Source organism: Gymnodraco acuticeps, unplaced genomic scaffold (assembly GCF_902827175.1).
Source record: "Gymnodraco acuticeps unplaced genomic scaffold, fGymAcu1.1, whole genome shotgun sequence".
Taxonomy (NCBI): domain Eukaryota; kingdom Metazoa; phylum Chordata; class Actinopteri; order Perciformes; family Bathydraconidae; genus Gymnodraco; species Gymnodraco acuticeps.
Genome location: NW_022990385.1, coordinates 430318 through 574496, shown reverse-complemented (window position 1 = coordinate 574496; position 144179 = coordinate 430318). Strand labels below are relative to the sequence as shown.

General features: G+C 41.9%; 4 protein-coding genes across 11 annotated transcripts in view; 2 read left to right on the top strand and 2 right to left on the bottom strand.

Annotated features, from left to right (window-relative positions):
- LOC117551494 (regulator of G-protein signaling 9-like) overlaps positions 1–1152 on the bottom strand; it is an 8766-nt gene extending 7614 nt beyond the window's left edge. The window contains exon 1 of the mRNA XM_034224411.1: positions 1084–1152. Within this exon, the coding sequence (XP_034080302.1) occupies positions 1084–1152 (69 nt within the window). The remainder of the gene's footprint in view (positions 1–1083) is intronic.
- A 31105-nt stretch (positions 1153–32257) lies between these two features.
- LOC117551504 (guanine nucleotide-binding protein subunit alpha-13-like) lies at positions 32258–78987 on the top strand. The gene is made up of 3 exons (XM_034224424.1): positions 32258–32593; positions 56651–56880; positions 77080–78987. The coding sequence occupies exons 1-3, from the start codon at positions 32311–32313 to the stop codon at positions 77449–77451; spliced, it is 885 nt and encodes a 294-aa protein (XP_034080315.1). The 5' UTR covers positions 32258–32310; the 3' UTR covers positions 77452–78987.
- A 4365-nt stretch (positions 78988–83352) lies between these two features.
- slc16a6b (solute carrier family 16 member 6b) lies at positions 83353–104623 on the bottom strand. Its single transcript, XM_034224423.1, is given in 7 exon segments — positions 83353–84002; positions 84608–85412; positions 85414–85523; positions 99976–100104; positions 100817–100960; positions 102639–102886; positions 104005–104623. Coding segments are annotated over 6 exon segments (1689 nt in total). The 5' UTR covers positions 102871–102886; positions 104005–104623; the 3' UTR covers positions 83353–83733.
- A 2727-nt stretch (positions 104624–107350) lies between these two features.
- LOC117551489 (G2/M phase-specific E3 ubiquitin-protein ligase-like) lies at positions 107351–112702 on the top strand. Of its 8 annotated transcripts, XR_004569795.1 has the most exons (12): positions 107351–107665; positions 107901–108019; positions 108100–108406; positions 108500–108579; positions 108792–108863; positions 109097–109136; positions 109217–109284; positions 109374–109463; positions 109598–109911; positions 110688–110860; positions 111123–111337; positions 111414–112672. XR_004569795.1 is itself a non-coding variant. In XM_034224402.1 (10 exons), exons 3-9 carry the CDS (start codon positions 108248–108250, stop codon positions 111155–111157), a joined length of 786 nt encoding a protein of 261 aa, XP_034080293.1. In that variant the 5' UTR covers positions 107351–107665; positions 107901–108019; positions 108100–108247; the 3' UTR covers positions 111158–111337; positions 111414–112676. The 8 variants fall into 8 exon arrangements, 7 of the variants coding, with proteins under 7 accessions (XP_034080293.1, XP_034080291.1, XP_034080290.1 ...); XM_034224402.1 differs by lacking the exons at positions 108792–108863; positions 110688–110860 and having other exon boundaries at positions 111414–112676; XM_034224400.1 differs by lacking the exon at positions 108792–108863 and having other exon boundaries at positions 109097–109284.
- The last annotated feature ends 31477 nt before the right edge of the window (positions 112703–144179 follow it).

Below are 144179 nucleotides of genomic sequence, written 5' to 3'. Positions count from 1 at the left end.
GCTACACATATAGACAACTACATAACACATACGCAGCGTCCACACGGCGGCGTGCGTTGAAGCTTGCAGGTGGGCGTGTTTGAAACTCGACCAACAACCAATCACATGAATCTCCCGCCCCGGACACAAGGGCACGCGGTTTGATTCGCTAGAGCTTGTACTGGCATATGATTTGATTGGCTGACGCTTCCGTCGAAGCTTCAAAAGTTGAACATTGCTCAACTTTTGAAGCGAGCAACGCGAGCAATGCGTAGAGACGCTCCCACAATGCAGTTTGGCGAAGCGTCACGTCACCCCATTCAAAGTGAATGGGATGAAGCGCTGAAGCTTCAACGCACGCCGCCGTGTGGACGGGCCGATATTGGGAATGGAAAAGATACTAGTAAATCATACAGTGTCATGCAATGATGTGTGTTCCAACATAGACAAAGTTCAGCACACATTGATTTATAACTCTTTTGTGATTTCTTTGATGTAATTAATTACATTCCACATGTAATTTACAATGTTCTCTATTTGTCTGCCTCAATCAAATAGAGAAATGGTTATGGTTTTTCTGTTAAGGTTTTGGCCCTGATCTGTCCTTTGCCTCCAACTCTTAGTGGGTTTGAAGCTGATAACTGGAGTGTTCCAGGGAAGGTGTAGCCTGTGTTTCCCCTGCAGAGACACCTGGCACAAAGCAGCAAAGTCAATTGGCTTTAAAGTGCAATGAGAGATGATCTTTAACAAGCCCTTGCTCTTTTGGTGGCAAACAAATCATATGTTAAAACAAATTCATAAAAATGTTACTAATTGAGATCTGTCTTTTGACTGGACAAAGGAAAAACAATGTTTACTGACAACAAATTGAGTAGGGTAAAGTTACTAAAAAGCTCATTGTTCCTATACTGTTTTTCTTTCTTTCTCATCATCTGTGCTTCATATTATTTTACCTCAATAAAAGCTCAATTCAGCATAATCCAGAATTTAAACTTTAAAATCATTTAAAAATAGATGATGAATGAAATTTCCAATAAACTATCATGAATAAAATGCCAGCAGCAAGCGCACAATAAACCAGTAATGCTGAGGATGTCCACCCACCTTTTTAAGGCAGTGCATGCGGGGACGGAAATGTTGCACCCGGTCTGGACGGGCTCTTCTTATTGTCATATTTACAGAAGGCTGATGACCAAATTAGATGTAAAAAAAAAGGTTTAATCCTGGTGTAAAGAATGTGGTAATATCTGCAGTTGCTGAAGAGAAGGTGCATGAAGAACACTTGAACACACTGTGAGGGGATTAAAGGAACAGGATGGGGAGAAAGGACTTATCCACCAATGAGCTGTGGGAAGCCTCTGCCCCAGCAGGAAATAGAGAAAGCTGCCCTAGTGGTTCTTAAATGAATGTTTTGTTAAATAATCAGAGCTGATCATTTAGTTTAGCTGGCTGTGCAAGTAAGCTGTCGAACAATCATTTGAATAAACATTTCATAAAACATTTTCTTTTTGCATTTGCCTATAAAGTGTATTATAGTAAAGCCTGGATGCCTTACTAAGACAATAGTCTGCTGGCTGTAGAGCGTTCTATTCCCTTCAGGCTACAGACAGCTGAGTGGTATCAGCAACAAAGAGAATTTGGCTTATTTGCCAAAATATTAAACAATCCTTTAATAGGCTTATTTTCTTATATCTTTAAAGCAGTGGCAAATCTAGAACACTTCACAAGGGGTGGCAAGAGGTTTTTTTGCAGGGGGGCAAGGGAGGATGGAGAATCCACTACGCAAAACTCTCAAACACAAAAATACATTTCAACGATTTATTAATATTATCACAAAAGGAAAATGCCCAGTAATCCACGAGACTGTGCAGCTTTACAAAAGTAAAAATTAAAATATATTAAAAAGAATTACAATTTGTTGTTTTGTTTTTGTAGTTGATATATATAAAAACAGCAGGCAAAATAAAAGTACGCTAACTTTTGCCTAGTACAGTAAAATTCCTTTAAGTCCACAGACATAAAGACATCACCTGTCTATTTTAAGATAGCTTAAGGCGATGGTTGTTGTGCTGTGCAGGAAAACGTTTGACAAAAATATCCATGTCAAGTGCTTTCTATCTCTAGATTCCTCAGTCGGTCATCTGCCATGGTTAAGTGCAGGGGGAAAGCTTCGCTCACACCAAGCAGTACTCAGTGGCAAAACAACAGCAATCTTGCATAAGTGAAACCGTTCGAAGAAAAGCTCTCGGAAAAGCTCTCGGAAAGGTTCCAAGAACTTCACAAACTCAGTCAGGACGGGTTGACTTTGCCATTTGTTCTGTTCCTTTCTAGAAGTATCTCAGTTTAAAGTCTGGCCAGTCAGAGCCATATGCCTCAGCCACCAATAAAACCAATGATTGCTTTAAGAAGCCATTGTTTGACGGGTTTAAAGGTTGTATACCCTGCTTTACAGGTCTTACAGGTCTTACAGGTCTCAGCACTCAAGCCTGCATTAATATAGGCACGGCCAGTCTATTGATGGCGTGAAGTACAACCGCGTGACTCAGTCATTTTGTACCTTAAAAAGCATTTAAATACCGCATTTAAAATCTGATGAACTCAGTGTGCATCTGGACCCGGTGACGACATTACCTATTGACGCAGCAACGACTGTAAGTTATATTCTTGTTTAATTAGACTTCTCTGTTTCATTTATTCGACTCTGTATAAATTGTTATTGTAGCGTAAACGGCTAAATCGCGTTTGAGAGATTTTAAATCTCAGATCTGCTCAGGCGAAACCTGCTTTACAGGTCTCAGCACTCAAGCCTGCATTAATATAGGCATGGCCAGTCTATTGTCGCCCATCAGCTGTAGATAGTTAACTAATTAGATGGGCGTGGCCCTACAGCTGTGAGAACTGAGCAATCAGGCGTCCATTTCGGGTAGCTTTTTCCTGGAGCGTCAGCTTCAGCGTCAGACAGCCGAAGACTGACAAAGACATTGGAGTCCTGCGGGAGTAAGACTGACAAAGACATTGGAGTCCTGCGGGAGTCACGAGGGAGGCAAAGAGGAGGCAAATCCTACTCTGATCGAGCTGGTGTCTTATTTCTCTTTTCTTTAGTTTTCTAGCCCCGCATGCTATAATCATGTGTATTTTCTCTATTCCTGTTCATGTGTCTTCTCGCAATTATCACTGGCCCCGTGTATCTCCTAATCGATATAACCGGCCTGCTCTCGTCTATCCCACGTGCTCCACTGAGATCCAACATCTAGTTTCTGGTGGCCTGTGGAACTGCCAGTCAGCTGTTCCTAAGGCTGACTTCATCTCTGGCTACGCCTCCCTGCAGTCTCTGGATTTCCTTGCTCTCACTGAGACCTGGATTACTCCATCCAACACATCCACCCCAGCAGCTCTCTCCACTGCATATTCCTTCTCCCATACACCCAGACCCACTGGCAGAGGAGGTGGCACTGGTCTCCTGCTCTCTCCCAAATGGAGCTTTTCCCTCTTCAAGCTACCTAACTTCACTCCTTCCACCTTTGAATTCCATGCCGTCACAGTAACCCATCCTATACAGTTAACCATTGTTGTTCTCTATCGTCCACCAGGCGCCTTGGGGGACTTCTTGGAGGAATTAGATAATCTCCTCTCACTCATCCCTGAAACTGGCCCTCCCGCTGTACTTCTCGGAGACTTCAACCTCCAGACGGGGAAGATAGACGAACTAACATCTCTGTTAACCGCCTTTGCTTTCTCACTGTCTCCGTCCCCACCGACTCATAAAGCTGGCAATGTCCTTGATCTCATATTCTCAAGGAACTGCGCTACTTCTAACCTCTCTGTAAACCCGCTCCACACATCCGATCACTTCTTCATTTAATTCTCTCTATCCCTTTCCAAACATAACAAACTAATCTCTTCTCATCCTGCACTTGTCCGCTGTAACCTTCGCTCCCTCTCCCCCTCTAGCTTTGCCTCGTCGGTGCTCTCAGCCCTCCCTTCCTTTGATTCGTTCCATCTCCTGCCTCAAACTCTGCTGCAGAAACTCTCCTCTCTACTCTCTCATCCACTCTGGACTCGCTCTGTCCTCTCACATCTCGGCAGGCTCGTCAGTCCCCTCCTGCTCCCTGGCTAAATGATGCACTGCGTGCTAATAGAACCGTCCTTAGGGCAGCAGAGCGGAAATGGTGGAAATCCAAACACCGTGACGACCTCCTAACCTATCAGGCTCTCCTCTCCTCTTTCTCTGCTTCGATCTCTCAGGCAAAAAGCACTTCCTTTCAAGATAAGATCCAATCTTCCTATTCCAATCCTAAAAAACTATTTTCCATCTTCTCCACCCTCTTGGACCCTCCAAAAGCTCCTCCCCCCTCCTCACTTCTGTCAAGCGACTTTGTTACCCACTTTGAAAAAAAGGTTGATGATATTCGCTCTTCTTTTTCTGACTTACCTTTACTCACCGCTGGGTCACCAGACCCTCCTTCCACCAACACACTTACCTCCTTTTCCCCTCTCTCTCCAAGTGAGGTTCTTACCCTCATTACCTCTGCCCGCCCTACCACCTGTCCTCTGGACCCTATCCCTTCAAACCTCCTTCAGACTATCGCTCCTGATATTCTACCGTTTCTCACCCATTTCATCAACACTTCTCTAACTTCTGGTCACTTTCCAAACAGTCTCAAGGAGGCAAGAGTAAACCCTCTCCTAAAGAAACCCACTCTCAACCCGTCTGATGTTATAAACTACAGGCCTGTCTCTCTCCTCCCGTTCCTGTCTAAATCACTTGAACGCGCTGTCTTTAAACAACTCTCCTGTTATCTCAATCAGAACAACCTTCTGGATCCGCACCAGTCTGGTTTCAAGGCAGGTCACTCCACAGAAACTGCTCTCATTGCTGTCACGGAGGAACTGCACACTGCCAAAACTGCATCCCTCTCCTCTGTCATCATCCTATTGGACCTGTCTGCTGCATTCGACACTGGTGAATCATCAGATCCTCCTTCGCACTCTCCAAAAACTTGGAGTTTCAGGCTCTGCACTTTCCCTCCTCACCTCATACCTGAAAGACCGTACCTACAGGGTGACTTGGAGAGGGTCTGAGTCCGACCCTTGTCAATTAACTACGGGGGTCCCTCAGGGCTCTGTTCTTGGTCCCCTCCTCTTCTCCCTGTACACAAACTCGCTCGGATCAGTCATTAGCCCGCATGGTTTTTCTTACCACTGCTACGCTGATGACACCCAATTAATTCTGTCCTTTCCCCGCTCAGAGACCCAGGTCGTTGCACGCATCTCTGCTTGTCTAGCTGACATCTCTCAGTGGATGTCTGCTCACCACCTCAAGCTCAACCTTGACAAGACTGGGCTGCTCTTCCTCCCGGGAAAAGATTGTCCCACTCTTGACCTAACAATCAACATCGGCACCTCAGTTGTTTTCCCCGACTCAGGACTGCAAGGAATCTGGGTGTGACCCTAGATAACAACCTGTCCTTCACTGCAAACATCGCTGCTACAACCCGTTGCTGCAGATACACGCTTTACAACATCAGGAAGATACGTCCCCAGCTGACTCAGAAAGCGACTCAGGTTCTGGTCCAGGCTCTCGTCATCTCACGCCTAGACTACTGCAACTCCCTCCTGGCTGGTCTACCTGCATGTGCCATCCGACCTCTGCAGCTCATCCAGAATGCAGCGGCTCGTCTGGTCTTCAACCTTCCTAAATTCTCCCACACCACTCCGCTCCTCCGCTCCCTTCACTGGCTTCCGGTAACTGCTAGAATCCACTTCAAGACACTGGTACTTGCTTACCATGCTGCGAATGGATCTGGCCCTTCCTACATCCAGGACATGGTTAAACCATACACCCCAGCGCGTGCACTACGCTCTGCATCAGCCAAACGACTCGTTGCGCCCCTCGCTGCGAGGGGGACCCAAGTTCCCATCGGCGCAAACACGTGGGTTTGCTGTCCTGGCTCCAAGATGGTGGAATGAGCTCCCCATTGACATCAGGACGGCAGATAGCTTGCACATCTTCCGGCGCAAACTGAAAACTCATCTCTTTCGACTCCACTTCGAGCGTTTAACGAAGCACTTTTATACTAATAAAGGACTGGCTTACCTAGAGCCAGTTGAGTAGCACTTGAAATGTTTGGCTCTATGAAACCTGATGTACTTATATGATTCTGTTTTCTTCAAGGTTGTGTCTTCCTGGTCGAATGTACTTATTGTAAGTCGCTTTGGATAAAAGCGTCAGCTAAATGCAATGTAATGTAATGTAATACCCCTCATTATATTGGTGCCAGACAGAAAAGCGCCTGTCCATCCAATCCAGTCTCACATCTAAACGTGTAATAACAGCCTGTCCTCCTACAAAAAACGACCAAATAGGTCGATTGTTTAAGCAGCTTAGATTACGACCCATAGCCACTTTTTAAAGTGTAGCACCTCTAGTGGTCGTGTAAGAAACAACATGCTCCCGTTTATTCACAAATAACCCTCTCTGTAAAATCCTAAATTGTGCAATAGTTTGGCCATTAAAATGCTTTTTGATTAGATTTCTAGCGAGAAGTGTATATTGTACTTTTAGAATCCACGTCCAGTGGAAGTGTAGGATCTACAGTTTGATAGATATTACGAAGATGATTTGAGGTCTCGCCAGGATAACGTGTATATGCGGCAGCTTCCATGTAAAGTTAGCGTGGGTGAAAACAGTTTTTCCGGTCTCGAAGTTTTCATAATAAAACCGGATATATTCCCCTCACTGTCAAATGATTACACAGCGATATCTGCATTACTCATCCACTAAAAAACATCAGTTTATACTTGTTAATTACACAATATTGATTGGTTTAAATTGTGTACAATGCTTTTGTGTTTTTAACCTTCGATTCAGAGAAACAAATAGTTTTTTAGGAGTTTAGACACTACAGTTTCCGAAGACACTACACTTCCCAGAATCCCCAGCTATCGTTTGGGACTACAACATCCGCCTTGCTTTACAAACCCTGTGATCAGTCATCAAGCCCTGTGAATGGATGTTGGAGTGGCAGTGCGACAAGGTTACGCTGAGCGTCAACAGCTCTTGAAATGGAATGGAACCACGGCAGACTTTCCAAAACTGGAATTGGACGGGTCCAGCCCCCCAGAACTACACATGCTGGCTATTGTGTGTTTCGCAACATTATATGGCACGTCTCTTTATAAGACGTTTTCGTATTTCCCACAATTAGAAGTTGCCAGTATTAAACTGTGTACACCCTGCAAAAACTAAGCCTCAAAAAACAAGAAAAATAAATAGTAAAATGAGTAATATATTACTTAAAATAAGAAAAACTATCTGCCAACAGAACAAGAAAAATTCACTTGCCAAGACCTTCTTAAAACAAGTAAATATATCTAGCCTAAAAAGATCTACAGATATCTTAAAACAAGTGTTTTTAAACCAAAATTAAGTAAATTTGAATTGAAGCGAGGAATATCTTTAAGAATTATAATCTTATTATAAGGAAAATGTGCTTGAATTCAGCATATTCTACTGCTTTGGTCCCAAAATTCTATTTTATGTTAGGCAACATATCTTAAATCCAGTGCAGCTTCACTTTAAACAGGTACATTTGTCTAGATACAAAGATAAGATTTAAGAATTATTTTCTTAATATGTAGAAAAATCGACTTAAATTCAGCATTTGGTGCTATTAAAGTATTCTTAAAATAAGGCTAAATACCAAGAAACGTAGAGACAAAACCTTCAAAAATCTTTAATCCTATCAAGATATAAACTTTGACTGCTTGCATAAAGAAAAATATGAGTCTCAAATGATTTATTTTAATGTTTTTATTGTTTTCAAACAGCGTAGTAAAGGTCAGTCATCAGATATGTCTTTAGAGAAAAACAGAACATTATTTCACTGTAAAATGCAACGCAAGTGAAATTCTCATGACACTTTTGACTCAGCGAACAATTTTCAATAGGACTATAAGTATGAGGGGCCGCTAGGGACATTATTCAGAAATACCGTTCACATAAACATGTGAAACACTCTCACACAGACATCTGAAACCAACATAATTTACAAACATATGTAAAAATCTCTCATATACATATATGAAACGCTCGCACACACATGAAATCCAAAGTTATTCACATATACATGTCAAACACACTCATATACACATGTGATACGCACTCACACACACCTGAAACGCTCTCCCACAGATATGGGATAGTGTGTTTTATATGTGTGTGTGAGAGCGTTTCAGGTGTGTGTGAGTGCGTATCACATGTATGAGTGCGTTTGACATGTATATGTGAATAACTTTGGATTTCATGTGTGTGCGAGCGTTTCATGTGTATATGAGAGATTTTTACATATGTTTGTAAATTATTTTGGTTTCAGTTGTGTGTGTGAGATTGTTTCACATGTTTATGTGAACAGTATTTCTGAATAATGTCCATAGCAGCCCCTCATATATAAGTGCCATAATTAGTGGTGCACGATAATTATCGGCCCGATAATTATCGGTCCGATATTAGGAATTATGATGTCATCCCGATAAACCCGATAAAAGTATTAATAGCCCCGATAATATACAATATATCTTTTGGGTAAAAAAAAAGAAAAAAATACTGCGGTGTGGGTGGATTGGGATGAGGGGCGCTTGTTTTTCACTCGGCTCCTCCCGTTTTGCCAGTACTGTGGTATTAGTGGTTTAGGAAGAGGGGAGTTTTTCACAAATCCAGCGCTCCCTAACTCATGCCTGGCTGTGACGTAAATGGTGTGCGGCCGTGAAGCCAGGACAGTAAACAAACATGTCGCCGGTAGTATGGGACTATTTCAAAGTTTCAGAGTTAGATAGTTCGCTTGCTATTTGTATTAACAAATGCAATGCAGAAGTTCCACGAGGAGGGAAAAAGGCAACGAGCTATAATACTTCCAACCTGATTTGTCACCTGAAACATCGTCATCGCTACGATGGTGTGTTAAAAGCGTACGAAGACGCCTGCGCTGCTAAACTAGCGGCGAATCCAAAGCCAGCTGCAAAGGCACCGGGGCTTTTACCTATCGACGAGGCTTTTAAAAAAGGCAAGAAGTTTGCCAGAGACGACCCCAGGGCTAAAACGATCTCTAACTTCATCATAGAAATGATGGCGCTTGACGAGAGTCAAAACTGTTCTTGGCTTTGTTTTGTTCATAGTAGTAATGCTCATGTCATTTGCTCACTACTAGTCTTTTTTTTACCACCAGGTGTGCAAAAACTACAGGTACATTTAATATATATATATATTATATTATTTTTAGGGCCGGGACTCGATTAAAAAAATTAATCTAATTAATTAGAGGCTTTGTAATTAATTAATCGAAATTAATCGCATTTTTAATCACATATAAATATTTGACCTGAGAACAGTGAGAAGCAATTTTTTTCACATGGATTTTAGTATACCATTAGGCGCATTCACACCGCAGTACTTTTCCCACAAAGGTTCATGAGAACTTAGTTCATGAGAACTCTTTGAACCTGGGGGTGGATTAGGCAAATGAAGCCGCTGACGTCACTTCTTCTTCTTCTGCTTGGGTTTACTGGCAGGCCGCAAACCACTTCACGGCGTATACTGCCGCCCAAAGTCCCCGGCCGGAAGTCCCCGGAGTTGGGGACTGGCTTCAGTAGAAGCTGCTGGGAGTCCCAGTAGCCTTCCGAGTAAATCGCCAGAACGCCGACACCTCCTCATCTCCACCGCTCCCATGTTTTATTTTGTGTTGCCATAAGTTAGTCTCTCTGCGTTTCTGCGCTGGGCTAATGCTAATAATGCTAATGCCAATAATGTTAATACGAGGATAATAAAATGGCGGCTTCACAAAACTTTTTGGGAGTTTTACGGGGCGTGGTTTGCAATCCGCCCAGCCAATCAGAAATATAGCTATTTTCTCACAAGAGAGCCGTACGAAAGTCCCTGCTCTCTAGCAGCTCTCTGCTCTCTAGCAGGGACTTTCGTGGGGGTAAAAAGGTTCTCATTAACTAATTTTAGTACCGGCTCTTTTTGGTGTGAACGCGATAAAATAGGCTAACGTCCACGCTAGCTTCCACGCTAGCTGCTATATGTTTTGCATTGAGGTGATACTTGAGGCTTGATATGCGAATTCCTTTTTGCATAATTTGCACACAACCGTGCTCTTATCGACGCTTCCATCCGTCCGTTTTTTAAAACAACATTTCCCACTGTTGTTCACTGTGGTTTGTTGTTGTCTGAAGTCATGAACGTTAGTTGGTGCTCCAGTATAATCGGTACGCCTGAAACTCATCCAGTGAGAAACGTTCCGCGGTGCAAAAATAAGTGCGATTAAAATGCGTTAATTTTTTTAACGCGTTAATTTTTGTGTAATTAATTAATCTTAATTAACGCGTTAAAGTCCCGGCCCTAATTATTATCGGTTATCGGTATCGGTCTTGAGAAGCAGGAAGTTATCGGTATCGGTTTCAAAAAACCAATATCGTGCATCCCTACTGAAAATTAAGGGATGCTAAATAAAGGTCAGGCCGATATAGTAGTGGCTAATATTGGCCTAGCACAGGGGTGCCCAACCAGTCGATCGCGGGGAGATTCCCAGTCGATCGCGAGATGTGTCTAAAAATAGAACAACAACATTCTGTTTTATCGTTAATGTCCTGTAACATAATCTTCCTGTGCCAGAATAATGCACTTGAACGCATTCAAAGCTTTGTGATTGGCCGGCGTGACCCCAGTGTCGGGGCGTGGCTGGTGGGCAGTGGGCACTAGGTTCGCTGTAGTGTTGACACGGTGTACCGATACTTGAAAGGTACCGCGATACCCTGCCGTTAAAAACGGTACGATTCCCTCCGTTTCATTAGTATCGGTACTTTAAGAATGACGGGGAAAAGTACTCGGTGAGGAAGAGAAAGCGACGTTTTTTAATAAGAGCCGTGTGTGTTCAGCGCTCTGCTTCCACTCCCTGCACTGCAGCCGTGCCCTGCAGTCCCTGCCCCTCTCAAGCACGTTCTAAGTCCCTCCCCTCTCTCGTGCACTCGGCCACGCGCTAGCTGCCAGAGCATGTGAGAAAACGAGAAGCATGGCTGCAAGTGGGAGCTGAAACTGCCGCTGCGCCTCGGCTTGTTGACAAAAAAGACACTAGAAGCGAAATTTGGAAGTATTTGAGCTATATCTCTGACAGTGAGGGCAAGCCTACGGACACCACGAGGTCTGTCTGTGAGAAATGTTTTAGATCCCTGCAAACCAAGGGAGCCAACACATCAAACTTGGCTAAGCACCCGCCGACCGGCATCCAGAGGTGTTTAAATAATTTAAAGACAGACAGGTTAGCGAATGTGATAGATAACATAATTACATCATGCTCAGCCCATGTCCTCAAATCTAAGTCAAACAAGTGTAATTTATTTTGTGACAAACGAACGTTTTCGTAGTTTGACGAGGCAATTAATGGCAATGATAACTGTCAAATATGGCTATCTTTTTAGCTAACTTACCAATGTGGCTAACATCTGCAATATACATTTTGTCAATAATTATTTATATTACTGTACTATTACATGTTAATAAAATTATATTTTATAAAACAAAAAAGTTGTTTGAGATGATGCTTAATTTGATTTAATATGAATTATTGTCATTTATTTAGTTTATTGTTCTCATTGTTTAAAAGTTTGTGTTATGGTTCTGGTGTGAAATAAATCACAATAATTACATTTAAGACTGTTTCCCTTTTTTAAAGAAAAGTATCGAAAAAGAATCGGAATCGCAATTCTTGACTTGGTATCGGTATCGAAACCAAAATGTTGGTATCGTGACAACACTAGTTCGCTGACGTTGTCCGTGTCAACAGGAGTGACAGTCCGCACACACACAAGACCGCAATTACGGCAGAAGCAAAAAAGCCCAAAATATATAATTTTCACTCCGAGTGGGGAGGATGATTATTTTTGTATCTATTCCACTTCAAAGTCCATCTGTCTCATCTGCAATGCGAGCGTGGCTTTATCGAAGAAGGGTAATTTAGGAGCGGCATTTCAAAACAGTGCACAAACGCTACGAGACGGAATTCCCTCCTAATTCTGCCCTACGCTCCAAAAGGGGAGGGGCCTGAAAGGACAGCTAAATGCACAGCAGTCCATTTTCATCCGGCCCAACAACAAGAGCAAGGCTGCTACCATAGCATCTTATCGTGTCAGTTAGTGCTGGGGGGAAACGATTATTTTGAAAACGATTAATCGGGCGATTATTTGATCGATTAGTCGACTAATCGAACGATTATTTTTCTGTTGTTCAATTCATAAAAAACGTAATGTAAAAAAAATTGTTTTCACGATACTGTGTCTCAGGGGATCTTAATATTTAAGAACCTATTAATATGTTATACCAGATTAACGGAAATAATCTCAGCTAACTGACGATACAAACCATGTTTACCAAAACAAAACACAAGTCTCATAAGAAGCATCTAAATGACCCCTGAGCGAAAAATGCTAACGGACATTGGCACAGATCTCAAGATAAAAGTACCCTTATTACTTATCGTATCTGCACATACAAGATATCCGATTAAAGCTGAGACTCCACAGATTATGTAGGTACATAGTATCATCACTGAGTGATCCGGACTCACGACAGGGGAAGCAAATACAGTCATCACAACACGTACCTTCACAGAGCTTCTAGGGAGATCGTCTCACCGCCGTAGCTGTCAATCTGATCAAAATACGTGTTCAATGGCATTCAAATGAGAAAAAACGCGGCTGAATCGGTTAATCCATAGGTTTTTAATGTCTATGTATAAAAAAAGTATTGAATTTATAATCCATAATTCCATTTTAATGTAAAAATCGGAGAGCAAATGCTAGCTGCTAATGGTTGCCACCACAGCTAGCTGCTGCTTCCGGTCAAGCAGCAGTCTCAGTGAGATATAAATATCTTTGCGTTTTGGACTAACTTTAAAATATTCCCATGCTTTTGAAGACCTAGGGCGAGATGTTTTCGTTTGAGGGCTTCGTGCGCAATCCTGTGAGGAGGAGTTGGTAGCCGTTTCAGTCTCCATTGTGTTAGAAGTGCGATTGCGAACTGCTTGTTGCTTTGGGTGACCCACGTGTGTGTGGCGACCATATATACAGTCTATGGTGGCGATGTGTCGACGCGGAAATATGTCGTCGACGATATTTTGAAGTCGACGCGTCGACGTCACAGCACTAGTGTCAGTCACGTTCTTGAGAAACACATGAAGTCTTTCAAAGACGGCGAAGTTGTGAAAGAAGCATTCCTGGAGGCTGCCAATGCGCTTTTGGGGGACAGTAAAAATAACAGTAGCATTTCAACAGGTTTTCAAGTTAGATACCGTTATTAATAGGGATGCACGATATTGGTTTTTTGAAACCGATACCGATAACTTCCTGCTTCTCAAGACCGATACCGATACCGATAACCGATAATAAAAAAATGTTTACGCCACTAATTATTTTAACGCGATTAACGCATGTGTATTTATTTTCCTCGGCCGCCCCGTAGTTTCAGAGCGCATCGAGTTTAAAATACCATCTACAAGCTGATGCTGACAGCCCCGCTCCTGTCGCCCGCTTGTGGCAGACCACACTTCCACGCTCACCAGCAGGCACCGACTGGCCATCTGGAGGACCGGGAGGGTGTGTGTATGTGTGGCCCGAGCGAGCGAGAGAGAGACCTTACGTCCATTGTTGTTGTTAGCATCTGGTGCTAGCTAGCTGCGCTAACGGATATACGGAGCTGTTTAAATGAAAACAGAGGAGCGACATTTCGCCACAACTGCGCCGAGCACTTGACTTTATGCAGGAAGCCAGACAGTGGGACATTGTACGAAAAGTCAGCACACTCAGCACGGGTAGTGCGCAACATGATTGCAGCGTCCAGGCAGCTCCGGTTCGAGCATATGCAGGGTTCCCACGGTACATGGAAAACATGGAATTATTTTTTTCATTTTCCAGGTATGGAGAAGTCATGGAAACTGAGCAAAAGTGAACACTTACATGGAAATAGAAACAGTTGTCCTGGACATTTTTATTGGATGAGGTGTAAAATAGTAATAAAATGAAACTATTGAGCACAGAATTAAGATGAGTTTATAAAAACCCTTTACATGTGAACAGCTTTTACTGTAGATAGAAAAGGATGATCCCATGTTGAGTAGAGCATGCTCTTGGCATCCTATATGGTATATTGGATGTTGGAATTTGATGCAGGCAACTTGGTGATATGGACTTTAAAAGTATAGTTTCGGATTGGTGGACTTCAGGAATAATAACGTTACTCGCGATCTCAATAGAAGGGTCAAATACATGCATTTCCCAGCCAACACGGGAGCCTTGACATCTACAGTGACACTTCTTATGCAAGTTTATCCTCAAATGTAAGTAGCTGTGTTTTAACTGTGGTAAACTTGGGTTTATCAACGTTAGTTAGTAAGCAGTGCAATCTTGCTAACTAGCTAGCAACTTGAGTTTGAGTTTGTTTTGAATTTGGATTTGTTAATGATGGTTAGCAAGCACATGGAGTGCAATCTTGCTAGCCAACATTCAGTTTGCTAACTAACTAGCTAGTGTTGGCTAGCTTGCATTGCTAGCTAACTACCAATACATTTTCACATTAGGCTGTGACATTACTTCTATACTAGTTGACATGAATAGTCTAGTCTTGATAAATGTTGTAACATTCATTCTTATATCTACTTTTAGCTACACTGAACAAAAATATAAACGCAACACTTTTGTTTTTACTCCCATTTTTTATGAGATGAACTCAAAGATCTAAAACATTTTCTATATACACAAAATAACCATTTCTCTCAAATATTGTTCACAAATCTGAAAAAAGCTGTGATAGTGAGCACTTCTCCTTTGCCGAGATAATCCATCCCACCTCACAGGTGTGGCATATCAATAGTATCTGTGGCATATCAATAGTATCAGTATCTGGTGTGAGGGGTAGGGTTAGGGTAATGTTGTGAATCGAGTGGCCTGTGTTCGTCGTCCATTACATACCCCTGCCCATATCATAACCCCACCACCACCATGGGCCACTCAATTCACAACATTACCCTAACCCTAATCCTACCCCTCACACCAGATACTGCTGGTTTTCGGACCCCCCCCAGACCCCCCAATAAAGCAAAAATGCACGTTTCAGAGTGGCCTTTTATTGTGGCCAGCCTAAGGCACACCTGTGCAATAATCATGCTGTCTAATCAGCATCTTGATATGCCACACCTGTGAGGTAGGATGGATTATCTCGGCAAAGGAGAAGTGCTCACTATCACAGATTTTTTCAGATTTGTGAACAATATTTGAGAGAAATGGTTATTTTGTGTATATAAAAAGTGTTTTAGGTCTTTGAGTTCATCTCGTGAAAAATGGGAGCAAAAACAAAAGTGTTGCGTTTATATTTTTGTTCAGTGTATTTTGTGATTTTTCGTTTTTTTCTTAAAAAAAATTATACTACTAAATAGGAACATTTGGGGTGAGACAGCAGTGAACAGCCTACGGAAAAAGGCTCTGGAGCTCAGGGGAAAGCATTTATTTCAAGCCAAGCTGTATTTGAAGCAGAGATTCACTGGGTCATGAAGATGGTCAGGTCACACTTCTCGTTCAACTCCAACTCTGACATTTCAAACACTTTTGCTCAGATGTTCCCAGACAGCGAAATTGCCAAACAATTTACATGTGGCGCAACAAAATCGGCTTACCTTATATGTTTTGGCTTGTATCCTCATTTTAAAGAGCAGCTGATCGAAGACGTAAGAAAAGCAAAGTGTCATGTAGTGTCTTTTGACGAATGCCTTAACAAAGTGACAGAAACAGAACAGATGGATATCATTCTGCGCTACTGGAGTGAACGCGAAGGGAAAGTAGCTGTGCGTTACTTCACTTCAGAGTTCCTAGGACACACTCAGGCAGAGAAGCTCTTGGAGAGTATCAACAGATCCCTGTCACCTCTGGACCCCAAGAAGCTCCTGCAAATATCGATGGACGGCCCTACAGTGAATTGGAAGTTATTAAGAATATTCCAAGAGGACAAGAGCAAAGAGGACCCAGATGCACCAAAGCTCATCAACCTGGGAAGTTGTGGTCTGCATGTTGTGCATGGAAGTTTCCAGACCGGAGAGAGGGAAACAGGTTGGAAAATCGGAGATGCGCTGAGAGCGCTTTGGCAGGTGTTCCATGACTCGCCAGCAAGGCGAGAGGATTTCAGTGAGCTGACTAAAACTGCAAGATTTCCTCTGAAGTTCTGTGCCACTCGATGGGTTGAAGACTTGCAAGTTGCTGAGCGGGCAATCGAAGTGTGGCCAGCTGTGATGGCGTACATCCACAGCCACAAGAAACTTCCGAAGAGTAAAGTGCCAACATCTGTGTCCTACTTGACAGTCAAGAAGGCAACCGAAGACCCTCTTTTCCTGGCTAAACTTGAGTTTTTCGCTTTTGACAGCTGAAGCCTTTTTTGAAGGTATTTCAGACAGATACCCCAATGGTGCCTTTCTTGGCAAAGGAGCTCCAAAGCACCCTGACAGGCCTGCTGTCATGCTTTATCAAGAGAGAAGAGCTGGCAAAGATCAAGACACCTCTCCAGCTCACTAAACTGGACCCCCAAGAGAAGCAAATCCATGTCCCACTCAAACACCTGGACATAGGATTTTCAACCAAGCAGGCTTTGCAGAAGGCATCTGAGAAGCTCCAGGAAAATCCAGTGAAAATCGTGGAGTTCAAAAAAGAACGTGTCTCCTTACTCGCAATGACCTGCAAGAAAATTATGGAGAGAAGTCCTCTCATGTATCCAGCTGTGCGGCATATGAGGTCCCTTGACCCTGTGATGATTGTGACAGAAACCGAAAGTACAACAGCAATGTTTGAGAAACTCCTTCAGGTTCTCCTCAATGCTGGATGGTGCCCTGCCACAGAGTGTGACAAAGTCCTTTCTTAGTATAAAGCATTCTCACTCGATGTCAACACAAACCACAAAGCAGAGTTCCAAGAATTTGTTTACAGCTGCAGACTTGATGAATTCTTCGGAAGATATCTCAGTGGCAAAGAAGAGTATGCAGAACTGTGGAACATCATGCAATGTCTCTTCACGCTGTCTCATGGACAAGCTGCAGTAGAAAGGGGGTACTCTGTTAACAAGGATATGCTTGTTGAAAACCTACAGGAGAAGACGCTAATAGCAATGCGCTTGGTCCACGATGCAATGGCTGGGCACACAGATGGAGCTCTTCCAAAAGACCTCAAGCAACACTGCAGAGGAGCAAGGACAAGATATGAGATGTATCTGGAAGACCAGAAGAAGTTGAGAGAGCAAACCACTAAAGAGAAGAAAAGAAAGGAGCTCTCCCAGGAAATCCAGAAAGTGAAAACAAAGCGGCAAAAAGTAATGACTAGCGCTGAAACAATGGAGAAAGAAGCACATGAAATGGCAGTCATGGCAGAGAAGAAGCACAATTTTACACTGCTGTCAAAATCAAATGCCTATCGGAAAGGGGTTGCTGATAAAAAGGAAGAGGTGGCAGCTCTAGACAAAGCCCTGAAAGAGCTGCAAGAGTCTGTCAATAAGTTAAAGCAATGAGGTATGCGCAATAGCCTTTATGGATGTATGAAATATTGTAATATTTATTGGTCACCCTCCTAAAGACAAATATAACACCATTTAAGCTTATGAAGATGACCAATTTTAACTCAAAATAACATTCTGTTTCAGATCTTCAGACTGTAGAGAGGAGGAGGAAGAGGAGTGGAGAGGGGGAGGAGCCAGGAGGGCACAGAAGGAAAGAGGGAGGAGGAAGAGAAGAGGGGCGAAGATGAAAGAGGAGAAGAAAAGGAGTATAAGAGAGTAGAGGATGACAGAGGAAAAGGGAGAAGAGTGGAGAGGAGTTGAGAAGAGTAGGAAGAGAAGACAGGAGCGGACACAAGAGGGGAGGTGTGGAGAGAAGAGGACAAGATGAGATAGGAGAGGAGTGGAAGAGAGAACATTTATCAATCCCAGTGCTCATGTGTTTCAAAGTTCCAGTTCAATAAATTGTTGTTCATCTACAGCTTGTTGCATTATTTCATGCATTGATATTATCAATAAGACATCATATCTAAGCATTTACAATGTAGACTTGACTGGCACATCTTTTAAATCAAGTAAGTAGTCAGGTGTCCTAGGGGGTTGTGTGTGTGAGGGGAGGGGGGCGCGGATGGGGGTGGAAAGCTTCAGGGGCCTATAGATCATCACTTCATATGGTACCTGGAAAATCAGGAGGTAGCATGGAAAAAAATGTCAAGGCAAGCGTGGGAACCCTGATATGCCTTGAGTTGCACATAGCTCCAACGCCCATACCACCGACGACATGTTTGTTTACTGTCCTGGCTTCACGAGTTAGGGAGCGCTGGATTTGTGAAAAACTCCCCTCTTCCTAAACCACTAATACCACAGTACTGGCAAAACGGGAGGAGCCGAGTGAAAAACAAGCGCCCCTCATCCCAATCCATCCACACCGCAGTATTTTTTTCTTTTTTTTTACTCAAAAAATATATTGTATATTATCGGGGCTATTAATACTGGTATCGGGTTTATCGGGATGACGTCATAATTCCTAATATCGGACCGATAATTATCGGCCCGATAATTATCGTGCATCCCTAGTTATTAATCATCTGTACGTTTTAGTTTGTTTGAACTTATTCATTATAATTATTGTACAAAATGGTATAAGAATGCAAACATTAAGATCTGTTCTGTTTAAATTGATTATAGTCTATCATCAATTCAGGTTCAGAAACTAGTGTTGCTTGCATCCTATTTTAAAGGCATTTATTTTTATACTCTACTAAAATGCAACAAAAAAAGGGTTTGATTCTATTAATGTTGTCTTTTTTATTGCACTTTGGCAGCAGATTCCTGTGTAGCTTCAGATCTGAGTTGTCTTATTAGTAAGCCTAATTTATACTTTTGTAGCAACACTATTTTTATATAATGGCAAAGAAAGGGTTCAGAGTATTTTCTTTTCTTCCTGTGTCATATGTGGCAGCACTGTTCAATGTTTCTTGAAAACATGACCCACTGTAGTGACGTGTGAATAAACTCCAACTCTGTATCAACAACACTGTTGTGTAACTTCAGTTAAATACTTGTATGTGTGTAGATTAGAAAGAGGTAAGATAAAGGATCTGCAGTATTTTATGAAGTATTAATCGTACAAAGGTCAGTTTTATACAAGTGGAAGTGTGTATTCACCTGGCTGTCAGTAATACGCCTCTCTATTTGGACTGGTAGATCTCGGCAGACTGGCAACTTTAAAAGTAGCTTTCGGTTAAAAAAAGGTTGGGCACCCCTGGCCTAGCATATCATTTATATATCAATATTATGTCAAAATATTTCATTGAAATTCACCAAATGATTCATAAAACCTAGAGGTATATGTGAAGATGTATTTCTATGTGCTGTACTAGCAAAACTAAATGAACACATAAAGAGGTCTTGTTGGAATACTAATGTTTGATGTGTTTTGGTCAGAGTTACAACATATTAAATTATCTATCTTTGCTCACCACATCTCACCAGTTTTTTATCATCAGATGTGCATACATTTAATGGTTATATATTTCTGTCACAGTGAGTAATGTTATACCTGCAAATGTCAAGTTACTACATTTTGTATATTGTAGGATCTGACAACACATGCCACTGCCTTTGTTATCAATGCCCGATCCAAGCATCGTCTGTCACAGGTAAGATGTTTCCTTACACATGAGAACAGAGCACAGTATTTAGCTACTTATTGTACACAGTTAGCAGTTAATAGTGGTTCACTGATGGCCAAGTTCAGTCTTAGTGGTTATCCACTTTACTGTTGTGTCTATGTCATAAGCAAAACTGTATATCACATAAAGCTACAGTGATCATGATAATGTGTTCCAACATCAAAGATTGATCACATCACTTTCAATCTCTCATTTTCAGAAAGGCATGAATGACATTGTTACTGGAGTACAGCAGTATCAATCATCACTATTGGACAACCTCAGGACGCAGATGAAGGAAGTTCTAAAGAAGAATTCAGGAAGTACAACCAATCAACTTGAAGAAGATGCAATGGATATATTTGACAGTTTAATTGACCCCTTTGCTAATGTTTCAACAACATTTCGCCAGAACAGTGTTATTAGGAAGCAGTTTTGTTGTGTGGATGCAGAGGAAATTCCAATTGCTCGAACCATATGCAGGAAGAAACGTGGAGGATCAACAGATTTTGTCATCAAAGACAGATTATTTTATTATGTACCATTAGTCAAAAGTGTAGAGCAGTTCCTATTACATCCGAGGATTTTGACTATGATTGAAGAGGTACCCCAGAGGTGCAGTGAAGGTTTTTTTCATGACCTTGTTGATGGTTCTCTTTTAAAATCTCATCCCTTATTTTCAGAGGAACCAAATGCACTGCAGATCATTCTGTATACAGACGAAATAGAGATCTGTAATCCACTAGGATCCTTTTCATCAAAGAACAAGTTGTTAATGGTGTACTACACCCTAGGTAATATAAATCCAAAATACAGGTCTAAGCTGGCTGCTATTAGGCTACTTGCGATGGCTAAATCAGCAGACCTCCGTCAATCTGGCGTAGATGTAATATTGAATAGAATAAAGGAAGATATGGATGCATTGTACAGTGGTGTTAAAATGCAAACTATTAACGGGGAGAAAACAATACATGGTGCTATGGTTTCTCTCTGTGGCGACACCCTGGCACAGCATGAACTCGCAGGGTTCAAAGAGGGAGTGGGCTTTGCTTACAGTAAGTGCAGACACTGTGAGTGTTCTTTTGAGGACATGCAGTCACAATTCAACGAGGATGCATATATTAAAAGAACATTGGAGAATCATGTCAGACAGTGTGATGAAATAGAAAAGGCTAGCACAGACTTGCTTCGCAACAGCCTTAGAACAACATATGGGATCAATCGAAGGAGCAAGTTAGTTGACTTCCCATCCTTTGATATTATTCGGCAAACCCCGCAAGACATTATGCATGTCATTCTAGAGGGTATAGCTCCTTTGGAAATTAAATGTGTTTTGAATCATCTTGTTCAGTCAAGAGAGTTACATCTGGACTCTGTGAATTCAGCTATTCTTGGTTTCCCTTATTCGCCGCTAGATGTTAGAGATTGACCGTCCCCAATTTCTCTGAGTACACTTGTGTCAACTGATGGTAAACTAAGGCAGTCATCAGGGCAAATGCTTGTCCTGTTGAGGATATTGCCATTTGTTTTGGAACATTTGAAAGTCAATGCATATGTGCAGTTGGTAATGGACTTAATAGAGATTGTTCAAATAGTGTTTGCACCTGTTCTTACCATTGCAACTGTGTCAAGGTTAATGTTACTGATTGAAAGTCATTTGAAGCATTGAAAGGAGCTTTTTCCAGACCACAATGTTACACCTAAGCAGCATTACATGATACATTTGCCATCACAGATAGAATCATTGGGTCCCATGGTCAGACATATGTGTATGCGGTTCGAGTCTAAGCATTGTTTATTTAAGCAATGGGCCTCCAAGCTCAATTTAAAAAATGTATGCAAGTCTTTGATTAATCAGAACCAAATATATGAAAGCTGCCAAAATGTTGACCCTTTCAAGCACCCAATTTTTTCAAATGAAAAGGAGATAGGTCCTGTATCTGAGGTTAGAGATCTACAATATTTACATGGAAAATTGAGGGACTTCCTAGGTTTCAGTGAAATTAACCACGCTGTATCAGTGAAATGGCTTGTGATAAATGGTAATAAATACATTACTGAGAAGTCCTTAATCCTTGCCAATGTACTAAATGGTAATACACCAGAATTTGGACTTGTCAAAAGCATATTTCTTGTTGATTCTAAGCTTTATTGTTTGGAATATCAGCCTTTTCAGTCTATATGCTTTGATAGAAATGTTATGGCTTATCAAGTTGAGGTCCCACACCTTGCACAGGCCACTGAGTTAGTGGATGCTGAAAAGCTGGTTGATTTAACCTCTTATTACACAATCAGCAGAAAGGGCCAAACCTATGTACAAGTGAAATACTATCTTGGGGATGTAATGGAATTGCACAACAGTTCAAATGACTCATAGTGTGTTTCTTTGATATGATGATGTTGAAGCATTTAAAGCAAACTTAAATTAAATTTAGGACTAAGGTCCTGACTTAGGATATGTTATTAGCAGATACAAATGTTAGCTGTTTGGATCCCAGATGCGTTTTGCATTATAGTTTGCAGTGTACCTAAATCATCATAAATCAATAAATCATCTGTTTCTTTGTATAATACTGGGTCTTTCTTTCAGGTTGTTTTAAATGTTAATTACATAACATGTTATCAGCCATTTAGGTGTTTATCAACGCTGTTTATGTTTGCTAAATGCCCTTGGCCTGAATAATGTTACCTACTTTAACTTTTCAAATGAGATGTTTGCACATAGTTCTCAATCACTTTAGCTTGCTGAAGAATAATACATGCTGAAAAGAATGTTCTTAATGCAGTAGTTTGACTTGGCTGGTACTGTTATTTCTGTATACTGCATTTCATGGACATACTTAATTGATGTACTGGCTGACAATAAAACAATGAATTTAATTTGGTCATTATCTGTTTTTAATATGTTAAGAGATGAAAAAGGATAAGATGCTTACAATAAGATATTCTGACTTTGAAAAAGCAGTTTTCTACTTATCAGTGTTGATCTAATACCTTTAGAATTATGGTATTTCTTAATTTAAACATGAATTTACTCAGAATCAGTATTAAAATCTCAAGAACAAGTAATAAAACCTCATTAAGATAATTAAGTACAAAACACTTAATGGAAGTGAAATTCACTACTGCAAAAACTTCTTTGTAAGAGGAAATATCTTAGCAGACAAAATATAAGCATATTTTGTCTTGATTTAAGATATTTCATCTTAGTAAGATTTCAGTTTTTGCAGTGAGACTGTTTTTGTTTGTTTTTTTGTTTTTTTTCTGCGGGGAGAAATGTAAAGATCACGTGACATAGACGCCAGCCATTGGACATGAATGGTGCAAAAAAACAAAGGGACCCTACAATTTCAGAGGCGTTTTTGTAGAAATACTACGTTCCAAGTTGTGGACCAACATAGTTCTTACACGTTTAGATGTGAGACTGAGGGTGTTTCTCAATCGCGAGTACGCTTGCTTAGTAGCACATGTCTTCCGAGTCACTTCCTTCAGAAGCTAGGCAAGAATCCTTCCTCGCATTCGGAAAACGAAGAGTGGAACAGGCTAGCAAGTGTGCAGGTGTGTGTCATATGAGAGGCCCCGCCTTACATTTTGCGCCACAGATTTGGGGAAATTGGTCCGTGTGCAAAGCATTGTGGGGATTTTAAGGACGCGAAGTCTACCCATGTGCAGCCTCGAAATTTCCCCCAAACCAAGGACGCGGCCTCTGTGGAATTCCAAGTATGCTGGACATTGGAACGGTCCTGCTGCGCCACTTGATGACGTAGCATCCTTGAAATATTGGCTTGGAAGACAGTTTCCTCGAGATTGAGAAACGGCCTGAGTTGGTCCAGAGCCATATAATAGAAGAGTTACGACATCTCCGTTCACTCCAATGGACCAGTTTTTTTACAGCAATGGCGGATCGTGGAGCCCTCAATAGTTCCCCGGAAGTTAGCTTTACCTATTGAGGCCATAGATATATATATTCTTGTTTTGCTCTATTCTTGTTTTGCTCGATCTCAGTGCTGCATTTGACACTATCGACCATGATATCTTATTGCAAAGACTAGAGCACTTAGTTGGCATACAGGGAACTGCTTTAGGCTGGTTTAGGTCCTATCTATCTGAACGCTCTCAGTTTGTGTGTGTCAACGATGAATCTTCCACGCAAACCAAAGTTAGCCATGGAGTGCCACAGGGCTCAGTGCTCGGACCTATTTTGTTCACATTATATATGCTTCCGTTCGGCAATATTATAAGGAATCATTCTGTACATTTTCATTGGTATGCGGATGATACTCAACTATATTTATCAATCAAGCCTGATGAAATTAATCATCTAAATAAAATTCAAGACTGCCTCAAGGACTTAAAAACCTGGATAACCTTAAACTTTTTGATGTTAAACACGACCAAAACTGAAGTTATTGTATTCGGCCCGAAGAATCTACGAAACAAACTATCTAAAGATATACTAACTATGGATGGCATTAATTTGGCCTCCAGTGAGACTATAAGGAATCTTGGTGTTATATTTGATCAGGATTTATCCTTTAACCCCCACATAAAATCAATTTCAAGGACCGCCTACTTCCATCTACGTAGCATTGCAAAAATCAGGCATATCTTGCCTCAAAACGATGCAGAGAAACTAGTCCATGCATTTGTTACTTCAAGGCTGGATTATTGTAACTCCTTATTATCAGGGTGTACCAAGAAGTCAGTCAAGTCGCTTCAGCTGATTCAAAATGCTGCAGCTCGTGTACTAACCAGAGTTAGGAAAAGGGACCACATTACTCCTGTTCTGGCTGCCTTACACTGGCTCCCTATAGAACACAGGATAGAATTTAAAATTCTTCTTCTCGCCTACAAAGCCCTTAATGGGCAGGCGCCATCTTACCTTAAAGAACTCATTATACCCTACTGTCCTACTAGGGCATTGCGTTCCAAGAATGCAGGGTTGTTGGTTGTTCCTAGAGTCTCTAAAAGTACAATGGGAGCCAGAGCCTTTTCTTATCAAGCTCCACATTTGTGGAATCAGCTTCCAGTTTGTGTTCGGGCGGCAGACACCCTATCCGTTTTTAAGAGTGCGCTTAAGAACTTCCTTTTTGATAAAGCTTATAGTTAGGGCTGATTAGATTCAGCCCCTAGTTTTGCTGATATAGGCTTAGTTTGTCGGGGGACATTTTCCTTCTTCCTTCTCTCTGTCTATACCTGTGTACTCTCATGTTCCGATTAACCCAGCTTCCCCAAATGTCTTTCTTTTTGGTGTCTATATACGCCGGGATCCGGAGTCATGGATGATCCTGCGGTCCTGTGTCCTGGATCGCAAGCCCTGGATCTTGAGTCGTGGCTGTGGTCCTGGATCATAAGTCCTGGATGGATATCCTCGTGGATTCATCTTCCTATTATACACACAAGCATTTCCAAACATTTGGACTACCTATGTTGCAAATGTATTATCTTTTCAATTTACACACGGCATCTATTGCACGTCTGTCCGTCCTGGGAGAGGGATCCCTCCTCTGTTGCTCTCCCTGAGGTTTCTCCCATTTTCCCCTTTAAACTGTGGGTTTTCTCCGGAAGTTTTTCCTTGTACGATGTGAGGGTCTAAGGACAGAGGGTGTCGTATTGTCATACTGATATTCTGTACAAACTGTGAAGTCCACTGAGACAAATGTAACATTTGTGATATTGGGCTGTATAAATAAACATTGATTGATTTATTGATCACACAACTGCCCGATTACTTCCCCTTTTATTAGTTTTATGAAGGAGATGTCCGGCCACCAGGAGGCATGATGTGAGTCTGTTTGTGCTCTGCTCCGCTCCGCTCTGTGTGTGTGTGTGTGTGTGTTCTGAGTGTTTGTTTCTCTATAGAACAACTGCGGGCAGCAGTTACTCTGAGAGTCACGGACATTAACTCATAGATCAAAGCAGACTGGTTCACAGACTCTCCTGTTTTGCCAATCCGGTGCTTAAACAAATAGCTCACCCCTGGCCGAAATGTCCATCAAATTAAGTCTGAGTTCAAAATATATCTCAAATAATGTATGCACTGTCATTTCCCCACGTAAATATAACAGTCTGCAATTAAATGGTTGTCTCCTGTGTGCTACACTTCCTACTTGGCGCACAGGTAACTTTCTCAACAAAAAAAAAAAAGTCGGGATAACGGGTTCGTTTCTTGTGCGCACAAGACTTTTTTTTGTCTCTCTCTTTTTTCATTTTTTTTTCATGTCCCTTTAGGGGCTCCGTAGTTTTCTGTCCAACTGTAGATGTTACAAGACTATCATAATAATATCGTACGACCAGAGATAGCTGCTTAATTTTTTTTAATATATCTTTAGTCTCATCTGCTAAAATAGAAAAGTGCTCACTTTCTTAAAGGGCCCATATCATGGTTTTCCGGTTATTACCCGTCCCCTTGTGTGTTATCTTTCTGCATGTAAATGGTCTGCAGAGTCAAAAACCCTCAAAGTACACCCTGTAGCGAGTAAACTCTAACACAGAAAATACCTGTCTATGCTGCCCCAGAACACCTCGTTGGAGATTTCTCATTTTCCATTGTTTTCTTCCTGGGTTCTCTGACGTGTGAACACCCAAATCAACAACAAATGACCGGATTGGCCCAAATGGACCAATCCGCGGAGCACCTCACACACCAGAGGCCTGTACTACGAAGCAGGATTTTCGCTTAGCCGGCTAACTTCAGGGAAAACTCGGGGTTTCCGGTCCTACGACGCTGGTTCTCGTTTTAGCGGGCTAGATCTCCATGGTAACCTATGTTGTGCGGCTAACCTGCCCCGGAGGCGTCTAACGTTTTTCCAACCCAGTTTATATTTAACCACGCCCACTTCCGCATTACGCAAGAATGTAGCTCTACGCGATAGCGTCATAGACTTCATCTTCGGCAGTTATAGCGGTCGCGGATATTGAATAGTTACATGACAAACAAAAAAACGAAACATTATATATGTTGTGGAAATATTTTCCAAGGCCCATAACTTTGACCCAGTTTATCACTTAAGTCAATTATATTGAGTAATTGATTTTATATTGGGAACATTTATTACTCAAACCTGTTTTATGGAAGAGGAAAAATATATATTTCTGATAAACTAATATTTTATCAAATGGTGAATTAATATAACATTTAGAATCATTGAGAAGGGGTTATATCCAGGGACTAGCTCACCTTTAAATTACAATAACATTTCTCTACTTTGGACTGATCAGTATATGATTCTTGCATGTTAAAATGACTAAGACAAAACTTACATTTATGCATGTGCATGTGTCAGGAAGGCTCCCAAATAATTCTGAGGGGCCTATCCTATTTTTGTAATTAAATGATAATGTTCTAATCCATTACTTTGAGTTGTCTGCACTCAGGAAAACATCCCTATCAAGTGTTACCCAATAACTAGGACAGTTCTGAAGGCCAAGGGTCAGAGAGAGAGGGTCACACTCTCCGGCTGCAGAGGGCACCCCCAGCCACGGGCAAGGAGGCACGAGGTCGTTCGAGATGAGAGGATTCTAATCTTCAACTTTCTGAGGAGATGGGATGCTTCTTCACCTTTCTGCTCGGTGGGCTCAGGCAGACAACTCTGCGGGACGAGCGAGGACTTCAGAGGCTTCATACAAGGTTCCTTGTTTCTTGGGGGGGGCAGATATCTTCCTAACCTCTCCCATCACGGGGGGAGACCTGGATGCGCCACTTGGAATACGCAGTTTTGTCTGGCACTGCTCTCAAGCAGATAGCAGAAGGAATGCAGGCAGATGAGCCTCCATTTCACTGGGGGGATCAACTACAGTGCTCACTGAATGAGCCACACAAAAGCAGAGCAATTGGGGGGTTTAAATATGGCGCTCTGATGAAGAAGAGTTTTGAGCCAATCAGCACCTCAGTGCTAATCTACAGTATCAGGATGCCTTTACACACCAGACACTCGTTGTCATAAAGAGAGGAGGAGAAAGAGTCAGAAAGACTGAAGGACATGTTCTTCCAGCTCTCGTACAAAGATGAACTTTGAATTGATTTTATATCTTGGATGTTTACAGATGTACAATTAATGACTGTCTTTATATTTCCAATGACCAGACATGTGTTGAATAGTGGTGATTAATATATTTTTGCCGGATCAGATTACACTTTCGCACTAAACAAAATTAATTAATTAATATCTTCAGATTATAAAGTATTGAATCATAAGATATTTCTACTATTATCACAGATAATGTTAATATCCTTAATCGTCCAGCAATCAGGCTTAACAACACTACTCTTTAATGTATTATCCATGCACAGAAAGACCTACAATGATGTTTCAAGTACTGGATTAATTTCAGTTTTGGCCCAAAACAAATATGTTTGCTATTGTGCACCTGTGTTTTATGTGTGATCATTATTATGCTTTTGACAAAGGATGATCCAAACACTGATGAGAGATGATTTTTCTATTATGATTGGCTGTATCAATCATTGTGATTGAATGTTTCAATCTTAACACACACAATCTTGTGTAAGTCCACACTCAAATCTGAAGATTCCCATTGATTTAAGTATTGAACAAAATATTATTAGACTAAGGTTTTTAGATTATCAAAATTGATAAAAAGAGAGAAACTGTTGTGGAAATATTTTCCAAGGCCCATAACTTTGACCCAGTTTATCAGTTCAAACTGTCCTGACTGAGCACACGCACCTCGTAACCTTGGCTGCTGTGCTCTCAGTGTTCTGTCTCCCTGTTCCTGCCTGTTGGCGTCAGCTGATAGAGGTGTTATGATTCTATGTTCCTGCCTGTTGACGTCAGCTGATAGAGGTGTTGTGATTTTATCTTGTTATGCAGCGTGTTGATGATGCTCTCAGAACTAGTTAAATACATGGGTCTGAGGTAGAGTTCTTTAGAATTGACATGGCAACCCACCCGTGCAGTCTCACCGAGGCTGCTGTGATTTGTGATGTGAACTCTCCGGCCGTAACTCCAAATAAACCTCCAGTGTTTTGACATCAAAGCTCCTGCTCCTACCGTGTCTCCTTCCTGAGTCGGTGACTCCCACTGCATTGCTACACAGAAGTTTCCCTTACAATTTAGGCTATATATACAGATGTTTGCTAATGTATCCCTCTTATATCCATCAGGAATTAATATTAAATGATGAATTAACAATTAACGTTCCTACCCTCACCTATGGTCATGAAGGATGGGTCATGACCGAAAGAACGAGATCGCGGATACAAGCGGCCGAGATGGGTTTTCTCCGCAGGGTGGCTGGTGTCTCCCTTAGGGATAAGGTGAGAAGTTCGGTCATCAGGGAGGGACTCGGAGTTGAGCCGCTCCTCCTTCGCGTCGAAAGGAGCCAGTTGAGGTGGTTCGGGCACCTAGTTAGGATGCCACCTGGGCGCCTCCCTAGGGAGGTATTCCAGGCACGTCCAGCTGGGAAGAGACCAAGGGGTAGACCTAGGACCAGGTGGAGGGATTATATCTCTTCGCTGGCCTGGGAGCGCCTTGGGATCCCCCAGTCAGAGCTGGTTGATGTCGCCAGGGAAAAGAAAGTTTGGGGCTCTCTGCTGGAACTGCTACCCCCGCGACCCGACCACGGATAAGCGGGAGAAGATGGATGGATGGATGGATGGAATTAACATTACCTCAGCACTGTGTGTGGTCGTCAGTCATATTCTTTCACACACACATACGGGTATTGGGCCGAGGGCGACACCGTACTTCCGGTATCCGCCGTTTTACGCGAGGTGCAAGCAGGCCAAGGGTTTAGCCCGTTTAGCCGTACACCGTCTAGGTGTTGCTAAGCTTCCTGTACTGAATATCATAGTCTATTGCCTTAATCAATATCTAGTCAAGTCAACTCTAAAATACCACATATATGCAATGGCATGATAATATTATTGTGACAAGTGGGGTATTCACCTGGTGTTTCCAGAAATTAGACGTAGATGCAGCCAAAATCGACGCAGTCTGTAAGGCAATCCGACAACCCACACAGCTCTAGTTTACGCTGGTAACGACCTAGAGCACACCCCTCAAGTCCAGAGATGTAATCCGAAGACATGCAGCGATTTCTTCGGTCGTTAATTCAGAAAAAAAACCTAGTGTGCTCTGCCTTGCTACGTTAGCTAGCTGTTTATATTTGCACTTCCAGGATATTTGCACCTCCATGAAAATGGCGTATTTATATATATATATGGCGCGTGTTGCATTGTGGGTAGCTCGTGACGTCACTGTGTGTGAAATAATTGACAAAGAAGCACTATTATATTGTATATTATGCGGCGTTTAAAAGGACGGTATTTCGCTTGTCAGATTCAGATTTTGCGGGTGTGCCGCGTGAGGCAGTGATGTAACCATAGGGATGTAACGCCAGGTTGATGCTGTGACGTAACGCCGCGTCGATGCTTGCGTAATGCGGAAGTGGGATCTAAACTGGGTTGGAAAAACGATAGACGTGCCCCGGAGCCATGGATGTATAATAAGCCCGGAGCAGGTTAGGTTGCAGGCTAAGAGATCAACTCAGTGAAAGCACCGCCTGCTGACCAATCAGAGCTCAGTGTGTAGAGTTTAAAGCAATCAAGTCATATTACAGGAGAAAGGAAATACAGAAAAACTGCCGTTGCAGGAAAGACGGCCGGCAAAAATCACCGGCTGTGTGAACGTGAACATTAATAGAATATCACCTCCCATCTTCAGAGCAATCTGACTATTATAACATTAGCGTTAAGAAAGCTTACTTAAATATCTGTCACAACATAAGTAACCGGATCAGAGTAACATTAAGTACAGTCATATCACTTCATAATGTATCATATATTTCCTTATCTGAGTCAGCTGAGCCGTATCTGGCCGTGCAACACTCACAGTGTCACATACTGTATGCAGAAGTATTATTTTAAGCAACACATTAAGTTGACGAAACACTTGAGTCAAATGTAATTAAAGTCAGATCGTGTTTTAGACGGGGCAGTGATATCATAAACCTGTTAATGTACACATTCAAACACTTTTTCTTTTACCAGCTGTATTCACCTTGCAGGTGCAGCTATGTGGCTTTGATCCTGGATCAAGTGTTTAAGTCATGGATGTTTAAAGTTTAACTTCTTCATATGTCTAATATTATAGTTGACTTTTAATTCAGGAAGTATGATGATGATGGGAGATGCTGTATGAGAAACCAATGTGATTTTGGAAAATTGCACAATATAAATCTATTTTAATATACCTCAACAATGGAATTGTGATCAGTAGAAATGGCCATGACATGCACCTTTAACCTCTTTTATAATATCCTCTCCTATCATTTCTACTAAGCATTCTAAAATGTCATTTTGAGTGCCTTTGCTGGTGTACTTTGCATTCTTTTAACTAAGGGATCGTGTTTACTTCATTCAACATCTAAAATCTCCAGGAAATGTCCCTTAATTTTGGAAGTGTTTGACTCGCATGGCCACGTTGGGAAATGTTTTAGGTAGCTGTCAAAAGTAAAATCTCAGACAAAGTGTTAAATGTACCTTTTATTTTCAGTTACTTATTTTTTATCTTCATCTCCTATACTCCAAGAATGGTTGCATTTCTCCCGGCCATGCTTTTGTATTTTGTCCATGCAATTATGGCATTTCCATGAGTGTCTGATCTGACATGTAAACATGTGTCATACTTTGAAGTTTAAAGTAAGACACATGTTGACTAGTTTTCTTTTTATTTATTCAAATTTGCCATGGATTATAACCGAACAACTGCCAAGAAGCTGTAAAGTAACAGTGCCTCTAGTGGTCTGCTGTTATTTGAATGGATTTTACTATTCAAATACCAACACCACATAGTAAACCTATGGCCAGATAATATATTATTCTAGTATTAGAGGTTAGTCTGTCATGAAATCATAAGATGCTATATCCGAATTATTATCTTATCACTGATCACTTACATATATTTAATTTCCCTCTATACGGTAAAAACTGGTGCAGAATGTGCTTTGGGATATCTGTGTAACTGAGTCAGAATAATGCTGATAGCTCCCCTACAATCTGTGCGACCCGCCCAAACATTGAAGCATGGGCGCGTTCACGTACTGTCACTGTAACTATCACTTTTGCTGCGTTCAAAAATATTGAGAACAATTTCATTTCATTTTTTTGGCAGATGAACAACGCTTGTATAATTACAGGCTAAGCTTGTAAACATGCATGAGACATACAAGTAGATGCTGATTTGTACCTACATCGTTTTTGTAAATTTGTGATTTGCTATGTAGGCCTATACGTATTACTTGTAGACCCTCATGCAGAAACCCTATCAAAATGTCAAGAAGAGGTAGGATACAAGTATGTGTTCGTGCCTTTTGTTTTAAAATATTGCCCATTTTCCACCCAACGTTTTCCCCAAGATTAACATTACTTATGAAACTTGAAATGAGTTTAGCTGCAGTACAGTATTAACGCATTGGATTTCGATGGGTTCACTGGTGAAAGTTTGGTGTGAGAGTTACGTTAAAGTGGATTCCCACGTCCCTTGAACGCAGCAGTCGACTGGCTCGCGCAGCCCTCCCTGAGCCCTCCTCGCTGTCGGTATCGATGAAGTTGTCTCAAAGATGGCGGACTTCCTGCCGTCCCGCTCCCTTTTATCTGTATGTTTTCCCAACTGTGTCCTCACAAGCGGGGAGGCAGAACAATTGCGGAAGTCTAAAGAGATAGATAAGTGTATTCATCGAGATAAGACTTATGTAAAAAGGTTAGTCAAGATTTTATTACTTGGGGCAGGCGAGAGCGGCAAGTCTACTTTCCTGAAGCAGATGCGCATTATCCACGGGCAGGACTTCGATCAGAAGGCCAAAGAAGAGTTCAGAGCCACGGTGTTTAGTAATGTTATAAAAGGTAAGGCTGCAATGGGCACCCATTATATTTGATATGTTGACGCTAGCTCGTTTTGACCTCTGCATGGCCTAATGTAGGGTGTAAAGAGTGGGAAGCTGGTAGCCATGTAGCCTCAGTGAGCGATGGAGGGCTCTCTGTTCCACAGTGCTAGCGTGGTTAGCTGCTCCAGAGACCAAGAAACGCCCATGTTATTCTGTTGCTGTGACTGGGGAAGGGATGCGTTCAGGTGGTCATTGTTAGTGTTTATTTAGAGCTCCCATAAATTAATATTGTCTGTTTCATAGTGTTAAGTCTCACACAATGGTTTGACATTATCCTTGTGTTTTCCACATGGCTGCTGTTTCAACCGAAACACATATTTGTCGTGTTTGAAGAACCTGACACTAAATCACGAGGAGAATGTTTCTGTTTACTGTAAACCTGCCTTTCGTTATCTGTGGGTAGCCCTGTCATTCCTGAACCAAGAAACATTATCTGCAAGTTTACTCATTAATGCATGCAACATCACCTTTTATCATTCTGAAATGTACGTTATGAACCATGCATTATCTTAAGTTACAATATTTCTCAATATGTGTTGTGTAAGCACTTTTTTATGAAGTCTGGTTTCAGTTTATATCGACCTCTTCTGGTTGAGTTTATGAAAAGTGGAAACTTTGTGACTATGGTGTTACAGGTGCAGATTGACAGGTGGGTCCAAAAGTTCCAGAAACACTAGACATGTAGCCTTACTCTCCATCAACACTTTGCAGTGTGCTGTGTTGTCTGCTTACAGACTTCATGATGAGCCAATGAAGGTGTCCTTTAATTCCTGTGAGTATTTACCCACAACAATTCACACATGTTGCATCATGGGACTGTTGACTTTTGGTATTAGCCCGAATAACAGTGGAGGGAAATCACAGACAGTCACTAGAGCTGCTGCTAAATTAAGTCGGAGCAACAAAACATTTCCAATTACACCCACCTGCCTAAAGTTGTGTGTCTCAGTTTAGATCAGTTGTGATGTTTGACATGTGAATTATTCTGCTATGGAATCTGTTGATTGTGTACCTCAGCCTATACATTACTGCTCTGTGAACTGCAACATTTTTTAAAGTTTCTTTACATATTTACCAGTTTCTTATCATAATCCACATGAACCATTCATCACATTGGCATAACACTTGTGTGCCACTCAATTCATAACCTGTTTGTAACCAGAACGGACACCGCTTCATCTTCACCTGCTGTACTCTGTGTCTGCAGGTTTGCCCGGCACTAAAACACGAGAGCAGAGAATATTAATGATGATGTAACATTTGAGTGGCAATGCTCATGATTCTCTGCAGTTCTGTGCGCTGCAGAACAAAGGGCTAACCTTTACAAAACATACTAGACTAGTTTTTCCTATAACATCAACGTCAGGGCCAACTTTCCAATCTGACATTAATGGCGCATTTCCACTACAGCGCGGAGCTCGCTTTAAGCATGCCGAGCCGTGCCCGGCCCGTTTTTGGTTGCGTTTCCACTTGGCGTAGTTCCGACTAGCAGGTACTATTTCACAGTTTTTCTGGCCCCATAAAATCGAGGTTCTTTCCGGGCCAACAACCAGGCTGAGTCGGGCTGAGTATGCTAAACTAGAGAGAGAATCGCTGACAAGGGGGCTACAACCAGTGACGGTTCTATACCAATTTAACTGAGGGGGCCACTGGGGGGCCAGTTATTTTCTGAGGGGGGCACAATAAATGCAGGACGAAAAAGAGAACTAGACAGTATGAAGTAATTGCGCATAAGAAAACAATGCAATACAGTTATTGGTATTTGTTTCAGTACACATATTTATTTCAGATAGATCTTATAGTTATTACTGTTAGCTTCAGCTTAAGTTATAGTGCAATGTTTGCACTAACACATTTAACATTTAACATTTAAAAAAACAACTTTTCATTGTTAGGGGGGCCACAGGGGGGTCAGAGGTCAGTGTTAGGGGGGCACTGCCCCCCCCCCTAGAACCGCCCCTGGCTACAACTACAACACGATGAACATATTTGACCGTGATTTAATTGTAATACACGTTTCAAAATGATGCTGAAGTAACAATACACTGATACCGGTTAGTAAAAACCATGAATTAATGCTTTGACAAGTCTGCAGACAGACGGCAGGCGAAACACCTTTTTAAAATGCTTGTTTTCTGAATGGAGATCGGCTAAGCTAACGCAGTATATGCTCCAACCGTCCACACTCACAACAACGGCCTATATCGGGGGTATTCAACTAAAATTCAACGAGGTCCAGTTAGAGAAAATGTCCCCATGCAAAGGTCCGGAACATCAAAATGTCTAACTTGCTTTATGAATTAGTGTGATATATATTGAAGTAGCCTGTAGCTTTATCAACGTCTGCATGTAATCAACAACTGACTGCCAATCAAATAAAGAAAGTACAATTCATAAATAACAATATTTATTGTCAATTAACATTGAACTACAGATATACAGTAAATACTGTGGATATGTGTAATGTTCCTCTCTGGCTGCATTTCAAAATAAAATAGGTTTTGAAAATGTGTGCATCTTAAAAGTGCTTAATTTTAGATAAATAAAATAAAGTGTAGCAGCAGCTTGAGCAGGGCTCAACGCTAACTTCTAAAAGTGGTTGCCAGGCTGGCAACCAGGCATCAGCTTTTGGTTGCCAAAACTGAAAATATGGTTGCCACTTTTAGTCACCTTATATTTTAAATAATTAAGATACTATACAGTTATACATCAACTTAATAATGAACATGTGACACAAAAGAATGTTCAAATGCTTTACAATAAGTAATTAACACAATTATTTGAAACTTAAGTGCATGGTAGTAAACTTGTCCACCCTCAATTGCTGGTAAACAAAACACCAGTAGTGCAGCTGTTGTCATGTTCTTCACAGATCACTAATTTATTGGCCATCCGTTGTCTCCCTTTCAAATGTGGGTTTTCTTGATCTTTGTGCTGACCCCCACCATAGATCCATTGGCTCTTCAGCATTGAAGTCTTGGATTGGCCAGACTAATACATTTCTAATGTTAAATAAATGAAAACCATTCACAGTTAAGAATTAGATATTAATTATTAATTCTGTAAATTACCTTTTAATATATCTAACTATATTTAACATGTGTTACCTTTTTATTAGGGCTGTCAGTCGATAGTGTCCATAGTTAATCGCGATTAATCGCATGATTGTCCATAGTTAATCGCGATTAATCGCAAATTAATCGCACATTTTTTATCTGTTCTAAATGTACCTTAGAGGAATATTTTTCAAGTTTTTAATACTCATATCAACATATGAGTGGACAAATGTGCTTTATGCTAATGTTTATTATCATTTGAACAATGACAAATATTCTCATGAATATTAAACACAACAACCTGGAACCTCTCTCATACAATACAAATTGTGTGTGTGTGTGTGTGTGTGTGTGTGTGTGTGTGTGTTGTGGTGTGTGTGTGTGTGTGTGTGTGTGTGTGTGTGTGTGTGTGTGTGTGTGTGTGTGTGTGTGTGTGTGTGTGTGTGTGTGTGTGTGTGTGTGTGTGTGTGTGTGGTGTGTGTGTGTGTGTGTGTGTGTGTGTGTGTGTGTGTGTGTGTGTGTGTGGTGTGTGTGTGTGTGTGTGTGTGGTGTGTGTGTGTGTGTGTGTGTGTGTGTGTGTGTGTGTGTGTGTGTGTGTGTGTGTGTGTGTGTGTGTGTGTGTGTGTGTGTGTGTGTGTGTGTGTGTGTGTGTGTGTGTGTGTGTGTGTGTGATGGATCGTTGGAGCTATGTGCAACTCAAGGCATATGCTCGAACGGGAGCTGCCTGGACGCTGCAATCATGTTGCACTATCCGTGCTGAGTGTGCTGACTTTTCGTACAATGTCCCACTGTCTGGCTTCCTGCATAAAGTCAAGTGCTCGGCGCAGTTGTGGCGAAATGTCGCTCCTCTGTTTTCATTTAAAAAGCTCCATATCCGTTAGCGCAGCTAGCTAGCACCAGATGCTAACAGCAACAATGCACGTAAGGTCTCTCTCTCGCTCGCTCGGGCCACACATACACACCCTCCAGGTCCTCCCAACAGCCAGTCGGTGCCTGCCGGTGAGCGTGGAAGTGTGGTCTGCCACAAGCGGGCGGCAGGAGCGGGCTGTCAGCATCAGCTTGTAGATGGTATTTTAAACTCGATGCGCTCTGAAACTACGGGGCGGCCGAGGACAAAAATACACATGCGTTAAAATAATTAGTGGCGTTAATTTTTTAATGCGTTAAAGTGAATGCACAACAGAGCAGAATGTACATATATATTTCGCCTCCCAAGACTTTACACATTTCCTCTTTGCTTTTCGTTCGTTTCGCCATTTTTTGTAAAACAAACACACGGCGCACCGCGCACGCGAGTAAACGTGCATCGCTTTCTGGCTCCGTAATCCCACCAATGCACGTTCAACTTAAGTATCAGGTTCCGACTGGTCACAACAATAATTAACATTTATCTATTTTGGGGTGCACATTTTGCTGTTTGCTGTCCTTATTTCTTTATGTTAAAAACGGGTTGCCACTGAAGGCAACCAAAGGCCAAGAAGTGGTTGACATTTGTTCTGAACGGTTGCCAATGGCAACCTGGCAACCGTTACTGTCGAGCCCTGAGCTTGAGTTTCTCTTTTTCTTTGTTAACCGTTTCACATCATGACTTAACCATTGCAGACGATTATAGAACAATATCAGTCTTTACACAGCATAACTAGGGATGCTCCGATCGCCAATTTTGGGGCCGGAATCAGTATCGGCCGATACCGATCGCCGATCCGATCGAGTGGGCGGGGCCTAAATTGAAGATTTAAACATCACTTTAAATCTTCCATTTAAAGTGATGTTTAAAAGTTAATGGGGCTCATTCACTGGAGCTTCCACAAACAACAATCAACTTAAATATTACATTCAAATGATGTACATTATTCAAGTTTACATTCACTTTGGATAATAACACGGGAGAAATGAGCGGAAGCCTCTCTTTTCCTCTCTCTCTCTCCCCCCCTCTCTCCCCCTCTCTCCCTCTCCTGGCAGCCTGTCAGTATCTCATGCAGCTCACTGATCCATTAATGAGTGACCCGACACAGTGAATAATAAATATATGTATAACTAGTTTAGCTTGTTCCAGAGGTAGATCAAATAGCTAAGTGTGTTAGGTCTAACTCTTGTGTGTTGCTCCGCTCACCGGTCCGTCTCAGTGGGCGGAGCTGCAGGATTTCTGCTTCACACACACGTTGCATACCACTATTTTACTGTCTTTTTCGGACACCTTAAAATAATGCCAGACCGGTGAAGCCATTTTGGCGAGCTTGTTTTGCCGCACACAGAGAAAAGTGTCATGTATTTTACGTCATGCGGTCGGCTCTCGCGATCGGCATGTTTAGAGAGCACCGATCGATCGGTAGAGAGTGAGTATCGGCTGATCTCGATCGGTGACCGATCGATCGGAGCATCCCCTAACAGAGTCCTGCAGGGGTCTGATTTTCAAGACCCGCTCCCGCCCCGCACCCGCGACGTGCAATACCGAACCCGCCCCGCTACCCGCACATATTGCCAATTAGTTCCGCAACCCGACCCGACCCGTCGGCACAAGATCCGCAACCCGACCCGAACCCGCATATATATGAGCACTGAAAACGTGCAATTATTAACACACGCAGTTGCATATTTGTCTCAAAAAGCGTGGGATGTTGGTTATTTTCTCCATCTAGGATGACACCAAAATCCTCCCAGACGTTGGATTTCGCTCTTGAGGAAGTGTTATTGAAAATGCTGTATTCTCCGCTAGAGAGCTTCACCTCAGCCATTTCAAATGTGGCGCGCACAGCACAGGGCTCTCGACTAACTTTTTTCCCCATCCTCCCAGAACCGTCCCGAAATACAATCTAAGCCGTCCCGAAATTAATGTGGACCGTCCCGAATTTAAAACATTAGTTTTTCTACATTATCATTAGTTAAAATCATTCAAAGTGACCTTTAACATAAATAAAACATCATACAAATCATTAGATGATAATTCATCAACTTTTTTATTTGAGTAAATCATTCAATCACATAAACAAAAACCAAATATATTTAAACAAACACACAAACGAGAAAATTACTCTAATATTGACTCCAATCAAGTCTCATCCAATTAACAAAACAATCCAACACTGTCCTGAAGACAGAACCCAGAGTAACCACTAACCAGGATGACAGTCTGTCAGTCAGGAGACCTTTACAAACGGCCCCGCCCCCTCGCACACAGACGGGAGAGAGAGATCTCGTCTGGATTGGAAAGCTCGAAAATACATCATAGACGCATGTTGTAGTCTTATTGCATATTAGAAACGGAGTTGGTGAAACTAAAACTGCGATATAATGTGTATGTAGCAATAATACATATGACATATATTTTTTAAATGTCTCCAGTACCGATAAAAAGTCCGATAACGTTGGAGCTTAACGTTACCACTGTCTTTAATTCCGGCCCGGGGCCCGTTTAATACCGGGGCTCGGTACCCATCCCTACATGGGGAGAGGCGCAGCATATTGCTAAGGACTAAATACGATGGAGGGTTCTCATCTCAGCCTTATTACCCATAGGGGATGAAGAGGAGTAAGTAAATAAAGAGGCCGGCGCTCCAGGGTCTGGTTCTGCTGTGCGTTTTTGTGATTAACGGTAAAACATTTCAGAATTCCTCCACGGGATGCCATTGTACATCACTCAACCCGCGAAATACACACACTCAGTACATAGCTAGACCCGCAAATTCCTGGCCCGCAAATTTGCGGGTCTAGCTATGTACTGAGTGTGTGTATTTCGCGGGTTGAGTGATGTACAATGTACACACAGCCAGCTGGGCGGCTGGCTGACAGCCAGCGGCACAGCTGTAGCTACGTGTGTGTATTTCGCGGGTTTCTAAATGTGTGTTTTATGTTGACAAGGAGGTTTAATGTGCTACACAAAACGTGCAGTCGGTTTCATTTTCATCGCCTTTTGTAGTAGAGTTAGCAGGGTATTTTTATTTGAACTCTCGTCCCAAATTCGTCCCAAAATTATTTGTTATCCTCCCCGATACTATTTTTTTCGACGACGGGACGTCCTTAAGCTCGAGCCCTGGCACAGCAGCAGATTGATGCGCTGCAGAGGTTATGATTATGCGCGGTCCCACGGGGGAGAGGTCTGAGGATTTTAAACATTAAACTAATTTATTATTATTTTAATATATTTATTATGCAATACCCGCGACCCGACCCGCATCATCTTTGTTTTACCCAGAACCGAACCCGGAAAAAGGGTTGCAGGACTCTGTCCCCTAATCATAACAATTGAACAGTTTTAAAGTTTCTCTTTCCTTCTCTCTTATATTGCAGTCCCTCACTCACTTTGTTTTGTTCAGTGCGAGAATTGAGCCGGAGCTTGTCCTGCCAGGAGTTTAAATCTGGGCTGAAATGGTGTCAGGGCCATTCTCATACACACATGCAGGTGCTCGTTGGTTAGCCTCGGTTAGCTCATTGGTTAGCCTCAGTTAGCTCATTGGTTAGCCTCGGTTAGCCTGCCCTGGAACGATATTTAGTTTTTGTGACCTCAGGTCTGACTTGAGGGAATGTTTGGTCAAACACTTTGTGTTTTGTCTCATAGTGGCGTGTTGTCTCTTTTAATGAGTGCCACGGTCTCTGAACAAATGAGACACACTGGCTCTGTGCTCCCAGTGGGCAGGATGAACATGAAGAGTCCACTCAGGGTTAAAAGCTCTGTTCTCACTGTCCACGTTCCTCTTCTTGGAGAGCGCCATGTGTAATTATTTGTCTCTCCCTGTCTGCCGCTAACACGCCTGTTCACTCTCCTCTCCGCTTCTCTCCCTGTATCGCTAATTATTCTCTTCACTCACTTTCCTCTCCGCTTCTCTCTGCCGCTCTCTCATCTCTTCTTCTGTGTTTCTCTCCCTGTATCGCTCTCTCGTCTCTTCTTCTGTGTTTCTCTCCCTGTATCGCTCTCTCGTCTCTTCTTCTGTGTTTCTCTCCCTGTATCGCTCTCTCATCTCTTCTTCTGTGTTTCTCTCCCTGTATCGCTAATTATTCTCTTCATTCACATTCCTCTCCGCTTCTCTCTGCCGCGCTCTCATCTCTTCTTCTGTGTTTCTCTCCCTGTATCGCTAATTATTCTCTTCATTCACATTCCTCTCCGCTTCTCTCTGCCGTGCTCTCATCTCTTCTTCTGTGTTTCTCTCCCTGTATCGCTAATTATTCTCTTCACTCACTTTCCTCTCCGCTTCTCTCTGCCGCGCTCTCGTCTCTTCTTCTGTGTTTCTCTCCCTGTATCGCTCACTTATTCTCTTCCACTCACTTTCCTCTCCGCTTTCTCTCTGCCGCTCTTCTCGTCTCTTCTTCTGTGTTTCTCTCCCTGTATCGCTCCACTCGTCTCTTCTTCTGTGTTTCTCTCCCTGTATCGCTCACTCGTCTCTTCTTCTGTGTTCTCTCCCGTATCGCTCTCTCGTCTCTTCTTCTGTGTTTCTCTCCCTGTATCGCTCTCTCGTCTCTTCTTCTGTGTTTCTCTCCCTGTATCGCTCACTCGTCTCTTCTTCTGTGTTTTCTCTCCCTGTATCGCTCACTCGTTCTCTTCTTCTGTGTTCTCTCCCTGTATCGCTCTCTCGTCTCTTCTTCTGTGTTTCTCTCCCTGTATCAGCGTCTCCTCGTCTCTTCTTCTGTGTTTCTCTCTTCTCTGTTTCTCTCCCTGTATCGCTCTCTCGTCTCTTCTTCTGTGTTTCTCTCCCTGTATCGCTCTCTCGTCTCTTCTTCTGTGTTTCTCTTCCTGTATCGCTCACTCATCTCTTCTTCTGTGTTTCTCTCCCTGTATCGCTCACTCGTCTCTTCTTCTGTGTTTCTCTCTCTGCCACTCTCTCGTCTCTTCTTCTGTGTTTCTCTCCCTGTATCGTTCTCTCGTCTCTTCTTCTGTGTTTCTCTCCCTGTATCGCTCACTCTTCTCTTCTTCTGTGTTTCTCTCCTATTCTCTTCACTCACTTTCCTCTCCGCTTCTCTCTGCCGCTCTCTCGTCTCTTCTTCTGTGTTTCTCTCCCTGTATCGCTCACTCGTCTCTTCTTCTGTGTTTCTCTCCCTGTATCGCTCACTCGTCTCTTCTTCTGTGTTTCTCTCCCTGTATCGCTCTCTCGTCTCTTCTTCTGTGTTTCTCTCCCTGTATCGCTCTCTCGTCTCTTCTTCTGTGTTTCTCTCCCTGTATCGCTCACTCGTCTCTTCTTCTCTGTTTCTCTCCCTGTATCGCTCACTCGTCTCTTCTTCTGTGTTTCTCTCCCTGTATCGCTCACTCGTCTCTTCTTCTGTGTTCTCTCCCTGTATCGCTCTCTCGTCTCTTCTTCTGTGTTTCTCTCCCTGTATCGCTCTCTCGTCTCTTCTTCTGTGTTTCTCTCCCTGTATCGCTCACTCATCTCTTCTTCTGTGTTTCTCTCCCTGTATCGCTCACTCGTCTCTTCTTCTGTGTTTCTCTCTCTGCCGCTCTCTCGTCTCTTCTTCTGTGTTTCTCTCCCTGTATCGTTCTCTCGTCTCTTCTTCTGTGTTTCTCTCCCTGTATCGCTCACTCGTCTCTTCTTCTGTGTTTCTCTCCCTGTATCGCTCTCTCGTCTCTTCTTCTGTGTTTCTCTCCCTGTATCGCTCTCTCGTCTCTTCTTCTGTGTTTCTCTCCCTGTATCGCTCACTCGTCTCTTTCGCCCCCTGTCGGCAGTGGTTAAAATAGAATCGCCCCGTCAAAATTGAAATTCCCTATTAATGTATTTATTGATTATAGGTCCGGGTCCGTATAGGTCGGCGTCTGGATCCGGAACGCGGTCCACCTGTTGCCGACCCCTGGCCTATACAGACATAATTAAACCAGCGACTGTATTCGCCATGACACAGACAGTCTGTGGTTTGTACTTGTTTAACTTTTTGTCTAGTTTCTGAACAGATATGAGGAGCTGTGAGCTTGAGTGCTAACAGCTAACGGCTGATGTTGTTTTTCTGGGGTTCTCATTGAAGATGACGTCACGGCTCCACCTACACTGCGTTAGATACTACCCCAGTTCCTAAACTGTAATGGAAATGCACCATAAAGTGAGCCAGTCCTAACGAGGCCTAGCCATACCGAGCGAGGCCGTGTTGTGGAAATGCGCCAAAAGAGGCTCATTTAACAGTTGCATATTGACCACTTGCCCTGGAGCATGTATCATCCTGGTGCAGTTTCAATTTCCTTAGTATCCACATTTCTGATATCAGCGTGCAAAAAAGTACACGTCCCACCGTCCGGGACGTGTTATTTACGATATCGGACAAGTAGATCTTTCAATTGACTTGTCCGGCGGACAAGTGACGTTTTTCCGCCCGCGGACCGCAGCTCTCTCTATGCTCCGTATCAGCTAATCGCTGCATGGTGCAGCTCAGCGTCTCTCTCTCTCTCTTTCTTTCTACACACAGCGGATCCGCTGCCCGTTTAACAGCCTCATCTTTGTCGAACTTTCTAATGTTCTTTCTCTAACACGTAATGAAGGTTATTAAGCGTTTTAGCTCCTATGTTGTTAATATTGACCGCCATTTCCTTTTATGAAGTAATGAAGTGTCCTCGCGCGGTCCTCACATCCCCGGACCCCCAGACTCAGGAGCACAGGGATGTCAGTATTGTTTATGAAGCAGGGTATAGAAAGTACATTATTGAAATGAAAATACTATTTATTTACTTTTACAAACAGTGAGCAGCTGCAGCATGTGTATTGCAGGACATGTGTAAGCGTGCAAGCGTCTTTGAGTTCTAGAAAAGCGCTAGGCCTATAGGCTATACATCTAATGCAGGGGTTCTCAAAGTTTTGATGAGTGAGGGCCAATTTAGGTACCCAATATTGGATTGAGGGCCGCCCAAGAAAAAACGGAACACAAAATAATTCCAAAACAAATCCTTTCTTTATTGTACTAACCAATTACCGCAACTCGCGAGATGCCTAGTTGCCATGCAACCAGTAGTCTAGCAAACTTTCCACAAGCTGTCATTCATAATTTAGGAATGACAACCCAGGGGGCGCAGTTTTACCATTCTTAACCCTCTGGAGTCTAAGGGTATTTTCTCGATTTTTAGATGTTTTCTTAAATCACCTTTTAAATGTATTTCTTCTAACATGGCACCCCATGTGTTACATATCAAAATGTGCAGGACAATCTCTGGTCTTGCTATATATGCATATTGCTCACTTTGGAGCACTGTTTGATGAGATAAGTAGCTCAAAAGCTAAAAATGTGAAATCCGATTATTGGAAAATCTTCAAAACTCTTGTGAAAACACAAATTTACTCATGTGATCGAATTGTTTTGGTGTTTTAGATTTGGTTACCAAAGTCCTAGGATCACAAAATCAGTGCAATATTTGAATTACACTGTATATAAATGTGTTATTCATGTCTAAAATGAAAAACATTAAATTCAAATTTTGAGTAAAATAGGTGTTTATCACTCTACTTTCACCACAGCAGGGACTGAGATACATCAGGACTGAATAATGACTTCATATTACATACCAAGGTTCATGTGATGTGTACAAATACAAATTGAGCATTCAACCTTTTTTTTTTCAACCAACAATTTATTATAAATATGTTTTTTTCAACCAACTATTTATATAAATATAAGAAACTGGAAAATCTAACTATTTACAATATTGAACACCAGAACTTTCAACCAACTATTCATTATAAATGTCAAGACAGTGTCAAGGTCTTTGTCTGTCTTCCAAGACAGTGGGTCTGGCTGCTGTGTAGGTGGGGGTGATGGTGCATGGGCTGCTGTGTAGGTGGGGTGTACAAGTGCTATACGAGACCTCCACGAGACCTCCTTGCTGGCTGGGTTGAAGGTGATGGCTGTGGTGGAGCCTTTGTGCTGAGGTGTATCTTGACCTGGTGGCAGCCGCAGATGGAGGTGGAGGCAGCTGTAGTGATGATGGTCTGCTGGTCCTTGGTGGTGATGGCTCTGGTGAAGGCCCTTGAGCCACAGTAGATCTTGACCTGGGGGCCGGCACAGATGGATGTTGTGGCTGCTGGATAAACGCCGCCTGTGTAGGACAATAATTACAACTAATTTCATTGAAATAAAGTTCAAGTAAAATGTTGCTCAAGCACAAATAACAATGCACACATACAAATAAAGTTTGGGAGGTTGCAGAAGGAGTCTCTCTCGATCTCTCTCTCTCACACACACACACACACACACACACACACACACACACACACACACACACACACACACACACACACACACACACACACACACTCACAGGTATTTCCAGTTAGTTTACATTCAGTATAAAATCACAGACACACATATACATAGGCTACATCTGATTACAAAGTCTCATCTGTACAGGACGGTACAATAATAACAGGCACACATATAAATAAATCTATGACAAAGTCTCATCTGTACAGAACAGTATGATAAAATAATCGATGGCAAAAACATGTCACTGTAAATGTCTCCGTTGTGGGACGAATAAATGATTAATTTAATCATCTACACATGTAATCTCAGTTTTACACACCAAAATAACGTTAACACATGTAAACGTTTGCTAATGGAGAGTCTATTTTGTCCCAATAAAAAGTTAATGACTATCGATAAAAAATATATATCAATAAACCTATTGTTCATTTTCGCGGTATTCCCCACCCATTGCCAGTACACTATTACTGTAATATTTACACTTACCCATGTCCAAATGGATCCTTGTTGTTGTCTTTGTATTCTTCTTCTTCAGAAGAGTCGAAGACTTCAGGTTCTGAGGCTCTATCTTCACTGCTGCTAGCGAAAAAAATCTCTAGCGAAGTCGGCAACTGTAACGTTTTTTTTAGCCATTTTATCTGTCTCTCTCTCTCTCCTCACTAAAGGAAACAGATGGGAGACACGTGGTTTATGTTTTTTTTACTTGGTGGGTAGGCCTTTAGTGATTTCTCGATGTCCATTGGTCATTTCAGACCATGATGTCTGCCGGCCGAGATTTCCTTGACGGACACACAAATCCACCAATCCCACACAGTGTAAAGTCAAGCTGCTTTGAGCGGCCATATTGGCTGCTGTGCCCTGGTTACAGTCTCACAGGAGATACCGCTAGAAAGCTACTCATTCTAATTCTTACTAGATACAACCATGGAGGATTCAAATATAACGCATGCATTTCAGCGTGTCACATTAACTATCGCGGGCCGCCAGAAACATTTCCGAGGGCCGCCATTGGCCCGTGGGCCGCACTTTGAGAACCCCTGATCTAATGTATTATTATTATTATTAGGCCTATGTGTTGGACATGTGTGGTTGGACTCTGTCTCACAGGCAGGTTGCAGTGTAACATCAGAGGAGACTGGGCCAATTGTACATTCTCAAACTGCACCACTTAGAACTAACTAAACAATGCAGAGATTATTTTTATATAATTGTATTCAAAAACCGTAACGAAATTCAACAGTATAAAGTGATTTATAAATAGGAATACAGATTTGACTTAATGTTTTTATAAATATATTTTGTCATGGGACTTATTTTTACCCTCTCAAAGAACCGGAATCGAGAACCGAAAATAACCGGAATCGAAAAGCAGAACCGGAATCGTTAAAATCCAAACGATACCCAACCCTATGTGTGATGCAGTAAAATCTTACCGCTCACTTACGTTAGCGGTGTCGTAAAAACCGTGGGAAAATACGAAGAAGAAGATTCCAGTGGCCCCAATTTTTGTCCATTCTGGACAAGTGAAAATTGCCCATGGACAAGTACTCTCTAAAAAGTGTGTGTGTGTGTGTGTGTGTGTGTGTGTGTGTGTGTGTGTGTGTGTGTGTGTGTGTGTGTGTGTGTGTGTGTGTGTGTGTGTGTGTGTGTGTGTGTGTGTGTGTGTGTGTGTGTGTGTGTGTGTGTGTGTGTGTGTGTGTGTGTGTGTGTGTGTGTGTGTGTGTGTGTGTGTGTGTGTGTGTGTGTGTGTGTGTGTGTGTGTGTGTGTGTGTGTGTGTGTGTGTGTGTGTGTGTGTGTGTGTGTGTGTGTGTGTGTGTGTGTGTGTGTGTGTGTGTGTGTGTGTGTGTGTGTGTGTGTGTGTGTGTGTGTGTGTGTGTGTGTGTGTGTGTGTGTGTGTGTGTGTGTGTGTGTGTAGCTGAGTTAGCTGTTGTAACAGAAGCTACAACTTTTTTTGTGTTTGACTTTCTCTGTGATCACTCTTTTTAAATGTCAACATGGCCAATCTTACAGCAGAAAATATGCAGTTTTTCACCCTCAGACATGTAATATCTCAATGATAACTAAATGCTGGATACATTAAAACTCAAGAATAGGTGATGACAGGGAGCCCACTGACCGTACTTCCTCCACTTTAATCCTGTCTCTCTGACTATAAACTTGAAAAACCCTTGCAGTGTAACATGGTTGTTGGTCCACTTGTGTTCCTAACTACAGATATCAGAGTTGACATACATTGGTCGCCCTGGCATGTGTTGGTTGGTATCATTCATTACATATCATAATGTCGCTCGTCTTGGTGATGTTAGTAGATACATGTCTATATTTATCAGGCACATTCATATTTACTTTGATTTATTTCTATAAATGTACTTTGAGTCAGCTGCAAGCAGGAAATCTGTTGGTGGAAACATATTGAGTCATCATAAAGATTTGTATGTTGGTGTGGAAACGGTGTCATAAAACACGCAGTTATCTCCATCAGGGTTGATAGACAAAATGCTAGGGCTGCTTGTGTGGCAAACATAATCATGCCTTTTATTATGCTCAATGTTAAGATCACAACTATTTAACACAACTTTGTAACCATCATTCATTTATTGACCTTTTTAAATAAAGGTTTTCTTTCACTTCAAATATAATTCCTACTTGAAATAAAGACTTTACTTGTGTCATATTGTCTTGAGCTAAACTAAGCATGATGCCTCAGCGTGGCTGACAGATTGGGCTTCTCCTCTTTGCCTGCACCCCGTCCCTCCCCACAGAGAGCAATGGCTTTTGGAAGTAGCAAAAACTGCAACCCAAACACGCAAGCAGAAATGAAATATATGAACGTGTTGTTACCAGAGATAAAGGGATCAGCTCTCATCCCAATCTGCATGTACGCATAAATCATCCACCACCAAATGCCAGAAGGAATGAAACAAATGAAATGCACTTTTAGAAATCAATTACCTACATTAGCTTTTACTGTCGGACTACGCGCTGTGCTTTTAAATAATATAATCCCCATATTTGAGTGAACTGTGAAACTATTTTTGTTATGGGACTAATCTATTTGGGATTTTACAACATTAAGTAATTGTGTTACCAGAGACGGACAATTGTGTTTATACTTCCATGATGTTGCAGGGCTTGTGTTGGGGCTGTTAGCCTTACCCTCCCTTTGAATAAGTGCAAACGGGGAAGTGGAACGCTGGAAAGGCTTGCTCAGCTTCAGCCAGGGGGAAGTGACGGATGCTAAACGTGGTTAACTGAAAAGGAAACCGTTGGTGTCGGTGTCATTTCAGGATAAAAGCTCAATAAGTCAGGGTCCGGGGGAGATTTGTTAACATGCAGGGGAAGTACTGGTGTCTCTTCTGTGACGCACTTTTGACTTTCGTGTGTAACGTTATGTTGCAGTCAAGTTAAATAAAGATACATGCTTTCATTAAATGGAAGCCCTTTATTTGTTATGCTGTGGTGACATCACTGATAATGTTTTGATGGTGACATGATCCTGAAAAACAATACTGGTGACATGAATCTGATCTGATACAAACACTTCTTTCTACCTACTTACAAATGTGTTGCTCTGTGTGTTGTAGGGCTGTGCGATTATGGCAAAAATCATAATCACGATTATTTGGTCAATAATTGATATCACGATTATTTTGACGATTATTCATTGACCATTTATTGAACTTTAAAACAAATAATATTTTACCAATAAACAAGATCAATAAATGTGTTGGAGCGCACTTCCAAAACCATATAAACATATATTAATATGATAAATAAAAATAAATTAGACCAAAATAAATTAAATCAAATATGTTGCAGTGCACTGTCACAACCTGAAAACTCCTTAACATATAGCCAACATTTTGGTTCAACATATTCAACATATTCCACTCAGTTAAACGTTGAAGGCTGGCCAACCGTCATGGTCCAGAAGTAACAGGAAATAAATGTTGAACTACAATTTAAGACCAAATAAAAATGTTTAGGCCACCATGGCAAATGCTGGTAGGGCTGCTCATGTCATCTCTTAAAGATTTTTTGCAAGAAACACCAGCCTGTTTACATGGTCTGGTTTCAGAGATGAGCGCAGGCAGGTGACGATATTGCCACCTGTACTGAAGACCCTCTCTGAAGAGGAACTTGTGGCAGTGCTGCCACATATGACACAGGAAAAAAAGAAAAGACTCTGAACCCTTTCTTTGCCATTATATAAAAATAGTGTTGCTACAAAAGTATAAATTAGGCTTACTAATAAGACAACTCAGATCTGAAGCTACACAGTAATCTGCTGCCAACGTGCAATAAAAAAGGCAACATTAATAGAATCAAACCCATTTTTTGTTGCATTTTATTAGATTATAAAAAGAAATGCATTTAAAATAGGATGCAAGCAACACTAGTTTCTGAACTGATAGACTATAATCAATTTAAACAGAACAGATCTTAATGTTTGCATTCTTATACCATTTTGTACAATAATTATCATGAATAAATTTAAACAAACTAAAACTTACAGCAGATTAATAACGGTATCTAAATTGAGTTTTTATTATATCAAAAACCTGTTGAAATGCTTCTGTTATTTTTACTGTCCCACAAAAGCGCGTCGCAGCCTCCAGGAAAGCTTCTTTCACAACTTCGCCGTCTTTGAAAGACTTCATGTGTTTCTCAAGAACGTGACTGACACGATAAGATGCTCTGGTAGCAGCCTTGCTCTTGTTGTTGGGCCTGGTGAAAATGGACTGCTGTGCATTTAGCTGTCCTCTCAGGCCCCTCCCCTTTTGGAGCGTAGGGCAGAATTAGGAGGGAATTCCGTCTCGTAGCGTTTGTGCACTGTTTTGAAATGCCGCTCCTAAATTACCCTTCTTCGATAAAGCCACGCTCGCATTGCAGATGAGACAGATGGACTTTGAAGTGGAATAGATACAAAAATAATCATCCTCCCACTTGGAGTGCAAATTATATATGTTTTGCTTCTGCCATAATTGCGGTCTTGTGTGTGTGCGTACTGTCACTCCTGTTGACCATCCATGCTGTTGACACGGACAGCGAACTAGTGCACTGCTCACCAGCCACGCCCGGACACATGGGGTGAGGCCGGCCAATCACAAATCTTTGATGCGTTCAAGTGCATTATTCTGGCACGGGAACATTATGTTATAGGACATTAACGATAAAACAGAATATTGTTGTTCTATTTTAGACACATCTCGCGATCGACTGGGAATCTCCCCGCGACCCTTCTTTTTAACTAGTTGCTGCTCTTGTTTTGACATCTTCGCTCGCGCTGAACACTCACAACACATGTCACTCCCACGTGGCCGAGTGGGCTTTTAGGGAGGGGCGAAAGCGCACCCAGCAAAATAATCGTATTTTGTCAATTATGCTGTTTTCCTAATCGTCGCAAGCCATAATCGTAATCGCGATTAAAATACGATTAATTGCACAGCCCTAGTGTGTAGTGTGAGGAAAGTGAATGCTGTGTATAGTTATGTTGTGCTGGTTACAATTCAAGTATCAAAGAAGTTAAAGAAGTTGGTGGTTTTTCTTTTCCTTGTTTGTTTTTCATTCAAACCTTTATTTAACCAGGTGGTCCCATTGAGATCATCGATCTCTTTTTCAAGGGAGACCTGCCCAACATGGCAGCAAGTAGGTTACAACATGAAACGGAAAACCATAAAGGACATCATATTTACAGGGTGACATTTACATACATAGCGACATTGACAAGTACCAACAGTACCAAGTATCATTGCACCTATCCGAGCTTTGAAAACAGGCAGTGTAACCATTTTGCTCAGTTTCAAATCTTTTTGAAGACTGTTCCAAGCAAGAGGAGCTGCGCACATTAAAGCTTTCTTACCTAAGTCAGTCCTTGCACTCTGCACATGTAACAAGACCACATCATGTGATCTTAGGCAATAGCTACTTGCAACTCTGTGTGATCAGAGAGCAGGTGTAAGATGGTAGTTTACCCAACATGGCTTTGTCAATGAACATGTACCAATGACTGAGCCTCCGTACAGTTAGTGAAGGCAAACCTGCCTTGGCATACAGGGTACAGTGATGAGTAAGTTCTTTACAGTTAGTAACAAATCTCAGTGTGCTGTGATAGGCGGCATCTAACTTGTTCAGATAATAGGCAGGTGCATTCATATACAACAAATCACCATAGTCCAGCACAGGTCAAAAGGTCACAGAGCCTTTTCCTGGCTTCAAAAGAGAAACAGGACTTGTTTCTGAAAGAGAAACCTAGTCTAACCCTCAGCTGTTTAAGCAGATTATTGACATGAAGTTTAAAAGTAAGACAATCATCAAGCCAGATACCTAGGTATTTATAACAGGCAACCACTTCAAGTACTTGTCCTTGCATAGTAACAATATCTAAAACAGGCTCTGGTGTCTTTTTAGCTTTAGAAAAGAGCATGACCTTGGTTTTCTCAACATTTAAAAGAAGCTTTAGTTCAGAGAGCTGAGTCTGAATAATGTTAAAAACATCCTGTAATTTAACACCAGCCTCCTGAATGGAGGGACCTGCACAGTACATCACGGTATCGTCCGCATACAAATGTAAAGTTGCTCCATCCACATTTTGACCTAAACTGTTGATGTAGATAGAGAATAAAAGTGGACCTGAAACAACCATTTTTAATGTTTAACCACTCCAACAACAAGAGCAAGGCTGCTACCATAGCATCTTATCGTGTTCTTGTGAAGCATTCCTGGAGGCTGCCGACGCGCTTTTGGGGGACAGTCAAAATAACAGAAGCATTTCAACAGGTTTTTGATATAATAAAAACTCAAGTTAGATACCGTTATTAATCAGCTGTAAGTTTTAGTTTGTTTGAACTTATTCATTATAATTATTGTACAAAATGGTATAAGAATGCAAACATTAAGATCTGTTCTGTTTAAATTGATTATAGTCTATTATCAATTCAGGTTCAGAAACTAGTGTTGCTTGCATCCTATTTTGAAGGCATTTCTTTTTATAATCTACTAAAATGCAACAAAAAAAGGGTTTGATTCTATTAATGTTGTCTTTTTTATTGCACTTTGGCAGCAGATTCCTGTGTAGCTTCAGATCTGAGTTGTCTTATTAGTAAGCCTAATTTATACTTTTGTAGCAACACTATTTTTATATAATGGCAAAGAAAGGGTTCAGAGTCTTTTCTTTTTTCCTGTGTCATATGTGGCAGCACTGTTCAATGTTTCTTGAAAACATGACCCACTGTAGTGACGTGTGAATAAACTCCAACTCTGTATCAACAACACTGTTGTGTAACTTCAGTTAAATACTTGTATGTGTGTAGATTAGAAAGAGGTAAGATAAAGGATCTGCAGTATTTTATGAAGTATTAACTAGGCTTTTAAGAACCGTAGGCAGTTTTAAATGTTTTAGTTCTAATACGATACTTCTATTTGCATAGATAATACCGCAATACAGTGCAATCTTTAAGTACATTAAGGTTATAAAATAACACCTGTCCTGCGTCCAGGATGTGAATGTTATTATTTCTCTATATTTATCCTTTTTTCAGAAATGATATGGCCTTGCCTTTTTTTTTTTAATTGCCCTCAAATTAGTTTCTGCAGTGCAGTTACTAGAATGAACTGTTTTGCTTTTCATAAGTGCACATTAATGTGGTCAATAAGAGTATCTTGTTTCTAACCTGCTTAAACACAATAAAAGTAATAAGGCAAAAATAGCATGATTCCAGACACTAAAATGAATTTTTCACAGATTTCACTACAATTTAAACTGAAGGCATCCATCAATCGATGCATTTTCAAATCCTCATATTGAATCCATGCAGGCAGGAAGCTAAAAGTCTATCCCAGCATACACCCGGGCAGAGGTCAGTGGTTAATCAAAGATCAATAGTTCTAGCTATAAATAGATGGTTTCATCTTTCCCAGGCCTGCACTTTCTGTATGCTGCTGCTGCTGATGAATCAGGTTTGAAGGCAGTGTTTTAGGTCTTCAAAGAGGCTGAAGTGGGGCAGAGTTTTTGGGTGAAAACAGGCATATTAACTTCATGTTCTGACTAACTCACTGATGTCAATGCCGATCTCCAGAAGAGGATGTGAACCGCAGTGCCTAACTATTGTAAGCCACAGTTGTTTTACATTTTATGTTGGTGTAAAAGTGACAGGAACACGTAATCTGCTTTCTACAGAGAACCTTCTTCACTGAAGCCACAGTGTGTGTATGAGCTGTTATTCTTTCAAATGGTTTGAACCTGCTGGCCTTACATATGATGATATTGATATTTATGGGGAAAGGATTGCAGTCATTGCTTGGCTTTTTTGAATAACAAAGAGTCCCTGTGCAGGTATTTCATGTTTACTTGCTATCTATTACTTTACTCTACAATAAGAATGAACACATTGTAAAGCACAAACGATGACATCAAAACCTGCATCTCTTTAAAGCCTTTATGATTGACTGTAGACAGGATAGGCTTGACATTTATTTTTCTTAAAGAGCAGTCTGTTTGGGGAAGAGGGCTAAACAGACACAATGCATGAGAACACCTCTGTATCAGTATCCAATAACTACGTTAAAGGATATAATGTTTCAACATTGACATTGAGAGGTGTGCAGAATCAGAAATCCTTACTGGGTCCCTCCAGCAGTCACAAGTCACACAGGCAATGTGACCAAACAACCTGTCACTCCACATTCTGTTTGTAATTATTATTCATTTTTTAAATGAGACATTTCATGGAGATACATTTTTGGCTAGGCCCAACATAAAATGATAATTGTGGAGGGAGAAAAGCTTGAGCGGTGTATTTTTGATCTTCAGCCTGCCTAGAAAGGGAATTCATGTCCAGTAGTCAAGATAGTCTAGTGCAGCGGTTGCCAACCTTTTTCAACTTAGGGCCCACTTAAGAATCCAAAAAATCTTCGGCCCACAAACTATACGGAGGCTAAATACAGTTCTGATTGGTCAATTCAAAACATGTGACACGTTGTTGATCCAGTAGTACAGACCGCTGTCAAGGACTGTAATGACGAAGGAGGGTCAAGAAAGAGAAAGGAAAAGACGTTCACATTTTATTTTTTTTATGTTTCCACACAAATCGTAATATTTTCAAAATGTGGCTTGTTCTCACACCGCTGATCTAGTGAGAGGCAGAGGCAATCCCTTCTTCCTCTCCGTAAATCATAAAATAATACGGAAAGTATAGAGCTAGAATTGCAGAATGTCAGTGATCTATTGGTTAAGTCTGGCATCCTATTGATCATCCGCAACTGTGAAATACAGAGTTGAAGTGCTCTGGTGTTGCCAAGCTAACGCAGGGGTCGGCAACCCGCGGCTCTCGAGCCGCATGCGGCCCTTTAAGCCCTCTGCTCTGGCTCCCTTGAGCTTAGACAAAAATAGAAGGAAATAAAATAAAAGTATTTGTAGGACTATTTATATTTTGTTGCATGGTTGAAAATGTTTGGTATCTTGTATTTTGAGGTGATACTGTGACACATAAATAAAAAACAAAACGGTTTTAATTAGGTCAACTAAAATATGTGTCACATCCTGCTACGGTCCCGCGCCAGCGCCTTTTCTTGCAGGCGAATAACCTGACCCCCGGCTCGATGAGCGAACTATGGATACATCAAAGAAAAGAAAAGTATCGGAGGAACACAGAGGGTTTCATTCTGCGTGGTTAGAGTTATCTGCTTTCACAGCAAACGATGCTGGTTTACCGGTATGTTTGATATGTAGAGAGAAGTTGTCAAAGGTGGTGCAGCCTTTACGTATCGAGGAACAACAAGGGAGAGGAAGACAGCTGACGATCTTCAGTCATCATTCAATCAGTAAACTCTTTTAGGGTTAGGGTTTTATTTATTTCAAAGTGGGCCCATTTGAATTATATTCATTTTCTTCAAATGTGCAGAGGACTCCCCAAGTGCTGTGTTGATTTATTTTAAAGTAGGCCTGTGTATGTTTTTGTATTCTCCTTATAAGAGTTCTTTGTTTCTTATTAGAGGTTAACAGTTTTCTATAATGTAATAATAAATGCAACAAACTGTAGTTTTTGTCTATGATGTAACAATATATACAACTTTATAATCTATCAAGCTATCAAATATGTTTTGCAGCTCCAGACAAAAAGAATTGTTGGAAAATGGGGCAAAATGGCTCTTTTGGTCAAAAAGGTTGCAGACCCCTGGGATAAGCCATGACTCGTCTTTCTGCATGATATCTACGTCTGTCGGCATGGGAACTGAAGATGTAGACAGACCTGAAACACACGCACACACCCTGCAGGCAGCTGGATATACATGTGTTGCGTACAGCCATGGACGAGGTGCTTTGTCAGAGCAGGTTGTTAGGATGGCGAAGCTCAGTTCACAGAGCGGTGATGTCAACTCTGCCTCGCATACCCTTGCTGCACTGCCTCACTCACTAACTCTAACCCAGGGGTCTGCAACCTTTTTGACCAAAAGAGCCATTTCCCCCCCTTTTCCAACCATTTTTTTTGTCTGGAGCCGCAAAACATATTTTTGCCGACCCCTGCTCTAACCCAAAGTAAGCTTTTGGTTGCATGAATCAGAACTTCACTGGATTAAATGTGTTATTTGATATTTTCTGTTGACCGCACTCATACTCACAAACAAATTCATTTTTATTAGGGAACTGGTACCAATTACATTTGTGCCTGTTTTGTTGAGAAATACATGGTGAAACGCAGACATGAGTGGAAGTGGATTTTCTTTGCGGGTCACAGTGTTTATCACATGTTTAGTCCCTCGCTGCTATACATGTTGGGATATCTTTGTATTTAAACAGTTTGTCTTCCAAAATAAGGATTCCCTTTCCCTCAGCACACCTGTCAGGAGTGAGGAATATTAGACTAAATTCAGTCCCCTGCTGCTACATCTGAAACATATCTACTCATGATAGGAAGTGTGGGATGCAGCGTTTTTCTGTTGATCTATGCTGTGATCCTGATTTAGTATTACTGTGGAGCATATGGCCAAAACCTTTATCTAATCCTATCTTTATATCAGATCCAGTAAGTATACTGTTAATTATACTTTTAAATTAAGCACTGTGTACTGCATAATAGACCAACGCTTTAGTAGTTTTTTCCAGTTGTGCATCGTTTTGTTGTTAATCAATGTTTGTATTATCAGTGACCTGACAGTGCAACCAAAACACCTTGCACATGATCCTTAGTAACCTCACTAACATGGGAGTATTTCCCCCAACAAGGTTGTGAGTCGTGCAGATTGGGACCAGAAGAACAACTGCCAAGCACGGACACTTGTGGCAAAGCATTCTGGTCAGCAGGACAGCACCCCACCCAAGCATGTTTTATTAGTATTATTAAAAACACACATACTGTTCATAGTTGTCACGTAATAATAAAAAAAAATATATATATATATATATACACTATACAAACATACATACATATGTAACTGTGGGTCTGTCGTAGCTATAAAATCCTGAGGAGGAGGGAAGGCGTCTCCTCTCCTCTGTAAGGAGATGCTGCTGCAGGACTTCCGCCCCGTGTAGCGAGTGTCTGCAGGATCAGTAAATGAAATCCAACATTCAATGATCTTTGGAGGCCATTGTGTATATTTGTGACTCTGTTATACTGCTGCTCCTCCTGTTAACTTCCAGACACTACGATCGCTCAACTTCTCTCTCGCTCGCTCTACACATGCACGCGCCACACACATAATATATATATTTCTCCATTGCTCCTCTGCTCCTATGAATGTAATGAAATCTTTCGAAAGTTGTGTTGACTACAATACAAGTGTAACATGTCTCCTTCAGGTATACGAGTGTTGGTGGATGCTCGACAGAAGCTACGCATCCCATGGGGCAACTCGTCTAACCAGCGGCACGGCGACACCATGATGGCGTTTGACACCCGGTCGCTGATGGCCCACGGTCACGGCATGGTTGAGCCCAAAGTCTTCCTGCACTACCTGCCATCTATCCGGGCCCTGTGGGCTGACCAGGGCATCCAGAACGCATACGACCGCCGCCGGGAGTTCCAGCTGGTGAGTCACAGTGTCAGTCAGCGGCCAGATCTACCCGTCACCACAGAGGAGGCTGCGGGGAGGGTTCTGAGCCGGGGCTGCGTTTGAACACACATGTTTTTGTGTTTCCACCGCACCAGCAACCTGCAATAAACCAACAATATTAATGTTGCGGAAAAATAAATGCCAGCTATCACTCCAGCAGTCAGCAAATGGAGCTGAATCATAGTAGCATACTATAAGCCACGTCAGTCTGGTGGAGAGTATGAAGTTGGAGGGGTCTTGCCTGCAATTCAATCTCGCTACTGAATTTTATAGCAACATGAGCACAGCTCCACTGTTTCCGCCAACGATTTTACTGTGACGCTTGTTGACTCTGACGTTGCAGAAATGTAAACTGACATCATGAAGTGGCTACTACTGGGCTCTGGTCAGTGAAAAAGCAAATTTGGACCTTGCCCCAAACTAGCTCCAGGACGGAATTAGAATGGAACTGATTTCAGTGGAGAAATGGATAGTTGCGGGCATGTATCAGTCCGGACCAAATGTACTTATTGCACATCTGGGCCAGAGTCTTGATTCCATATACATGTTCAAATGTTTGAGGGCACAGGTAGGTCACAGAATTTGGTTCTAGCGGTGTGTATTCATTTAAATCTGGACTAGTGCTGCACGATATATCGTGTCGTGACGATAATCGCGATATTCACATCGCAGGACGTGAATAAAAAACACGTCATGTTACAATTATTTTGCTGCTTGCTACAAAAGGAAAACGTGCGCGGCTCTCATGTCAGGGGTACTTGAGTGAGTGACATGCAGGCTCTGCATGCACAGCAAACCACAATCAAATCTCCAAAGCAAACGGACCCGGTGATTAAAGGTAAAAACACTGAATAAAGTAGTTTCATGTGTTTCTCCAGGCAGGCAGTTCGGCGCTGCTAACCGAGCTAGCTCAGCTTGTTGCTCTGATAACTTAAGATCCAGACGTCTATACCAATTGTATAGCATTAAAGTTCAAGAAAGGATGGTTTGCGGGTTAAAAAACTGTCTTTTCTTCAATTCCTGTATGTTTTCATATCGCAATATATATCGCAGGGGGAAAAAAAATCGCAATGTCAGTTTTTTCCAATATCGTGCAGCCCTAATCTGGACCATGTATTACTGTGGAGTTTGGCCTGTGTCGCATAGTGTGACATCTGTAATGCTATCTTCTCTCTCTCTCTGTATGTCCAGTGATTACTGCTGTTAGTATGGCTCAGGGTGTACAGACGAGCATTGATAGCAGCAGATAAAGCTTGTTCTCACAGCTGATGGAGCAGCGCTGCAGCTGCTGAGACACACACACACACACACACGCACACGCACACGCACACTCTCACAGACAGGCTAATGAAGGGCTGCTTCTCTCTCTGCTCTCTACCCCCACGCCTTTCCTTCCTCCATCCCTCACTGCTCTCCACAAGTTTAGATTGTGGTCTGATAGTGTCTTGCTCTAAGGATAATGACATTTAAAGACCCGACCTGACTGTTTCAGTTTGCAGCAGCTGAGATGCAAAGAGCGATTTTGTCTGTCTATTGTTACTCTGCTAATACAGCTGATGTATCATCATTTTGTCATGCCTCTACATGCCACTTCTACTCCTGATTTTCAGTTCCCTACAACAACTTTTGCTTTGATTAAACTAGTCTGTAGAAAAATGTGCATTTCCTGACACCAAAGTGAATATGCTTTGTTCCCAGACAAACAAAATTGTCAGCCTCTGCCAGCAGGCGTGTACTTTTTGTCGATTTTCCAATATCAGTTAGTTTAAGAAGGAAAATACATACTTTTTATTAATCCCCAATGGGGAAATGAATTGTTCCACTCCGTCAGGTTTACAGACGTTACACACACTGACACACAAACAGAACCACAGACTGAGCCACCAAACATTATTATTATTATTATTATAATTATATATTAATATGGCATATTTATGTGAATGACTCGTATCGGGACATTACTGATACTGCTGTGTATGTATAGGGTGGCTCTGTACTGCAGAACGGCTGAAAAAAAAGCAATATTGCCATCTTCTTATGCATCAATAGCTTTCACATATGAGCGTGACTGAAGTGCATCATAATGTTAAAATTAAGAAAAATGCATGACGATGTTAAAACCATAGACTGTATATATAAATGGACGTAGTGTCCGTGACGTCACCCATAGGATTCTGCAGAGTTGCCGTGAAGCCCTTAGTAGGCGGAGTCGGCCACTAACGGCTTGACAGCAACGTCAGAGTCTAATCCCGCCTTCTCCAAATAAGGGCAAAGAGGCGGAGCCGAGGCGGGACCTGCTGCCTCCGAACTGGAAGTAAACAGAGCTAGCTCAGGCTAAGAAGTAGGGATGGGAATTTGAAAGCAAATGTATATTCGAATATTCGAACGGAGGTTGCGGGTATAGCATGTTTAAATAAGTTTAATTTGGCATAGTTTTACCTCTACACCGCACTCACTAACCTGGTCGAAATATTTCCACACATTACTCCTTTTTGACGCCATGTCTGTGTAGGACTCTTCTTAGAGTGTAAATAATTACCGGACTATGAATGGTAAAATATGTTGAATACCGGCAAAACAAAATCTCTCCAGTCAAAATGTCTATGTACTTTGCCGCCACACACGGTTGCCAAGCAGCGCTTATTGTTGTTTAGGCTGGCCACTCATGTGTCGCGAGTGTTGAAAGGGGGCGGGGGAGAACGCTCATGAACTGTTAGCGCCGGAACCTCGCAACGGCTGTGGAGCGCATTTGCGCCACATTTGGGCCTAAGATGAGGTTTGAGTCTGCGTGATCTGCGTGTAGGGAGGGGCAGCAGCCATACCATTAGCTAGAACTAGCTAGATCTGATGGATTTGGACATAAACACGAGTGAAGTATAACCGGACGCGAGAGAGAGAGAGAGATCAGCACCTGCAGCTCTGCCCGCTGTGAGGGACCGGTGAGCGGAGCAAAACACACCTTTAGACATCAACTAACACATTTAGCTATGGCACTGTCGTATATATATACATTGAATTATTCAATTTGATAATATCAACTTAGGCATCACTCCCAAAAAAAAATGTATAAACATATTCATAACTCATATTCGAATACATGAATAATTATTCGAATACCTGAATAATTTCGAATATTCGATTAATCGTTCCCATCCCTACTAAGAAGCTAAGCGAACATGAAATACATGCATACCAAGTTACTGCTAACAGTGTAGTTCCCCTATATAAACGTTACATTCATAATCAAATGAGACAATCTGCAAGAGAATTAGCTATATTTTGTTTTTCTTAATGCTTGTCATTCACACGTTAAGAAAAGAAGTACCGATACATAGCAGAACAATTGTGGCGATGTTCAGCTTAATAAGCCTTGTTCAACATAATTTATTTAGCTAATACTACAGCAGGCGAACCAAGTCTGCGTTTCGCTGCATTCCTTGATCTCCAGTTATAACGACGGACTCCACCGCCAGGACCTAACGGAGCCGCAGTGGGCTAGCTCCAGGACGCCGGCTGGAGCTAGCCCCCTGCGGCTCCGTTAGCTCCGGCGGCCACCACTGGGATAATTGGGTCCTCTATTAACATTTGCTCCTGTTTAGCATTATGGGCGTCATAGCCATAGACCATAAAAGTCTTACCCAAGGCTGAATCATAAACTAAAATGTATATGTATGCATAAAGGGTTACGTCCTTAGCTGGCTAATAAGTAACAAGCTAAGCTACCAAGCACACAAACACCTGCGAACGGGGTTAACATGTATAATATTATCATTTTAGACTTCTTGGAAGTTCTGTTAGTACATTCATCAAGCGCACAGCACGACATTTTAATTGTCTGGTATTTGTAACAATATTCCCTAAAAGGCACAATCACCACGAACACGGCTAAAGCTAAAGGGTCAAGTACAGTAACTACGACTAACTAACGTTGTAGCCTCTATGGTTGTAGCCTAGCAGAGTGGACAAGTTGCTGTTAGCTGACAGTGAGGCATGTACATGTCCATCAAAGTGACCACGCCCTAATTTATGCAAACACTTTACGACCTAATATAAATAAAAGGGTCGTGTTAGAAAACAATTCACTCACAGATTCATAATCATGAAGGTGGAATCTAACTATATCGATAATAATATTTATTGCATCCAGGGGTAGAAACATGTTTTTTTCTGCTGTAAAGTTGGGCATTTTAACATGGGGGTCTATGGAAATTGCTCCTTTCTGCAGCCAGTCCCTAGCGGCCCATGTATGAACTGCAGTGTGTGGCACTACCGTATTGGCGTTCCGGCTGTTCCCCAGAGTTTGCCGCTTGGTTAAAACCCATTATTGGTCTAGGCTGTGGCCAAAATGATTTCATGATACCAGAAATGTAGGCAATACCAGTACAATTCCACAATTCAGGGTACCCCAGCTGAAAACAATATTTATGTATTATTGCTGTATACATCATCTCCTTTCAACAACTGTAAAGTTAAATACATTTCTTGCCAAAAACTACATTTAACAAGACTACATTTGAACCCATCATGGTGACGTGATGTTTTCAGAACTTTGCATTGACTTGGTACTGAAGCATAGGTTCTTCTTGCGAAATCACTTTTCCCAGTCTTATTTGTTCTTAATGTGAACTCGGGTATCCCATAACCATTTCAAGTAAAGTAGAATAAAACGGTTGCCTTTTTACGCACTTTTCATAATGTGCAAGTTAACGAAGCATAATGTCCATTTCCATTGTTTAATTTGAGTGATTCAACAATTTAATCCTGCTTTTTACTGTTTGGCAAACGATTAAATGATTACTATAAGAAATAATTTCATAGATTATTTTCAAAAGAAAATCAGAAGTAGTGATTGTGGGGGAAACTTCTGAAGCAAATGGAGTCAGGACTCAGAGAGACACGAGGAGAGCTGGAGCTTTGATGGCAAACACTGACGGTTTATTTGGAGCTTCGGCCGGAGAATTCACAAGACATATCACGGGTCACGGTTTGACCACGCGGTGGAGATGCCACAATCAATTCTGAAGAACTCTACCCCAGACCCATGTAGCTAGTTCAGAGAGAATCATCAACATTGAGCATAATAACAAGATAGAATCATAACACCTATCAGCTGACGCCAACAGGCAGGAACAGGGAGACAAAACACACGCCAAGGTTACAGGTGCGTGTGCTCAGTCAGGACAGTTTGAACTGATAAACTGGGTCAAAGTTATGGGCCTTGGAAATTATTCCCCCAACAGTTCTCTCTTTTTATCAATTTTGATAATCTAAAACCTTAGTCCAATAATATTTTGTTCAGTACTTAAATCAATGGGAATCTTCAGATTTGAGTGTGGACTTACACAACATCAATTACATCAATAACAATCACACTAAGAACAACATAATAAGATTGAAACATTCAATCACAATGATTGAGACAGCCAATCATAATAGAAAAATCCTCTCTCGTCAGTGTTTGGAGCATTATCAAAAGCATAATAATGAACACATAAAATCACGGATACATAACAGCAAAAACATTTATTTTAAACTAATACGTTTTAACATTTAACCATGAGTTAATCTCCTTTATCAAGCTATAAAATCAAAACCAGCTTGCAGCTTAACGATTTACTTCAAGGCAATCACTAGTCAAAAGCATTTCAAACTCAGGATCATAAGGGATCCAGTTAAGGTATAAGATCAGGATCATAAGGGATCCAGTTAAGGTATAAGATCAGGATCATAAGGGATCCAGTTAAGGTGTAAGATCAGGATCATAAGGGATCCAGTTAAGGTATAAGATCAGGATCATAAGGGATCCAGTTAAGGTATAAGATCAGGATCATAAGGGATCCAGTTATGGTGTAAGATCAGGATCATAAGGGATCCAGTTAAGGTGTAAGATCAGGATCATAAGGGATCCAGTTAAGGTGTAAGATCAGGATCATAAGGGATCCAGTTAAGGTGTAAGATCAGGATCATAAGGGATCCAGTTAAGGTATACAATCAGGGTCATAAGGGATCCAGTTAAGGTATAAGATCAGGGTCATAAGGGATCCAGTTAAGGTATAAGATCAGGGTCATAAGGGATCCAGTTAAGGTATAAGATCAGGGTCATAAGGGATCCAGTTAAGGTATAAGATCAGGATCATAAGGGATCCAGTTAAGGTATAAGATCAGGATCATAAGGGATCCAGTTAAGGTATAAGATCAGGATCATAAGGGATCCAGTTAAGGTATAAGATCAGGATCATAAGGGATCCAGTTAAGGTATAAGATCAGGATCATAAGGGATCCAGTTAAGGTATAAGATCAGGATCATAAGGGATCCAGTTAAGGTGTAAGATCAGGATCATAAGGGATCCAGTTAAGGTGTAAGATCAGGATCATAAGGGATCCAGTTAAGGTATACAATCAGGGTCATAAGGGATCCAGTTAAGGTATAAGATCAGGGTCATAAGGGATCCAGTTAAGGTATAAGATCAGGGTCATAAGGGATCCAGTTAAGGTATAAGATCAGGGTCATAAGGGATCCAGTTAAGGTATAAGATCAGGGTCATAAGGGATCCAGTTAAGGTATAAGATCAGGATCATAAGGGATCCAGTTAAGGTATAAGATCAGGATCATAAGGGATCCAGTTAAGGTATAAGATCAGGGTCATAAGGGATCCAGTTAAGGTATAAGATCAGGATCATAAGGGATCCAGTTAAGGTATAAGATCAGGGTCATAAGGGATCCAGTTAAGGTATAAGATCAGGGTCATAAGGGATCCAGTTAAGGTATAAGATCAGGGTCATAAGGGATCCAGTTAAGGTATAAGATCAGGGTCATAAGGGATCCAGTTAAGGTATAAGATCAGGATCATAAGGGATCCAGTTAAGGTATAAAATTCACACTGGTGATTTGATCAATCTGTAATCTGCAAAATTGCAGTGTCTTCAATTCAGGATTATATTTACATTAAATATTAAATCAAAAGACTATGGCATAATAACAGAATTACATTACTTCAACTATCAATCCTTATGTCATTTCAAAATCTGAAGGGAAAAGTTAAACAATTCTCAAAATATTTAACAATCTGAAAAGCAAAAGTTAGGCAAATATTCAAAGACTTTTGTAAAAACCTGGAAAGGAAGGATTATACGTTCTTAAAACTTGAATTCATACATTTGTAAATGCTACCACTGATCTGTACCAAATTAACTCAATGCATTATTCTTATTAGCCCTGAACATCTACTTATGGTACTTGGAAAGGGTTCTTCTGTGTTTATCTAATGTTGAATATAGAATATACATTTCTTTAAATTATACTTCTCTAATTTGAGGATCAAATATGCTACATAATTGTTATATGAAATATTATACACATTTTGTTTTGGGCCAACACTGAAAATAATCCAGTACTTGAAACATCATTGTAGGTCTGTCTGTGCATGGGTAATACATTAAAGAGTAGTGTTGTTAAGCCTGATTGCTGGATGATTAAGGATATTAACATTATCTGTTATAATAGTAGAAATATCTTATTATTCAATACCTTATAATCTGAAAATATATATTTTTTTTGTTTAGTGTGAAAGTGTAATCTGATCTCAGGGCTCGACATTATAAATGGTCCGCTGGCTCGGAAGCACTATTTAGACACCCTGGGCCAGCATAACGTACTTTCCACTTGCCCGCTCGGGCCACTAAAAATATTGTTTAAAAAAAAAATGTTTCCTGTGGTATTGGTATATTGACTAGCAATTTTGTTAAATTGTTTCGTTTATTAACGCTACAACATAGCGTTCCGTGAGTCGGTTGTCGTTGTTGGGTGAAAAGCAAACAGCTGCGGAGTGAGCAGGCTCCCATGAGCGCGAGCAGGCTCCCGTGAGCGCGAGCGCGCTCCTTCACTACAGACTATCGCGCCACTTAACCATTCGCCAAAATGTTTTTAATACCAGCGGTAACCGGCCAAGCGCCGTGCAAAAAACAATCTTCAAATAAAAGAAAGTCACCGGAGGAGTTAAAAGGAGAGTGACAGGGAGCATGAGAAGAAGAGGGAGAGAAAGTTTCAGCCAGCTTGATCGATGGAGTTGGCTGCAGTGACGCGTCCTAAAACCCTTTTATAATCTATCGATTAGATTTATGATTAGAAAATTATAAAAGTAGGGTAGACATGGCAAGGCAAGGCAAGTTTATTTATATAGCACCTTTCAACACAAGGCTATTCAAAGTGCTTTACAAAAAACGAAAGACATTAAGAAAATGGCATTTAAAATCAGTCATTAAAAAGAAAAGATAGTAAAATAAACATTAAAAGAAAAAGTACATGGATCAAAGTTACAGTGCAGTCTAAGATATGAATAGTTCAATTAAAAGCAGCGACAAAAAGAAAAGTCTTCAGCCTGGATTTAAAAGTAGTCAGAGTTGTAGCGGACCTGCAGGTTTCTGGGAGTTTGTTCCAGATATTTGGAGCATAATAACTGAACGCTGCTTCTCCATGTTTAGTTCTGACTCTGGGGACAGAAGGCTGACCAGTCCCTGAAGACCTGAGAGATCTGGATGGTTCATAATTTAGCAGGAGGTCAGAAATGTATTTTGGGCCTAAACCATTCAGTGCTTTATAAACCAGCAGCAGTATTTTGAAATCTATTCTTTGACACACAGGAAGCCAGTGTAAAGACTTCAGAACTGGAGTGATGTGATCCACTTTCTTAGTGTTAGTGAGGACTCGAGCAGCGGCGTTCTGAATCAGCTGCAGCTTCCTAATAGATTTTTTAGTGAGACCTGTGAAGACACCATTGCAGTAGTCGAGTCTACTGAAGATAAAAGCATGGACAAGTTTTTCCAAATCCTGCTGTGACATTAGTCTTTTAATCCTAGATATATTCTTTAGGTGATAGTAGGCTGATTTAGTTAACTGTTTTAATGTGACATGTTGAAACTCAGGTCAGAGTCCATGACTACACCTAGATTTCTGGCTTTATCTGTTGTTTTGAACATTGCAGCACTGAAGCTCAGCGCTAACTTTTATACGTTCTGACTTGGCTCCAAAAACCATTACCTCAGTTTTATCTTTGTTTAATTGGAGAAAGTTCTGACACATCCAGTCATTGATGTGTTCAATGCACTTACTCAGTGTTTGAATTGGAGCATAGTCTCCTGGTGAAATTGTTACGTACATTTGTGTGTCATCTGCATAGCTATGGTAACTTATTTTGTTGTTCTTCATTATCTGAGCCAGTGGTAGCATGTAGATGTTAAAGAGAAGAGGCCCCAAGATGGAGCTTTGAGGAACCCCACATGTCATATTTGTCAACTCAGATGTGTATTTACCTATAGAAACAAAGTTGTTTCTGTCCTTTAAGTAGGATTCAAACCAATTTAGAACTGTTTCCGAAAGTCCCACCCAGTTTTCCAGTCGGTCTAGTAATATGTTGTGGTCAACAGTGTCAAACGCAGCACTGAGATCTAATAATACTAACACTGAAGTTCTGCCACTGTCTGTGTTTAAGTGGATGTCATTAAAGACCTTTACAAGAGCAGTCTCAGTGCTGTGGTTTGGACGAAAGCCTGACTGGAACACATCGAAACAGTTATTTAAATGCAAGAAATTACTCAACTGTTGAAAAACAACTTTTTCAATGATTTTACCTAGAAATGGGAGGTTTGATATGGGCCTGTAATTGTTCATTACTGAAGCATCTAGATTATTCTTTTTAAGAGCGGTTTAATGACTGCAGTTTTCAGGGCCTGTGGAAAAATACCTGAGTGAAGAGATTTGTTTACTATATGAAGTAGATCTGAGGCCATGCAAGGCAAAACATCTTTGAAAAATCCTGTTGGAATAATATCAAGGCAGCAGGAGGAGGATTTCAGAAGTTGTATAATGTCCTCTAGGTTGTTATCATTAATCTGATGGAATTGTGTCATGATGTCTGAATTGATGTTAAGTGGAGATAGGGACAACACATTTGCTGTTCCTGATGCAGAGGCACTGACTGCTTGTCTGATGTTCTGAATTTTGTCAGTGAAGACAAATGTGGATATTATCCGGCTGAACAAAACGTGCATTTATCAAACAGGTTTGTTTTCCACAGACCTTATTTCCAGCTATTTTCCAAAACCCTGTGGAGAAATTCCATTGCTTTTTGTCGACGGAACCAGCAGCTTACTTCCTGGTTTTATGACGCGTCACTGACCACAATATCATTATTTTAATAAACCAAATATGAACCATTGTGGAAAATGAGGAAGAACTGATTGTTCAAATGTTGTAGTACAAGTAGTAATGTAGTTAGTGCATAAATTACTATTGCAACAAATGTGTTAATTTTCTTCATTATTAGTCGATTTTCTTTGGACGAATGCTCCGGGCCAGTGGTTACAATGGTGGGGCCAGTGGTAATAGCCCGGAGGGCCAGTGGCATTTTACCCTTAATGTCTACCCTTGGATCTGAATAAATATATTAATCACCACTATTTAATACATAATAATACATTTGATTTATATAGCACACTTTAAAGACAAACGTCATCTCAAGGTGCTTCACAAAGCTATAAGTAAAAAGATATCTAAAGGAGCATATTGGATCAAATATGGCAATATAAAAAAGAAAAAGTTAAGAGCACATGTCTGGTCATTGTAAATATAGAAACAATCATTAATTGTACATCTGTAAACATCTGGTCATTCAATTAGAGATTAGAGCAGTGGTTCTCAACCCATTTCGAATGAAAAAAATGAATGTGAAAACAATTTATAATATTTTTATAATACTTTTATTTTTATTTTTGAAAGCCCAATTTTCTAACGCTGTGCATGCAGTAGGCGTTGGACTGGAAATGCCGGAGAACATAAACGGTTTTGAAAACGTAGTGATCATCTTCTCAATAAAAGCTGATGTTTTTTCGAGTCTTCTGGCCAATCAGAATCAAGATAACGGCAGAATAACTAACTGCGGTAGAACTACTCTTTATACATCCATGGGTACATATTCAGAAAAATATGCCTCTATTTACAGTTGTCAAAATTGAAACCCTAAAATACACAAAAACAGCTCATTGAATGTGGGACCTTTTACACAAGTTTTTGCAATTTTCTTGCAGTTTTCCTCCAAGGTCTGTCCAAAACAATAACACTGATCATCTGCTTGCAGGATTACCTCCCCAGCCAGCAGGACATCCTCCTGGCCAGAAAGCCCACTAAAGGCATCCACGGAGTACGACTTTGAGATCAAGAACGTGCCCTTCAAGATGGTGGACGTGGGGGGGCAGCGCTCTGAGAGGCGGCGCTGGTTGTGAATGCTTTTGACTCGGTCACCCTCCATCCTCTTCCTCGTTTCCTCCTCTGAATATGACCAGGTGAGGGAGCACGGCAGAGAACTCCTGAATGTTGTGTGAAAATATGTTACAGCACAGGGAGCTGCAGGGATCACCACTTGTTTTTCATACATTTGCATTTGAACGTTGTTCTCCTGAGGACCTTAGTGTGTTTCCAGGTAATATTACTACAGGTGGTGAGGGTAGTGGGGCAAAGCAGAAAAAGACTGGTTTTAATAGTTATATAGAAATAATATAAACCTGGATAAATGCATTACATAAAACATCCTTTGTTGCTGCTGCTATTAACGTTGTCTATAGTAAAGTGTTGTAATTGTCCTGGGAAAGTCTGGAATATCAACAATATATCTCAAAGCCAGTGGAGGGCATATATCTGAAGACATGTGGGGCTGACTGCCTGTTGCCCCTTGCATTTTCAATTACCATTTTAGTACTAAGTATAAGAGTGTGTGTGTGTGTGTGTGTGTGTGTGTGTTGTGTGTGTGTGTGTGTGTGTGTGTGTGGTGTGTGGTGTGTGTGTGTGTGTGTGTGTGTGTGGTGTGTGTGTGATGTGTGTGTGTGTGTGTGTGTGATGTGTGTGTGTGTGGTGTGTGTGTGTGTGTGGTGTGTTGTGTGTGTGTGTGTGTGTGTGTGTGTGATGTGGTGTGTGCTGTGTGTGTGTGTGTGTGTGTGTGTGTGTGTGTGTGTGTTGTGTGTTGTGTGTGTGTGTGTGTTGTGTGTGTGTGTGTGTGTGTGACCATGGTGGGCAACATATGAAATGGCCACATTACTGTATGCCAAATAATGGCTGTAAACCTACAGTGGGGCCACAAAAGTATTTAGTCAGCCACCAATTGTGCAAGTTCTCCCACCTAAAAAGATGAGAGGCCTATAATTTTCATCCTAGGTATACCTCAACTATGAGAGACAGAATGGGGGGAAAGAATCCAGGAAATCACATTGTAGGATTTTAATGAATTTATTTGCAAATTATGGTGGAAAATAAGTATTTGGTCAATAACAAAAGTTCATCTCAATACTTTGTTATATACCCTTTGTTGGCAATGACAGAGGTCTCAACGTTTTCTGTAAGTCTTCACAAGGTGTTCACACACTGTTGCTGGTATTTTGGCCATTCCTCCATGCAGATCTCCTCTAGAGCAGTGATGTTTTGGGGCTGTCGCTGGCAACACGGACTTTCAACTCCCTCAAAGATTTTCTATGGGGTTGAGATCTGGAGACTGGCTAGGCCACTCCAGGACCTTGAAATGCTTCTTACGAAGCCACTCCTTCGTGCCCGGGCGGTGTGTTTGGGATCATTGTCATGCTGAAAGACCCAGCCACGTTTCATCTTCAATGCCCTTGCTGATGGAAGGAGGGTCGTCACTCAAAATCTCACGATACATGGCCCCATTCATTCTTTCCTTTACACGGATCAGTCGTCCTGGTCCCTTTGCAGAAAAACAGCCCCAAAGCATGATGTTTCCACCCCCATGTTTCACAGTAGGTATGGTGTTCTTTGGATGCAACTCAGCATTCGTTCTCCTCCAAACACGTCTAGTTGAGTTTTCGCCAAAAAGTTCTATTTTGGTTTCATCTGACCATATGACATTCTCCCAATCCTCTCCTGGATCATCTAAATGCTCTCTAGCAAACTTCAGACGGGCCTGGACATGTACTGGCTTAAGCAGGGGGACACGTCTGGCACTGCAGGATTTGAGTCCCTGGCGGCGTAGTGTGTTACTGATGGTAGCCTTTGTTACTTTGGTCCCAGCTCTCTGCAGGTCATTGACTAGGTCCCCCCGTGTGGTTCTGGGATCTTTGCTCACCGTTCTTGTGATCATTTTGACCCCACGGGGTGAGATCTTGCGTGGAGCCCCAGATCAAGGGAGATTATCAGTGGTCTTGTATGTCTTCCATTTTCTAATAATTGCTCCCACAGTTGATTTCTTCACACCAAGCTGCTTACCTATTGCAGATTCAGTCTTCCCAGCCTGGTGCAGGTCTACAATTTTGTTTCTGGTGTCCTTTGACAGCTCTTTGGTCTTGGCCATAGTGGAGTTTGGAGTGTGACTGTTTGAGGTTGTGGACAGGTGTCTTTTATACTGATAACGAGTTCAAACAGCTGCCATTAATACAGTTAACGAGTGGAGGACAGAGGAGGCTCTTAAAGAAGAAGTTACAGGTCTGTGAGAGCCAGACATCTTGTTTGTTTGTAGGTGACCAAATACTTATTTTACAGAGGAATTTACCAATTAATTCATTAAAAATCCTACAATGTGATTTCCTGGATTCTTTCCCCCCATTCTGTCTCTCATAGTTGAAGTGTACCTAGGAGGAAAATTACAGGCCTCTCATCTTTTTAAGTGGGAGAACTTGCACAATTGGTGGCTGACTAAATATTTTTTTGCCCCACTGTATATATGTATATATTATAATTTATCAGAGTTCACTGTAATCATGTATCGTCTTTCATTGGAACTAGGGGTGGGCGATATTGAAAAATATATTATCACGATATTTTTCAAGCAGTATCACGATAGACGATATATATCACGATATTTTTTCATGTCGGTTATTATGGTTATTTTTCAAGTTACTTAACAGTACAAGCACCTACAAGGTAACAGAAACTCAAACAAAAAGGTGTAACAGACCAAAATAGCATTTCAAGCTGGTTTTATTTCTGAAATGAATCCCTGAATGAACAATTCAACATGTTGATATTGCTTCAAGTTCAAGGCACAGTTTCTCAGTATAAAAATGAACTTTCTGAGGTAGCACTAGCACTAGCGTGTCAAACAACTCGGACTGAACTACCAACACGAAAGCAGAGGTGCGCTGACATTGTGAAATCGATCGGGCTTGATATATGGTGAAATTAAAATCAGTAGGTGAGGCTGGGGGAGCGGGAGGGGAAGAGGCTCTCCGTCCGCTGTCATAGCCCCTCCGTCCGCTGTCATAGCCCCCTGCGCCGCGCACGGAGAGCCTCTTCCCCTCCCGCTCCCCCAGCCGTTCAAATCCAGTTTTGGACAGTCTGCCGTGGTTCCATCCCATTTCAAGTGCTGTTCGAGGCTCGGCGTAACCCTCGGAGCCCACTCTCCAATCACAGAGCTTGAGGACTATCACGGGGTTTGTCAAACAGAGCACATGGTGTAGTCCAAACGATAGCTGGGGATTCTGGGTAGTGTAGTGTCTTCTGCCATCCTTTATTCAGAAAAAACATTTGTTTCTCTGAATCGAAGGGGGAAAATACAAAAGCATTGCACACAATTTAAACCAATCAATGTTGTGTAATTAACAAGGATAATCTGGTGTTTTTTAGTCGATGAGTAGTGCAGATATCACTGTAAAATCAATCGACAGTAAGAGGAATACTTACTTCCGGGTGTACAATTCTCCGTTATCCAATGAGAATGGACGCTCACATTGCCTTTAAGGGCAGCCGACACAAACGAATGCCGTGCTTCCATGAGCGTCAAATCCCGCCGCAGATGGGAATACATTGCAATCAGTTGAAAGCTATTTGCGTCCCTTTATGAAGCTGAAGGAGCCTAGGAGCGTCACAACTGCACGCCACGAGACCCTGACCAAACGTCGCTCCTGGACGATTATGGAGTGAGAGTGTGTTGCCTAACCCTAGCCGGACAGGGGATTGTGTCCGTCTCTGTGGCTTCAGGCTTGATCGCTGTTCAAATGACAGTTTTAATGATCTCAATGGGAATGGTTAGCGTTTCATATGCACGCAAATAAAAGAAAAATATAAGCCAACAGAATCAACCAAGACAATAAATGAAGTGCAATACTGTCTGAATCCTGACTAGACAGCTTTAAAGCATCTGTTGTTTTTTTTTCAAGTTGTTTTTTTTTATCACGATAGATACGATATCTCTGAAAAAGCATATCGTGGAGACCTAATATCGTCACGACGATATATATCGTCATATCGCTCACCCCTAATTGGAACCACATCTTCATCCTTCATATCGAGATATCATGATACACATAGACATGAGGCCTGTACTACGAAGCCAGTTCAACAGACCCTGGATATGTTTGAGTTACCCGGCTTACCTAACCCTAACAAACGTGCTCTCGCTAAGCGGTCCTACGACGCTGGTTATCAACTCGATAAATCAACCAGGGTTTCTCTCTCCGACTGAGAGCGCGTTCACATGAAAGGGGGCGGGGTTAGCAACATTTGACCAATCACAAACATGGACAAGCATACTGACAGCGCAGCGCGTCATACCTCCTGAATGAAAAGTCAACTATAATTAGACAAATATGAAAACTTTAAACATCCATGACTTAAACACTTTATCCAGGATCAAAGCCACATAGCTGCACCTGCAAGGTGAATACAGCTGGTATGCGTACATTAACAGGTTTTATGATATCACTGCCCGTCTAAGACACGAGTGGATCTGACTTTAATTACATTTGTCTCGAGTGTTTCGTCAACTTAATGTGTTGCTTAAAATAATACTTCTGCATACAGTATGTGCAGGGTGTCCGCGGGTCTTAAAAAGTATTAAAAGTTGATAAATCAATTTAGCGAAAATTAAGGCTATTAAAAAGTATTAAACGGCATTTTCCAAGGTATTAAGAAGGTCCACAGAAACGACAACATGAAACTCCCTTTAATTTACTGAAACAACATGTCGGGAAACCCCCTCAAGGTGGCCCCATGCATAGCGTGCCATAAAATGCTGCTTCTTATTTTAAGTTTCGTTGCCTTGCTCTTTATCTGCTGATGGACTACCTGAGAGATATACAGCAGGAGAACACGCCGTCCACCGCGGAGAATAAACAGAAGGGCAACCATGACAACCATGCTCCGGGGTCTTCTTTGCTGCTTTTGGTGTATTTTGTGGCGGCAGCAGCGCCACTTACAGGCCTGGCATATGTACTACAGCGTTTCCAGCATTTCCAGCGGTCTAGTGTGAACGGACACGTTAATGAATTGAATGCGTGTGAGCGGAAGACTTTTTTGCGTTTGCGTATGTGTTTTACTGTATGCGTCCTCGTGGGGCCGGGGTCTAAGCCAAACTATATCCGGTCACAGAGATCTGCTATTTTAAAGTAAGGTCAACACATATCGACCCTAAATATAGTCTATATTAAGAACGATAAAAGTCTTAACATATATATCGTTTTTTGTAAACATATGATAAATGTGCGAGGGTGATGACGTCAGAGCATCGTCCTATGTGCCGGGCTTAGCCCCGGACAGTCCCAGCCCAATTTAACCCCTGGGTATTTGTGAGGCAGCTCCTATATGGCATTACCCCGCTGAAGCTCACCAGCTTCATATATTTCATAGTTCAAAGTTTTGTCAATTGTTTTGTTTATTGGTCAAATACTGGTTTCTAATGGTTTCTGAGGAGTTTTACTGGAATGAAAGAGCACAGAGTACAGAAGCAACAAAGCAGCATACTGCATTAAACCTGACCTTCACAGAGAGGTTGAAGTTCATGTGGAGAGGAGGCTTCAGTAGTCTGACTGCACTCTGTTTAGTTGTGCTATCTTACAATCAATATAGTAAATGTGAGGTAAAGTGTGTCGCCAATGTAACCGGTTAGAACTCGAAGTTGCGATGAGGTCTTAAAATGTATGGAAAGGGTCTTAAAAAAGGTCTTAAAAGGTGTTCAATTTGACTTCAGGATTCCAGCATATACCCTGATGTGACACTGTGAGTTTTGCACGGCCAGATACGGCTCAGCTGACTCAGATAAGGAAATATATGATACATTATGATGTGATATGAATGATAATGGGACACATCAACGTCTGCACTCACAGTGCTGCGGACTGTAGGCTACGTAATGTTACTTTGATCCGGTTACTTTAAGTAAGCTTTCTTAACGCTAATGTTATAATAGTCAGATTGCTCTGAAGATGGGAGGTGATATTCTATTAATGTTCACGTTCACACAGTTGGTGATTTTTGCCGGCCGTCTTTCCTGCGACGGCAGCTTTTCTGTATTTTCTCCTGTAATATGACTTGATCGCTTTAATACTCCGCACACTGAGCTCTGATTGGTCAGCAGCTTTCACTGACTTGATCTCTTATTCTGGAACCTAACCTGCTCCGGACCAGGCTAGCCGCTCAGCATTAGTTACCATGGAGATCTAGCCCGCTAAAAAGAGAACCAGCGTCGTAGGACCGGAAAACCGGAGTTTTCCCTGAAGTTAGCCGCTTAGCCAAAATCCTGCTTCGTAGTACAGGCCTCAGGCCTATGGTCTGAATAGATAACAATAATAATAATAATAAATGGAATTTCTCAGCTAATGTGACACAGCGCATGAAATCAAACTATTGTTTCAAAGACATATTGTACAAATATTAAGGAAAAAGCTGTCAATATAATAATTCTTTCTTTGAATGTGGTACTTGTATGTTCATAGTTGATGAGAAAATGGGACAAATTTGTTGTTGTACCTTTTTTTTTTTTTTAAGTATTTCATTCAAACAAGATTAAACAAAAAAGTACTGACCATATCGTTTTATCATTAGAAAGGTTTACATATCAATATTTACTGTTCTCCAAATAGATGGACTACATCATGAGTTGTATTTCTTTCCAGCTGAAAACATCGCTGAATTCTTCATATTGCTCATATTTAATTCTGTGTTATTATTTTATCTGATCTCATTTGTGCCTAGTTTATTTTTCAACTTGCACGATTATAAATATTTTAACTCATTTTGCTCACTTATTGGATATTTTAAGTGGTCTTAAAACGATAGGTGGCTATTAAAGGTCACATGTCATGGCCATTTCCACTGATCATAATGCCATTGTTGAGGTCTACTAGAATAGATTTATACTGTGCAATTTTCCAAACTCACATTGGTTTCACAAGCAGCATCTCTGTAAACTACGTGTATTCACTCTCTCCACTAAACGGCTCGTTGCAGCTCTTGCCCCCCCCTCCCTGTGAGCCCAGTGTGCTCCGATTGGTCGGGACCAGTCGGGACGTTGTGAATCGCGCTGAGCTCCGTGGAGGTGTGATTTCCTTGTTTAGCGATACACAGCCAAACTCACCCTGAGCACACACAAAGTCACAGCCGAAGTAAAAACAATAAGTGTGGCTTGATATTGAGTAAGAAAAAGGTTGATAAACGCTGTGTGAGAATGGGGTCTGCAGAGAGAATGGGGTCTGCAGAGAGAATGGGTCTGCAGAGAGAATGGGTCTGCATGAGAGAAGCGGGTCTGCAGAGAGAACGGGTCCTGCAGAGAGAACGGGTTCTGCAGAGAGAACGGGTCTGCTGTGAGAACGGGTCCGCAGAGAGAACGGGTCTGCAGAGAGAACGGGTCCGCAGAGAGAATGGGTCTGCAGAGAGAACGGGTCCGCTGTGAGAATGGGTCCGCAGAGAGAATGGGTCCGCAGAGAGAATGGGTCCGCAGAGAGAATGGGTCCGCAGAGAGAATGGGTCCGCAGAGAGAATGGGTCCGCAGAGAGAATGGGTCCGCAGAGAGAAATGGGTCCGCAGTGAGAATGGGTCCGCAGTGAGAATGGGTCCGTAGAGAGAATGGGTCCGCAGAGAGAATGGGTCCGCAGAGAGAATGGGTCCGCAGAGAGAATGGGTCCGCAGAGAGAATGGGTCCGCAGAGAGAACGGGTCCGCAGAGGAATGGGTCCGTAGAGAGAATGGTCCGCAGAGAGAACGGGTCCGCAGAGAGAACGGGTCCGCAGAGAGAACGGGTCCGCAGAGAGAACGGGTCCGCAGAGAGAACGGGTCCGCAGAGAGAACGGGTCCGTAGAGAGAACGGGTCCGCAGAGGAGAACGGGTCCGCAGAGAGAACGGGTCCGCAGAGAGAACGGGTCCGCAGAGAGAACGGTCCGCAGAGAGAATCGGGTCCGTAGAGAGAAACGGGTCCGTAGAGAGAACGGGTCCGCAGAGAGAACGGGTCCGCAAGAGAGAACGGGTCCGCAGAGAGAGAAGGGTCCGCAGAGAGAACGGGTCCGCAGAGAGAACGGGTCCCGCAGCGAGAACGGGTCCGCAGAGAGAACGGGTCCGCAGAGAGAACGGGTCCGCAGAGAGAACGGGTCCGTAGAGAGAATGGGTCCGCAGAGAGAATGGGTCTGCAGAGAGAATGGGTCTGTAGAGAGAATGGGTCTGCAGAGAGAATGGGTCTGCAGTGAGAATGGGTCTGCAGAGAGAATGGGTCTGCAGAGAGAATGGGTCTGCAGAGAGAACGGGTCTGCAGAGAGAATGGGTCTGCAGAGAGAATGGGTCTGCAGAGAGAATGGGTCCGCAGTGAGAATGGGTCCGCAGAGAGAATGGGTCTGCAGAGAGAATGGGTCTGCGGAGAGAATGGGTCTGCAGAGAGAACGGGTCTGCAGAGAGAATGGGTCTGTAGAGAGAATGGGTCTGCAGTGAGAATGGGTCTGCAGAGAGAATGGGTCTGCAGAGAGAATTTCGCCACGATCCCAACTGTCTGTTATCAGCCTGCAGCCAGGGAGGAGAGATCAGCAGAGCTGCATGCACTGAGTGTGTGAGGAAGTCCGTGGATTGGTCAATTTGGACCAATCAGCGGGGGCTTAACGTAACGGCTCCACGGATTGGTCCATTTCGTTCCGGGGACGACATGACATCATGATGTACCCGGAAGAATCAAATGGACAGTGACGTTTCACCAACGAGGCGTTTTGGGGAGGTATTTTCTGTTTTAGAGTTTTACTCGCTACATGGTGTACTTTGAGGGTTGTGACTCTACACACCGTTTACATGCATAAAAACCTCCATAACACACAAGGGGACGGGTACTAACCGGAAAAGCATGACATGTGACCTTTAAATCAACCTGACACACACACGTTGTCGCTGTCAGCTTTAACCCACGCACTCACATGCACTGTCACACTCCAGGTGCTGATGGAGGACCGGCAGACCAACCGGCTGAGCGAGTCGCTCAACATCTTCGAGACCATCGTCAACAACCGGGTGTTCAGCAACGTCTCCATCATCCTCTTCCTCAACAAGACGGACCTGCTGGAGGAGAAGGTGAAGCAGGTGTCCATCAAAGACTACTTCCCTGAGTTCTCGGGCGAGCCCTCCAGCCTGGCAGATGTCCAGCGCTTCCTGGTGGAGTGCTTTCGTAAAAAGCGCCGTGAGAACCAACAGAAGCCGCTGTACCACCACTTCACCACAGCCATCAACACGGAGAACATCCGGCTGGTGTTCCGCGACGTCAAGGACACCATCCTGCACGACAACATCAAGCTGCTGATGCTGCAGTGAGGGGGGAGCGGGGGGGAGCAGGGATAGGTGGAGGCAGAAGGAAAGCGGGTGTCCTGCAGGGAGCAGGCAGCCTCTCTCCACCCGTCCGTCTTCCCTCCCTGATGTGAGCGGCTCCTCTCTCTAGAACTTTGACTGTGTATTAAAGCCACCACTACTACAGCCATTCCCCCCCACACTTCTCTGCCTTACTGAGCTGCTTCACTAAGACTTATAACAGCCACCTTTGGCTCAGAGGCCCCCCCCCCTAGCCTTGAAACCACTGTAAATGACCTCCAGCCCCCGTCCACAGTGAATCTGCACCCTGTATGATGTGTCCTCACTATGTGTTGCTTTAATTCACCCCACACTCCTCTCTGTGCTGCTCTGACCACTGTTGCCGGGGGGGGTTAATCACTGTTACTGAGAAGCTGTTACCAGGTGTTGCCTTCCTGTTCAGAACTTCCTTGGTTCCGTCTCCTGTTTTACATCTGCGTTCCACTGGCGCTTGATGATGACATCACTGTGGGGATTTCCTTTTTGGGCAGTTGAACTAACACACACGCACACACACAGACAGATAGGAATAACCGTTCCAAAGTCCACTTAATTCTAGTTTTTTCTAATCATTTGTTTCTTTTCTAATATATGAATATACTGTTTGTACCTATGTATTTTTCTTTAACTTATATTTTAAAGGGGTTGACACCTTTTTTTTCTGATGGACTCTGTTACAGCTAACTGGATCCATATACCACTTGTAAAGTTAAACAGCGTGCTATAAGGGGAGCTAGTGCAGCGGTGATGGTGACACGTTGTATTTTGCAGTTTCTCAGGGCACATTGTTAACACCACCTGTCTGGTTTAAGCCAACCAGCACCCCCACTCGGTTCCACTATTCTTCTGAAGCTGAACTCTGGCCATCTCCAACCAGGACCACCCTTTAGCAGCAGGGGCTGCACTAACATAGAAACTGAGTCATTTTACCCTTTTATCACGTGAGCTGTACCTACATACATTTAGATATTGAAACATCTTGTGATATTTCCATTCTGCCCATATCAGGATTGAATCGCAATACTCAAACTAGCTGTTTTTAAGGGTTAAAGCATGTGATGCAACTCCCAACCAAATGAGTGAGCGAGTAGCCCTGCACTGAGCGGTGTGGCACCAGAGGGCCTTTCTGTTTCTTCCTATGCAAATACCATGATCCAGATACTTAGCACGTGAATGAAGTCAATTTCTTCTATTGAACATATTTTTATGGCAACCATCTTGTGTGGAAAAAGATCATACCCAAAGTTCCCAAAGGAAATTTGAAAGCTGTCGATTAACAGTTTCCCTGTTGATTTCGTCAGTGTCTGCGTCCCAGTGTCTGCGTCACAGTGTCTGCATCATGCGTCACAGTGTCTGCGTCACAGTGTCTGCATCATGCGTCACAGTGTCTGCGTCACAGTGTCTGCGTCACAGTGTCTGCATCATGCGTCACAGTGTCTGCGTCACAGTGTCTGCGTCCCAGTGTCTGCGTCACAGTGTCTGCGTCACAGTGTCTGCGTCACAGTGTCTGCATCATGCGTCACAGTGTCTGCGTCACAGTGTCTGCGTCCCAGTGTCTGCGTCACAGTGTCTGCGTCACAGTGTCTGCATCATGCGTCAGTGTCTGCATCATGCGTCACAGTGTCTGCGTCACAGTGTCTGCGTCACAGTGTCTGCATCATGCGTCACAGTGTCTGCGTCACAGTGTCTGCATCATGCGTCACAGTGTCTGCGTCACAGTGTCTGCATCATGCGTCACAGTGTCTGCATCACATTGTCTGCATCACAGTGTCTGCATCACATTGTCTGCATCACATTGTCTGCATCACATTGTCTGCATCACAGTGTCTGCATCACATTGTCTGCATCACATTGTCTGCATCACATTGTCTGCATCACAGTGTCTGCATGTCAGTGTCTGCGTCACAGTGTCTGCGTCACAGTGTCTGCATCACATTGTCTGCATCACAGTGTCTGCATGTCAGTGTCTGCGTCACAGTGTCTGCGTCACAGTGTCTGCGTGTCAGTGTCTGCATCACAGTGTCTGCATCACAGTGTCTGCGTCACAGTGTCTGCATCACATTGTCTGCATCACAGTGTCTGCATGTCAGTGTCTGCGTCACAGTGTCTGCGTCACAGTGTCTGCGTGTCAGTGTCTGCGTCACAGTGTCTGCGTGTCAGTGTCTGCGTCACAGTGTCTGCATCATGCGTCAGTGTCTGCATCACAACGCTGCACACTGAGGCGCTCTTCACTAGTCCTGTTCAATTGATCATTTCCATATCTAAGATCCATGGAGTTACAGGAATTTCCAAATGTGCCAGGCAGAATCTTAAGGTAATATGTCTTGCACAAGATTAAAGAACATTGGTTTAAAAATGTCCTTCAGTGTAAATATCCAGTAACTTAATGTTTGGATAGTTGTACATAGTGAAACTGGTCTCATTAAAAGCTGTAACCCCTGAGGGCTCCGGCTGGTTGGAAATGGCCACTCACATCCAGGCCTGTAGTTTCCTCTCTGTCAGACATGAGGACGGATTTGTCCCTTCTCTCTCCCTGTAGGATTACCACTAAGTGTTTTGTATTATTCTGCAAGTGGTAAGGTGGCTCAGTCTGTTCCTTTGTTCAACAAATCATTTGTATTTTCCTGAAAGGTACCTGTGTTACTGCTTTCTGTCTCTCCTCCATTAGTTAAAAAGAAAGGTATTTCATATCCAGCCTGTATGTCACTAATGTCCTCATTGTCCTCTGGACTTCCTGTCATGTTTAACGTGTCCTAACGTGTCCTTATGTGGTTCCTAACAGCTGTAACCGTCCTCAGTCCTGTGTGTGTGACAATGAGCCTGCTGCCTGCCTGAAGGTGTCTTCCTTAGCTTCCTCCAGATGTGAGGACACTTGAAGTCCTCCATGTGGCTCCGATGCTCCAGCCTCTTAGATAGCTGTTCTGTAATCATTTTTTAATCCTCCATTTTGCAGAATAATTCAGCTTGCCTCTTGGATCTGATGTTTGTTCTAGGCTGTAAGGTGGGACTGACGGATCCGATCATTATTGTCCCCTCAGTGCAGTCTTTCCAGTCACCCACTCACAACGTGGGTTAGCATGGAGCAACAAGGTCACATGGCTAACCAGGGTGTGTGTTTTCACAAATCTAAGAGATGAAGCTGACCGCCAACAGCTCAGTGAATTCCTCAAACTGCCAGTGTGTGCATCTGGATGAAGCAGTCTTTGTCTTTGGGACGCACACTGTCCTGCTGCTCAGACAGCCTGCAACCCGCCAGAGGACATGGAAAGACTTGAGGTCAGCAGAGCAGGCCCTGACCCCCACACAGCCTCCCCTCTCACAGGGCGGTGCTTTACACTGTCAGCTCTATAATGGAGCTAAACCACCATCATCATAGAGTGCCGCAGGAATGAGTCCTAAAACCTAGGAATGAGTTAGCATATTAACACTTTCAAGTTGCTAACAAGTGTCTAAATGAGATAACTAAACGTCATCACGATCACGCCCAACATTAGCCGCCTTTAGCTTAGCGGTGGTGACATTAAGTCATGTTACCTTGCTGTAGTTCCTTATAGCCTAACGTTAGCTTTTTACTTTAAAAAAAAATCATAAAGTGGTGTTAATATGTGGAGATGATCCTGCTTAACGAAACGTGGAACTGTCATAGACGTGTGTTTACCAAAGACACAAATCCAATAGACAGCATTCCCATTCTGAACCGTGCATCTTACACTGAGCTCAGTGCTCCTCAGGCCTGACAGCAGAGACCACCTGCTCTGATCACTGCTGAAGAGCAGGAACATTGTTTGAAAGCAAAAAGCTGATGAGTGTCCATTTGGCTGTATTTATATATATATATATATATATATATATATATATATATAGCCAAATGGACACTCATCAGCTTTTTGCTTTATATATATATTTATTTATTTATTGGTGGCTCTGCTGTCCCTGACTGTAAAGGTTCAGTACGCTTCAGACAAACGTGAGTCGTACTCTTCTGCGTGTCTTTGCAGACGTACGCTGCTGAATAATAGTAACAAAAATGACATGTTAGGTCTCAACTAAATTATAATAATCCCATGCAGCTACACTAAGCCACAGATGTTTTTTTAAAGAAGCATTAAATACATAGAGAATTAATACAGTGCCAAACTCAAGGATGTACTCTTCCAGTAATGATCTGTCCAGAACACACTTGCACCTCTTAAGGATTATTTCCATGTATCCATGGTGCAGTTAAACCGTGGTGGTGGATGTAAATGATTTAGAAAATAAGATCTGTGGCAGACACACCTTTATGACACTTATACATGACTGCGCATCACCACCGCTAAGCTAAAGGCAGCTAATGTTCGGCGACATGTCTTTGAGTAGTCTCATTTAAATGGGACGCCATTATCGCCTCTCCTTTGGTAAAGTTGGTCCAGTGTTCCCCAGGTCCTATGAGATAAGACAGGAAGCAGCGGATTGGAGAGACTAAACTCATCATGGCTGACACTTCATACTCACACCTGTTTTCGTTGTGCCATGTGAAGGGGCCTTGAGCTTGCAGTTAGATGATGAGACCTGCTCGGTCAGCGCATGTTCACAGTCTGTCTCCCAGAGCCTTAAGGATTTGACACCAGATCCCAGGGGGCACATAGAGAAGAGTGCTACAGTAGGTCAACACCATCATGCCGGGAACTGACACTATTCTGATTTAGGGAAGAGGCCTTCTTTGATCATTGCTTCCAAAGCTGCATGTGGAGCAGCGGTCCATACATGAACACAGATTCTCGTCTTTCCAACACGCTGCCTTTGCCTTCTGAAATGTCTGATATAGAAGTTTTGTACGCTGCAGCTTCTGCTCTGTGACTTCTGGTTGACAGTAGAAGGTAAAGCTTTCTTTCTTAAACCGTGAGAGGACACTGTCCCCTCCAGAGTCCACACTATGCAACAGCACTGCTCCACCCGTCACTCGGTGTTATTATAAAACTAATGATGATTTGACTGACTGATGATTCTCTTAAAGCCAGTGTCTTATACAAATGTATGTTTAAGGATCTGCCAATATACTGATGTTTAGTGCCTCCTTCTCCATGCTCTGCCTTTACTGCCGTAACAATCCTGTTAACCAAGGTTTTATACTTCATGTACTGTTTTAGGTTTTTTGAAATGATGCCACAGGCAGATAAAGCGTTTCTCCCAGTTTTGATATTTGAAGATAGAAAAGCTTTCCATGTACAGTCTAACTTATGCTGTCTTATCCTTCTACTCCTAAAACAAACATAAATAAACTGTTTGTTTTTTTAAATCATGTCTGTGCTGCCTGATTGGACAAGACCTTTATATTTCATACTGTCGTGGTTTTCCAAAAGATGCTAATACGTTTTACAGCTGCATAAATGTAATGATTCACCTTTATACAGTCTCTGGACTGACATGCTGGGAGCCTAAGACATTTTCTTCAGAGCAAGGCGAAGACGATGACAAATCATACAATTAAAATACAATTTAAACTTGTGTGTGTCAGGCTGAAAGACTGAGGGTATACACTCAAATTGAGTCTCACTTTAAAGAACTAGATGAAATATGTTTTGCTTCAATTAAAATCCATTTGAAACCCCTCGAACCAGTTTGAATGATTTAGTTATTTATCAAGGAGAACATGATGAGGTTTGTGCTGACATGATGGTCCACTACAGCCAGAGCTCCTAACCTTCAGACGGAGCCTGATGGACGCATAATAGACTGTAAGTAATATATATCCCATATCATGTATCAAATGTGGCAACTACATGTATGTATGAGTCTCGGATTATTTAGTATTTCAAATACCTTTATCCAAATCCATACCTCACCTGAATTTAAAGAAATGTATGAACAATCACACAGTTGACCAAATCCCCCACTAAAGCCATATTTTATTTAAAATACATGATGAAAGCAGCGCAGCACTTAACAGGCAGGAGTGGCCTTCAATTCAATAAAAAACAAATGATCATCATAATATCATTATAAACTGAATCAAAGTAAAACGCATTAAGAAAAGGTCCTCTGCGCAGACTGCTCACACAGGCAGGACGTGAGTGGGTTTGGTACGGAGACACTAGAAATAATTGTGATAGTGGATTTCTGCATTCCTCAAACCATCCTTGGTGGCTGCCAGTGTTCGTCGTGGTTCTACAGTTTTAGGGGAAATGCCTTTGGTCTCAGAGGAGGGACTTCTCCTAAAGAGGGGGCTTCAAGCTTTTCAGAATGTGAGTGTCTCTGATGTCGTGCTGTTCACATTACAGACTTGTTGTTCTGATCCACAGTCTGTCTGAGTGAACTGTCCTCAGGAGCCACGTCCAAAAAGTCTGGCTGTCCACTGTCCTGCGACATTTTGTCCTCTTCCTCCGTGCACTTATCTTCCTCTCTGTTGGGCCTCTGTCTCTGGCACATGCCGGCCTTGGCGGGGCCGACCATGGCCAGGCAGACGCCGCTGAGAGCCATGCCCACCGCAGAGGAGAGGAAGGCAGCCCCGTAGTTCTGAGTGACGTCCACCAGCACTCCTGCAGGACCAGAGAGGGTTAGGTGGAGCTGCTGGACAACAGATGAAGGCATTCTTGTCTACTGGCATAGGAAAGGATCTGTCACTTGTTTGAAGGCCTTTACACACAGTGTGACGGATAAATGACATGTGAAATAGTCACCTGCTAATGCGATATGTCTGTGGCTTTTTTATAATATGTGAAGAAAGGAGTGGACCTGGTATACGCTGCCGGTTCAGTTATACAGTGCGCCGTCTTCATTAAGACTGAAGAGCCTTGCTGTTGTTATTTTTGAACATTAATATAATATAAATATAGATGCAACTCACCTGTACCAACAACGTTGTGTGTTAAAGCCTTTATTTGCGATTGTTAAGATAACAAATTATTTCCTTTTTTCAAAAAGGTCGCTTTTCAGCTGCCTAATATTAATGCTCTGTGTAAAAGTAATCATGAGGATAAAATCACTTTGAGGTTTATATTGACGTGAAAATGCACTGCTCCAAAATTGCCCTGGATGCGTAAGGCCTTGAGGGGGTTTCCCTGTGCTACAAACGCCTCCATGTGTGTGATGATAATGAAGGTGGACAGGGTAAGAGAGAAGAAGAGGAGTAGAGGATCTTTACCTCCTAGTGGCGGCCCTGCCAGCCCAGCAAAGCTTTGGATGAAGAGGTACACCCCCACAGAGGACGCCATCTTCTCGATACCAACCACTTCCTCCTCAGCCAGCATGGGGATGTGAATGGAGCCGACGGTGCCCACGAAGTAGCCGTAGAGGGCGCAGCACACCACCAGACCCCAGAACTCCCAGACCACAGCGAAGGCCAGCAGCACCAGGCTCAGCAGCAGCACGCAGCCCAGCAGCAGCAGCGTCTTCCTGCAGCGCACCCTGCTCAGCAGCACCCCGATGGACAGCCGGCCCAGGATCTCAGCCACAGCCATCACAGAGAGCATGTAGGACGCCAGTCCGGGTTCCACCCCCCGGCTCTTGCTCAGCTCGATGACGTAGAGCTGCGGGGCGAAGAAGCCCAGCGTGGCGAACATCCCAAAGAGGGAGTACCAGATGAAGGTCGTGTCTCTGAGCACAGAGAAGTCCAGGAGTCTAGGGCTAGGACGCTGTAGAGGACCCGCCTCCAGCTCTGCCAGCACCCCCTCATCCTTCTCCTTCACTTGGATGGTTGGTGTGGACATTGAAGACTCTTTGTCCTCATTGTCCTCATTGTCCTTCACCTCCCACTCCACCAGAGCCTGCCTCTCAGCTCCTGCAGTCCTCAGGTCTGAGCTGGAGGCGGAGAGGGAGTTGACCCCGGAGTCCTCTGAACCCTGGGACCCCCCTGAACTGATGGAGGTCCTGGTCTGCTCATTCTCCAGCGTATACACAGTCTGCTGCTCTTTGTCTGACTCATGGTGCTCCTCTACAGGCTCCGGGGTCAATAATGATTGGACGAAGGAGAAGCCCACAGCCAATCACACAAGCCTGAAAGGTTCCCAGGACAACCAGACAGTAGCGCCAGCCAATGTGTTCCTTCAGTGTGGTCAGAGCTGTGGACAGAGGGAGGCTTTATTGTTACCAGATCATCTCCTCTCTGTGATTCCTCACTAAATGAAGTCCCCCAGACTGCTGAGCTGCTCACACCCAACACTTCCGGCCGTTTGTCTCACAAGCCACCCTCTCTTTCCCTTCCATTCATCCGTTCCCCTTCCTACACCATCTTTACCCACACCCTTACTGTACATCCCTTTTCCCTCCTCCTTTCCTGTCTCCACTATCTCTTTCTATTTAACCTGTCGCATATTTGTTGTCTCTTTCTAGGTACCGTCTTGGCGGCTTGTATTCAGAGCATGCAGAACCGCCATCCAATGTTACAGTTAGTAATTGGATCCCATTGATATCAGCCTGACTGTTCACTCAAACACTTCTCAGAGCTGGATTCATTTACTGCTGATACTAACCCATCTCCTACTGCTGCTGCTGCTTCACAAAAATGACTTGCGAAACACTGTGTGGCTTTGTGAAGCACTCAACGAGTCTCACAAAGGTTATTTGCAAAAAAACCTTTGAGGTGAATAGGGCCTCTTGCTAACAGTGTACTGAAGTAAATAACCTCTGCATTGCTGTGGCAAGTTGTCCTCCACTGGATTTCCAAATATAGCTGTGCATAGGAACAAAGAGAACTGGATACTGCGTTGGCAGCAGGGCCCCGTTCATTTCTATGAAAATGCTCAGCTGCGCATGAAGCCAAAATGGCCTGACTGTAGATACAAAAGTACCTCAGTAATCTGGGGATCTGAACCCATAGAACCTCAGGTCTCAGCTCAGTCAGATGAATGGAGAGGCTTTAAACTCATTGTATAACATGATCTAAATAAGGACCATAAAAGTGTTTGTACTGGGAAGTTTATTTGGCTCAAAAGAAATTATGTGCTGATTTATAGAGACTACCCTGTCAAAATGTAAATCAATAGGAATAAGTCTTTTTGGGCCCATGACGTCACAGACTTACATGGAAGTTGTAGTACTGCCATTTGGCCACTATCCGCTCACTTCCTGCTACTATCTACAAGAATATGGAAAGCATTTAGCTAAGTTTCCAGTATTTCTCCGAGTCCCTCCCGGATGACTGAACTCTTCACCATATCCCTAAGGGAGATGCCAGCCACCCTGTGGAGAAAACCCATCTCGGCCGCTTGTATCCGCGATCTTGTTCAGAGCTTTGCCTTCTGGCTCAGCTCTCTTTTTGTCCCCTCACTCTAGAATAGGCATGGGCAAACTAAGGCCTGCGGGCCGTATATGGCCCGTTGGGCTTTTTAATCTTGCCCGCCGAATATTGGTACAAAATTGTCCAAATTATAGTAAAGACCGCATTCATTAATCTTTTTCCTGCAATCCCCGGCAGGGCCGTATCCACCATTGAGGTCACCGAGGTCCGGACCTCGGTAATTTTTTCCGAGCTGTGTATATAACAAAACTTTTGAAATAATTGGAGTCGCAGTTTTATATGTTTCTCTAAGCTCTCTCCAATAAAATACCCAATATTAGCGGTGTGTGTGTCTGCCCAAGGACAAGTTAAGGTAAAACCTAATAGAGGTGTCATACATAATAACCTAATAAAAGTAAATGTAACAACTACAACAGTGCAACAAAACAGGAAGATTAAATGTGGTCTCTTAAACATAAGATCTCTAGCATCTAAAGCAATATTGGTAAATGATTTAATATCAGATTATAATATTGATATATGCTGTCTCACTGAAACTTGGTTGAGACATGAAGAATATGTCAGCATAAATGAGGCCACTCCACCCAGCCATATCAATACTCATATTGCCCGAGGCACGGGCCGAGGAGGTGGAGTTGCAGCAATCTTTGGACTCAAGTTTACTTATCAATACTAAACCAAAATTAAATTATACCTCCTTTGAAAGTCTCGTTTTTAGTCTTACGCATCCGACCTGGAAAACTTTGCAGCCAATCTTATTTGTTACAGTGTACCGTGCACCAGGTCCTTATTCAGAATTCTTATCTGAATTCTCTGAGTTTTTATCAACTTTGGTTCTTAAAACAGATAAAGTAATTATCGTAGGTGACTTTAATATTCATGTTGACGATGATAAAAATAGCCTTACTGTTGCATTTAACTCTATATTAGATTCTGTTGGTTTTTGTCAGAGTGTAAATAAACCAACCCACTGCTATAATCACACTCTCGACCTTGTTCTGACTTATGGTATTGAAATTGAGCAACTATTAGTCAAACCGCATAATCCTGCTTTATCCGACCATTTCTTAGTAACTTTTGAAGTACTGTTACTAGACTACAAAGCATTAGTCAAAAGCTCCTGCAGCAGAAACCTATCTGTTAGTGCTATAGCCAAATTTAAGGAAGAGATTCCACCAATACTTAACTCGATAGCATGTCTGCATGTAAGGGAGGAAACTTATACAAAATGTACACCACCCCAAATTGATCATGTTGTTGATAGTGCTACAGATGCGCTGCGAATAAAATTAGACTCTGTTGCTCCTTTGAAAAAGAAGAAAATAAAACAACATAGATTAGCTCCATGGCATAATGCCGAAACCCGCAAAATAAAGCAAAAGTCGAGACAACTTGAAAGGATATGGCGTTCCACTAAACTTGAAGAATCTCGTTTAATTTGGCATATTACTCTCAATGAATATAAGAAAGCACTGCGTAAAGCGAGAGCAGCCTACTACTCTTCATTAATAGATGAGAATAAGAATAATGCAAGATTTCTTTTCAGCACTGTAGCCAGGCTGACAGAAAGCCACAGCTCGATTGAGCCTTCTATTCCCATAGCACTCAGTAGTAATGATTTGATGTGCTTTTTTAATGATAAAATTGTTACTCTTAGAAACAAAATTAATGACCTCTTGCCTTTGACCAGTATAGTGTTATCAACAGCTCCCGGAAACGTAAGTTCTAATGTTCACTAGATAGTAAACTAGAATGCTTTTCAGCCATAAACCTTGAACAATTAAATTCAATGATTCTCTCTTCTAAACCATCAACGTGTATGTTAGACCCAATTCCAACTAAGCTGTTGAAGGAAGTGTTTCCATTAATTAGCACTTCTTTATTAAATATTATGAATATGTCTTTATTATCAGGCTATGTTCCACAATCATTCAAAGTAGCAGTGATAAAACCGCTTCTTAAAAAGCACAACCTCGATCCAGAGGTTTTAGCCAACTATAGACCTATTTCTAATCTTCCGTTCCTCAAGAATTCTAGAGAAAGCGGTCGCAAAACAGTTGTGTGATTACTTAAAAAACAATGATTTATTTGAAGATTTTCAGTCTGGCTTTAGAACACATCATAGCACAGAGACAGCTCTGGTTAAAGTCACAAATGACCTTCTAATAGCCTCAGACAAGGGACTTGTCTCTATTCTTGTTTTGCTCGATCTCAGTGCTGCATTTGATACTATCGACCATGATATCTTATTGCAAAGACTAGAGCACTTAGTTGGCATACAGGGAACTGCTTTAGACTGGTTTAGGTCCTATCTATCTGAACGCTCTCAGTTTGTACGTGTCAATGATGAATCTTCCATGCAAACCAAAGTTAGCCATGGAGTGCCACAGGGCTCAGTGATTGGACCTATTTTGTTCACACTATATATGCTTCCGCTAGGCAATATTATAAGGAATCATTCTGTACATTTCCACTGTTATGCGGATGATACTCAACTATATTTATCCATCAAGCCTGATGAAAACAATCACCTAAATAAAATTCAAGACTGCCTCAAGGACTTAAAAACGTGGATGACCTTACATTTTTTTATGTTAAACACGACCAAAACAGAAGTTATTGTACTCGGCCCAAAGAATCTACGAAACAAATTATCTAAGGATATACTAACTATGGATGGCATTAATTTGTCCTCCAGTGAGACTGTAAGGAATCTTGGTGTTATATTTGATCAGGATTTATCCTTTAACGCCCACATAAAATCAATCTCAAGGACCGCCTACTTCCATCTACGCAACATTGCCAAAATTAGGCATATCTTGCCTCAAAACGATGCAGAGAAACTAGTCCATGCATTTGTTACTTCTAGGCTGGATTATTGTAACTCCTTATTATCAGGGTGTACCAAGAAGTCAGTCAAGTCGCTTCAGCTGATTCAAAATGCTGCAGCTCGTGTACTAACCAGAGTTAGGAAAAGGGACCACTTTACTTCTGTTCTGGCTGCCTTACACTGGCTCCCTATAGAACACAGGATAGAATTTAAAATTCTTCTTCTCGCCTACAAAGCCCTTAATGGGCAGGTGCCATCTTACCTTAAAGAACTCATTATGTCCTACTGTCCTACTAGGGCAGGGGTCTGCAACCTTTTTGACCAAAAGAGCCATTTTGCTCCTTTTTCCAAAACATTTTTTTGTCTGGAGCCGCAAAACATATTTCATAATTTTTTATTGTTATATCAGACAAAAACTAGTTTTTTTGTATTTATTAGGCTATTTATTACATGACATAAAACTGTTAACCTCTAATAAGAAACAAAGAACTCTTATAAGGAGAATTAAAAATAATACACAGGCCTACTTTAAAATAGATTAAACACAGCACTTGGGGAGTCCTCTGCACATTTGAAGGAAAAACAAATATTATTAAAATGGGCCCACTTTGAAATAAATAAAACATATTTTTTATGGCACCCTAAAAAGAGTTAAAGGTAGGGTAGGTAAGAATGGAGAAACCAGCTCGAGTGCGCTAGAATTTGAAAGTAAACAACCGGAAAAAATATGCCTCTTCCTTCAGACTTTCTTACAGAGTCCCTCCTCCAACACAGACGAACGCGCACATGACCAATGAGGGCACGAGATAAGTTTGTGCACAGATGGAAGGCTGACAGGCAGGTAGGCCATCCAGTTATTTTAGCCGGGCCGGCTCAGATGATTGGTCGTGCTTTTTACAGCGCAACGGCTTCCAGAGATTAATTTTTGTATGTATTTATTGTCAAAGCATTTAATATATTCATTGCTATCGGGACGTTAAGAGCATTCCATGGAATATAACAAAAAGTGTTTTCTGAAATAAATGACATGCCCCATTGAATTATGACTGAAGATCGTCAGCTGTCTTCCTCTCCCTTGTTGTTCCTCGATACGTAAAGGCTGCACCACCTTTGACAACTTCTCTCTACATATCAAACATACCGGTAAACCAGCATCGTTTGCTGTGAAAGCATATAACTCTGTCCACACAGAATTCAATCCTGTGTTCCTCCGGTACTTTCTTTGATTTATCCATAGTTCGCTCATCGAGCTGGGGGTCAGGTTATTCGCCTCCAAGAAAAGGCGCTCGCGCGGGACCGTAGCAGGATGTGACGCATATTTTAGTTGACCTAATTAAAACCGTTTTGTTTTTTATTTATGTGTCACAGTATCACCTCAAAATACAAGATACCAAACATTTTCAACCATGCAACAAAATATAAATAGTCCTACAAATACTTTTATTTTATTTCCTTCTTATTTTTGTCTAAGCTCAAGGGAGCCAGAGCAGAGGGCTTAAAGGGCCGCATGTGGCCCGTGGGCCGCGGGGTTGCCGATCCCTGTACTAGAGCATTGCGTTCCAAGAATGCAGGGTTGTTGGTTGTTCCTAGAGTCTCTAAAAGTACAATGGGAGCCAGAGCCTTTTCTTATCAAGCTCCACATTTGTGGAATCAGCTTCCAGTTTGTGTTCGGGCGGCAGACACCCTATCCGTTTTTAAGAGTACGCTTAAGACCTTCCTTTTTGATAAAGCTTATAGTGATAAAATAATCTAATAAGAGTGCATTGACGTAGATACGTTGTGCCTCTTCACCTATACATTTTAGTTCTTACTCTTTCACTTAAATCCTAAAAACTTAGATCTCATATTTAAAACTTTATCCAAACCTTTCCCCTCTCTGACCTCTCAAGGTTTATTAGAGGATAACAGGTTGCAGAGAACGCCTAGCCCGGCCGGGGAGTGTGGAACGTAGTCACTGACCCACTCCTACCTCTGACAAATTCAGGTTCCAATGGGGACCTTTTTCCCTGTGTGTGCCTCTCCACCTCTGTTTCCTACTTCTTACTTGCTACCCTTTCCCTCAACCTATCCTAAGGGAGTGCATGTACGTAGACACGTTAGTTTAGCTGCTATAGGCTTGGACTGTTGAGGGGGGCACCTTACTCCGTCTTTCTGTCTGTTTGTACCTGTGTACTCTCATGTTCCGATTAACCCAGTTTCCCCCAAATCTCTTTTTTGTGTCCATATATACGCCGGGATCCTGAGTCGAGGCTAATCATGTTGCTGTGGTCGTGTGTCCTGGATCCTCTATTCTGAGCACTGGATCTGAGTCCTGGACTTTGAGTCGTGGCTGAACCTGTCTCTGCGGTCCTGCCAGACTCTCACCATACTACTTCACTGATGGCTCCCACAAGATTGCTGACATCCTCGTGGATTCATCTTATTATTATAGACACATGCATTTCCAAACATTTGGACTACCTATGTTGTAAATGTATTATCTTTTCGATTTACATACGGCATCTATTGCACGTCTGTCCGTCCTGGGAGAGGGATCCCTCCTCTGTTGCTCTCCCTGAGGTTTCTCCCATTTTTCCCTTTAAACTGTGGGGTTTCTCTGGAAGTTTTTCCTTGTACGATGTGAGGGTCTAAGGACAGAGGGTGTCGTATTGTCATACTGATATTCTGTACACACTGTGAAGACAACTGAGACAAATGTAACATTTGTGATATTGGGCTGTATAAATAAACATTGATTGATTGATAATTGCACTAAACGGGGTATTTTGTAGAACTTCCATTTACTGATGATGGGGGCGCTGCATAACTACGTAGCCTCGATTAAAGCAAACAGAAGAACACGACATGTATCAACAAACCACCGCAGCCCGGACTTGTATCGGAGCAGCGAAGGAGTGACGGCCCGCCCACACAGCAGCTTTAAAAAAAATCTTGAAAATCTTGGAGGTGGGCCTGTCTGACAGCTTGGTTTTTTTTTTTAATCTCCCGCCCCCGACATACAAAGCTAGATCATGAAAATCCCAAAAATCTCGGGGGGTATACCCCCGAACCCCCCTAGCATGTTTGGACCTCGGTATTTAGGAAATCCTGGATACGGCCCTGATCCCCGGCATTTTAGTTGATCTAGTGCCCAACCAGTCGATCACGATCGACCGGTCGATCGCGGGGAGATTCCCAGTCGATCGCGAGATGTGTCTAAAAATAGAACAACAATATTCTGTTTTATCGTTAATGTCCTATAACATACTCTTCCTGTGCCCGAATAATGCACTTGAACGCATCAAAGCTTTGTGATTGGCCGGCGTGACCCCATGTGTCGGGGCGTGGCTAGTGGGCAGTGCACTAATTCGCTAACGTTGTCCGTGTCAACAGGAGTGACAGTCCGCACACAAACAAGACCGCAATTATGGCAGAAGCAAAACTTATATAATTTTCACTCCGAGTGGGAGGATGATTATTTTTGTATCTATTCCAATTCAAAGTCCATCTGTCTCATCTGCAATGCGAGCGTGGCTTTATCGAAGAAGGGTCATTTAGGAGCGGCATTTCAAAACAGTGCACAAACGCTACGAGATGGAATTCCCTTCTAATTCTGCCCTACGCTCCAAAAGGGGAGGGGCCTGAGAGGACAGCTAAATGCACAGCAGTCCATTTTCACCAGGCCCAACAACAAGAGCAAGGCTGCTACCAGAGCATCTTATCGTGTCAGTCACATTCTTGCGAAACACATGAAGTCTTTCAAAGACGGCGAAGTTGTGAAAGAAGCTCCTGGAGGCTGCGACGCGCTTTTTGGGGACAGTAAAAATAACAGAAGCATTTCAACAGGTTTTTGACATAATAAAAACTCAAGTTAGATACCGTTATTAATCAGCTGTAAGTTTTAGTTTGTTTGAACTTATTCATTATAATTATTGTACAAAATGGTATAAGAATGCAAACTTAAATTGATTATAGTCTATTATCAATTCAGGTTAAGAAACTAGTGTTGCTTGCATCCTATTTTAAAGGCATTTCTTTTTATACTCGACTAAAATGCAACAAAAAAAGGGTTTGATTCTATTAATGTTGTCTTTTTTATTGCACTTTGGCAGCAGATTCCTGTAGCTTCAGATCTGAGTTGTCTTATTAGTAAGCCTAATTTATACTTTTGTAGCAACACTATTTTTATATAATGGCAAAGAAAGGGTTCAGAGTATTTTCTTTTTTCCTGTGTCATATGTGGCAGCACTGTTCAATGTTTCTTAAACATTACCCACTGTAGTGACGTGTGAATAGACTCCAACTCTGTATCAACAACACTGTTGTGTAACTTCAGTTAAATACTTGTATGTGTGTAGACTAGAGAGAGGTAAGATAAAGGATCTGCAGTATTTTATGAAGTATTAATCGTACAAAGGTCAGTTTTATACAAGTAGAAGTGTGTATTTACCTGGTAGTAGGCTGTCAGTAACTACGCCTCTCTATTTGGACTGGTAGATCTCGGCAGACTGGCAACTTTAAAAGTAGCTCTCGGTTAAAAAAAGGTTGGGCACCCCTGATCTAGACACAATTGACCTTTGCTGGAGTCTGGTCTATTCTCTCTTAGCTGGCCCCACTCGGCAACCCGGCAAGATCTAAGAACCAAATACCTCACACTTACATTGAAGGGGGGTCGAGATTAATCAGAGCAATAACAGTTCATGGCGACAAGCAGTAGCGCTGAGCAAAGTGACTAGAATGTGACTACACACTTATATAAAGTCAGGCAACACTAACCAGGCTTAGTGTGATTCTGTTTCTTTTACCTTACTTTAATGACCATCCATTCACTGTTATTGATCAATGTGAAGAGGCAGACGTTTTCCTGTTGTGTTGTATTATTGCAGCCAGTGGCGTGCACAGACATTTATAGGGGCAGGTGCTCAAGAGAAAAAAAAGGGCACCTTCTGAGTCGTCGTGGCGGTCTGGCGTTCGCTCGCGCGCAAAATTGTGCGCGGAAATTTGCCGGATAATGGCGGATTTTGTTCGTTTCTTTTCGCTTTTTGGTTACTCCTTCCATCTCTCCCTCATTTTGGTCATCATCAGAGAGCACTGTTTCTGAACATGGTGCTGCTCTGGACTCTGACATTTCTGCTTCATCTGTGTCTGACTCAGAGATATTTTCTATGGATTTGTCTCCCTCATCTTAGATGGACTATTGCAGGACAGCAGGGGGCTGCTTCCCTGAGCCTGCTGTAGCTACCTAGAATACAAACAATATAGAATATGATGTTTATTTCAATTATTTGGGTAAGGCAATGCAATGCATGATAACATTAAGACTCACCAGACTTTAACTGTCATGGCCAAAATGCAACACCCTACCACATAGTTGTTGTTTTTTTGTCATTTGGTAAGTAGCTTCATGTCTGATTTAGTATCACTTAGTGTGGTTAAAATAAATTGTGGGCCTCTCAATACAATTATATTATTATTTATTATTATTATTATTATTACTACTATTATTATCACAGTTCAAATCTGAGCATGAAAGGGCTCTAGACAGACAGTGTTAACATCCCTTAACATGACTCTGGTATTGACTCTGACCTTTCTTCTTCATCTTCATCATTGATGATGGGTAAGGGTTCATCAGGCACATCTGCATCCTCAACTTCCTTGCTGGTAGGCTCAGGCTGCTTTACCCAGGAGAGCAGAGAGCTGCCTGCTGTAGCTCTCTTTTCTTTTCTTATCCTGTCTCTTCTTGGCATTATTCTACAAGTGGTAAATGCAAATGAGCTAAATCAATGTACTGCTCTGCTGTGCATGATAATTAAGGGTTAATCTCCTAGAAACATTTAACAGCAGCATTAATGTAAACCTATAAGGTTACTACTACTTATATTGTACTTTATGAGGCATTTTTACTTTACTTGAGTATTTCCCATTTTCAATACATTTACTTCTACTCCACTACATCTCAGATGCAAATATTCTACTTTTACTCCACTACAATTATTTGAAAACTTTAGTTACTATGTAGATTTTGATTAAGATTATTACAAAACATACATTTAATCACTTCAGCCCTAGCATAATGACGCATTGTGAGCGTGTAGATCTGCTATTTTCAAAAGTGCACAACGAGAGTAAATGGATGGATGCAAGAAAAGAAGTAAAGTTATAGTTTAGTTTGGCATCTGATTTAGGGGACTAAACAATACACTCGTTGTATTTGTTACCTGGTGGTTACTCACTTGGTCGTCACTAGGGCACTTTTAATCGTGTTGCTGCGTGCTGCTGCACCACACACCCGACGTGGCCTGTCTGACTGAGTGACTGACTGTCACGCGTTCACGTTGAGAGCAGGGAAGGGAGGGGCTGCAGCCAGGGCACGTACGGGAGTGCCGCGGGGCACGTGTGGGGATGTCTGACAAAATTACATCGCGCATTTGGGGCATTGTTGTATATATTAGAAGCTTTTAATCCAGAATTGATCGATGTTACCATGAGCCACATACAGTACACTGTAAAAAAATGAAATAAAAAACTGTAAAAAACGAACTTTCAAAAGGGCACATTGCTGTCAGAGGGCAAAACGGGCAGGTGCTCAAGCACTACCTAGAGTCTATGGCTGCTTCTCAGGTCGACTATTTTCATTCTCCTCGCTCCTCGGTCCTCGGTCTCACCGGAAGTTGATTTGCCTGCGCCATCTTGAGTACCGTCCCATGGCTCTTATTTCTGCCGGAGGACCGAGGATCGAGGAGCGAGGAGCGAGGAGCGATAATGGAGGAGCGATAATCGAGGAACCACCAGACCATCCTCCGATGAAATCCTCAGATACTCGCCCCGCCCCCTTACTGTGTATCGCTCACTGATTGGACGATGCAGTGCATGCACTGATCTCATGCTTCTTGACATGAGAGCAGAGTGAAGAAAATACATGAACCTCACGGGAGTCACTCCTCAGTTTATACCGTGTTTTGTTTCAATTAATGTCTCATTTAGTTACAAATATGTGATATATCTGAACAACAAAGTGGTCAAAAATCATTTTATTCATTTATTGGAAACATTTTCATGATCGCTTTTTTCGTTTTACATTTTCATTTATTGTCATTTCCATTCAGTCAGTCATTAAGTGCTATTAAAATGTTAATCTAACTGGGGTTTGATAGATAACATATCTCTTTTTCTTCTCTCAATTATTTTATTTCTTTTGTGCACTCTAATCAATATTAATCAAACTATTGTTCGTTTATACATTTTAAGAATGGCGTTTATCTTTTTTGACAATGACTTCTTATTTTATTTTATTTATTTGGGTCTCCAACAGATGATACAAATGTTTGTGTCAGTAAATGTGTACTAACAGAGGCGGGGGGGTGTGTGGAAATAACGGGGACAGAGCTGGCTGCTGTCAGACGATCAGCTGTGCAGCGTCATCACAAACGGACGTCGCTTCACGTGACGCTCAGGAGGAAAGGACGTCCCATTGCTCTTAAAACTCATTTCCCTGCTTCTTGTGGTTTCCTTGCGTCCCTCCATGCTTCCCTGGTGGGAGGGACTAAACGCAGGGAAACAACACAAGTGAGGGAAGCAAGGATTTCATTTAATCGGCCTGAGAAGCAGCCTGAGTGTGCACGTCTCTGATTGCAGCTATCGGATGGAATCAGGGTATATGCAGGAATCCTGAAGTCAGATGTAATACATTTTAAGACCTTTTTTAAGACCCTTTCCATACAGACCCCGCGGACACCCTGGGAATGAATGAAGTAAAATCATAACGAAAACGATGCCGGTAAAATATGCGTGTAGAAAACGGCTTATGCCACAATATGATAGCAACAAGTAGTCAAGATAATCTGATTAGCTTCGGTTGCTATGCTAACATCACCTGTCGAATGCCAGAGAAACTTTCATAACAGCGTTGTGATGCCAAACAGCTTTCAGACTAAAACACAATCAGTTATGGGGATATTTATCAGCTGCTTGTGTGACAGTCGGACAGTGAAGACTTTACAGCGGCCGCTGCAGCGAGTTAGCAGTAGACTAAACTCCGGTAGACGAGCAGCACTGCAGCGGGCAGTAATGCAGCTGAACCACATTAATAAACAATGCACCACGGCACTCTGGAGAAAGGTACAAGGTTGGATAAGTAGTTATTTAATTTAATCTGGCTTCGTATAATTAAAAACTACCCGACGCAGTCCTCTATTGATGTTGTTGTGAGCGGTGTTGCAGAGAAAATCAGCGACGTAAAACGCTGTGTGGGTCATAAGAAGCCACGTAAACAGTTACGTCATGACGCAAACTATGACGCAATGATGCAATAATTCACCTTTGAACCTGCATCTGTAACAATGAGTGGACCAAAGAAAAGTTGACGATATTCAGCATTTTACAGATTATCGGTATCGGATTTTATTGTGAAAATAATAATAAAGTTGGCTCTGAGAAAATCGCATTTTTGTCTGTGGTCTTGAGCAATATCCCGCCCACAGTACTATCTGATTGGTTACACATCACAAGTAACAACCTATCAACACTGAAGGCATCAAGCCACAGATCTGCATTTGCAGACTGGAGCATCTGAGTGAGCGGTGTCCCGAAGGTACAGCAGGTATTGCCAAAGTTACAATAAACACATGGCTCGACATTAATAGCGGCCTTTTTTGCTTAACAAAAACAAACACTAAACTCATGAATTCACATTATTTTCCTGTAGTACTGGTATTTTGTCAAGGAGTTTTGTGAAATTGTTTCATTAACCTGTTAAGCCCTGAGCCTGTTTTTCAGGTTTCAGGCTCGAAAATGACATTTCCAGAACAAATGACCATATCTTCCCTTCTAAAAGGATTAAATTAATAATCTTTTTTCTCAAAGTAATGATAAACCTGTGAGTTGGATGTAGAAAAGTCAGAATCAATATAGATGTTTTTATTTTAAAGAAAATTCAGATTGAACATAGTAAAAAACTGTAGTAAATTATAGTGTCTGTCCAAAAATATGTTGTACTTATAGTGAAAACTAACCTTGGATGATGGTAAGGAAGACTAAAAGCTTTAGGAATCCAAAGTACAACATATAATAAGTACCCTGTATCAAGATTGATGCAAAACAAGTGATATTTGACCTTTTTAGACAGATTTAGCAAAAAAAACCTCTTCTGGGGCCATTTGGGTGGATTTTCCTTATCTCTGGCCCCCATTGTTCGATTTTGACATGCGACATCTGTTTCTGACCGTTAGAGCCAATAGAATCGAAGGGAAATCGTCCCGCACACACTAATGTTAAAAAAAGGCCAAACGCCAGTAAAAGAGGAGTTTCAAATAAGAGAAAGTCCCCAGAAGAGTTCAAAGAAGTGACAGGCAGTATGAGAGGTAGAGAAGAGACTCACACTAACTAACACACTCTTTAATGAGGCGGACAGGCAAGCGTTCTCTTGGGAGGCTGGTGTGTTTACCGGTGTGTTTACCGGTGTGTTTACCGGTGTGTTTACCTGGGACTTTGTACAGCTAACTTGGTGGACAGACTTATAACTGCTGCTGCTCCCGTTTACTTCCAGAAACTACGTTCGCTCTCTCTCTCTCGCTCTACACATGCACACGCCACACACATTTCGATAAAACTTCAGGGAGCTATTTTGTTTATTCATTAATGCTGCTGGGAGCTCACTGCATTTTTATTTGTAAAGATTCTATTAATCTAATAAATCATTTAAAAAGTCCTCTTTTAATAATTAAACATAATAAAGGCATTTAAACAAAGTTTTGTGTTGGAGTTTGTGTTTTTTTTATTTATACACCACGGTTTTCATTATTACTGCACATATATATATCGGTTATCGGTCTCCTTGATTACTTAAAAATCCATATTCGTATCGGCCCTGAAAAATCCATGCAATCCTTAGCCCACCGAACTGCAGCCCCATCCCCCACGACTAGGTCTTGAAATCCTGACCATGAATATCACAAACAGGATTCGTGACTGGCAGAGGCCAACCCTCACCGGAAACGAGTCCGACTTACTGCCAGGCCCGGACACAGCTCTCGCTTTGGGAGAACAGAGATTCGGTGGCCCTGAGTAGAGACCCCCTCACCCTATACTCCCCCACACCACAGTATCTCCCTGGGATCCCGGTCATCAACCTTCTCCAAATCCACAATACACATACCAAAACAAATTCCTGGTATGTGTAAACCTACTTGCTAATAAACCTATTCTGATCCTGATTAATTAAGGAATGGTGTGGTCTTTTTTTAGCAGGCAAGTTAGTATGACTAACATTTCTCACTCTTATGAAAGCACTCCTGGCATCGAAATGTAAGACTTCTGATGAAATTGTTTTTATGTCAATCAACCATTCCAGCTTTTAAACTCTGTATTCTTATTATTCTAAAAGGTACTTCCACTTCATAATGGGCAGCAATAAGGAATGAATGACGAAGTTCGTATTTTTCTCCTCCTAATACCGAACACTCACCTGGAGCAAAGGCGAATATAGCGAAAGGTTCTCCGGAGGAAGCGACAGAGGTGACAAGGGCTCGCCGTGTGGAGAAGTACTGGGCGAGGATGGTGACGGTTGGGAGGAAGGTGAAGCAGTAGCCGAGGCCTGCAAACAAACGAGAAGAGGAGAAGGGGACATAACATCCACTGGCCCAAATGGAAGGAACACTGCATGGCTGAGTCAAAGATCAAGGAGTCAGGTCCATCCTTTGTCAAAGGTGGCCGGCTGTGTGAGATGATTCAGCTTTGCTACCGCTACTGCTGCAAGACAAAAGGCATGTAAAGACAAAAAAAGGGAGAGAGGGGAAAGGTTTTTAAGTTAGCTGCGGTCCATTTCAGAGGCAATTTATTCCACCTATTTCATTATCATCCAATCCAATTTCATTCAACTTATTAATTCACTCCTCTTCAGCCCCTTCCTGTTCCGACAATTGTGATCTGAAAGGGAATTTTATGCTTTCCGCTGCGGTGTGAACAGGAAAAAACGGTGCTTTTCAGACTCTAGCTCCGAACCGGCCCTGGAACCGCGTTGGTGTGAAAGCCCCATCAGTCATGGACAGTTATGGAAGAAACAGATGTGGTTGTTAACACTGCTAGGAGCCCTTTTAGTTCATTTATGACCAGTGGTGGACTTATTACCTCCTACCTTGGTATAAAGTAGCAGGAAACTGAAATACTAAAGCAAAGTACCTCAAATTGTATGAGCATAACAGTCATACTGCAAGGATACACAAAGCCAGAAACACACATATACGGACGGATGGATAGATGATGGATGGATATATATCATATGTATGATAGATAGATATGTTAAGTACCTGAGATAACTCCAATGGTGACATACATCTGGTTGATGGACCTGGTGAAGGCAGAGCTGATGGTGCCCAGGCTGATGAGCAGGCCTCCCACCATCACCACTGAGCGGTGGCCAAAGCGGTTGCTTAGTATCGTGGCGAGGGGGGCTGGTTTGCACAAAAAAATATATGAGTTACACAAAACCATGACGTGGCCTCTGACCAATAAATAGTGGACATGTGTATGTGCACAAAATACACCTGGAGATGACTGGACAACATGTTTACATGCAGCGTAATAACCTGCATAAATCAACATTTAAATGCAGCAGGTCAGAAGCATATCACACATTTGCAGACTTTCATGCCTTCTTCTCTCTATGTGTCTTTAATAGCGTGTGCGTGGGTAAGGCTGGCGTCACACTGTCCCGAAATTGACACCAGATGGACACACAAATATGGAATTGTGAATTTCGCACGAAGATGGCCCCGAAGTTGGTCAACGGCCAAGCAACAGCCGAAGCAAGTACGATGCCTACAGAAGGCCACACGGTGGCACTCGAACCACACACTCCGTCATGTTGTTTCCATAGCAACAACAACTTTGTGTCAATAGCGTAAACTCGCCTTCAAAATAAAAGCATCTAAATAAAAGCATCTAAATAAAACAGGAAGTTAACCTAAATTACATTTAAGACATACAACTGCAACGAAAGTAACAAAAAAAAAGTAATATCCTTTTCAGTTTCACAGAACACAAATTGTACTATGATACGATGGCTACACAACGGCATTGCGAGGGCTTCACGTAGTCGTGTTGCCTTCCTAAGACAATCGGGCAGCTTCTTGTTTCCTTTGTATTGTCTTCGTGAGGCGAAAAATGCCCGATATCACCGATGATCACACGAAGTAAAGACGAAGATGACACGATTTGACAAGATGCCCTCACCATGGCCTTACGAAGGGCAAAATGGACACACAAATTCAACACCTTCGTAAGGTCTTTCGGCAATTCTTTGGCATGCCAAAGATTTTGCCACCGCTCACGAAGTTGCTGCCGGAGCCTGAGAAACTCCACCGGCGGTCATACGATGCAGGGACGGCTCTAGACAATTTGTAGCCCTAGGCGAGATTTGACCTGGCGCCCCAGCCAGAGAATCGTACAATAGAAAATATAAAGATCAATAGAGTATCCAAGGAATACACAATAGAATGGGGGGTGGACGTCACATCCTCTAGGGCAGTGGTTCCCAACCTGGGGGGCGCCAAAGATCGCAGGGGGGGCGCCAGGCCTCAGATGATTTGAGGCCAAATATCATATTTAGACTTTTATTATTTATTTTTTTACGTATAATTGTAAAGCAATACATGATTGTCACTAAAAGCCTTGTCTCTACATTACAATAAAATATAAAAAATAATTGATTAATTAATTTGAATAAAAATTCAAGTTAGTAGCTATTAAAGGAATAAAAAGACAGAAATGTATAATTCTTTCTTTAATAGAAATGTTTCTTCTGCCCATAAAGTGTCCAAACCGGGCTTTTCTGGATAAGCGCATTTTTAAAACAGTCATTGTCCATGCCGGTTTCATTTGGATTATTTGTCACAGTTGCTCCGATCAGATCGGTCTCCTCCATTTTTTAGATTATTTACGACTTTTGAATCCACATAAACACATCGGCAAAATCCGGCTTACTTTGAGCATGTGTTTTAAACAGTTCTCCTGGCTGTCACAGCTTTACTTTCTCTGAATAAAGTCTTTGTATTGCACATGTCTGCCAGTGTAAGAAGCAGATTACAAACTAAACTAAAAGAAAGGAAACGTGTGAGGGAAGTGACTGACCAGTGAAGGTGAAGATAAAGACACAGATGGAGATGACCCATGACACCCGGCTGTTGCTCTCTCCAAACTCCTCCATCAGATCCTGGAGGAAGACACCCAGGCTCTTCAGGGCCCCATAGGTGCAGACCTCCACCAGGAAGAAGGCCAGGGCCACAGCCCAGCCCCAGCCGCCATCAGGTACCTCTGGGTAAACATTTGCAGCCAAACAGCGCTGGAAATAGGGCCCCCTCATGGCAACAGCACGCCACCTGGAGGAAGAAACACAGATGACATCAGTGACCTCATTTTAGACATCATTCCTGCACCTCTCTTTATTTTCTCTCATATTTGTATGTGTATTTGACTGAGTTTGAATAGTTAATTTTGAAAGGGGTTGTACTTTGTCTTTAACCAATTATTAGCAACATGATAAATACACAGAATGACTTCAAAACAATTACAATTAATTAAACATCACCATTGAAGTGTAATTTTTACAACTTTCCTCAAAAAGTGGAAAGCCAAGTGTATTCATGGGATCAACCTTCCCATCGGCCAACTCTGCCTCTGAATTCTAAGAAAAACGTTTTGCATGGGAAACTCGACTTCAGGAAACAAAACATCAGCTGGGTCAAGAAAACACTGGGCTATCTCCTCCCACAAAGTTGCGCGCGCACACACACACACACACACACACACACACACACACACACACACACACACACACACACACACACACACACACACACACACACACACACACACACACATTAGTTGAGGGTAAATAAAATGTTTTATAGTTATTACAGGCACAGGAAGCGATTTCTTCCTCTGAAATATGAACCGGTTTTAGTAGATATAAGTCACATACTTGTATCTATTGACCCTAATTCAAGTTCAAATACTTTTCTTGGCATCAGCCGTATCTCTGTCCAGCTTAGATTTGAACTAAATGACATACAGTTGAGAACACGTATGGAAAAGGTGAACAGGCATCTATAATAATGTGATTACGCCTATTTGAGAGCATTTGGAATGGACTTTCCTGTCTGTGATGTTACACACTGGTTTTGACAATGTGATCCCGCAGTGCAGAGGAGCAGGGATGATGTCAGTGTGCCGCAGCAGCCTCACCGACCGGTGACATAACACGAAGAGCAGTCTACATTTACATAAGCCATTTTTTCAGGTGATTAATACGCATATATTGATAAGATATATTGGCGTGTCAATTAAAGCCTGTGTTCTGGATCTTTATTGTCTACTGCCTATTGCCTACTGGAATGCCATCCTTAAGCAAGCGGGACAGCTGCCCGCTGCCGGGGGGCTCGGTGAGCGGAGCACACAGCATCCTCAGCTGCCATGATAACATCTTTATTTGACTTACCGACAGGTGACAAGAGAAGTTAGAAAAGCAGCCTTCTGGTGAAACAAGGCCGCGTTTCCTATCTTGTCGTCATTTCATTGTCACGTTGCTACCTAGGCTATTTAAGCAAGTAACAGGCTAATTGAAGGCAAATAGAAAAGCTGGTATTGTTTTGGTTTATTTTCGCTCTACAGCCGCATCTATCTCCTGTGAGTCTTGCTCCGCCTGTGTTGGCAGTCCTTTACCGGCTCAAGCCAGTATTCAAACGGGGGCGCGCAACCTCCCCGGCTTCATGAACGCGCAGGGCGTTCCTCTTGGTGAGATATGAGACACGGGAAGTCCTTCTGCGGCGCGAGGATAGACTGTACATGTAAAGAGCGCGAGCTACATCAACAAATGCAGAACTGCTCTGATGCTGCGTTTAGGTGATGGTGAAAAAACATCAGGAATTAAGAGTTAACTACCTCAACGACATATCCTTAATCATAAATAGGACTGGAATTGTAAATATGGTCCCAAGATAACATTTGATGGGAAAAGTTTTTATCGCACATTTAAATTGAAATGTATGTCTTTTTTTTTGGACTCCTCAAGAAACCTTACAAATAACTAATCTACGGCGTGTAGCCTACGTGAATACAACTCCAAAGCAAACGCGTAATCAGGGCGCGCAGATGGATTGAACGGGTTTGGTTTATTCCAGTTGAGAGGCAGCATCCGGTCCACCGTTCGGGTTCTGTGTGTGTGTGTGTGTGTGTGTGTGTGTGTGTGTATGTGTGTGTGTGTGTGTGTTTCTCAATCGCGAGTGAAGCTGCTGCAGAGCCACTATTTCAAGCATACTACGTCATCGTGTGCCGCCGAAGTATACTGTTCCAATCTCCAGCATACTTGGAAATCTACCGAGCCCGGCGTACTTCGTTAGGAGAAATTTCGAGGCTGCACATTGTTACTGCCACTACCCGATCCGTCCCCCTGCCCGATCTGTACTGCGCCTGTGCGAGATGGTCCGCCATATTGGACAACTCCGGACGGCAACCCAAGGCCCTTTCTCATTTCTCTAACTCCCCTCCTTGACTCCTATTTCACGATACTTAGTCCCGCCCACAGGAGATGCGAGCGGAGGAGCCGAGGAGGGGAACCGAGGAGAGAGCAGGGGAAGCAGCAGGCGGTTAGAGAAATGAGAACTCCTCTCCTCTGAGCGGTCATTTTAAAGAGACGTCCATTAATGATGACAGGAGGCACAGCAGCCCTCTGTCTGATGGACAGATGTGTTCATGACCACTTATATATTTACTTTGATTCATTCACAGTGCGGTATAATGAGACAATAACAGGCTACAGATGCGGACACTCACACACACACACATATATTTATATAAATATATACAATTTCAGAATCAAACAGAGCACTCTCATAATAACGTAACACCATCAGAGACTGGATATAATATCGTCTTACTGCCAGCCCACGGAGCTGTAATAATGGATACATTGCACATGTTTGCTGTAATTCATTATTATACTACATGGGCTGTATGATTAAATCTTGTACCGTAAATGTTGTATTAAATAAAGTTAATATTACCGACGTTAGATTAATGTACGGTGGCTGGGAAGTGCAATGGACAATTACAAAGTGTGAAACACTTTAACAAAGCTTGAGACACATTTACATTTTATAAAACAAAATTACATTAGCAAAAACACTTTTACCAAGGAAAAAAAAATTAACATTAACGAAAACAAATTAACAAGATGTAAAACACTTTTACCATAACTGAAACAAATTAAAATGTCCCAAAACACTAACATTTCCCGAAACACATTAGGCTTGTTTGAGACAAGCGAGACCTGCGCAGACCTGCGCAATTTCGATCAACGTCTTGCTCGTGCGTTGCATGATGGTTAGTCATTTTGTCCGACTTGCTCTGGAGGCTCGCCTACATGAGACGTTGAAATCTCGCGGGACAAAGACGCCCGCAGCCTTGAGAGCGAGGCGCGGCGAGGCGGCGCAGTTCCTCTCCACGGGCTGCGGATGCGAAATGCTTGATGGGAAACGACTCGCTGGTATCTCGAGCTGAGCGCTCATTGGTGGTTTTTACCACGTGCTGGTGATGAAACTCTCCAATTGGCTCGGCAAAAGTTTGTTGTTGTTTTGTGTCAGTTTTACGTCGCCACTTCCATTCACATTTTTCATCATTGTTCCACAATGTTTATCATCATTAAATTAATATCCATATATTTTATACTATACTTGCACTGCTTACCGTTTTCAAACTTTATATATCTTAGCATATTCATACACACTGTTCATACTGCTCTCAGGCTGCTGTGTATATCTAGTGTATTCATACCCCTCACTGTTTATTCATCATTCAATTCATTCTATATGTTATTCTGTACATTGTGTACATTACTTTTCACTTTACTGCTTGTTGCACCTGGTTAGAAGCTAAAGTGCATTTCGTTGTCTCAGTACCTGTAATATGTGCAATAACAATAAAGTTGAATCTAATCTTGAGCAGGAACAAATGTATTTATTTAGTACATATCTGACATTAACGATTAAACACATGTGTGCATTCTTTATAAATGCAAACCGAGTCAAGCCGACTCCGGAGGTGTCCAAAGTTGTTTGCAATTCGCCAAAAAACCGAGAGAAGAAGAAGCAGAAGAAGAAGCCGACTCCGAGCTGTCCGACTTCAGGCAAGCTTTTTGAGACCTCCCCCGGCTGCGATCGGCTATTCTCGTCTACTTTCGAGGCGAGCCGTTGTCACTACCCGATCTGCAGCTCTGCCCGATCTGCAGTGCGCATGTGCAAGATGGTCCGCCATATTGGACAACTCCGGACGGCAACCCAAGTAGGACAATATTGACACAGTGGCTTTTGGCAAAGCTCAAAAGGAAAACTCGAGAGAGATGAGTTATTGTTATTACAACGTTACTTCACTATTATTTAACAACTATTTTTATTGGGTTCTTTTATTTGGGGTTAAGTACATTGTCAGAATAAGTGAGGAATGAATTTAACTTCTGTTAGACAGCTATATGCCATACCTTTTTTGCTCACATTCACAGTAAATATGTATTCAGTATATGATAGCTGTCTAACAGAAGTTAAATCCATGTCTCACTTATTCTGACAATGTACTTAACCCCAAATAAAAGAACCCAATAAAAAAGAGTTGTTAAATAATAGTGAAGTCACGTTGTAATAACAATAACTCTTCTCTCTCTCGTTTTATTTTTGAGCTTTGCTAAAAGCCACTGTGTCAAGTGTCCATCTTGGGCTGCCGTCCGGAGTTGTCCAATATGGCGGACCATCTCGCACATGCGCACTGCAGATCGGGCAGAGCTGCAGATCGGGTAGTGACAGCCGCAACGCGTCTCAAACAAGCCTATTTACAAACCAGAATCAAACCGGAAAGGGAATGTCCATCATACCGGAAGTGACGTTTTAGTGATTGACTCAAATTTGAATTTGTTTTGGCGGAAATACCGAAGGTACGAGTGTGTTTACGTTCGGTAAACATGTTTTGTCCGTTTTGTGGAAACAACCTGGGACAAGTGACACCGTTTTGCCTTTCGTGTGGAGGATCTCTGGAGTGTTTAAAGGACACGGACCAGACGGGTGTACCAAGCGCACAGGGGACATCGAAACAGCCGGAAAATGCTAAACAAAGTAAGTGTAGTATTGCGCTAGCTTTGTGATGCTAATGTCAGACATGCAGTAAATACAAGTGCAATCACAGTTTAATATCAGTCAAATACCAATCCATGTCTTAACGGAATAGCAACGCATTGAGCTAATATGCTAGTTTTTATTTTAGGCTTTCCGTAAACCTTAATGCACACTTGCTATTGCTGATTGTTGGAGCTGCTAATTTGTATATTTGTATTGGAACTATTCATACCAGCAGAACAACCAGGCCCATCCTATAAACTTTTCATGGAGTACAGAAACTCAAAGTCAAAAGAGAAACAGTCTTTTAACTGTGGGAAAGGAAGACTTAAACAAGAAAAGAGACGAGTCCAGGTAAGCTGCATTATCCGTTGCATACTGTTCTCAGTGTCTCTGTGTGTGTCATTACTTATATCTCTCTGCTATTTTACTAGATAAACATAGGAGTGATGTCGCCACAAGGAGTTGATTTAAAGCCTCGGAGAGGGAAAACACTCCCGTTGTTTACAGACCCGGAGGTAGCAGCACCTGCTATACTGGAACGAGCTGTCCAGAAAATGAAAACCTTTAACAAGGACATGGATGAAGGACCGTACGTCCTTTTGTATCCAGACTGCTCAGAGGTTGTCAATGTGCCTGGTTCAGAAAAGCCATTCACATTGGCAGAATATAAAAAGGACTTACGAAAGGCATATGCCAGGATCACCCTTTTCATTTTCCTTGAGAAACATTTTAGAGGAGGTTTGTGGATGTTATTATTCAATATGTTTACATGTTAACATCCTCTACTGCAGCATACATAATAATGTGTTGAACGTTTTGCTTTTACTACAGGGGATGATACCTCAGACTCTGATTCGGATATTGTCATCACATCTAGGAGCACAGCTGAATTCAATCAGGCTGACACTGTGGTGGTAAATGATTTTATTTTAATGTTCATTTATTTATTTGATATACATTTGATTTTAAGCAGGAAATCTATATTCTGGTCAATATTTTAGAAGAACCAACTTGGCAGTTACAATTACTATCAGAAACACTGACAACGTTTCACTGTTGATAGACATACGTGGTAAGGGAATAATAATGGAAGCTGTTGATAATTGTACACTTTTACTCTCAGGCACATCACATGACATATGATTTGTAAACCACGAAACAAAAGTACTCCAAAACACAAACCTGAAAATTAAGGGTAAGTTTGTACTTATTTTTACAAAATAAGTAATTTATCTTTAACTGGATGATAAGAATAGGCCACAGCATTTTCTCTGGTGAACATGGATACAAAAATACCACATGTCATCTAATTTCAAACAAAAATAATTATAAGTTATTTATAAATCTTATGGTTCCCCTACCTCTAAATGTTACTTAAAACTCAACTATACCCTGTATCATGAAGTTAATAATTGTATCATGTTTCAGGAAGGCACTTGGACATTCATCCACAACTCAGCCTGGACAGGTATTGAGGCAGATTGTGGAAGCCTGATGTTTCTAACGTTCAGTGTTGTTTTGTTACAGACATTTGTATTTGTATTTCAGATAGTAATATCTGATACTGAGGATATGGGTCCACTCAAAACAAATACAGACAAGAGTACTTGCTACAGGTAAGTACAAATGTTAGTGACTCACTTACACGAGAAAGACATTTTTGTTTGTAAGATGTTTTAACATGGGAATTATCATTTCCTAACAGTACATACACAGACCTGTATGCACCATGTGTTGAAGAAGAGGACGAGGAGCTGGTTGCAGTCAACATGACGAGTTTATTGGACACTGAAATGTAAACGGACAGCTATTACAGTGGCATTACATTTTTTTCTCTGTACAATATTTCTGGTACAAAAATTATTTTTTTTAAATGTTTTTGCACCCTCTGGAATATCCACTAATAAGGTCACGTTTTGTCCTTTACAGGGAGGAGATGCACGTTACATTACCTGCCATTATTGCTAACCTGTCACAGCCTATTGATCATGGAAGAGTCAGTCGGTTCAACATTTCAAGGGCTAATGTTTGGGATGGAGCAGTCAGAGGTTTCAAGCGTACATCGTATTCAGAAAACTGTGACATGCTGGTAAAATTCACTGATGATGCTGGTGTTTTCGAAGAAGGAATTGACTCAGGTGGGCCCAGGAGAGAGTTGTTATCTCTACTGATGAAGAATCTGAAAGACCGGCCCATTTTTGATGGACCAGACGGACGCCGCTTCTTGTTCTACAATGCAAATGGTATGCATACGGTTAGAAGTGTACTAATACAATTGTTAATGATCATTAACCATATATATCACATGACATATGATTTGTTGCTTGAACAATTTGTCCAATACGTTGAGTTTCATTACAGTACATTAAAGTTTATAATAAAAAATGTTTTAATTTTGCAATATGAATACATGTATTCACAGCTGTTAGGGAGGATGAATACTACTTGGCAGGAAAGATGATTGCGGTGTCAGTTGTGCATGGAGGTCCAGGGCCACATTTCCTGTCAGAAGATCTTGTATATTATCTTGCAGGCCAGCCTTCATTCAAAGCAACAGTTGATTTAATAACTGATGAAGAAGTAGGGAAAGCTTTACAAGAGGTGAGAGTTGCATACAGCAACAGTGTGGTAGGGTGGATTATTATGTAGTTCCTGCAGTGTTTTGAGACATCTTTACTTTACCTTTATCACATACATCGAATTGGCTTCATTTTTTGTTTTGTGATCAGAATCAGAATACCCTTTTTAGTCCCACAGAGGGGACATTTACATTGTTGGAGCAGAAAAGAGCCAAAGACAGCTTAATGTTACCTAAGAAGAATGATTAAAAACTATTAAAGATACACAAACACAATTTACAAAAAACACATCCTATAGTAGAGGATTTAGCAGCCAGGTATATATTGCACAAGGATAGTAGTAATAATAATATATAAAACTTGTAATGGAACAAAAATGGCAAGAATATACAGTACATGCAGTTATTGACTGGATTGTTTGTCCATTTTATAATCTTCAGATTGAGAATGCTGCCTCAGTGGATGCCTTGCGAGAAATGACCATGAGACACAGCACAATGTTACAGACAGCAGGTTGTCTGAGACATGTGGCTTCTGTTGAAGGAAATAAAGGAATTGTGTCAGACTACCTCCAGTGGTACATTATTGGCCGAAACTCATCTGTAATTGACAGGTAAGATCATATTTGTATTCATGTGATTTTGTTTAAAATAACTCATGGTCCCCCTCTTTGGTTTATTCTATGTTTATCTGTTAGCAATTAGTCAGTGTCAACATGTGTGCCTGTGTAGTATAACTGATATGGGATGTCCGTCTCTCCTTTCCCTGCCTGTCTTGTGCCAATCTTTAAGTGCTCATGCCACCCCCCCCTTGTTTTAGGAATTGGTTATTTAAATGTGACTTTGTGATGAAACATTTTTTTGTTCACTCTTCAGATTCAAGGAGGGTCTTTCAGCCCTTCAGTTTTTAAATGCACTACAGCAACACCCTACTCTGTTGGCCCCGGTCCTGTGCCACTCTGAAAAGCGACTTACTGCTCTGGAACTTGAGCGACTCTTCAAGCCTGACCTCAGTCCACCAGGGAGTAACAGGAGGCTTAGGGAAAGCCACACTTTGGGCTACTGGGCAGACTATCTCCTCGATTGTGAAGGTTTGTAAATCGCTGTTTTTATAACTATTTCAGGAAACACATTGCCAAAATGTATCTGAACATGTTTTCTTTGCAGAAAGCCAGACTGCTGTGTCTTTGGAGGATGTTTTGATGTTTGCGACTGGGCTGACTTCACTTCCTCCATCTGGATTTGAACCATCGCCAGGAATAGAGTTCCTTGATGACTCTCCATTCCCAATGGCAAACACTTGTTCCAACACATTGAAACTACCACTCCTTGACGCATACAATGTGTTTAAGTCCCAAATGGACTTTGGAATGCAACATTCTCCAGGATTTGGCTGTTTTTAAGTCATGTGACTGGATGACCCATTGAGTACAGACTCTATGAAGGTTGTTCATATAGTCGTTGTTAGATGTGAGCGTGTTTTTTTTCTCACAGCTCATGTTGTCCATTTAGTTTGGGACAAAATCAAAGTATTGTTCTATACCTATACAATCTTTATAAATACTCTGAACTTTGCTATACTTATTTCACATTGCGACCCATAGCTTCTTTGTTGTAAATCAGTCATTCATTCTCAGGTTTCCAGTGAGTCCACATGGTTGAAATAAGACTTATACAGAAATGTTCTTTCTGCACACAATTACGCACACAACATAACCTTGTTTGTGCTTGCTAATTGGAGCGTTGTTGTTGTTATTCCAGTTATATTTTATGATTAAGATATTTATTTTATGACGGTGGTGTATAAATGACATTGAAACAAATATTGTGATTGGCTAGAAACCATGTTCATTTCAAAATGCTGTTTTTATTTTAAAATGTATGGGAATATCTTTTTTCTAAAGAGGACCAGTCTTCAGATGAACAGGTACCATAATCATTTGGATACATCACAGGGGAAAGAGTAAATGCAGTCTGACAAACCATGAAACCAAGCATTGTTTAGCCCTGAAATCTGATTTGGAGTGGTGAAACAGTGCTACTGTACTTCTGAATACCTTTTTGATTACTTTATAACTGAGCATATTCTTTCAGCTTCATGTACAGTTCTGATGCCGTCTCCCAGTTCTCTGGCTTCTGCAGGTCATTGCGCTCCATAGCAAAGTCCAAGTACTCCTGCATGTTTTGGTCCCCACATGGAGCTATAGACAGGCTTGTCTCAGGAACAGCATCCATTTCTGCCTGTTCAATCTCAAATCCACAGTCCCTGGAGCCAAATCTATGTTAAATAGAAGACATAATAGTATTAATTTACATTTAAGATAAAAACAAAAAGAAGTATCAATCCATCACCAATGTATTACCTGTGTGGCAAGTAGTACAGTTCATTGGGCACTCCTCCTGGGCATGATGCTGTTCTGGAAGGGCGAATCCTGTGACTGTTCCACAGTCTCACACACTCATCCAAGTCCTTCTGAATAACATCAACGAAGCAGAATCTCAGAAGGCACTGATGCTCGTGACTCCCGTTGAAGTATCCAGCATCTCGGAGGTCTGCAAATAGCTCCATCCAGAACTGAGACCTATAGAAATTGATATATTTTCAAGTGAATTATTAAGCAATATACAACAATTCTACAAATTACATTAAAAGGTTACCAGTAAAATCAACAACAAATCATTGAGTGTCTATTTAATCATTTATTTGCTTCACAACCTATAGTGCGTAGGTCCCCTCAGGGGCTGCTGTTCAATCCAAAACCCACACTTAGATGTTCACGGTTTCTAACTTTATTTCTGCCAAAAATAAGTTCTAAAGAAAGGCCTTGTATAGTCTGGGTCATAGACTACAGGCTATATATTATATCTATTATAATAAAAACTGATACACTTTAGCTAAGCAAATGTTGTTTCTCTGACAGTGTTGGCAAGTCATAGATAATCATGACAGACACTTACCTTCCCTTTCTTAATATGGACCACCAGGACTCGCTGATTAGTCATGGATGAGCCATACATGTGGCTGGACGCTCCAGAGTAGTAGTCATGGTGATGATGACGTAGGGTGCACTGAATTGCAGCCATAATTCCGTTCTCCGTGCCACAATCAGTCCGCATCCTCATGGGGATGACACCGAGGTTTCGCACACATTTGAGGAAATATTGAGCGATAACTCTCGGGTTATTGTTTGTTGGACCACATTCAAGCCATAGTACTTTACGTGAAAATCCATCTATGCCTCCTGAAAGGGCCACACCGAATGGCTTAAGTTTGTCATAACCGTCAGCAGGGGCGTCGCCTGGACTAGGAAACATTCGGGGCTTAGCCCCCAGGGGCGGCGCTACAGTCAAATTTTCTACTGCAAGACTCCCCACACGCACATACACAATTGCGCCATCTGGTGTCACAAACGTGAGCCTGCATTAGCTTTGTTACGGCAATGGATTGTGGGAGATTCTCATAGCACGTGAGGATCTCTTGAGGGTAAGGTGCCTGTATTATCTCAGTGGACAAAATGTATGTTTTTATTTTATAAAGGACAATAACGTACTGTTGTGTTTATTTAGTTTAATGTTAATTGTTTAATGCTCAGTCACAGCAACATGTTTTTAGTGTGATTGGCTATTTGTTTTATATGATTTATCAACGTGATCATCAATATCTAATCTGAACACCAGAACCCAGCTCACGTGTCCTTTTATGCTGTCCATTGAAATGCAGGTATGCGAGTTTTATACACCAGTTTATTTATGTTTAATGTTTCACATTGCTCCACATGATGCCTTGACTACAAAGTATGTTTCTACGCTTCTTCCTCTGTGTCACAGTTTCAGGAATATCAAGATCATTGCACAGGGCCTTGGTCTTGTCATAGACCTCATGTGCTTTCTCGTTACTTCGGTAACTTTTCAGTGTGTTCTCAACTGCTGTTTTGTAATCTACTGCCTGCACCAAGTCAATTGTTTCTTTCTGCAGGTATTTGTGCAGGCCCTGAGTGGTTGAGAGCAGTGTCTGGAACATGACAGCATGCAGATGGTACTGCATTTTCAAAGCTTGCTTTCCAGTCCCTTTGCTAGAGGGGCTGAAAGGCTCCCTAAAGTCTTGATCAAAGCAGGGAGGTTTTTGACATGCCCAGCGAACAAGTTGTTTGTCCCCTACCTCTTGCTGTTTCTGAAATGTTTGCAATCTCTGATGGTGGACAAGAGATGTGGAGAAGAAAGAGTAGAGACACTCCAGGAGATCAACGCAGGTATGTGAGTTTTGTACACCAGTTTGTATACGTTTAATGTTTCACATTGCTTGTGAAAAATATACTACCACTATACGATCACTGATGTTTTGTTGTTGACTGGACACTTATTTTGTAAAAGAGATAGCATGAGAGGATCTCTTAAGCAATGCAGCTTACGTGTCCTTTTTATATGCTGCCCATTGAAATGCAGGAAAGTAATCACCAGCTCTGAGTGATCTGTTGCCGAGGGGACACTACACCGGAGTTACATAAGCAGAGATAAAGTGCTATTTTGGGGGGAACTCACCTCCTCTGGGGTCCCCCAGGAAGACTTTTTTTAAATACTGAAGTTAAAAGCATCAATCTTGTGCACTTTGAGAGCAACATTAAGAGATATGGATACATCTCTCAACACCCATATGTCAAAAAGAAATCAAAGAATCAGAATCAGAAACGGGTTTATTATTTAAAAACACTTCATTTTCCAATTAAATCATAAACTATGTCAAATTATTAGAAGTTGTTAGTAATCAGATTACACAGAAAAAAGGGATGGAAGGAGGAAATAATAATCCCTCACTTGCGGCATCCTTCATCTCTTGCTGCTTCCCACATCACTTGCTGTTTGCGGTTGAAATGATCTCTTTTGCCAAACATGCTGGATGGAAAGCAGTGATGTCTCACTTGCCTTGGCCCTGTATCTGCAGTCCCTAAATCAGTCATGTTACCCATTGACTCTTGTCTGTTCTGGTGTTCCTGTTCATTGTTGTCTCCATTGTCGTTCTTGTCTGTTGTATCTCCTTCTTGTGTGTCCCTTTCTCCTGTTCCCCTTTCTTCATCCTCTACTCTGTTTGGCTCATCTGTGATGACTGTGTAGGTAAACACAAACAAGTATGTAAGTCAATCAGTTTCCAGCTCTGTCAAATAAATGAATTTCAAGATACACACATTTGTCTTCATTAAAATGAGTGTCACCACACTGTCACAAAATGTAATACTAACCAATTGAAAATAGTTAAATTTACATTGGAAACCTCTTGTAGATATCACTGTTAAGAGTAGTTATCTGCCAATAGGACAGAATCATTCCTATACAAATGCAGTTTGAGTAATTCACTTAATATATTTACTTAAAACTTTAATATAGTCATTTTCACTTAATACTCTAATATAGTCATCTTTCTGCATTCAACACTAAGGAAAGCTGTACAATTTGACATGATAATGAGGAACATGCTATGCTCCTTTCAGGAGCCCCACTGGATTGGCTTTGATCTGAAATATTTGTATAAAAAGCTTGTTAGCTGGCTGTCCATCTCATAATGTTCACATAGAAACTAGCTGTCAATAGGAAATATCAATCAGAAGAATTATATTTTTTAGGGCCGGGACTCGATTAAAAAAATTAATCTAATTAATTAGAGGCTTTGTAATTAATTAATCGAAATTAATCGCATTTTTAATCGCATATAAATATTTGACCTGAGAACAGTGAGAAGCAATTTTTTTCACATGGATTTTAGTATACCATTAGGCGCATTCACACCGCAGTACTTTTCCCACAAAGGTTCATGAGAACTTAGTTCATGAGAACAAATGAAGCCGCTGACGTCACTTCTTCTTCTTCTGCTTTGGGTTTACTGGCAGGCCGCAAACCACTTCACGGCGTATACTGCCGCCCAAAGTCCCCGGCCGGAAGTCCCCGGAGTTGGGGACTGGTTTCAGTAGAAGCTGCTGGGAGTCCCAGCAGCTTCTACTGAAGCCTTCCGAGTAAATCGCCAGAACGCCGACACCTCCTCATCTCCACCGCTCCCATGTTTTATTTTGTGTTGCCATAAGTTAGTCTCTCTGAGTTTCTGCGCTGGGCTAATGCTAATAATGCTAATGCGAGGATAATAAAATGGCGGCTTCACCAAACTTTTTGGGAGTTTTACGGGGCGTGGTTTGCAATCCGCCCAGCCAATCAGAAATATAGCTCTTTTCTCACAAGAGAGCCGTACGAAAGTCCCTGCTCTCTAGCAGCTCTCTGCTCTCTAGCAGGGACTTTCGTGGGGGTAAAAAGGTTCTCATTAACTAATTTTAGTACCGGCTCTTTTTGGTGTGAACCATAGACTGTATGGTGTGAACGCGATAAAAGAGGCTAACGTCCACGCTAGCTTCCACGCTAGCTGCTATATGTTTTGCATTGAGGTGATACTTGAGGCTTGATGTGCTGCGGTGATATGTGAATTCCTTTTTGCATAATTTGCACACAACCGTGCTCTTATCAACGCTTCCATCCGTCCGTTTTTTAAAACAACATTTCCCACTGTTGTTCACTGTGGTTTGTTGTTGTCTGAAGTCATGAACGTTAGTTGGTGCTCCAGTATAATCGGTACGCCTGAAACTCATCCAGTGAGAAACGTTCCGCGGTGCAAAAATAAGTGCGATTAAAATGCGTTAATTTTTGTGTAATTAATTAATCTTAATTAACGCGTTAAAGTCCCGGCCCTAATTTTCATGCAAAATCTGTCACAAAAAGAGGTTGCACATTTAAATGCAGGTGTTGTTATGGCAACGTCAGTGGCCAGACAGCCACATTTACTGCTGCAAATACGTTCAAACATGCTGTCGACACCTAAAGCAGTGGCAACTATGCCACCATTTCAGCTGACTTTTTCTCAGAAATACTGTCACATAACATCCATATATTTCAGTGCTAGTTGATGCTTAGCTAAGCTAACTATGAAACACTTTAACTGACAGGACTCAGGATCAACTGTACTACTGTAAGGTAGCTTCTAGCTTCATGTCGAACACTGACAGTAAGTCAACATTTCCCAGAGAGCTTTCTTTGAAATCACCAAGTAACGCTAAAAAACACAACATTTATATTGTATGACAAAGTGTTTATTTAATATATCTGGCTAGCTATAGCTACTTGCTAACGGTTTAGCTTACTCGCGCGATTCAAAGTAACGTCAACGTAGCTATAATTTATGCTTTGCTTACATGTTCGCATAACTTGTAAGTTTACTGACAGGTACATACCTTGTTCACCTGGCTCAGGTGGTGGCTCTGGGGTTGTTGTGTGAGCCACCACTTGAGAATGGCCGTCTTTTTTATTAAAGAAATGTCGAATGTCCATCTTCAGAATCTCCGCGTCCGGGGCTGACAGTTTAAAGTTTAAACATCGTCACAGAGGAGTACCTGTCAGCCAATAAAACACGTTTATTTCCATGCAACTCTCTGATTGGTCTGGTGGCGTCGTCTTGCCTCTGTGTTGCATTCACTGAACATGGGAAATTACAAACCTGCCGTCCGTCCTATAGGTAAAGTAGGTTAATGTATTATATTATTGAGGGAGAATTTGTCCGGGGCTAAAGAAAAAACATCCGGGGCTAAAGCCCCGGATGCCTACCCCAGGCGACGCCCATGACCGTCAGCATGCCACATATAGGCCCATTCCCAAACCGCCCCCTACACCCTACCCCTCCGTTTGCGCGTTCACGCGGAGGGTCCGCCATATTGAGGGCTGTTCCAAAGCAACGAGTGTGGAGCGGTGTGGAGGGGGAGTGGGCTATCAAGCCCTCAAACAGCGAGTCTGCAGCGGTGCTGACTTGAGACCGGTCTTTACCTGACCGGAGTCACGCTGTGTGTGTCCGTCAGGAAACACGCTGTTTACAAGTAGTTCCAGCAAACATCCACTGATAAATTGCGATGTTAACAACCTCATGATAACCTCATATGTTTTTAACTTAGGATCATACCTGTGTTTAGTCTAGAAAAAGGTAAATGTGTGCATTTTATTATAAAGTTGTGTACATTTACAGACTGTTGCAAAAACTAAGAAGCTTATAAACATCAGGTTTAAAACTAAAAGAGCTTTGAAACACAATGAAAGATGTTTGGAGTTTTATTTGAGTTATTCATTTAAACTTTTTTGTTTAAGAGATGCTGATTTGAAACCGTTGTTACATACAGTTACGGCATTTCCTGTTTCTGCCGGAGAGAGGGGAGGCCGTCCCAAAGCTTGCTGCTGTATTTACTCCCTCCATCTGACAGGAGGGAGCCTCGTTGAGCTGCGAGTGTGGCTACGGACGGAGTTCACTCCGTCACGGAGGGGTAGGGTCGAGGGAGTGGTTTGGGATTGGGCCATAGTTCGGTCCCATTGAGTGGTAGGTTCTCCTTATAAACCTTCAGGAGATCTCCTCTCGCAGCCTCGAGGGTTAAGCTCCCGGAGCAAATTCATAACATCATCTCTCTTCACTCGAAGACTGTACTTTTGTTTTAGTGCCTGCCACATTGTTCGGTATCCAAACAATTGTCCAGGTCCGCGAAGTTCCAACCTGATGGCGTTAATTACAGCGATTTGAGAGGAATAACCCTTTCTGCGGTAAAACCCGGCTTGATTCAGTTTGCTTTTAAGAGTCCGCAAACTGATTTTTACACCGTGAAAGGTAGCCAATATGATATCTGGTCCTTCTGTCTGGTCCGTGTCCTTTAAACACTCCAGAGATTGTCCACAAGATGAGCAAAACGGTGTCACTTGTCCCGGGTTGTTTCTACAAAACGGAAAAAACATGTTTACCGAACGTAAACACACTCGTACCTATGGTCTTTCCGCCAAAACAAACTTAAATTTGAGCCAATCACGTCACTTCCGGTATGATGGACATTCCCTTCCGCTTTGATTCTGGTTTGTAAAAGTGTTTCGTCAAATGTTAATCTGTTTCGGGAAATGTTAAAGTGTTTCAGTTATGGTAAAAGTGTTTCGCATTTTGTTAATTTGTTTTCGTTAATGTTAAAGTTTTTTTTCCTTGGTAAAAGTGTTTTTGCTAATGTAATTTTGTTTTATAAAATGTAAATTTGTCTCAAGCTTTGTTAAAGTGTTTCACACTTTGTAATTGTCCATTGCACTTCTCAGCAGTGGCGGCGCCAGAGATTTTCTCTAGGGGGTGCTGTGGGGTAGCTTGACGTTTCATAGAGGGTGCTCAAACATTAAGGGTTTCCCATTAATGCACCAGCGCTACAGTTGAATTTTCTACTGCAACACTCCCCACACGCACACACAGTATACCCGCGACTGTTACAATGAAGGCTCGGTAATCAGCTCACGGCATATAGGTGTAAGCAGGAGTAAAGTGCTATTTTTACAAGTGGTGTGTGGACCTCACCTCCTCCAGGAGGGTCCTCACCTTCTCTAGTGGGGTCCGGGGAGATTTTTTTTTAAATATTGAAGTTAAAAGCATCAATCTGGTGCACTTTGAGAGCAAAATGAAGAGATCTATGGATATACTGTATCTCTCAACATACATATGAAACAGAACTGTAAACAGATTTTCTATTTCTTTATAGATATTTTACAAATCACTCCCCTTTTAAAACAAACCGTTTGAGACCCACTGAGATAACTAGACTAAAGTTAACTATCTAAACACTGAGAGTCCTTTACTTCACCTGAGCTGAGGTTATCTGAGACTCTTCGTCTGACAGGAGATAGTTCTCCCTCCACCTTGTTGTTGAAAAAGCTCCTTATATCCGTTAGCTTGGCTAGCTAGCACCAGATGCTAACCACAACGATCTCCGGTAGATACCCACCGGTGCGCGAGCTCTCTCTCTCTCGCTCGCTTGCGCACGCACACAAAATGGCTCGTGCCACACACACAAAATGGCTCGTGCCACACACACACACAGAGCAGAGCTTGAATGAAACACAGAGACCCAGAAGTAAGCTACTTGTACTCACGAGGCCTATTATGTGCAGAATCCCTCTCGCTTTCAGGTGGTTTTGATTAAGTGTCCACATGTGGACGTTTAAGGACTAAAAAACGATCCATTTGTCACTTTGCTGTTAGCAAATAATGTGGGGCTCCAGCTAACAGGAAGTCACTCAAGTGTCACAAAGTAATTTAGCCTATGGGTAGGTCAAAAATCTAATGGGTGCTGGCCATTGGCCTAATCATATCACCTGTGTTGGCTTTATGTTTTTGGTCAAACATTTGTTTGTTTCACATTTGCATTGATGTAATCAATAATTTTTCTGATTTAATTTAATAAAAATAATAATTTTCGAAAAAAAAAAAAAAAAACATTTCTTGGGGGTGCTTAGGGGGTGCTTTGGCAATCCTGGGGGGTGCTTCAGCACCCCCTTGCTCCCCCCTGGCGCCGCCCCTGCTTCTCAGCCACCGTATTAACGTCCCTGTAGCGTCTTATTGCACTAAGAAGCTTATTGCACTATGTGTATATATATATATTAATGCTGTCAAAATTATCGCGTTAACGGCGGTAATTAATTTTTTTAATTAATTGCGTTAAAATATTTAACGCATTTAACGCATGTGCAGAATGGCCCGCCCCATACATCCCACCAGTGGCAGCGCCAGGGTATGGCTGGGGTAGGCTACACCCATACCAAGAAATGGCTTAGCCCCACCATGAAAAATGATGTTAAAGTAAGCAAAATAAAGTCCGCCAACTCGCGCGGAGTAAATTGCACAGACAGCAGTTAGTCAAATTGATTTCAGTAGCCACTTGTCTGGAAATACCGAAGACCAGAAACGGTTTTGAAAACTTTTGTCACGTTGTGATCGTCTTCTCAATAGAACATCTTTGATAATGTCTTCTGGCCAATCAGAGTCAAGATAACGGCGTGGTGTTGTTGCAGGAAGTCCCGACGGAGAATACTTTTGCTGTAGTACAGGTAACACATAACTGGTACGCAGGTTATGTGCGTAATCTGAAATGCGTACCGTCACTTGTGTCACAAAGCGCATTTGCGTACCGACGTACTTGTGAAGCTTTTCCAGAAGGCGGTTAGATCACCGGACGACAGAGTCGGTCTCCGTGTGCACAGACAGGGCTGCTGTTAACGTCGGTCTGTTCAACGGAATTGTGCCAAAACTACGCCAACCGGCTGCGGAGGGAGACTCCCCCCCTTCACTGGAGAACTGCACTAAAACAGCTGATCACAACGTTCACACTCTGTGGTCACGAAGTAGAAGTTGATAGAAATCAACACTGAAATAAGACCCCACGGTTTGATGATTGATAGGTGTGTGGGCTGTCTTTCATTTTGACACACAGAATTTTTTTATAATAAAAATACATACTGTGTTAAATGGATATATCCGCCTTCTTTCATTTATCTTTCCATTCCCACAACAATATACTTAAGAAATGGCATATTTTGGACATAGTTCGAATGGTGATTAATCATGATTAATTAATTTTAAAGCTGTGATTAATCTGATTACAAATTGTAATCGTTTGACAGCCCTAATATATATATATATATACAAATATATATATATACACATATATATACACATATATACATATATATACATACACATATATATACATATATATATACATATATATATATATATACACATATATATACTCATATATACATATATATACACATATATATATACATATAAAATAAAATGATTAAACAAACGCCTGTTTGACTCCTCAGTGCACACAAAAACATAACTTGGAGAAATAAATAAATACGGATATGTTATTTAAAACCACCTCGAATATGTTGTGTTAATGTTATGAAATGTTTTCTCATAAATGATGCGGTTTTGCATTTCTATTGTACGAGCATGGTTTTATATACTACCATGTTTAATCATGTTTTATGCCGTTTGCTAAGACTTGATAAGTCGCTCGTAAAACACAGGAGGTATGGAAGCTAAGAACACCATATGTGGTCAATTGTACAGCTAATATAACACAACACATAGTTGTATTTCCTTTAACTTCCTTTAAGTTGCTGCAGTGGAGACGCTGCGCACAGCTGATCGACAGCTGGGACACAAACCACCAAATACAAAAACATAATTCAGATCCAGTCGTCATGACTCCACACCGGAGGGATTCCCCGATCATTTCTTACAGTCTCTCATCAAGGGGGGGTCTCCTGTCCCCGGCACAAACACACTGCCTGAGGAAGGCTATGTGTATTTATTTTGTCATTAACCTTTTTCGGACCACTTATTTATTTATTTTGGTGACGATCCGACCTCCATGCTGCTACTCTGTTCAAACTGCATCCACCAAACAATATGATTTATCTCGACCTCCCCAAAATAACCAAAATCTGACACGGTGTGAGATGTATTTTGTAGCTGTTCTGTCGTCATTTCCTGCGATCTTCTTCACGCAGTCAGTCAAAATGAATGAATGGGCGTTTCTTTGACTATTTATAGGAAAATATGGGCGTTACGTGAAGCCCGCAAAAGCTGCACCGCATTTCGAGTCGATTGTGATTTATAAAGGGAAACCGGCGTAGGAAGTGCTGGACGCACTTTCCTCGCCGGTACGCAATGTTTGGTGAATCGGAAAATGTCGGAACATTTCTGTACCTATTTTTTGGATTTCTACTACGTAAGCAACCTTCCCACGTGAATCCTACGCACGGCGTTATAAATGAGGCCCCAGGTAAGCAGTCAGTTTGTGCTCTTTATTTTACATATATATACATATATATACATATATATACTTACATATATATATACATATACATATATACATACATATATATATATACATATATATATATACATATATATATATATATACATTAGGGCCGGGACTCGATTAAAAAAATTAATCTAATTAATTAGAGGCTTTGTAATTAATTAATCGAAATTAATCGCGTTTTTAATCGCATATACATATTTGACCTAAGAACAGTGAGAAGCAATTTTTTTTCACATGGATTTTAGTATACCATTAGGCGCATTCACACCGCAGTACTTTTCCCACAAAGGTTCATGAGAATTTAGTTCATGAGAACTCTTTGAACCTGGGGGAGGATTAGGCAAATGAAGCCGCTGACGTCACTTCTTCTTCTTCTGCTTTGGGTTTACTGGCAGGCCGCAAACCACTTCACGGCGTATACTGCCGCCCAAAGTCCCCGGCCGGAAGTCCCCGGAGTTTGGGACTGGCTTCAGTAGAAGCTGCTGGGAGTCCCAGCAGCTTCTACTGAAGCCTTCCGAGTAAATCGCCAGAACGCCGACACCTCCTCATCTCCACCGCTCCCATGTTTTATTTTGTGTTGCCATAAGTTAGTCTCTCTGCGTTTCTGCGCTGGGCTAATGCTAATAATGCTAATGCGAGGATAATAAAATGGCGGCTTCACAAAACTTTTTGGGAGTTTTACGGGGCGTGGTTTGCAATCCGCCCAGCCAATCAGAAATATAGCTCTTTTCTCACAAGAGAGCCGTACGAAAGTCCCTGCTCTCTAGCAGCTCTCTGCTCTCTAGCAGGGACTTTCGTGGGGGTAAAAAGGTTCTCATTAACTAATTTTAGTACCGGCTCTTTTTGGTGTGAACGCGATAAAAGAGGCTAACGTCCACGCTAGCTTCCACGCTAGCTGCTATATGTTTTGCATTGAGGTGATACTTGAGGCTTGATGTGCTGCGGTGATATGCGAATTCCTTTTTGCATAATTTGTACACAACCGTGCTCTTATCAACGCTTCCATCCGTCCGTTTTTTAAAACAACATTTCCCACTGTTGTTCACTGTGGTTTGTTGTTGTCTGAAGTCATGAACGTTAGTTGGTGCTCCAGTATAATCGGTACGCCTGAAACTCATCCAGTGAGAAACGTTCCACGGTGCAAAAATAAGTGCGATTAAAATGCGTTAATTTTTTTAACGCGTTAATTTTTGTGTAATTAATTAATCTTAATTAACGCGTTAAAGTCCCGGCCCTAATATACATATATATATATACATATGAATATAGTACATATATATATATATATACATATATATATATACATACATATATACATACATATATATATACATACATATATATACATATATACATATATATACATACATATACATATACATATATATACATACATATATACATACATATATACATATATATATACATACATACATATATACATATATATATACATATGAATATAGTACATATATATACATACATACATATATATATAGATATATATATATATTCACTTGGCCACATCCAGTTTGTCTGTGATGAGCCTGTTATCTGTCTTTATGTTTAAGTTCAAAATCTCGTTTTGAGTTTTTTACTGCAGCCAAGCTGGTAATTGAGTAATTTCCAAAGTTCACGGGGTTTATTTTTGTTTTCCTCAGTTTTGACATTGATGAAATTCTTTTTTGCAGTTTTGATCATGGAGCTTACGTCATTTCTTAGTCTGTTTCTTTACATTTTTAGCTCAGTCACGTGGGCCTGAAGTTCACTGCTCGTGCTTTTGGAAAGCATTGACTGACTTTTATGAAACTCAGAGCATTTTTTGTCTCTGGTTTTCATGGCGGTCAGTATGCCGGAGTGCATCCACGGCTCAGCGCAATTTTTTATCCTGGTTGTTCTTAGGGGGGCCAAATCATTGAGTATTGCAGAGAATTTGTTTTTGAAACCAAGCCATGTTTCTTCAACTTGTGTACCACTGAGCTCATCTGACCAGTGCAGGCTCTCCAGCTCTAGGTTAAAGGCCTCGCTAGAGTAGTTTTTGAGGTCTCTAGATATGACTGTTTTGTGACAGCCGGCCCTTTGTTTTAGCTTTTTGCGGGTACAGAATATCATATAATGATCACTTAAACCGCATGCTATAACCCCTTTACTGGAGATCCTGGACCTGTCAGAGGTCAGAATGAGATCAATGGTAGTTTGTGTTGTTTCACATACCCGGGTGGGTTGGGTGATTAGCTGGCTGAAGCCGTGCAGATCACAAATCCTACTGAAGGACTTGAAGACGGACGTGTCTTTACGTTGCATATCCGTGTTCCAGTCTCCAATAATAATTGTCTCTACATCCCCCACATCAGCCAAACACCCATCTAATGTATCATAAAAGTCACTTTGTTCCGGTGGTCTATAGATTGTCCCGACTATTACAGATTTAGCATTGTCAAAAATAATTTCAACCCAAACAGATTCAATATTTTCATGATGCAGGTCAGTACGGTTTTTGAAATTGGTGTCTTTATGTATGTACATGCAGACACCACCTCCATTCACGTTCCTGTCCCTTCTCACTACAAGATCATCTTCAATTTCAATCTCTGAATCTGTAATGGAATTGTCCAATTTGGTCTCAGAAAAGCATAGTATGCTTGGCTTACGGTTCATGAATAGCTGCCTGAGTTCAGCCAGTTTGTGTCTCAGGCTGTTAGTGTTCAGATGAAAAATATGTAGTCCATTTTTGTTACTTAAATGCACAATGTCGTCAGCTTGCAGATATTTGTCTTTGTCCGTTACAGCAACCGGCTTGCGGCCTGCCGTGGTGTTTGGAGCGGTGGGGTGGTGGGGGGAGGGAGGCTCCGTTGTAGCTTTAGCCGTTGATATGCTAGCAGGGTGGCTAACAACATGGCGGATATTTGTTCCCTCGGATATCGGTTCTATTCCTCTCGTCACTGCCTCATGCGTGTCTGCCGAGGCATCCCCGGGGGAATGTCGAAGTCTCCGTTTATTCCTCGGTCTCCGCTGTCTCCACGGTCTCTGTTGTCGTCGCGTAGTTGTTGCTGCAGCGGAAGAGATGCTAGTTGTGATGCTAGTTGTGATGCTAGCTCCTCGAGCCTGCAGGACTGGCTTCTTGTCTGCACCGGGCCCGGATTCAGATGGATGTCTCCCGCTAACAATAAGACCAAGACGATCATACTTCTTCGGTCTAGTTTGCCTGACGGGGGTAAGTACTTTTGCGTCGGGTTTGCAGTTAATAATGCATGAATGCTTGCACTTCCAAAAGCGAGGCGATTCCTTTCCCAGCCGTTGAGAAGGTAAAAGTCATTGTGGTTCATTTTATCCCCGCTTTCATTACTCTCCTTCTCTAAGTGATGTTGCCTCATTGATGAGTTGAGGTAGGAGTCCATAATCCATATTGTCAGGAGGATGAAATATGTAAAAAATCGTGAGGAATAACCTCCAAAGCGGGAGCTCTCGAAAATGCGACCACTCATAGCGAAACCGGATGTCTCTGTCACCTATCAATCATCAAACCGTGGGGTCTTAATTCATTACGTGTTGATTTCTATCAACGGGGGAGTACTTCAGGAAAGTCGACAGGGGGGGGGGGGGGGGGGGGGGCGCTAGTGGAGTACTTCGTGACCACAGAGTGTGAACGTTGTGATCAGCTGTTTTAGTGCAGTTCTCCAGTGAAAGGGGGGAGTCTCCCTCCGCAGCCGGTTGGCGTAGTTTTGGCACAATTCAGTTGTACAGACCGACGTTAACAGCAGCCCTGTCTGTGCACGGAGACCGACTCTGTCGTCCGGTAATCTAACCGCCTTCTGGAAAAGCTTCACAAGTACGTCGGTACGCAAATGCGCTTTGTGACACAAGTGACGGTACGCATTTCAGATTACGCACATAACCTGCATACCAGTTAGTGCACCCCTGTACTACAGCAAAAGTATTTTCCGTCGGGACTTCCTGCAACAACACCACGCCGTTATCTTGATTCTGATTGGCCAGAAGACATTATCAAAGATGTTCTATTGAGAAGACGATCACAACGTGACAAAAGTTTTCAAAACCGTTTCTGGTCTTCGGTATTTCCAGACAAGTGGCTACTGAAATCAATCTTACTAACTGCTGTCTGTGCAATTTACTCCGCGCGAGTTGGCAGACTTTATTTTGCTTACTTTAACATCATTTTTCATGGTGGGGCTAAGCCATTTCTTGGTATGGCTGTAGCCTACCCCAGCCATACCCTGGCGCTGGTGGGATGTATGGGGCGGGCCATTCTGCACATGCGTTAAATGCGTTAAATATTTTAGCGCAATTCATTCAAAAAAGTAATTACCGCCGTTAACGCGATAATTTTGACAGCATTAATATATATGTATATATAGTGCAATATTTATTTCATGCTAAATGAAGCTCTGTTGCTTGGATATCACTAGATCATGTTACAGCGTAATATAAGTAGGCCTACATAACGATTGATGTGGACATTAGCATAATTACTAGCTAGCCGCTAATCGTTAATATCAAATCCATCATAATAACAAATCATTACTATGCTGTCATGAACGCGCGGTGCTGTTACGTGTACGCAAATTGACGTGCTTGATGTGAACGAGCATTTTGGTTAAAGTTGCGCATGCTCTATGAGCGCACATACGGGTACTTCTCAGGCATGCTGGGTAATCTGTGACGTTTCGCTCTCTCAAAAGTTGGGCCATTTTATCATCATGCGCCAATGAGCAACTCTCATAGGAATTAATGAGGCCACGCCTTCCACGCTGTACTGAACACGTCACATCACATGAACGTGCCGGGCGGCGCGGTCCCGTGGGTTAGATGCGCGTTCATAATGCAGAGGGAAATAACTCTCAGAATAACGTTAAGCACATTTTTACAACTTGAGGAATGAATGTTTTTAATAAGGGCTATAAGTGTTCATACTGGGTAGTTTATTTAGTTTAAAAAAAATTATCCAACGATTTACAGACCACTCTTTTCCCATGTAAGTCAATGGGAAAAAGTGTTTCCGGGCCTGGCAAGGCAAGGCAAGGCAAGGCAAGTTTATTTATATAGCACTTTTCAACACAAGGCAATTCAAAGTGCTTTACAAAAAATGAAAGAGATTAAGAAAATGGCATTTAAAATCAGTCATTAAAAAGAAAAGCTAATAAAATAAACATTAAAAGAAAAAAATACATGGATAAAAGTTACAGTGCAGTCAATTAAACATTAAAAGAAAAAAGTACATGGATAAAAGTTACAGTGCAGTCTAAGATATGAATAGTTCAATTAAAAGCAGCGACAAAAAGAAAAGTCTTCAGCCTGGATTTAAAAGTAGTCAGAGTTGCAGCGGACCTGCAGGTTTCTGGGAGTTTGTTCCAGATATTTGGAGCATAATAACTGAACGCTGCTTTACCATGTTTAGTTCTGACTCTGGGGACAGAAAGCTGACCAGTCCCTGAAGACCTGAGAGATCTGGATGGTTCATAATTTAGCAGGAGGTCAGAAATGTATTTTGGGCCTAAACCATTCAGTGCTTTATAAACCAGCAGCAGTATTTTGAAATCTATTCTTTGACACACAGGAAGCCAGTGTAAAGACTTCAGAACTGGAGTGATGTGATCCACTTTCTTAGTGTTAGTGAGGACTCGAGCAGCAGCGTTCTGAATTATCTGCAGCTTTCTAATAGATTTTTTAGTGAGACCTGTGAAGACACCATTGCAGTAGTCGAGTCTACTGAAGATAAAAGCATGGACAAGTTTTTCCAAATCCTGCTGTGACATTAGTCTTTTAATCCTAGATATATTCTTTAGGTGATAGTAGGCTGATTTAGTAACAGTTTTAATGTGACTGTTGAAACTCAGGTCAGAGTCCATGACTACACCTAGATTTCTGGCTTTATCTGTTGTTTTGAACATTGCACACTGAAGCTCAGTGCTAACTTTTATACGTTCTGACTTGGCTCCAAAAACCATTACCTCAGTTTTATCTTTGTTTAATTGGAGAAAGTTCTGACACATCCAGTCATTGATTTGTTCAATGCACTTACTCAGTGTTTGAATTGGAGCATAGTCTCCTGGTGAAATTGTTACGTAAATTTGTGTGTCATCTGCATAGCTATGGTAACTTATTTTGTTGTTCTTCATTATCTGAGCCAGTGGTAGCATGTAGATGTTAAAGAGAAGAGGCCCCAAGATGGAGCCTTGAGGAACCCCACATGTCATATTTGTCAACTCAGATGTGTATTTACCTATAGAAACAAAGTTGTTTCTGTCCTTTAAGTAGGATTCAAACCAATTTAGAACTGTTTCCGAAAGTCCCACCCAGTTTTCCAGTCGGTCTAGTAATATGCTGTGGTCAACAGTGTCAAACGCAGCACTGAGATCTAATAACACTGAAGTTCTGCCACTGTCTGTGTTTAAGTGGATGTCATTAAAGACCTTTACAAGAGCAGTCTCAGTGCTGTGGTTTGGACGAAAGCCTGACTGGAACACATCCAAACAGTTATTTAAATGCAAGAAATTACTCAACTGTTGAAAAACAACTTTTTCAATGATTTTACCTAAAATGGCAGGTTTGATATGGGCCTGTAATTGTTCATTACTGAAGCATCTAGATTATTCTTTTTTAAGAGCGGTTTAATGACTGCAGTTTTCAGGGCCTGTGGAAAAATACCTGAGTGAAGAGATTTGTTTACTATATGAAGTAGATCTGAGGCCATGCAAGGCAAAACATCTTTGAAAAATCCTGTTGGAATAATATCAAGGCAACAAGAGGAGGATTTCAGAAGTTGAATAATGTCCTCTAGGTTTTTATCATTAATCTGATGGAATTGTGTCATGATGTCTGAATTGATGTTAAGTGGAGATAGGGACAACACATTTGCTGTTCCTGATGCAGAGGCACTGACTGCTTGTCTGATTTTCTGAATTTTGTCAGTGAAGAAGGAGGCAAAATCATTGCACGCCCTGGTGGATAGAAATTCAGAGGCTACTGACACTGGGGGGTTAGTTAGTCTGTCGACGGTAGCAAACAAGGCACGTGCGTTGTTTTTGTTTTTGGTAATGATGTCAGAGAAGAACGATTGTCGTGCGGTTTTCAATTCCAAATTATAAAGGCCAAGTCTCTCTTTATAGATTTCAAAGTGAACCTGGAGATTTGTTTTTCGCCACCTGCGTTCAGTTTTTCGACATTCTCTTTTTTCTGTTTTCACGGTCATGGCCTTTCTCCATGGAGATATTTTCTTGCCAGACACTTCCTTTAATCTAGTTGGAGCAATGGCATCTATAACATTTTTAATTTTTAAATTAAAATGATCTACTAGCTCATTTACTGAGATGTTGGCAGGGGCAAGTGTGGAAGAGAAATTCTGAGTAAACATTTCCCTAGTATTTCAGTTAAATATCGCTTTGTGGTTACCTCTTTTTGAACATTTTTGTGAACAGAAATAGAGCTCTCAAAGAAAACACAGGAATGGTCAGAGAGTGCAACATCAGTCACCACAACCTTAGAGATATTCAGACCCTTTGAGATAATTAAGTCCAGAGTGTGCCCCTTATTGTGCGTGGGCTCCGTCACATGCTGAGTCAGTCCATAGCTATCAAGAACACAAAACAGTTCTTTAGCCCCTCTGTCCTGGGGGTTGTCAACATGGATGTTAAAATCACCAACAATGACTAGACGGTCAAAGTCAATACACACTATAGACAGCAGTTTAGTAAAGTCATCAAAAAAGCTTGCACAGTATTTGGGTGGTCTATAGATATTTAGGAACAGAGCTCGAGAGGAGCATTTCAGCCGAAGGGCCACATATTCAAAAGAATCCAAGTTTCCATACGATGTCTTCCTGCATTGAAGGGAATCATTGAACAGAATAGCAACTCCACCCCCTTTCTTATGCATTCTTTCCTGACTCATAAAACTAAAGTTGGGAGGGGTTGATTCGATAAGAACAGCTGCACTGTTATTTTGTTCAATCCAAGTTTCTGTTAAAAACATAAAATCGAGATTGTGCTCAGTGATAAAATCATTGATTAAAAATGTTTTTCCTGCCAAAGACCTGACATTTAATAAAGCTAGTTTAAGTTTGTTAAACACACTATCAGTCATGTTTTTTGTAACAAGCTGTGGCTGACATGGAATCACTGCTAAATTAGATACACTCACACAAACGTTTGAGCGCTTCCTGTTTCTATGATTCACCGCTCTTAATCTATTACCTATCAACACAGATATCGGCAAAGCTACTGGCAGGCAGGGCCCCGACATGTCCTGGAAAGAGTTGAGAGTGCCATACGCCCTTGAGCCTGGACCCATCACATATCAGTAAGAGTTTGTTGTGTTTTGTACACACATATCCTTATCAGGCTTCGGAGACTGCAGATGCCCCCTCGAAGGGAGGGGAGGTGGTCGACGTAGGCACGGTGATGGAGACGGGCTAGATGGTGCGGGGGTAGAGGACATGCTGCCAGGGGGGGGAGGTGGTTGACGTAGGCGCGGTGATGAGGACGGGGGAGATGGTGCGCGTCTCCGCGGTGATTTTGGTGGGCGTCGTTGAGGAGCGGGGGTAAAAGAAAAGGTGCCAGCCCTGCGTATCGCCAAACGGAAGTGTAGTACCGCCGTTTGGCCACCACGAATATTTTCATCTGAGTCCTGCGCACTTCCTGGGGGCTTGGTGTAGACTCCGCGGTCTTAAAATCCCCACAATGCTTTGCGCACGGACCAATTTCCCCAAATCTGTGGCGGAAAATGTAAGGCGGGGCCTCTCATATGATGCACACCTGCACACTTGCTAGCCTGTTCCACTCTTTGTTTTCCGAATGCCAGGAAGTATTATTCTTGCCTCACTTCTGAAGCAAGACGCTCGGCAGACATGTGCTACCAAGCAAGTGTACTCGCGATTGAGAAACACTGTGTGTGTGTGTGTGTGTGGAGGGGGGGGGGGGGTGACTATCCTTAAACTAGGATAGACTAGGGCCGTGGCCATTTCTCAATGGCTGCATCTCACTTCGGTTAAATGGAATCCTTGCGTCCCTCACTTACGTCGTTTCCCTGCGTTTAGTCCCTCCCACCAGGGAAGCATGGAGAGACGCAAGGAAACCATGAGAAGCAGGGAAATTAGCAATGGGACTATGGAAGCAAACAAGAGACAGAAGTAATTTAATTTTGAATTGGAATTGAATTGAATTTTATTAGACACCGAATTTATAGCATTGAAAATAATTACTTTGAGAATCATGTATCTGAATGTTTTTGTTCCGAATGTACCTATGTGAAATAAAAATTCAAGTGAAAACATTTCGAATGTTCAAATTCAGATCCCAAAAATTCAAGTGAAAAAAATTCGACGTCAAAAAATTTGGTGTGTAAAATTCGATGTCCAAAATTGATGCAGCATCATCCGGGCTACTCAGACAGGATAAGTAATCGAGCCCTAATGCAATCAAACCGACTTCTGGCCTATCAGAGCACGGCTTTGTCAGTCATGTGATCACAACAACCCGGGAGAAAAATGACGGAGAACAGTGGGGCTCAGGGGCCTCATTTATAAAGGGATGTACGCTCAAAAAATGGCGTACGCCTGTTTCTACGCAATGTTTGCGATTTATAAAATACTAACTTGATGGGAAAATGTGCGGTCCTCCACGCAAACTCTAACCCATGCGTACGCACTAAGCACAAAAACGGGAGAGACGAGAAACTGCGACACCGCGTTGGCAGAAGGAAGAATGGAGAGAAATATGTGGAAATAATACCATAAACAAAATGTTACCTTTCATTTATCATATATGAAGAATTCATTTTCAAACATTTATTAAAGCCAATCTTAAAATGATTAAACAAACACCTGTTTAAGACTCCTCAGTGCACACAAAAACATAACTTGGAGAAATAAATAAATACGGATATGTTATTTAAAACCACCTCGAATATGTTGTGTTAATGTTATGAAATGTTTTCGCATAAATGATGCGGTTTTGCATTTCTATAGGTTGTACGAGCATGGTTTTATATACTACCATGTTTAATCATGTTTTATGCCGTTTGCGCTCATAAAACACAGGAGGTATGGAAGCTAAGAACATCATATGTGGTAAATTGTACAGCTAATATAACACAACACATTAGTTGTATTTCCTTTAACTGGTGGATATAGAGTTGCTGCAGTGGAGACGCTGCGCACAGCTGATCGACAGCTGGGACACAAACCACCAATTACAAAAACATAATTCAGATCCAGTCGTCATGACGCCACTCCGGAGGGATTCCCCGATCATTTCTTACAGTCTCTCATCAAGGGGTGGGTCTCCTGTCCCCGGTACAAACACACTGCCTTATTTATTTATTTAGGTGACGATCCGACCTCCATGCTGCTGCTCTGGTTCAAACGGCATCCACCAAACAATATGATTTATCTCGACCTCCCCAAAATAACCAAAATCTGACACGGTGTGAGATGTCTTTTGTAGCTGTTCTGTCGTCATTTCCTGCGATCTTCTTCATAAAGTCAGTCAAAATGAATGAATGAATGGGCGTTTCTTTGACTATTTATAGGAAAATATGGGCGTTACGTGAAGCCCGCAAAAGCTGCACCGCATTTCGAGTCGATTGTGATTTATAAAGGGAAACCGGCGTAGGAAGTGCTGTACGCACTTTCCTCGCCGGTACGCAATGTTTGGTGAATCGGAAAATGTCGGAACATTTCTGTACCTATTTTTTGGATTTCTACTACGTAAGCAACCTTCCCACGTGAATCCTACGCACGGCGTTATAAATGAGGCCCCAGGTAAGTAGTCAGTTTGTGCTCTTTATTTTACAAGCAGTGAGGGCTCGACAGCATTTGTATCTTACATTAGCTAGCTAAATGAGTGAAGTAGCCTTATGCCTTGCTGCTCCGTAGTTATCATTAATTGAAGTGAATCACAACGTTACTGTGTGTGTGTGTGTGTGTGTGTGTGTGTGTGTGTGTGTGTGTGTGTGTGTGTGTGTGTGTGTGTGTGTGTGTGTGTGTGTGTGTGTGTGTGTGTGTGTGTGGGGGGGGGGTTTGACGGTTTGCAAAGTAACGTAACGATCACTTCGGTTAGATAAGTCAAGTAGACCATGCTAGACTATACAAATACTCTTACAAAAGCCCTGCATTTAAACATGTTAATGTTACTTTAGTAAAAGTATGCTAGTATAATTAGGAAAGTGTTGTTAAAGTAGACACAAGTTATACTATTATATTATATCATTTGTTTTATTGTTATTACCGATGCAAGAGTTGACTTAACTGTTGTAGTTGGAGCTCATTTTGAACAATGAGCTAACTAATGATTACTTTCATAATGGTTTAATGTGCTGACTATTTTCTACATTAATAGGTGAAGGTCTAGTTTGTTCAAACTCTCAAAACAGTAGGAAATGCTGTCATAATTACCCAGAGTCCGAAGTGACACCTTTACAATGTTAAAGCTGTTAGATAAATGTAGTGATGTAAAAACTAAAATATTCAAGATAGTGTAGTGGAAAAGAGATAATGTTTTAAAAACATGTTACTAAAACAAAATCTCTTGTTTTGGACTGACAGTAATGATTCAAGAAATAGTAGATCAATAAATACACACACATCGATCTGTGTGTATTTGTTGTGGATGGAACACAACAAGTGGTGCTCTTACCTGTGATGCCTCCTCCAAACATTATAACCAGACTGTATCATTCAAACTATAAGTAACAGATCTAGCTACTTGACTTTAGAGAAACAATTCAAAAGACAAAATCAACACAATTTATTGAAAGACCAATCTTTATTTGACGGTGCCTCTCCTTTTGTTTGTATTATTAAACCCTGTCAATCTAAAAAACTGAGCAACTCAACAATTAACTTTATATTTCTTATTGTCCAAAGCATCTATTACACTATTTGTTCCCCTCTCATATTCACAGGATGGATGATTAGAGACTTTGGGGGAAACCTCAGCTTTATGAACGTCCTGTCTGTTGGTTTGGCCAGAGAGGGCTGAGGGTCTTTCCCTGCGAGGAGGACCAGGCCTGATGGAGGAGGACCAGGCCTGATGGAGGAAGACCAGGCCTGATGGAGGAAGACCAGGCCTGATGGAGGAGGACCAGGCCTGATGGAGGAGGACCAGGCCTGAGGGAGGAGGACCAGGCCTGATGGAGGAGGACCATTTATTTGGGTATATCCAGTCTCTGATAGTGTTACGTTATTATGAGAGTCCTCTGTTTGATTCTGAAATTATATATATATATATATATATGTCGTGGCTTCCTTCCTTGTTTTTCCACCAAGCCACTAGACGCCTTAAACAGACAGTTCTAACTCGTTTCTCTCCTTAAATTACTCAGTTTGAAGTGTTGCTTGGCCTCCGATGGTTTAGAAGATGTTGCGATGTATTTCCTCAAAATAAAATAACAAACTTTTGCACATGCAACAAAGAAAAATAGGCCTTTACAATATTCAAAAGAAATAGGCAAAACTCAAATAAAACAACACAACTTAGGTATTCTTTCTTTCTTGATAATGCTTATCTTCACAACTTAAAGGGTACTTGTACGGTTTGTATGTACGGTTACGAGTACGGTTAAAAACTGTTCCTCGACGGCGTCTCTCAACAGGTTGCCCATCACTGTGGTGTTAGCACAGGCGCCGTGGGAATTGTAGTCCTTTATAGTGCGTTGACTACAGACGTCACAATTAGGTGGCCTTTCTTATCAAATCAAATTATTGGCTCTAACATACCGGCACCTATTGTTATGGGCATCTTTAATAACAATAAACAAAAATTCAAAAAGAGCCAGACAAAGTCAGTCTTCATATTCTATTTGAGATAGACAGGGTGTCTTAATTGTCCATCTTCAGTTATTTCCTTATTCTAAGGCAGGCACCAGTAGGCATATTTTGCTTATTGGTCTTTCCAGCGTGTTGGTTTTTGTCTTAAGAAGAACACTCCGAATCAGTCCTCCAGATCCAGGACGCGTCTCCATAACTCTTGCCATTAACCAGGATCCACGAGGTGCATTTGAATCCATGATTATTACGATGTCTCCAGGTATGAAGTTCCTTTTAATGCGATTCCATTGCTGTCTTTCTTGCAAAAGTGGTAGATATTCTTTGATCCATCTGGTCCAAAACAAATTAGCTATGTACTGCACTTGTCGCCAGCGGCGTCTTGAGTATGTATCTTGCTGATGGAATAAGCCTGGGGGCAACAAAGGTTTGACCTTGAGCTGCAGCAAATGGTTTGGTGTGAGAGGTTCCAAGTCATTTGGATCATTTGACACTAGTTATTGGTCGGCTGTTGAGAATTCCTTCAACTTCACACAGAACTGTTGAAAGGCTTTCGTCATCAAGTGTTTGTTGCTTTGTGATGGATAGCAGAATTTTCTTTACAAGCCGGATTAGTCTTTCCCATACTCCGCCATGATGTGCTCCGTAAGGAGGATTGAAGGTCTATTTCACATCCTTTTGCTGGGGCTTGTTCTATTCTGCTCAGATTCCACTCTTTTATAGATTCCTTCAGCTCTCTTTCAGTGGCAAAAAATGAGTCCCATTGTCTGACCTCATCTACAATACTTGTCCTCTTCTGCTGATGAAATGTCTGCAGGCATTAATGCATGAATCTGTATCTAACGAATGAGCTACTTCCAAGTGCACCACTCTGGTTGTTAGACAGGTAAAGATAACTCCATATTGTTTCACAATGCTTCGTCCTCTTTTCACTTCCAGTGGGCCAAAGTAATCCACTCCAACATATGTGAATGGTGGTAGGTCTGGTGTAATTCTGTCTTTTGGCAGATCTGACATTTTTTGTTCTCCTGCATTTCCATGCATGCGTCTGCACACGCTACATTCAGATATTATTTTTCTGGCTAATGCATTGGCACATGGTATCCAGTATTTTTGTCTTAACCTGGATAACATATGATTCCTTCCACTGTGACCAACTTGTTGATGAATATCTCAAAGTATGGTTTTAGAGATATGGTGGTGTTTTCCAAGAATGGTTGGGTGCTTTGCTTCCTCAGGCATTGCCATTTTATTTAGCCTTCCTCCTACCTTTATCAGTTCATTCTCGTACACTGGATCCAATTTATACAGTGTGCTACTTCCTTTGATAGGTTTTCCCCTTTTCAAAGTTCCCACTTCCTCTGGAAAAGACTGTTTTTGACAGAAACACAACAATGCTGCTTCAGCCTTATCCAAGTTATCCTTAGAGAGTGTGAGACCTCTCATAGAGTCTTTAAACACTCTCATCTCCTTCTCAATCAGCTTTATTCGATTTGGTTCTTTTGCTTGAGTAGAAGTAACTTCCTTCCTCTTCTTACTTGAAAGCAGCAAGAGATGTTTTACTTGAAGGAACCATGCAACTGCTCTTTTCAGCTTCCTCCAATCAGAGTAGTGATGCACTAGCTTGCTTGTGGCATTTAGGTCAGTTGCAATGGTTGGGTTCACATTGAATTTGTCCTTCTTCACCTCTGGATCATCAGGATAGCTGTCATTGACCATTTTAAGATCGTCCGGAAACTCAGGCCATTTGTCCTCAGGTTGTTTCAGAAACAATGGACCATTTATCCAAGTCTCACATTTCAAGAACGATTCTGCTGCCAATCCCCGAGATGCATCATCTGCTGGATTCAGTTTAGTGTTGATGTATTTCCACTGTGATGTTGCTGCTGCTTCTCTGATCAGACTTATTCTGTTGGCTACAAATGTCTGAAACCCTAGCGTTTTCATGATGTATCTCAGAACAGATGTACTGTCAGTCCAGAAGACAGATTTGCATAATGGGATTTGCAGCTCGGTTCTGATCATCTTGTCCATGCGTACTGCCAGTACTGCTGCTGTGAGCTCCAATCTTGGGACAGTGACTTTTTTCGGAGGCACGACACGTGACTTTCCTGACATGAAGGATATGTGAACGTCTTCATCTTCATTTGTCATCTTAAGGTAGGTGACAACACCGTATCCAATCTCGCTTGCATCACTGAAATGGTGCAATTGTGCAGATTTAATTTGTCCACAATTCTTTGGTTTGATACATCGATCAATCTTGAAGCTTTCTATCTGCTTTAATCCCATGAGCCATCTTTGCCACTGTTTCTTGAGAGCCTCCGGGATTTCTTCGTCCCACCCACATTTGAGTTTGCACAACTCTTGTAAGACATTAACTGGAGCCAAATGTTATCAGGTACAGATGTGGATACCAACACACATGCCCTTATGTCAACAATCCAAAATATATCAAAACGATTCCTCAGGAAAAGCGAATCTAAGGCCAAAAATAAACACACCCTCCCCTGGATTAATAGTGACATCAGGAAATCAATGAAGGAGAGAGATAATGCTCTAAAGCACTCTCTTAAGTCAAATTTAGTGACTGACAGGCTTATATTTGCGTCCTTACGAAACAGAGTTACAAAGGAAATCAGGGCAGCTAAATCCAGCTTCTTCTTCTTAGGGAAATCATAAACAAATCTGGGACTGTCTGCAGAACCTAACAGGGAAAGGGCATACAATAACAAAGCAGCTGGAGATCAGTAACAATGGAACCTTATGTAAGGGGCCAGCAGAAATAGCGGCTATTTTTAATGACCATTTTATTAATTCTGTGAGGCTGACTATAAACAGTCCCCAAATTGGTCAAATACATTCATCACCTATTGATTGTACACAGCCAGTCTTCTCCCTGACAGAGACTTCTGAATCCAAAGTTAATTCTATAATTTCTTCTTTAAACAATTCCAAAGCAAAAGACACTTTTGGACTGGATTCTCTGTTTCTAAAGAAACATGCTACTACCCTCACAGGGACAATTACCAAAAATAATTAACACCTCTTTTAGGGAGGGAAAATTCCCAAAAGACTGGCCATTGTTGTGCCAGTCCACAAATCCGGGGACACAACTGATGCAAACAACTATAGGCCCATTAGTGTTTTACCTGTCATGTCTAAGATCTCTGAGAAATGTGTAGCTGAGCAATTGACTGGACATCTTAACAGTAGTCCTTTCACACTACACCCCATGCAATTCGGCTTCCGAGCCAATCATTCCACTGAGACCGCAAATTATTTCCTTGTGGAAAATATTAAATCAAAAATGGACAAAGGAGGCATTGTTGGAGCAATCTTCTTAGATCTTAAGAAAGCTTTTGATACAGTCAATCATCAAGTACTCATTCACAAAATGTCTTATTTTAATTTCTCACCCAGTGCAATAGACTGGATGAGCTCCTATCTGTCAGACAGAGTTCAGTGTGTAAGGGTAAGTGGCGAGACATCATCACCCCTGAGGAATGAACTGGGTGTACCCCAGGGATCTATCCTGGGCCCAATTCTATTCAGCCTTTATATAAATGACTTGCCATCAGTGTGCACTGGATGTGAGGTGCAAATGTACGCTGATGACACTGTCATTTATGTCCATGCAAAGACCAAGGCTCAAGCTGCTGCCAAATTAAATGATGCAATGGTTCATGTAAATCAATGGCTTACTGACTCACAGCTATATCTAAATGTTAAGAAGACAGTCTGTATGTTTTTTAGCAAGACCTACACTGTATCACACTGTGAACCCAAGGTCTATGTGTCTGGGGAGGTCATTCAAACAGTTACACATTAAAAAAATCTAGGCATTATCCTTGACACTACTTTATCCTTCAAAAAACAAGTGAGAAAGGTAATGCAAATAACTAAATACAATCTAGCAAACTTTAGATATATAAGGAACTGTTTGACAACACCTGTAGCAAAACTCTATATGACTGCCATGATCCTTCCCCACCTAACATACTGTATGAGCAGCTGGACCCAGGTGAATAGCACAACATGAAGGCCTATCCTGTCACTTCACAAACAAGCTCTCAAAGTTTTAGACAGAAAGCCTAAGCTATACCACCATTGCAAAATCCTAGACAAACATAACCTGCTCAGCTGGGAAAATATATTAAAACTAGGGCCGGGACTCGATTAAAAAAATTAATCTAATTAATTAGAGGCTTTGTAATTAATTAATCGAAATTAATCGCATTTTTAATCACATTTTTAATCACATATAAATATTTGACCTAAGAACAGTGAGAAGCAATTTTTTTCACATGGATTTTAGTATACCATTCGGCGCATTCACACCACAGTACTTTTCCCACAAAGGTTCATGAGAATTTAGTTCATGAGAACTCTTTGAACCTGGGGGTGGATTAGGCAAATGAAGCCGCTGACGTCACTTCTTCTTCTTCTGCTTTGGGTTTACTGGCAGGCCGCAAACCACTTCACGGCGTATACTGCCGCCCAAAGTCCCCGGCCGGAAGTCCCCGGAGTTGGGGACTGGCTTCAGTAGAAGCTGCTGGGAGTCCCAGCAGCTTCTACTGAAGCCTTCCGAGTAAATCGCCAGAACGCCGACACCTCCTCATCTCCACCGCTCCCATGTTTTATTTAGTGTTGCCATAAGTTAGTCTCTCTGCGTTTCTGCGCTGGGCTAATGCTAATAATGCTAATGCGAGGATAATAAAATGGCGGCTTCACAAAACCTTTTGGGAGTTTTACGGGGCGTGGTTTGCAATCCGCCCAGCCAATCAGAAATATAGCTCTTTTCTCACAAGAGAGCCGCACGAAAGTCCCTGCTCTCTAGCAGCTCTCTGCTCTCTAGCAGGGACTTTCGTGGGGGTAAAAAGGTTCTCATGAACTAATTTTAGTACCGGCTCTTTTTGGTGTGAACGCGATAAAAGAGGCTAACGTCCACGCTAGCTTCCACGCTAGCTGCTATATGTTTTGCATTGAGGTGATACTTGAGGCTTGATGTGCTGCGGTGATATGCGAATTCCTTTTTGCATAATTTGCACACAACCGTGCTCTTATCGACGCTTCCATCCGTCCGTTTTTTAAAACAACATTTCCCACTGTTGTTCACTGTGGTTTGTTGTTGTCTGAAGTCATGAACGTTAGTTGGTGCTCCAGTATAATCGGTACGCCTGAAACTCATCCAGTGAGAAACGTTCCGCGGTGCAAAAATAAGTGCGATTAAAATGCGTTAATTTTTTTAACGTGTTAATTTTTGTGTAATTAATTAATCTTAATTAACGCGTTAAAGTCCCGGCCCTAATTAAAACACACTGATGCATGTCTCATTTTAAAAATTCTAAACGGCAAGGCACCCCCACCACTCTGCACTTTTATACAGCAGAAAAACTCAAACAGCAGAACCACAAGGTCTGCCCTAAGAGGGGACTGTGTAGTCCCTCTTAGGTCCAGCTCCTTTGGCAAACACTGTTTCTCTGTGAGGGCACCAACACTCTGGAACACAATACCAATACAGATAAGGAATAACACCTCCTATCATACATTTAACCACTATCATAAGAACTGGCTTTTAAACAATCAAAAATGTGAACACTTTTAACTGTATCAAGGTATGATGATATTTCATCTGTTTGCATGTTTGTTTGTTCCTCTCTATTGTTGTACTGCTATTTATGTATTGTTGTACTGATGTTTATTTATTGTTGTACTGATGTTGTCTGCTGTACTCTATTTCATTATGTTTTTATTTTCTAGTCTTGTTGTGGTCATTTAACATCTTGCCAAGAACAACAGTTGAAAATTAGCCTGCTGGCTAATACTGGCTCATTTACAGCAATGTGAATTAATGTGCACTGTCCTTTAAATAAAATAAACAAAACAAACGAAAAAAGCATGCTTTGCAGTGAAGATAAATGGTGAAAGAAATCCAAGTGTGTCATACACAGAGCAGACTGTTGAAAGGATGCCTCTCCTTGTGGCTGGTTGAGATTTTAAGCAGACTTGAAACTTGAAAACATCTTCCTCCACATGCCACTGTATCCCTAGGGCTCTTTCTATTGGAAGATTGTCTTGGGTCTCTAAGTCCAGGTTTTTTACCTCTTTGGGTTTTTCACTCTTTAGGAAGGATGCCAGCACAGTTTTACTGTTGCTTGTCCACTTTGTCAGATTAAATCCTCCCTTTGCACAAAGATCCTTGAGTTCTTCACATAACTTCACAGCTTGATCAGCAGAAGCCACAGATTTTAAGCAGTCGTCAACATAGACATGTCTTCCGACAGTGTCAAAAGCTTCTGCAGAGAAATCCTCTTTGTTGTCTTCAGCGGTTTTAGTGAGAGCATAGGTTGCACAACTTGCTGATGAAGTGGCACCAAATAGATGTACTGTCATCCTGTACTCAGCGAGAGGTAAACTGACATCTCCTCCTGGCCACCAAAGAAAGCGAAGATAATCTTGATCGGCAGGAGCCACCTTGACCTGATGGTACATCCCCTCCACATCAGCCATGAAAGCTATCTGTTCTTGTCTGAATCGAATGAGCACACCAAGTAGCGTGTTGGTAAGATTGGGACCCTGAATAAGCTTGTCATTTAATGAATATCCTTGATAAGATGCAGTGTTGTAGTCAAGTCACCAATTCACGAGTCCAAGTCACTCTCGAGTCCCCACTCTTTGAGTCCGAGTCCAAGTCCGAGTCACCTAGGGAGAGTTGTAGTCGAGTCCAAGTCCGAGTCACCCAAGGAGTGTCCGAGTCCGAGTCACAATTACCTGTGTTCGAGTCCGAGTCCAAGTCCGAGTCACCCAAGAAGAATCCAAGTCAAGTCCGAGTCACAAGTCTTCATGTATTAATCTTAGTGGATATATGTGTTGAAATGTAGCTGTAGCTCCTCTACATTGCTTTTAATAATATCACAATGTCCAACAACCAATAAGTGAACGTTTAAATGATATCAATAAATATTAAGCCCCAGAAAACACATTGCTACTTAGCATGCACAATGACGACATTCTGCATGTTAAGTAGCCATGTGCTTTCATGTTATCGGCTGAATCTTTACTTATTGATTTGATCACATTACTCTGATGATAGTGTTCAATACAGCCTACCTATATATATATATATATATATATATATATATATATATATATATATATATATGAACTCCATCCTTAGAGTAATGTGTTATGGAGCCTCCGTGACGGAGATCATTTTCAGTCTCTAATTTTCACGTTCATTGTAGGCTAAGGCTACTCATCATCTGCAGTATCACCAAGGACATGTATAGCTTTTTAACAGTATCTATCTAGACAATAAAACTGCACTTGGTCCCTAGGATGTGATATCAACCCCTACCTCCATCTAACCCGACATCTTAAAACCTTTGTGGAGTCAATTTAGTGGCTAACGTTAACGTGGGTTAGCAAGCTAACAATAGCATTTCTACTTACTTTTCTGGGTGCCGCCGTGAAAGGTGTCGATTGAAATTCGACGTTGTCCCAGTCTTCTCTTCTATCTTCTGTCCACATAATGTGCATTTTGCGCTGCTCTTTCCCAATATGGAAACTAAATCTTTAAAAGCATACAGCACGATGCAGGGTGTGTCTCTGGACATCTTTAGACTGGTATAGCAGCGGGGGCGCGCCCAGTACGTGAACTCGCCTCGCAGGTGCACACGCCAGGACACAGAGGACATCAGACTCCAGAGAAAACTTGCTCGATTCCGAGTCCAAGTCCGAGTCATCCAAGGAGTGTCCGAGCCGAGTCCGAGTCATCATTACCTGTGTTCGAGTCCGAGTCCAAGTCCAAGTCATCGCGCGTGAGAATTCACGAGTCCGAGTCCGAGTCGCGTCAATCAGTGCGCGAGTCCGAGTCAAGTCACGAGTCCCAAAAATCGGCACTCGAGTCCGAGTCCAGGACTCGAGTACTCCATCTCTGATAAGATGCGGAACAATCGAACACTACACGAATCTTGCCCTTCTTTGGGTGATAAACCCCATGATGTGGTATGTACCACACCTTTCCACTCTCAGGTTTGAGCTTCTCTTGGGGCAGTAGCTGAGCGTGACCTTTTGCTATCACAGCCTCCAAGAATGTTTTATATTCATCATGGAAAACTTTGTTCCTTTTGAATGATTCTGCTCTCTGCTCTGCAAGTTTGCGATTGTTTGGCATCATGATATTCTTCTGTTTGAATGGAAGTTCAAGCTGATAATGTCCATCTTTGATTTGAGCTGAATCTGACATGATCTTTAAAAATTGCTTGTCTTCAACTGACATCTCTTTCTTCTCATCACAACCTTTCTCTGGAAAGTCATGATTGTATTGCTGCACCAGCAGCTCACCTACATCTGTCACTGATATCCGATTACAGCACATGAAGTATTCTCAGATTCAGTGGTTTCCTGATTCAGTCCATTCACAACCCAACCTTGTCTTAA

What these genes read in the sequence shown, in the direction of transcription:
- LOC117551504 (XM_034224424.1), top strand. Translation starts at nt 32,311, where the DNA reads ATGGCGGACTTCCTGCCGTCCCGCTCCCTTTTATCTGTATGTTTTCCC. An exon ending in GTTTAGTAATGTTATAAAAG is followed by an intron (nt 32,594 to 56,650) that starts GTAAGGCTGCAA and finishes TGTCTCCTTCAG; the next exon opens with GTATACGAGTGTTGGTGGAT. An exon ending in GCCGCCGGGAGTTCCAGCTG is followed by an intron (nt 56,881 to 77,079) that starts GTGAGTCACAGT and finishes GTCACACTCCAG; the next exon opens with GTGCTGATGGAGGACCGGCA.
- LOC117551489 (XM_034224398.1), top strand. Translation starts at nt 107,515, where the DNA reads ATGTTTTGTCCGTTTTGTGGAAACAACCTGGGACAAGTGACACCGTTT. An exon ending in GCCGGAAAATGCTAAACAAA is followed by an intron (nt 107,666 to 107,900) that starts GTAAGTGTAGTA and finishes TATTCATACCAG; the next exon opens with CAGAACAACCAGGCCCATCC. An exon ending in TCAATCAGGCTGACACTGTG is followed by an intron (nt 108,580 to 109,096) that starts GTGGTAAATGAT and finishes ATCATGTTTCAG; the next exon opens with GAAGGCACTTGGACATTCAT.